The sequence below is a fragment of the Papilio machaon genome, chromosome 19 (assembly GCF_912999745.1).
Source record: "Papilio machaon chromosome 19, ilPapMach1.1, whole genome shotgun sequence".
NCBI classification, from domain to species: Eukaryota; Metazoa; Arthropoda; class Insecta; order Lepidoptera; family Papilionidae; genus Papilio; species Papilio machaon.
In genome coordinates this window covers 5,947,541-6,065,091 of record NC_060004.1, presented here as the reverse complement: position 1 = coordinate 6,065,091, position 117,551 = coordinate 5,947,541, and the positions used below count along the sequence as shown (strand labels likewise).

The 117,551-nt window shown below is 32.7% G+C and overlaps 2 protein-coding genes across 4 annotated transcripts; one reads left to right on the top strand and one right to left on the bottom strand.

Moving 5' to 3' along the window:
* Positions 1 to 1,261: 1,261 nt before the first annotated feature.
* On the top strand, positions 1,262 to 58,658 carry LOC106709482 (homeobox protein invected). 3 transcript variants are annotated; one of them, XM_045682388.1, is made up of 6 exons: positions 1,262 to 1,501; positions 14,209 to 15,322; positions 15,644 to 15,724; positions 53,981 to 54,016; positions 57,945 to 58,048; positions 58,244 to 58,658. In XM_045682388.1, exons 2-6 carry the CDS (start codon positions 14,236 to 14,238, stop codon positions 58,508 to 58,510), a joined length of 1,575 nt encoding a protein of 524 aa, XP_045538344.1. In that variant the 5' UTR covers positions 1,262 to 1,501; positions 14,209 to 14,235; the 3' UTR covers positions 58,511 to 58,658. The 3 variants fall into 3 exon arrangements, with proteins under 3 accessions (XP_045538344.1, XP_014356783.2, XP_014356781.2); XM_014501297.2 differs by having other exon boundaries at positions 1,262 to 1,503; positions 14,212 to 15,322; positions 53,981 to 53,986; XM_014501295.2 differs by having other exon boundaries at positions 1,262 to 1,503; positions 14,212 to 15,322.
* A 31,569-nt stretch (positions 58,659 to 90,227) lies between these two features.
* Positions 90,228 to 107,904, bottom strand: LOC106709476 (segmentation polarity homeobox protein engrailed). The gene is made up of 3 exons (XM_014501287.2): positions 106,762 to 107,904; positions 92,095 to 92,186; positions 90,228 to 90,524 (listed from the first exon to the last, which is right to left on the bottom strand). Exons 1-3 carry the CDS (start codon positions 107,534 to 107,536, stop codon positions 90,291 to 90,293), a joined length of 1,101 nt encoding a protein of 366 aa, XP_014356773.2. The 5' UTR covers positions 107,537 to 107,904; the 3' UTR covers positions 90,228 to 90,290.
* Between the last annotated feature and the right edge of the window lie 9,647 nt (positions 107,905 to 117,551).

Below are 117,551 nucleotides of genomic sequence, written 5' to 3'. Positions count from 1 at the left end.
CGGAAAAGAAATAAAGGAAATAAAAATAAGAAATGTTTGGAACAATCCCTGTCGCCGAGTTCCGACATAGGACGTCACGACAGACCGCTAGGTTCCATCCTATCTCTACCACCATACGATTTTCACAAAACTTTCTGCCTCGCACAAATTCCGGCTTCTCAAAGTCCGGCAACGCATCTACAGTTCCTCAGGTATTGTAGATGTCCATGCGTTGTTGAACACCTCGGTGTTCACACTTCTCGTTTGCCCCCTTATCTTATATGAAAAATATAGTTTTATATACCATAAAAAATAATTTGTTGGTGTATTTTTGAAATACTTACCTGTAATTTTAATTTATTTTTCACAAGTAGAGTTTTGCGAAAAGTAATTGGCCAGCCGTAAAAATTTAGCCAAAGAATGAAGGTTGCGATAATGCCTTGTGCGCTGATCCCACGTGAGTGGAAGAAGGCCAGGGAGATGATGACCAGATATATTTTTATAATCTATTAATCTATATATATATAAAAGAAAGTCGTGTTAGTTACACTATTTATAACTCAAGATTGGTTGAACTGATTTAGCTGAAAATTGATGGGGAGGTAGCTTAGAACTAGGAGACGGACATAGGAACTTTTTTATCTTGTGTGCATTTTTTTATTCCGCGCGGACGAAGTCGCGGGTAAAAGCTAGTTATGAATAAAAAACAGTATTTTTAAGCCGTCAAATCCTAACATAGAACATTTATAGAATCTATACACTATCTATACAATAAAAGACACCGTAAATTACAAATTTAAGGCATTATAGATTAATGTGAGTTAATATAAATTGTTAAATTAATTTAATATGTTTATTTGACTAGTTTACACATGACATTAATTTTAATAATAATTAAAAAAGTTTAACAAATTAAATAGTCTTTGTAAAATAAGATAGATTGGTAAATTTTAAATTTATTTATAAAAATGACTATTTTAAAAACATTCCATATCATTTTAATGTAATATATTATATTATAAAGACATTCGTAGAGATGTGACATCTGAGAGACTGTACAATGATGAAATGACAACTTCACCTTTATTTAAATCACTAACAAACAAACAGACAATACAATATAATAAACTGTCGGACACAAAATAAAAGCACATCGGAGAAATTTCAACGTATAAATAGGTAGATGAAAAAAAGGTATCCGACTCCGCCCCGGTTTGAAGCCACGCCTTTACGTAGAGGGGGAACCCTGGCTTATTCGCCAGTCGGTTGAGGCATTCGCGGTTCGCGTACGACGTTTCAGTGAACATTCGTAAAGTTTCCATATAGAAACAAATTCAAAAATCAAATACAATTAGCAATTTAGCAACGTCAAAACGCATACGAATTTGACAGTTGTTTTTTTTTATAAAAAGGCAAAGGTTGTGTAGCCTTTCGGTTGTGTGAGTGTGTGTTAGATTATGTTGTTGTAATATTATATGTTACGAATGGCGGATTGTAGTGGGATATACAGCGTGATTTAAAAAGGTAAGGAATTTTAGTTTAATTTTTAAAGTATTAATTATTATTTTTAACGAATTAAGTACAAAATATTATATTACTTTGTAGTAGGCGTTAACCTATAAATTTAAGTACCATTTTATCGCGCTAAAAGTATCTATTTCTGCACATAAAAATAGGTAGAATTACATTATCAAGAGAAAATATATCTAAGATATAGACTCAAAAACTACTCAACTGATTTAAAAAATTATTTCTCTTGCGGAAAGCCAACTAATTAATTTCGATTGATATATGTTTTGTGTAACCATTTGTCGAACGCTAGATAATATCTTTGCCGTTATTATCTTTAATTCCCATACATTACAAATGCTAAATAAATTTATTAAAATTTCAAACTTAAACCCTTTTACTTAAAAATCCTATTGATATTGGAAAATACGGAATTTCTTTCCAATGAATCTTTTTTCCAAAAAGTCTCCTTAATAAAATTATAACCTTTATCAATGTTTAAATGTTGTAAGAAATTATAAGATAGTGCATTAGAATTTGAAATTAGTTTTTTTTTAATGTTCTAAACACAAAATTCAAGTGTCAAAAGTCAAAAAACTTTATCTCCAAATTTAACGACGCAAATAGTTTGTAAAAAAATTAAACCAGTTTTTTAAAAGCATTAGAGTTGCCTGTGATGCTTATAATTAGAAGTCAATAAAAATAAAAAATGAGAAATAATTTTAAATCAGAATTCAGTAGGAAACAAAGTCAGAAAAATTATGTTGCATTTAATTTAGTTTTTTTTATTATTGAATTATTGTTGAAATCTAGATTATGTAGTGTTCTGAACATGTAGGTACTGTTGGTACAAGTTCCATACATTGAGTTATGTAATATAAAAAAGTAGTATTATTTCCATAAAAAAAAAAATATAACAACAAGAAATAAAGAAATAAAAAGCGTGTACATTTTAAATATACAAATTTAATAATATTCTATGAAAAAAATGTAATAAAACATCGTAAAACCTCCGTAACGATATATATGCAAAGGAATAAATTAAAAAGTCGCATACAACTAAAAATAAATATTTAATCTGTGCCGAGTAATTAATCACTTGAAATAATTAATTGGTTTAACACTTTTATACTATTAAATTATTTGTACAAGTGTATTGTTTTAAATAATGCGAATTTATAGCGGACCGAAGCAGACTATATTTATGTTTATTTAAATGATTATTAATGTAGTGTAGCTGGCCAGTTATAATTTTATTCTTTTTTTGACATTTGAATTCTAAAGCATTATCAAAACGCTTTTAGATATTAATAGAAATGGCAACTTTATGCGATTTATTCGTGTTGACATTTTAATAGAATAATGGGTAAAATGAATAGCAGTTCACTTAACGATTTTTTATCGCTGTCTTTTAAATGGAAAGAAATATAATGACCATAAAAAAACGTGAAACCAAGCTTTTTTAAATTTTATGGTAGTATGGATGAAACTTAAAAAATTCATTAGATTTTGTTCGTAAATTCGTCAGCGTGGAATTAAAAAAATATAGTCTAAGTTACCTTCCAGTAAGAGTCCCGTCAAAATCAGTCCAGCCGTTTCGAAGATTACCAGGAATCAACGCGGATTTGGCTTTTTCGTTTTGGTTAGGAAGTAATAATAATTAACGTTTTGGTTATGGTTTTTCGTTAAATAAGAATGATAAAAAATAATTTTTTTCACTTTAAAACTTTTAAATTCGCATAAAATTGCAGGACGATGCACGACTTTCTTTCTATTTTCCAAAGGTTTCATTTTAATACATTCTTCTCTCATATCCATTTTAACTTAACACATTTTTAACTAAAATTTATAAGACATATAACTAAAATTATAAATGCGAAAGTTTAAATAGATGGATGTTTAAAAGGTATCTCCAGAACGGCTCAACGGATCTTGATCAACAACGGATCTTTTTTACGGAGTCGCGGGCAAAAGACCCTTTCATATAAAAGGGTTAATATTTTATTAAGAAGAATAAACCAATGATTTTTTATGTGGCAGAATATTCCAAAGACCTTAGCCTTTTAGCGTCAAATTATAAAAATAATCTGGATTCCACAAACATGTGAACAAAGTGAAATAACAATGTAAATAGCGGACATGAATGATTTATTGTTGTTATAACATAATAATTTATTGTATTTGGAATTTATCTACGCAAGAGACGTAATTTATGTTGCGTAATCGGCATTGACGATTTTTATTCTGTTGCACTTGTTACAATATAACAAAATTATTTTAATATCTTGTTTGGTTATTAATTGTAACATTTAGGTTATATTTATAAATATTTTTTTTGTTTCATAATTATTGCGCGTGACTTCATCTGCGCGAAATTAAAAAAAAAAACTAGTAATAAATATAGCATATGTCACCTCGTAATAGTGTTGTGTTGTTTCTGAATAGTGAATGAGTTTTTCAAATAGGTTCAGTAGTTTCTATAAAATCTACCAGTGACGTAGGTGAAATATTTAACTGTTGATTATTTATATCGTACAATATGAAATTGAAAGAAAAAGACTTTATAATTTTAATTTATATAAAGGTCAGAAAGTCCTAACTTTTATCGTAACTTAAATATTTGTGAAAAGGTCCTATAAATCACAAAGCTTTCGCCTTATATTAGTGGTTAGATAACAGCCCTTAAAGGATACTAGATGGCGTTAGTTGTTAGAAGTTGTTGGGTATTTGCGTTTACGCAGTCTGTTGAAATTGATAGAAAATTGGACAGCCTAGTCTATTTATTTAAATTAATTAGTTAAAATATATAATTACATTAATTAACTAAAATTTTTATGTATTGATAACTAAAGGAATTATACTTTTGAAGTTAAATATTTGTCAGATAGACGTAACTAATTTGCGCATATTCTTTAAAAAAAAATTACTTATTTTAGTGTATTCCGTCTTATAAAAAATGTTGTACTTACATTTTAATTCCTGTAAATCATAATGTACCCATATAAAATACCTATATAAAAACGTAAAAATATGTTCGGTTGTGGTTATTCTGTCTCGGCGTTTGCGTTCAACAAAAGCAGAGTACTGCAATGTCTAATATTCTACCCCAGTGTGAAAATAGCATGTTTCATGGCGAACTTGAGTTCAAAAGCTCTGCTCCGTTGACATTATTGAATACAATTTTAGTACTGATATTAATAGCGTGTGTAGAGCTAAAGAAATATGACCGCGCACTTTGAAACCCGGTTCTATTCTTGATACTGGTAGAATTTTTAATCGTTTTAGGTCTGTAGCACATTGCTGTAAAAGCGAGCCGAGACGTACCGAAACGCACGACACATGAAAACGAAAATTTAATACAAATTTCACTTACATTTCGTTTCGCTTTCGCGGCTGTGACTTATTAGAGACCTTATTTGTCTCTGGTAGGTTTTCAGCATTAAGTCTTAAGCACAACTCTCTCAGCATAACTCTTATAAAAATCTCTATCAGCCGTCATATCTGAATTCACTCCTTTTTTTTTGTAACCATCCACATTCAATCTCATTGCTTTCTTATTTACCTATGTGATAATCTCTCCGCTTATGTACCTAATATATTTATAACTCACTAACCTATTGCTTCTCAATTTCTTCATCGCTGAAACTAATTTCAAACTTCTTGTAACACATTTTCTTCGATCCAGCGCTGTCCCGACCCAGTCCCGGAACTGTCACTCCCGAAGATCTTTATCCACCTCATCCATCCAAAGATACCTGGGACTGCTAACACGCGACCACTCGGTTGTCTCATGTATGCGTTTAAAACCCCGAGCATTATCCATTTCTAAGTGGTCGAGCAAGCGGAGTCGTTGCGCTTTTAGCTTTCCAATGATGTCGGAGGCCAATGCCCAATTTGGGTTACTATTTAGTTCTTCACACAATCTTAACTTAATTCCTTCTAGTCAAACAACACATTCATCTTAACATACGTATCTCAACTAAATGCAATCTCCTTTCATCTGGAACTTTGGTGGCACAACATTCAGATTACATTACGACAGGTCTCACGATCGACTTGTAAATCTACCCTTAAGGTAGTTCATACAGAATTGTTACAAAACTTTATTAAAGTCCGGATAAGAAATACGAATCGAATTTTAAAATTACATCACCTAAAATTTTAAAACCCGTCTAACCGTTTAAGGGAAGCGTCGGTGGCTCCGAGGTTAAGCACTTGACTTGCAATCTGCAGTTTCTGGGTTCGAATCTCGTCATGTACCAATGTGTTTTTCGATTCTCGATTCACATAATATGTACCTACTTTTATCAAATGTTCTTACGGTGAAGGAAAACATCGTGATGCAACCTGCACATATCTGAGAAGAAATTCAATTATATCTGTAACCTGTTTACCAACCTACATTGGGCCAGCGTGGACTATGGCCTAGTCATTCCTAACTTGGGTAGGCTCGGAGCCCCTCAGTAGGAACATATAGTGAGCTGATGATGTTGAATCGTTTAAGATACAAGTCCAATGAAATAGAAAAAATAATTATTAAAATTGATTGCAGCCCGTCTAATGTCATTTGTTTACTAGCATCAAGTTATATATTGGTCCGTTTGTAACAAACAGATGTGCTATTTACTTGAAAAAAAAAATGCATTTTTTCTTACATTTTCCCACGACGTCCCGCTTGCTTTGTTGATAAATATTCATGAAGCAATCAAGTGAAGTCAAAGCTTGATCCAGTACAAATATGCTCAAGTAAAGTATATAACTTTATATGTAAAAAATTCTCTTACAAACTATATATGGTTAAACATATAAAACGCTTTTATATAACCTAAATTCATGTGTGTAAATGTAATTAAAGGCGTTAGGTTTAACAGTGCAGTTAACTTTGTATTTTAAATTAAATTTAATACTCTTGATATTAAAGTATACAAGAAATGTATGCAACAAACTTATAAATGAATTCGTAGAACTAGTGAAGCGACCTCTGGCCCTTAGACATCTGCAATTCCAGATACGTGTACCAGACCTTTTACCGACGGAAGAGGGAATGTTGTACATTATTAAAAAGATACAAAAAGAATATTTCCCCTTTCTATGCGTCCCCTCCTCTGTCAAATCCTTTTCTATCCTTTCCTTACAAGAAAAGGGTGAGAAGGGAACGAGGACTAAAACTAGGTCTCTAGCACGCACGCTTATAACGTGTACGTGGAATTGCTTCACGTATGTCTTCTGTGTGGTCGTGATGTTTCACCAGGCAAACTTTACTGGCATCTACTACTTTTGAAGAAAAAAATAAACAATTTAAATGTCATTCTTCTTGTTAAATGTCCTTCGGGATAACGTAATTTTACTATTACAACTCGTTTCGGGTGAGAAAACATCTTGAATTTTTTTTTGAAATTAACAAATTGAATAAATACCTTAATAAAATCAATATATATAAAAGAAAGTCGTGTTAATTACACTATTTATAACTCAAGAACGGCTGAATCGATTTGACTGAAAATTGGTGGACAGGTAGTTTAGAACCAGGAAAAGGACATAGGATAATTTTTACTCCGTTTTCTATTTTTTATTCCGCGCGGACGGAGTCGCGGGTAAAAGCTAGTTTATGATATAAATTCATTCTATAAAAGATGTTCAAATCGTTGATTGTAAAAGAATCTATTGTCCATTAATTTCTGAAAGAGATATGACCAATATTAGATTAGAGTAAATAAAATCAACCATGATTGTTTGATAAATATAATAATGCGGGTGCTAACAATATTGGGGTGGATACTATTAAATAATATTAACGTTTAATATTGGGTTTCAACTGCACAGACATCATACGCGTTGCCAAGGGAGGCAGGGGGGTTAGCTGCCTTACTAATATTATAAATGCGAAAGTTTAGATGGTCGATGGATAGATGGTTGTTTGTTAGAAGGCATCTCCGGAATGGCTCAACGGATCTTTGAAATTTGGTCCAGATGTAGAACATAGTCTGGAAGAACACATAGGCTTCATATTACGTTTTTTTAATACCGCCCGGAAGGAGTCGCGACTTATACCTAGTTGGTATATAAATTACAAAATACTAAGATCTAAATGGATAATTAAAAAATACTTGTCCATATTTCATCAAAAATAAGACTACATTATGTTAGCGTACTCTTTGGGGAAAAATTATTTTTTACTACTAGCCCCCCTCCCCCCTAATCATCGGCTGGCGACGCCCTTGAGTGACATTTGTATTGACACATATCCCTCATATTCTCAAACCAAAAACAGACGCAACAATGTGTCATCAACTGTCATGTCAGTCGTTTGTTTCTCGCAATAAAATTTCTGTTGTGATAGATGTTGTCTCCGGTTTTTTTTTATATAAATGACTAGGTTTACCCGCGACTCCGTCCGCGCGAAATAAAAAAAATGCACACAAGATAAAAAAGTTCCTATGTCCGTCTCCTAGTTCTAAGCTTCCCTATCAATTTTCAGCTAAATCAGTTCGACCGATCTTGAGTTATAAATAGTGTAACTAACACGACTTTCTTTTATATATCGACGCTGGAAAGCATAAACGCTGTAACCCTTGAAATCGCGAATATGTTTTTCACACGTTAATAATTTCAACCATTATTAAACGATAATGATTTTATTATAGGTTAGCACAAACTACACAACATTGTTAAATACCGCATGCTTGTAGACGTATCAGCTCACGAGTTATCATTTTTTGGCTCTCCTGTAAAGTTTATACTTTCGGGGTTACAGCCTTTAACGCTTTCCAGCGTCGATATATAGATATGACAATCGTAAGTTACAGTAGTGGTATTGGAAATGACGAAGTGGAGAGACAGCGTAACAGAGGCGGTTAAAAAGAGAGTTCGCGATTCATAGAAATGAGGTAACGCACAATGTGAGATAGCAAGAGAGAGGACAATTTTTTTCTCTGTTTCTCTATTTAAAATTTTCGTTTTTTATCCAGCCTCTAATAAAATGTAGTAAAGTGGATCATAAGTTTTATTCTTTCTTAAAGCAATTAAAACTTTCAAAAGTTATAGGAGTTATTATTTGTTTTGAAATAATAATAAAATGTTTAATATCTATAACTTATAAGTTTGAAATTCTTCACTTCATTTAATACCCACTGAAAAGAAATTCTTGTATTTACTAACATGCCTCAAACTACATAAATTATTAGCAAAACAATAACAAACAATTCTAACTGTTATAAACTATAGTAGAAAATATCCGAATGGTTATGTTTATTTTTCTTTTTAACGTCAATTTATAACTTGATAGCTGGCACGTTTTTATTTCTCTCAGATAAAATGTAAAAAGGTTTTATTCGGAGATGTAAGATTAAAATGTTAATTTTTTTGATGCGAATGTTTCGATTATCTACACTTAATTATCTGTGACACTTTAGCAAAATTATGTTGTTTATGTTTTACAGTATTTAATTGAGTTGTCGTTATGTTTAAGTAATTTTGAGACGCATTATAATTATTTAAATATTTAGTATATGTTGTATAGGTATGTTAGAAAAATTAATCTTTCATTCAATAAAACCAAAAATAAAGTTTAACTTAATTCTAAAATGCAATGAACGTGTATTCTAACTGGTTTCCAACTGTGTTTACGCTAGTTTACTAGTTTTGACGACACGTATTTAGTAAATTTATACCTTATTCTAAGGCAAGTAAAGACTGATTTGTCAATTATAAGACTAGTATGCAGTCGAATGTTACATTTCCATACACGCGATGTTGTTAATTATTTCTTTAGAAGTTAATAGCTCAGGTGTCGATGGCCGGCGGTAGGTGACGACGCCATTTTGAAAAAAAAAGAAAGGAATTTTTTAAAAGTACTAAAAACCTAATTAAATAAATTGCTGGAAACGTGGATCTGATGCACCGTTTTGTTAAAAAAAAGAGATAAAATCTAACTGGCCAGTGTTGAATTAAAAAAAATGTGTTTAAAATATATCATAGGGATTGAACGTTCTTTTTTTAAACATTATTGATGTTTTAATTACGCTTTGAGTCTTTTTGCTGCAAGAAATAATATTTTATGACATGTCAAATTGAAAAAGCCAGTAGTTTTTACTCTACTGATAAACGGGTAATGTTTTCGCGCGTATTTAGTTTGTTTTATATGTAAATTCCATTGTGACGACCTAAAAATTCTAAATTAGTGAAATGAGTTCGAATCTCACTCGACATAACTTTTTTGTTTATGTAGCAAAATTATTTTTTCGATCTTTTCGAGTATATTCTAAAATAAGAACTGTTACATATGAGACACTAAAAATAAAAAATAAACTCTTTTTTATATCATAAGGAGGCAAACGAGCAAACGGCCACCTGGATTCGCCGCAATAGCGAGGCGACCGTTGCCTATAGACATCAGCAAATGCAGATGCGTTGCCTATCTTTAATCAACGGAGAAGGGGACGCACAGAAAGAGGATATTTTTCTTCCTGTGCGTTCCCTCTTCCGCTAAATCCACTTCCCCTTCCCATCCCTTCCTAATAAGAAAAGGGTGGGAAGGGAAAGAGGACTAAAATTAGGCCTCCGGAACCACACTCATCAGACGAAACGCGGAATTGCTTCCACTTCACACCTGTGCTTTCAATGCAGCCAATAGATGGCGTTATATCGTCCATTAGATCCTCAGCCAGTCTGGTTTCTTGACATAACTAAGGTTAGGTTATTAACTATTGTTAGGACTGTTGAGGGTAGTCTCACAAAAGGTTTTATAAGGAAGCGTGCGCTGCTGCTCATGGCAGTCTCTTTCCATCCGTCATTGCGGAACGTCTGACATTTTTGTTTATTTACGTTCGGTTTGAGGTTACTATTGCGAGGATTATTTAGAAGTAGAGTTAAATTCACTATTTCGCTGTTAGTTTATTTCTTTTAAAATACTTTTGCATCAAATATCTAACACTATAATAAATGTATGTATTAAGTGATATGTGATATTCCTAAAATAGTTTAGTTTACGATTGAAATTCTAACAAAGAAAACAACAAGATATTAGTAATATAGTTAAGTTGTAAGATTTTTTATGGATTTAATTACAATAATCTAATCGATTGGAAATTATAATGTCCAATACGGCCTATTTAATCTTAAAAGCCTATTGGGAATTTTGCTTTACTGTTGTCAGGAATTTTGTAATATTTATTCGGAAAGTTAATTAATTTAAATTTGTTCGTATAATTCATGACGGGCCTTTTTGAGTCCTCTTAGACCTAACTACACCGTATATGTACGATTTTATGTTCTTCAACCGTATTAACACGTCAAATGAGCGACTCATGGTCATCATTAACAACATATAAAAAATATTTTAACTGTCACTTTGAAATGTCAAAGTTTTCGCGCCGTTCCGCTGGCGGGAAAATTCCTAGATGTTATTTACACAAACACGTGATATTTTAACAGTGTAAATGACACTGTTTGTATAAAATTTTACATTAAACTGTACATATGTCGGGTTTAAGTACAAGTGCTTTGACTTTTAAGAGGCAGGACCTGTCAAACGCGTATTCCCTGTCAAATAATTCATGCTTGTGTGCTCGGTTTGTGTTCGTAAATTTTTAAGTGAGTATGCGTTTATAAATAGTTTGTGGTTCTCACTTTTTTGCCATGTCCATTTCTGTATATTCAATGCTTTTGTAAAATCATTAATAATTGAATTTAACAGACATAATGTTGTTTTCAATTTATATCACTAGCTTGTATGTTGCGTGTTACTGCCATCTTGATACGAGTCATTTAAATTGAAAAATTATATGTCTGTCTGGTTATCTCTTAGGTTATATTTCAACCAATAAATTCTATTTATAATTGACAAGAGAAAGCCTATGCCTAATGACTAGAAAAAAGAAATACCAATAAAAGATTATTTAAAACACGATTCCTCTGCCAAAATAAATGTATTAAATAAATTGTCATCATTTTAATTCTCTTAACGTGGGTTTCTGAGATCGAAAACCCTGTTTAAAACATATTGTTACCACTATTTTGTCATCATCAGTTCACTATACGACCCCATTGAGTGGCTCGGAGCCTTACCATTATTCTATACTAAGTTAGGGGTGACTAGGCCATAGTCAACCACGCTGACTCAGTGCGTGTTGCAGTGTGTTGGTTGACTTCACACATATCATTGAATTTCTTCACAGATATGTGCAGATTGTCGTAAGAATACAAACAGTGTATAAACAAATTATTGCTTTTTGGAACTATCAATAAGAAAGTCGTATCGATTAACTTCATCATCATCAGCTCACTATACGTCCCCACCGAGGGGCTCGGAGCCTACCCCAAGTTAGGGGTGTCTATGTCATAGTCAACTATGCTGGCTAAGTGCGGGTTGACTTCACACATATCATTGAATTTCTTTTCAGATATGTGCAGGTTGCATCACGATGTATTCCTTCACCGTAAGAACGTCGTATCAATTAACACCACGCGTTTATTCGCGAATGTATTAACGATAGTAATAAAATTAAATAAATAAATATATTAATAATAATTTATCAGAATAATGATACTTTTAGTATCGGATATAGAGTATATAAATAACAAACCTCTAACACCTCGGGAAATTGCAAAATCGTGATAATAAAATAAAACAATTCAATTTCGCTACACTTTACACGTAACCCAACTACACGGGTACTTAGATGTCCGGTGTAAATCTTATTTCATAGAAAATAGAGTTCAATTTCCAATATTCCAATGCTCATCGTAACTTGGTTAAGTTCTTAAACCGGACAAAGTTAAGTGTGCTATAAAATTGGACCTTATATCCAGGTGGTAAGGTTGATAATTGTTTGTTATAAGTCAGAGTTGTGACGCGGTGGGCAGATTAAACGAAATGTCTGGTTTGGCTGCGCGCGCGCCGCTACGTGTGTGGTCTGCCTGCGGATCGTTAGGGAGTATGCTCTACTTCAATATTTACTGAAGTTAAATCCTATTGGTTACTGAGCCCAATGTATATTTTTGCCTGTGTTATTGTTTGATTAAATTATAGTATTTTTTAAACACTATCAGTATATTTATCATTTTTTAAATCAAACTTTATTTTAAAAAAAAAAATCGATGTGTTATATAAATGAAAAGACTTAATTTATTGACGTAGTATATATAATCCTATATAAAACATTTGTAAAAGTTTATTTCAATTTAGAGTTTTCTTTAAATTATCACTAGATGGCGTTGATAAATCTTATAAAGATTGTAATGAAATATAGCATATTGCAAGCGTTATTTATATTTACACTTAATACTTTTGCATGTTCACAAATATTGTTCAAAAACATTTTGTTTACGTATTGGACCATAGAACGGTTCGAAAGTTGTAGGAAAATGACGATAAGTTTGACTAAGCAGGGATCTAGTTCTAACTGATGCCAGATATTTCATAGATATGAAACGTCAATGATAGTTAATTACCTTAAGTTCAATAGAAGTTTATTATATACCTTACTTTATCTTCCTAGGTCACTACCTATACAGAGGCAGAAGACGTCAAAAGTTCGCCACCATCTAGCTATATTATTGTTAGTTTATTGTGTAATAAAAAATTACATTTTTTTTTAGTAGAGCAACCTTACGACCACATATCTTGCAACCAGTTTGGTCTCCCCGGTGACCGCAACCGCAGCATCCTCCGAGCGGTTAACTTGTTATAATTATTGGCCGACTGTGTTTTATGCGACTTAATGCGGATAAGCCATAAATTTGCATATCAATATCATCGATTCTATGTAAAGCCTACCACTTTACTTTAAGTATTAAGGATTATGAATAACCACGGCATTTAAAACTTGATGAATTCCATTTTAGGTGCATTATGAAATTGTTTTTTAACTACGATTAAAGGGACTATATTGTGTTCTTAATTGTCAAACTTATTATGATTCAAATAGGATTCCTGTGAGGAGTTTATTTTGAACTGATAAACATCACATACAATGTTTTTCAGTCTCTACAGCGCCTTTTAATATAGATTTAGTGAGAGAAATCTTTTAAAAAAACATTAAACGATTTTACATAGGATAGATAGTATTTCAAAAATACATATAACTAATATTATAAACTAGCTTTTACCCGCGACTCCGTCCGCGCAGAATAAAAAAAATAAATAGAAAACGGGGTAAAATTTATCCTATGTCCTTTTCCTGGTTCTAAGCTACCTGCCCACCAATTTTCAGTCAAATCGATTCAGCCGTTCTTGAGTTATAAATGGTGTAACTAACACAACTTTCTTTTATATATATAGATATGCGAAGGTATTTTAATAACGGTTGCATAGTTCTCCATGAAATTTGACTAGCCTGGAAGAGCACATAGGCTACTAATTAAGTTTTTTTTTTACATTCTATGCTGACGAAGTAAACTACACTCACTACCTCAATAATATGCATAATATATTGAGTCAGTTGTTACATATTTTTGTTATGACAACTGAATGACGATATAAGGAATAACATATAAGAGGTGTCGGATATCGACTGTTCGAGTATTGTAGTTTGTAGCGACCTTTAGACAAAATGTCAGGGCGTTCACACCTTTTTTGATTTCCACAAATGATCTCCGCCTTGGCATTTATTAAAAAGATCAGTTAATATATTGTAATAAGTTCATAATTCTGTCCTGTATATTAAAAATACTGCTGCATGTGTTATGAAAATAAAGTTTGTATATACTTTCTCTTGCTTTAAGATGGCGTAGAACTCCGACTTCAAGATGGCAGCGGTGTCGACAACCGTACACCTACAGGACACCAGAATAAAGATTCAGGATCACAGCGATGAAGACCATGAGCCATATTCACCAACCACCAGGGATACAATCAGCCCTGAATACAACGAAGAGGATAAATCCGAAGATAGAACAATACATACATCATCTTTCTCCATACATAACGTTCTAAAGAAAGAACGAGACACAAGTAGCCCAGAGAATGTCTTCTCAACAGATAAACTCTTACAGAATACGCCAAATTTCGATGATAGTCAAAACTCAAGAACGTCTGAAAGCGTCAGTCCTAGGCTTGAAGATGATGATACGAATGGTAATGAATACAGAGCTGAAATAAGTGTGGATGATGAAAATTCCTGCTGCAGCGATGACACTGTCTTATCCGTTGGTAACGAGGCTCCAGTGTCCAGTTACCATGACAACGAGAAAAGCAGTCCGGACCCCTCGCACGGTCTATCCTCTTTTAAACACATTCAGACACATCTGAACGCGATCTCACAACTTAGTCAGAATCTTAATGTGAACCAACCTTTACTTCTCCGACCGAGTCCTATCACTCCAAACCCTCTTATGTTCCTAAACCAACCGTTACTGTTTCAAAATCCACTAAACCAAGTGGATTTAAAATCCGGGGTGATGCCAAATAGAATGCCGATGCCACAGAGCAATTTAAACCTTAATACGCAGCATTTCGGTTTAAATTTCGGTCTAAGAATGAAAAACCAAACGATGGAAACGCGTCATCGAAGCGATGAGAACAGACGCGTTAATTATGTTACGCCGAAATCACCAGATAATGAATCTGGAAGAGATTTTATAAATCAAAATTGTTTAAAATTTAGTATAGACAATATTTTGAAGGCTGATTTCGGAAGACGAATAACTGACCCGTTGACGAAAAGAAAGTCTTTAAAGTCAAGGTCCTTTGAGGCTAAAGTACCTGTAAAAGAGGCTTCGTTGCCCTCTAAACCGGAAGTGCTTGAGGCTAGAGTGCCGGAGGTTAAGCCTACTGATAAAGGAGCTATTGACCTATCGAAAAGCGACGACGGTTCGAGCAACCAGAGTAGTACAAGTAAGTTGTAACATTTAACAATATTTTAAATTACAATGAATCAAATTTATATCAATCCAGAATTTTTATTAAACCTGTTGATATTGAGGCCTTAAATCAGTTACAGGATTATCATTTCCACAGGCTAATTAGTTTCACGTTAGAATATGGAAAAATTACAACTAAAAGCGCATGAATACTTTAATAGTGTTTGTTCATTTTGTTTCTTAGAATGACTTAAAGATATTTTTTTACAGCTTTTTGAAGATTGTCAATATCACAAAAGCCTTTTACATTTATTCTCATTATTTTTATCTTCAATTAATTATATCTATGTTGTAGGCACAACGACTGGCGAAAACGGACCAATGGTGTGGCCGGCATGGGTGTACTGCACCCGCTACAGCGACCGGCCCAGTTCGGGTGAGTGTTACTACAATAATTGTTCACTTAGTTCAAATATGTCAATAACTATGTACAAAACTAGTGCTAGTTATAAAAGATTAAGGTCCATAAATACGTAATTAATTTTAAAATTCGCATGACGTTGCGGTTAAAAACACTACCATAATTTTTGGGTGCAGAGAACTTAGCAAGAAAATTGAGGTTATGTGACAGTTATCGCTACATGGCTGCCAACATGCTGGCATGTGTTCGTGTCTGCAGTTGGCAGCACTGCTCTTAAATAAGCATTCATAAAGCTAATAATGTAATGGAAACCGCAGAATGCGATGTTGGTACCTCTGTACTTGCCCTCTGGTGTTATACCTATGTTTGCTAACCGTGGGTTTCTGAGTCCAAAATCTCTGTATAAAATATGATATTATCTCTGTGATTATCGTTGAGAGCGTCGGTGGCTCAGGGGTTAAGCACTTGACTTGCAATCTGCAGGTCCTGGGTTCGAATCCCGCCATGTACCAATGTGTTTTTCGACTCTCGATTTACATATGTACATTTATCCGACGTTCTTACGGTGAAGGAAAACATCGTGATGCAACCTGCACATATCTGAGAAGAAATTCGAAAGATATGTGTGAAGTCAACCAACCCGCACTGGGCCTGTGTGGTTGACTATGGCCTAGTCACCCCAAAACTTGGGGTAGGCTCCGAGCCCCTCATTGGGGACGTATAGTGAGCTGATGATGATGATTATCGTTGACAACACAGAGATAGCAATATGTTTTAAACGGAGATTTTGGATTCAGAAACCTATGGTAAGTTGATAAGTATCATTACGAATTAATAATATGCATATAAAAGTTCACATCACACCCCTAACTTAGGATAAGCTCCGAGCCCATGAATATCAAAGTTGCTTAATCAATTACGTATTTACAAAAAATTCCTTAATTTCATATTTCATACAGATATTGAATTCTGAATCGCTGATTCCTGAACCCTATATTCAAAAAGCTGTAATCTCTAAAACCATTTTGGCTAATCTTTGTTTCCCTAGACGTTCTAACATATAAAAAGCTTTATTACAAGATCATAAACCGCAAAACAGCTTGTGAGGTACTTAGGCAACCCCGCACGAAGTAAGGGCGTGTAATGAAGTGAATAGGGCAAATAATTTGATAACTCCCCCCTTGGGGATGTTACAACGGATAAGAGAGGCGGAACCCTTAGCTTATTTACCAGCTACTGAAGAAAGTGTCGTTGCTTAGTATGTGTTTCATAATGACTGTTCATGTCTAAAAATCCTTTGGATGGGAAAAATAACTTATTCAGACCTTGGCGCATTCGTTATTGAGCTTTGACAGATGTTGATATTTTGATGGTAAAGAAAGGAACGTCTTTTCAAAGTCTAGCTCGAATTCGAGGTTTTGTTTTATTTTAAATCTTGAACGATCATGGAATTAAAAAAATATTTTTTATTTTATAAACGCTATTTGTTGGCAAAGATAAAAAGCTTGTATCACACAATCTCCGTGCGACGGCTCGGGGGAGTCCAAAGTAATTGAATTAGAAATCATTAGGCATGAAAAGTAATGTAGCTACCTACTTCATAAATATTTATCAGCGCCCCTCAGAGGGCCGATATAAAAATTGCTTTCTAGTGATGTGCCACTTGTGTCGATAGTTTTATTTGTTTTTATTTTTGTCACGTATTTACGACAAAACTGCATATTTATATAAACAAAACTTACTAATATCATAAATGTGTATGTTTGGATGGATGTATGGATGCTTGTGACCATGTAACTCCATAATTTCTGAACGGATCTTGATGAAATTTGGAAAACAGATAGATTATACTTAGGAATAGGAATAGTATAGATTTTTTCTCGTATAATCAAGCAACCAAGTAAATACTCAGTTTTTTTATTGCACTAGGACGTACTCGCGGGCTGCATCTAGTGTTGCTATAAAAATCAATATTGTAATTAAGTACACTGTTGCTAAGTGGTACATTACGTGACATTGGTCACGCCACTCGATTCCGTACCGATTGATGGAATCGAATTAATTCATATCGATTTTCACAGTAATCGAGAGGCTATTCGATTGTTATGAATTAAATAATAATTGACATTTATTACTATTACGATGTCTAGAATTAAACCTGACAGTATGTAACAAACCGTTACAAATATTGCTGTCTCATTTGTTTTTCAAGAAGAACGATAGAGAGGACTATATATGTAGTATTGCGATACAAAACCAATGTTACAATTTCTCAGACGTAAATGAAATATTTTTATAACATACTAGCTTTTACCCGCGACTCTGTCCGCGCGGAATAAAAAATAGAAAACGGGTTAAAAATTATCCTATGTCCTTTTCCTGGTCCTAAGCTACCTGCCCACCAATTTTCAGTCAAATCGATTCAGCCGTTCTCGAGTTATAAATAGTGTAACTAACACGACTTTCTTTTATATATATAATAGCTTTTACCCGCGACTTCGTCCGCGCGGAATAAAAAAAATGCTCACAAGATAAAAAGTTCCTATGTCCGTCTCCTAGTTCTAAGCTACCTCCCCATCAATTTTCAGCTAAATCAGTTCGATCGAACTTGAGTTATAAATAGTGTAACTAACACGACTTTCTTTTATTTATATAGATTTATCGAAATTGTTTAGTTTGGAGGATAATACTTTCCCTGTGACCTTTTACATATTGATACAATTTGATGTCCATGTTTTATGTAAATGTTTCTGCAATGTGAACACACATTGAGTAATCAGAGAAAGAACTTTTAGATGAACTCATTTCTATGTAACGGTTGAAAAAAACAACCATATAAAATAAATAACTTCATTGTTTTCCCTATGGGTACGGGACTGGTGTCCAAACTAAGGTGATACCCTGTGTGAAGGATCACCAGGCCCCTGCTCCACAGATCACAAAATATACAATTGAAATTAAATATAGTACAATCAAATTTTACAAAGTGATTATGATTTTAATTAGTTATGTTAACATTGTTTATATTTTTCTACAGAGCTTTGCTATTAAGAGTTACAGTGTGATTGTGTGTGTATGTGTGTGTATGTATTAGGTGTGTGTTATGTTCGTATTACAGTTAATGTGCATAACTCAAGCCATTCCTGTTAATTGCAAAAATAAGAGACGTCTAATTGTCACAATAGAATGCTTATGTAGAAATCTTTAAATGTTTCCGAACAATTATATTTGGAATAAAAACATCGCAACTACAAGCGCGTCTTTTATGTACGCTTCATTACACAAGTGCTTCAAGTATTTAAATAAGAAAAAAACATGACAGCAATACGCTTTCACGAACAAGCCGTTGCATAGACAATTTTATTGACATCTGACAGCTGTTGTACTACATCGCCTTTTTTAGCCCTAAAAGCCAAACTAGTAACAAATGATCACTGTGACAGTGTCAGAAAGTAGGAGAATGACCTATTCGACCTAGAAAATTACAGCTGTTGGAAGTATTTGCAACCTCCAATGCGATTCTCCCTGGGTTTTTGTGACTGAAATCTCAGTTTAAAACATATTGCTATCTTTGTTTGTCAAAGACATTGAGAGAGATGATATCTATATATATAAAAGAAAGTCGTGTTAGTTACACTATTTATAACTCAAGAACGACTGAATCGATCTGACTGAAAATTGGTGGTCAGGTAGCTTAGAACCAGGAAACGGACATAGGATAATTTTTACCCCGTTTTCTATTTTTTATTCCGCGCGGACGGAGTCGCGGGTAAAAGCTAGTTCTTTATAAAGAGATTTTGGTCTTAGAAACGGTTAGTCATATATATTGTTGTCGAAAACCAACTATAGATGGCGTAGAAATAATGAAAATCATAATGTATTATCTTCTTCTTTTACTTTGGTATTATTTGCACTATTCCTTTTTAATAATATACATAATTCGCTAACTATAGATAGCTCCATCTAACGGTTGAAGGGTGAACTAAATTGTTCAGAATTGTAAAATACTATGGTTTTTAAATCAAGTTTTCTGACACAACGTTTAGTTATTCGGGATAGTACAGTCAGAAAAACAAGATAATTAAGGAAGGCATCGTAGCGGAAACTGTTGTATTATATTACAAATGTATTCAATGGTCTTTTATAGTAAATCGTAGCTAACTGTAACTTAGTTCTTTAGCTTAAAGTCTTGTTTGCTTTGTAAATATTAATCTTTCCATAATATCTTGAAAATTTTAAAAGTTCTAATTATAAACACTTCTTCTGCCGACTGTACAACTTATCACGATTAGCAGCTGAGACCAAAAATCTCTAAAACATTTTTACTTTCTTTAGTAAAGCTTTTCAAAGCTAAAAATTATCTATTCTTTAAAGGACAAAACCATCTGACATACAAAGTAATTCAAATAATTTTGATTTGAAATAAATCTCGTAATTAATAAGTTAAATAATATTTCAGACACTTTTCTCTATATCTGTACATCTTAATTAATTTGATTACGAATTGTTTACAGCATATTACAAAACTTGTATAGTAAAATGTGGATTATGTTGGTTTTACAACAGTTAATGCGTTCCGTTTCAGACAATGACTAATGTGGCAACTACGTGTTGTAAAGATAAAACAGGATAACTTCATTATAAGATAAAAAACGTGTTTGTTAATTAAATTAAATGTTTAATATTAATATAAATAAATCATAAATGTATTAAAAATGTGATTCTATTTAATTGAATAATTAGTAAGACTTTATTCAGGAAAATTAAGTGATAATTTTTTTGTGTTATAAAATTAACTTTATCTTAAAGTATGTTTGCGTCTTAATTGATTCTGCTATTTTATTATTTAATGATAGGCGGGACAGCAATTTGCATGATATGCTAGGGTTGTCACGTCGTGTTTCCCGTTGGGCCGTTCAACCTACCGATCGGTATATAAAAATTTTTAGGTTATTTTTTTACTTTTTAAAAAGCGGTATTATATGTTGAGACACAATGATATAGCGTGATAAAATACATACCAAAGAGATCTTACTAATATTATAAATGCAAATGTTTAGATAGATGGATGGATGGATGTTTAAAGGTATCTCCAGAACGGCTACATGGATCTCGAAAATTGGTATACGTGTAGAACATAGTCCGAAAGAACAAATAGGCTACTAATAAGGTTTTTTCTTTAATTCTGCACGGACGGAGTCGCGGGCGACAGCTAGTTACTTATAAAGTGCAATATGATTAAACAATACAATATACAGTGTCATCTAAACTTCAATACATCTCGGAATATCGTAAATATTGTAAAGAACACTAATTTAAGTATGGCAAAGATGTTTTTTCGTGGCTGTGGTGTCACCTAGCATACTAGCACTAAATTAAGACAAGAGGCATTGCTGTATTTTGTTCTTTTTTTGAATACTATTGATTGGTAACCCTAAGTGCAGTTATTACAAAATATTAAATTGATAGTGAGCGTTGAAAGTAATAGAATTATTATCCGCAATAATTACTCGTAATCGTTGGCTTTGAGCTCGCCGCCGTGTTGCGGAAACATGACTTCATTAACATAATTAAGGGCGTCTACACACGAATAAATTTATTATTAAAAAAAAACCTTTGCGAAGTACTCTTATTCAGTACAGACAGTATTATTGTTTTACAACGTAATTAGGTCTAAAAATTATAGTATTTTTTCGTCTACTGGCATTTTAAGACTTCAACTCATTTACCATTTTTTATAACGACAAAGTGTTCTTGTACCCTAAACAAATGAAAAGTAAACTAATAAATAACCTGTCATGTAAAATTAAATCTTACTACACATAATTTAATGTCGACAATCGAATGAACTTGTAATATTAATACTGTTCTCTATAATGCACGCTTAATTAGTTACGGTACTTATCTTGTGTGCTCGCAGTTTTTAATTATTTTAAATTGTTATAATCAATTTCGCGTGACATTTGATCGATTTTGTGAGAAAAATAAAATACAATAAAGAATTAATTAAACGTAAAGATCGATCGATGAACATCTTTTTTAATGTAATATTTTTTTAGCTATAATAAGTAACCATCCCTTTTAACTGTCAGTAACTAAAGAAACAGTTGGCACTTTAATTACACTAAGCAACATAGGTATAGAAATCTATTCTAAAGAGCCGTTAATAAAAAATATTTTAAACGATAAAAAAAACAATTGGTTATGAATATATTTTAACAATTGTCGATAAGTCATCAACACGCGATCGCACATCCCTAATCCTCGCCCTATCTAAACATCTGTTTTCACGCTTCGAATTGCAATTCACTATAAGATAGACTCAGAACTAAACTTTGCACGCGACTCCGCTTGCACTCAGCGATTGAATTACTTAACATATTGAGGGTGTGTAGGACCATAGGGTCCCTAAAGATGATTAAGGACAGACACTGGCTCACCACTACCACACTGGAGCTCAGGCGCACGTCCGCTTCGTACCGCGTTCGTCACTCAACTACCCAGAGACAGCTGTGCCTTCCAGTGTGGTACATGAGATAGTGAATTGTATCTATTCCATAGACACAAACACTACATCCCTTCCTTGTTAACAAGTTTTATTTTATTATTATTTTCAACTCAATGAACATCTTATATATATTTTTTACTGTAATTATAAATTAATAATTTCCAACCAGATTGTTTCATTCATTAATGTTTGATGTATCTTCATTTAAATTTCCATTACATTTCCATTCCCCTTCCACTCTTTTTAGATGTGTAACGTTCATTCTTAGTATTTGTCCAGTTTCTTCATTCCTTACCGTGACATGTAGTTCCGACTACATGAGGCGTAGAGATAAATGTACTTGCAAGTTTGTTTGTCCTATCTAATTCTTTAACATAAATTTCGAGTCCTCTGGGGCAACCTCAATTCCAATTGAATGGAATTCTCTGTAGTCAGCAATAGAAGTGTTCCAATTTAATGGTAACCGAAGTGTTTCCAATTTAATGGTAACCTAAGTGTTTCCAATTTAATGGTAACCGAAGTGTTTCCAATTTAATGGTAATCTAAGTGTTTCCAATTTAATGGTAACCTAACTGTTTCCAATTTAATGGTAACCTAACTGTTTCCAATTTAATGGTAACCTAAGTGTTTCCAATTTAATGGTAACCGAAGTGTTTCCAATTTAATGGTAACCGAAGTGTTTCCAATTTAATGGTAACCGAAGTGTTTCCAATTTAATGGTAACCGAAGTGTTTCCAATTTAATGGTAACCGAAGTGTTTCCAATTTAATGGTAACCGAAGTGTTTCCAATTTAATGGTAACCGAAGTGTTTCCAATTTAATGGTAACCGAAGTGTTTCCAATTTAATGGTAACCTAACTGTTTCCAATTTAATGGTAATCTAAGTGTTTCCAATTTAATGGTAACCTAAGTGTTTCCAATTTAATGGTAACCTAACTGTTTCCAATTTAATGGTAACCTAACTGTTTCCAATTAAATGGTAATCTAAGTGTTTCCAATTTAATAGTAATCTAAGTGTTTCCAATTTAATGGTAACCTCAATTCCAATTGAATGGAATTCTCTGTGTTCATTGACACTGTATTAATCCAATTTAATGTATTCACATCTACTGAAAATCATTACCACCAATTTAATTTTTTGATTACCGAACCCCAACTAATGAACTTTATAACAAACAAAATTACTTAATGTCACTCAAATGTTTAAATTTAGGACTTGTACTCTCATAATGAACATAACAAATAAAAACATTAAGTCTAACATTAAACTCGAAAAAAGAGATAACAAACATAACTGACGTAACAAACACAAATTAAATCTATTACTCCGCGAACTATCTATGGAATAAAACTATTTCGTTCGAAGGCCTTCAAATGTTTAACAACTGTCAGACGAGATAAAGAATTGTAACAATGTTAATGCTTTCAAAAATAAACTTAAATCATAATCATCGCTGAACTGTAATAATCTCTCAATATTTTCTACATATATAACTTTGTCATTTCTGTCAAGTTAGATTCTCTTCTATAGTTGTGTTAAGGTTTATTTTGCTTTATATTGATCCTGTATTCTGTATCTATATTACGTATTAACCCGCAAGCCTGTATGATATACATATTTATTTTTCGGGTATATCAATAATTGTTCAGCATAGTTTAATAACATTTAAAAACTTCACAAAACATTTGTTTATAGCAAACACTTTAAACTTACACCTTCCTTACAACGCACAGAAAAATAAAAATAAATGCAATTATTCATAACTATTTTTTTTTTTATAAAATTACGAGCACGGATTTACAGAAGTTGTTTACGCACGGCGGTACGGTTCCGACCATATCTACTCCTTTTTTTTCCTTTTCATTGTAAGTGAAGCATTGTGTTTTTTTTTTTTTAATGAGAAATAAAGATCTTTAAACCTAAACCTAATGGTAGTCATAAAAATTAATTAAATTAAAAGAAATTTACATCATCTGATTAAATGATGTACTCATCGAACAACGCCATCAGAAGTCATGTCGTCATAACAAGAACAATGTTTACATTTCCGTGCATGTTACTGTACAACCAACTTAATGGATATCTGCAATAATTAACAACTGATATAGGAGAACGGTAGGTCTTGTTGCTAACAAACATTTTACGTATAATTTAGATATATTTTGTAGAACAGAAAATACAAAACAAAACAACAAAAGTGTGAGTCATTGTCACTATCAGTGGCTGCAATGAACTCGCCCTCGAAGATATACTATGATCGCCATGAATAGTACGAAGAAAAGTATATAGATTAACCTTAAATTAAGTTGAAATCTAAATTTTTTTCAATATTTTGCATAATAATATGCATTATTATGCATAAATTTCATATAAACCAAACGGCTATGCCAATAAAGTATTTACTATTTAATCACGATAATTATGCATTATTCAAATGCACACTTAGCTAATCCATTTCCTTTTCTTTTTTTTCTTTTTTTTTGAATTGCAGTTGTTGCTTTACTAAGTATCAATGTTATCATAAGTCATAAGATCATTGGTTTAAGTATGTATCAATTCACTAATCACTCAGCGTTCCGACCGACGCCATGATGTATTATCAAGCCGGCATATCAACAACACTCAAGCTTAATGTCAAAATAGAATATTGAATTAAATAATTGAAAAATTTTGTATGTTGAAACTAACCCGAATAATAATAATAAATTAATAATAATATCATGTAGCATCGAATCTTATCCCTATTCTTTCGTTTAAAGAAAAGTTCTGAAGGGGTCTTTCCTGTTACTGAGTGAGGAGTAGAGTTTATACATCATAAAATACTAATATAATATTTCTCTTATATTCGTGTCTCTTTTTTCGCTTGCACTTATTCTAAGGTACTTTAAGATATCCCTATTTTGAAGCTCGACTTACCCATTCATTTGCGGCCAATATGGAACAGTACTAAAAGTTTAATGTTGCAATCTTCACAAAAAGTTTTAAACTCTTCATTTACAAACTGCTGGCTCATTTACAATCTGTAGTGATTGAATTTGGATAGCCCAGTCGACTAAAGAGTTCCTTCAGGATGTTAATAATTTGTGAACCTGTTATGGTCCTGGTCACAGGTGGGCACAGTTAAGCAAAAGTTAACTTCGTTAATCTTTAATTCGTTAAATAAAAATGTAACTTCGTTAATCGTTAAAGCCTTTAATTACTAAAAATTTAACGCAAGTTAAGGTTGACAGTTAAAGTTAATTTTTGTTTATATTATAAGGGACAATCAGGCAAATGGCCATATGAATAATCTCCGAATCGCATGGACCGATTTTGTCGAGACTATCAATAGAACCTAGGCTATATTTTTTTTCGCGCTTACGAAATCACGGACGAACGCTAAACCTATCTATAGTTTAGTTATATTTTAAATTCAAATAAAACTTAGACGATTGGGCCGATGTACTACTGCCTGTACAATACACATGACAGCGTGCACTAGTTACACACACTTGTATACTACACTGACAATGATGGACAAATTACCTTTTCAGTCATTTTTTTTTCGACATTCCGACGTCACGGAATTAGAGAGTTAACTAAATTTAGACAACACAAATTTTCTATTAAACTGTGAGACCTGGTAATATTCAAAAGAAAATAATCAAAACTTTTGTGCAGTATTTACATGTATCTGTTACTATTTGCACCCGTATATTCATTTGCTCATGCTCCCACAATTGAACATTTAATTTTACGTATAATTTGGTAATATATATATTTTTTGCTAAGGACCCACGAACAGACTTTAGTATTAACTACTTTTTTATTTATTAACATAGGTTTATCAATAAAACTTCTTAACATCAGAGGGAACTTATTGTAACATTGATAAATAAACTATATAACCAATCCAGTGATACATCTCAACGCATCAAACTATACAACTGAGATGCCATCGATAACTTCTAGCATCTAATGATATATCGTCGGATCTAATGTTATATGTTAAATAAAGTTAAATTGCTCTCAGTGTACAGAGTGTACGTCACATGACCACGACATAACGGAAACAACCGATTGCGGGTGATGTCTTCTATCTTTCTTATCACCTATAAAATCGTTATAGTCAATTAGTAAGAATATGTTTTGACTTATTTTCAACGACATTCTATTAATTTTAAAACAATCTTTCGATATACGCAAAAATCATAATTACACTAACACAATTATTCTATCTCTTTCTTCATTTTTTCTCGTTTTAGCGTATACTTTTTTTTGTTGTAAACAAACAAATTATCTTCGCTATTGTAATAATGTACGTCTCTTTTTAGCAGTCGTTGCAATATCAGCTGCTTCCTACTGAAAATGTTCGATTTAAATCTAAAATCTAAAATACCTTCAATTTAATAAAAGTTCTTTTGTTTTTACTAATGCTTCTTATTTAAAAGAAGTCCGAGACACATTAAATTCAATCTAATGAATTTCATTTTGTACAATGTAATAAAATAGTTTAGAATATCTCTAATGTAATAGAAATCCAAATTATAAATGTATACTTTTCAATACTATTTTACCTTACCTTATTAGGTTTACCTATTTACGCATTCATATATCCAATTTAATGGATATCCAAAATAGACGAAGATATATCACCAATTTAATGGAAATCCAGAGCACTACATATCTGTATTATCTATATATATAAAAGAAAGTCGCATCAGCCACACCATCCATAACTCAAGAACGGCTGAATCGATTCCACTGAAAATCGGTGGGCAGGCAGCTCAGAACCAGGAAACGGACATAGGATAATCTTTACCCCGCCCTCCATCCCTTTATTCCGCGCGGACAAAGTCGCGGGTAAAAGCTAGTTTTAGTTAAAATGATAGCCGATTTTCAAAATACGGCCTGTACCTGTCATTTTACGTGAAATACTTAGTTGCAGTTAATAGATAATAGACCCATATTTCGTATGACACTGTCTTAGATCCTAGAACGGTTCGTTGAAGAAGATTCACAAATACCTTTGCCAGAAATATAATTATTTCTGAACAAAATAAATACCTATGTCAGTTGATACTTATTGTAGCATTTGATGTGTCTCGTTACAGAGAATATTTGATGACCAAATAGTGAGTAGATTAATATAACAGATTTAAAACATCTTTACAAATAAATCAGGCCACCCGTTGACCCCGCCTTTTATTGACGTTTCTTACACTTATGAAGATTGATATTGTAAGTACTCGAAGGTATAATAACTTACAATAATTTCAATCGCTTTTTTTACAATTAATTTTTTACAGTTAGCTGTAATAATTTGTAAATATTATTGACAATTAATATTTTTGTGAACTAAACTTTAATAGACAAATATTCCTACTCATCATAATAAATAGATAACGACGGCGGAAGTGATATCGCATGCATGCAATAAATCATCATTACTATTTTACACGTATACAACTTATAAAATCGGATAATACTGTAAACTAATGTTCCCCATATCATATTGTCATCTTTCTTCTATTATGAAATCTGTAATAATTGTACTCTACTTTTAGGCATAAAATTAAATATCTTGATTGAAATGTTTCAATTTACACACAAGTATTTTATTACTTAGGGCACAAAATACGGACATAGTTACCAATTTTCTATTTTGTTGTTTTTTTTTTTTTTTTTTTTCACCTCGTCGCCATTTGTAGGACCATAGGGTCCCTAAAGATGATTAAGGACAGACACTGGCTCACCACTACCACACTGGAGCTCAGGCGCACGTCCGCTTCGTACCGCGTTCGTCACTCAACTACCCAGAGACAGCTGTGCCTTCCAGTGTGGTACATGAGATAGTGAATTGTATCTATTCCATAGACACAAACACTACAGGGTGCATTTACATTGTCAGTACAACAACTGAGGAGATATTTACATAAACGTCCCTGATGTACTGAATTTCAATTGCTACCTTTTGAAATGTACATCCAGCGAATAATAGTGAAAACAAACAAATAAACGACAGGAACCTGTGACCCATACATGTATACATAGCTTATTTGAATCTCGTATGAACTTGGTAAACAATTATTAACCATGCCCCTTCGTAAATTTATTCTACATGCTTGATCGGTAATGGAATCTAGAAATTGTCTTTTATAGGCTAAGATCTTATAAGATAAGAAAGGAGTATGTATAACAAATTTATGTATTGTTAGGACTGTTGAGGGTAGTCTCACAAAAGGTTTTATAAGGAAGCGTGCGCTGCTGCTCGAGGCAGTCTCTTTCCATCCTCATTGCGGAACGTCTGACATTTTTGTTTATTTACGTTCGGTTTGAGTTTATACTACAGCGAGGATTATTATGAAGTAGAGTTAAATTCATTATTTCGCTGTTAGTTTAATTCTTTTAAATACTTTTGCATCAAATATCTTACAGTATTGTTATTCGCTGTATTTTTGGGTTATTTTTATATTTTTTTATATTTCACTTGTTAAAGGTAACGTCAAGATTCTCAATCGGAAAACATTACAAGCATTGTTAAATTTAGTAATGTAGAATAGTTATCGATATACGATATTTTGAGTTAATGACCATCACTATTTTTATAAGACATTATCCCGCACCATTAGTTGCCGGAGTCGCGAACGATTTTTCACACTTATTTCGCTTCTCCACTTCGCTTTACAACCGTGAAAATTGTTTTTAGAATTTATTTTCCCCGAACACTTTACAAAATTTTGCTCGCTCTACAATTTCGAATTACCTTTTTCATGAGTTTTCAATTCGGAAAATAGTATCAAATATAATTTAATAATTATAGACTAAGCAAAACTAAAAAAATATATTCAGGTACTATTGTTACTAACTAAAATGTATATGGGTACTAGCTGTTGCCCGTGACTTCGTTCACGCGCAATAAAATTTCATAAAAATCAGTCAAGCCATTTCGGAGTATGGTAACTGACATTGTGGCACGAGAATTTTATATATAAGATTATTAAAAACCTTTCAAAATTATTACTTTGTATAACCGATAAGTTTTATTTACCTTTAAGTAATTATTTCTTAAAAATATATATTTAGCCTTAAAGCCTTCAAAGTTCCCATGGTCCTAAATTAATTCTATAAACCAAAACTAACAATCATAAAAAAATATAATTTCAAGTAACATCGAGATAGCTGTAATTTGAAATATTATCGTACATCACTGTTATAATTAAAAGAACATAGAAAAAACAATATACCAACATATAGAAAACCTTGTTCACATATACATAATTAAACAGTGACCCGTAGCTTACAAAACATAGCTTTTATTTCCAAACATTCGACGGAAGGCCTGAGTTCGGAACTGTTGTTAATTTCATATAATTACGAACACGCGTATAACTAACATCTAATTAAACATCATTAGTACTGTAATGAGTTAGTTTATTATTCGTTTTAACATAACGGTAACGGTAGCTTTTAATAATAGCTTTTAACGTAACGCGTTATTTCTTAGGTGTAAAGTGATGCGAAGTTTTACATGTGACGCGACGTTATTTTTTTCGAATACGATGACCAATTAATAATTATGTAGAAAAATATTAATTATACGTTATTTAAATAAATCCATCGACTTGAAATAATTTGAACGACGTTAAATTAATGATTTTCGAAATTTGTTGTACCTGTACGTGTTACAGTTGCATTGTAATTTTTTAACTCGCTTAAAAATAGAGAAAGTTCACAACGTTGACATATAACCTATTAGTTGCGGTCCGCGAAACTGTCCTAAATTAGTAGCCTATGTGTTCTTTCAGACTATGTTCTACATCTATGCCAAATATTGAGATCCGTTGAGTCGTTATGCAGATACTTTCTAACAAAAATCCATTCATCCATCCATCCAAAGAATCGCATTTATAATACTAGTAAGATAAATAACTAATGCGGAGCATAAAATTAAACCTTTTGTTGAGGTAAATTCCCTCAGTGTTGTCATTTACAATAGAAAATGAAATTTTGAAAATTGACGTCAAACTTGTATGAAACACTCCATTTATAGGTTAAAAATCTATGGTTCAGATTATGAATCGATTTTAATAATTATTTTTTATTCGAAAACGAATAGGTACTTATCGTGTGGTACAGAACACATTTTTATTAAGAAGCAAAATAATACGAAAAGAAAGAACATTTTTTAATTTAAGTTTAGAATCGTAAGAGTTAATGTCCTATATTTTTCTGATTTTTATCTTTAAACTAGCTTTTACTCGCGACTCCGTCCGCGCGGAATAAAAAATAGAAAACGGAGTAAAAATTATCCTATGTCCGTTTCCTGGTTCTAAGCTATCTGCCCACCAATTTTCAGTCAAATCGATTCAGCCGTTCTTGAGTTATAAATAGTGTAACTAACACGACTTTCTTTTATATATATAAGATTAAAGTGTTGAAATAATACGTATCAAAGTATTCTCCGTTGAAGTTCCGCGATTTAATAAGTATCATAGCGTCGTAGTTTGTCAGTTAAACAGCTTTATGAACGCGATCTCTCACCGAAACAAACTTACTGAAGCTAATAAAATTTAGTATCACTGCTCCCGCTGTCTGATGAAGCGCTTTACAGTTTAAATTAAAGCAACAATAAAACTCAATGTAACTCGTCGTGTTCTAATAAAGCGCTTGAACGCTGTAGCGGGTCGAAACAGGACGTTTGAGTGACTTTTAATTGGGAAACTTGGGTACCAATTGAAATTTCAGCGTGAAATACTCCAATGGCAAGCGGGGGCCATTCAACAAGCGGACATAACTGATTTGTACTTCTAGAAATTTAACAATTTCCCTTGAATGTTTTGCTGGAACACTTTGAATCGTCCATTGGTTCAACTTAATTTATTTCATACGAGAAATCAACACTAAGGTAACCTTTATTGTGGCAGTAAGAATATGAAATCTTAACGTCCTTTATTTGTCTAATATTATAAAGTGAAAAGATTTGATTGTTTTTTGTTTCACTGTTGAAAAACTATAATCCCCGGGTGATATAACACCTAGATTTTTTTTAATCCGCATGGACTTTAGTATACTATATAATAACAAACTGGATTTTAGTAAGTTTATAACCGAATTAAGTACTTAATGAATTTAATTATCCATTTATTATAGGCCTGCATTATACTATGCCTTTATTATGTTACATAATATTTCTATGTCTTAACACGGTTCATTACAAGTTAAGAATATTTTGTTGCATTATAAATCGCTTCAAAAGATCTAAGTCGACAAGCGTGAACCTTACGAAGGGATTAGGAATATGAATAATTTGCATAAAGCGAATAGAAATTAGTTGCCATCACGATACGCAATAAGTATTCAATTTGTTTCAGAAGAGAACTATTTTAATTGCGAGACTTCTGTACCGATCCACTCACTTTTGATTACTGACATAATTGATGAGCTTATAGCGGGTTTGATTTTATTAGAAATAAAATAATTCCCTATTAATTTCGTTATAATTATAATATGAATTAATTGTATTTAGTTTTTACTTCGTATTTGAGTATGTGATATAACGTGTTAAAATTAATTACACCAAAGTTAAGGCAATGCAATTAATTAATGAAAAAAATAATTTAAAGTAGTTGAAAATTTAAATAATGTTATTTTGTTGCACATTTTCAATATGAAATTTGTATTATATTTTAATTATAAAAATTGAAAAGGCAATAAAAATAATACATACATTTTTTAATTCGATCAAAATCTTAACGTCACAAGAGGAAAAACAAAACTTTTTTTATTATTATTATTTTTATAATTCGCTTTTAACTTGGACCAATCACCTAATTTAATCACATTTCCTGGCAGTTCCTGCTAATGCCGTGAACTCTCAAAGGTTAACTCACTGCGTCCCGTGACCACGCACCGCACCATTTACAACAACGATATCGCAATTGTCAAATTAAACTTCATTCTTCATACCTTAAAATAATGACGTTGTATTACGATCAGAATCGTCGTAAGGTACAACTGTCAAAATACTTGGTAACTCATTGCCTTCTCTCTGATTCTCCTGGAAAAAAACAAAGGAAGAAAAAAAACTTGAGAGGTGTCAAGGGACACCCGGATGGAACGAAGTTCCTTTCGATTAATTAATGAAGGAATTATAATATTTTTTTTTTTTTTTAAGTCGCGACACCACACTGTTCAATGCGAAATAGAAATGAAAATATCTGGCTTGCTTTCTATAACAGAGAGAGATAGACAGACAGAGAAACATGCGACGCCGCACAGTTTACAATAGCTTACTTTAGCAAAAAGTGTCGTGACAACTTTTCGTAAGAATTTTTTCTGTCTAGCCCCCTTTCACAACGCGCGATAAGAAATTTCGTTCCAACAACATGGTTAAGAACGTAGTGAAGGACTAAAACCTGGTGCACCGCCATATAGAATAAGGGAAGGCATTTACATCTAAGTAAGAACCAAACCGAAGCTCAAAATAGTTAAAGTGTTAAGAGTAACATTTGTCGGTACGAAGTCAGAAATTAACAGCCCCTGGACCAACCCCTTGCGTTAGCTAAGATGGGGAAGCTGTCACACCAAAGTGTAATAATGATTCGACAAATAAATGTTTCTGATTGTCAAAATAGATAAATTAATGGTTTAATAGTTCGTTTTTTGTTTACAATAAACATTGCTTTCATATTACCGTGAAATACTGGCAAAATATAATATTTCACTAACCATAAAAACTCTAATTGCGGCTTACTGTTACTGTTGTCTATAAATTAAATCCAGGAATTGAAATTATGGAACAATTTAAAAATATTACATTACAATACGGTGTGTACAGTCTTAAACAGCAAGACTTGACTAATCGCTCAAGTAATTATCGCAAGGAGCGTTATTAAGACTAACACGTTGGCGGGAATCCGACTCCAAGATGGCGGCCTGTCACTTTTGACAGTTACAAGTTTCCCGCTCACTTCTCCGCACTCAATTACTTTGAACAAATATTACTTACTGCGGGTTTCGACAGCATTTGTATAAAATCATACCACAAACAACAATTATGGTATTTACCCAAAAAAAAACCTCCGAAGATCTATTTTTCTCCTTACTTTTGTCTTTGGATTAGATATATATCGAGTGTTATGGTTACTATGATTGTAAAGAAATAAACTAACTGAAATGAAAGATTTTAAAGAAATAATCAACAGACAAATACACTATTTTTTATAACATAATAAATTGTTACTACAATTTTTTTGTAAAAAAATAAAATAGTACAAAGAATAATTAATCAACCTCTGTAATACGTAGCATGTGTTAGCAATTAGTTTTTTTATTCTTTGCCACAACAAAATAAATATAACCTACGAAATAATTCCGCAAATAAAATGAATTACATTTAATACGTACTTTAAAAGATTAATTAACGTAATTACGCTAATACTCATATAAGTAAGAAAGAAAAAAGATAAAAGACGCGCAATTCATATAAAATTTATTAATTAGTAGACTGAGTATATAAATTGAGTTAATTTTCTACAACCATATCAGAAATCTTGTTAATGAGCAAGTGATGACAGCAAGAGTTAATTATTTTTAAATCAAGTTTAATTTAAAAGAATAAAATAGTTAATACACATAAAGTTTTAAAGCTCTCTACTGCTTAAATATATGCAACTTTTATACAAGTTTAGTTTTATCATGTTTTTGATGAAGTAATCTTAAAGTCTTAAAATTTTATTCTTAAAAGTCTTAAAGTTCTTTCCCAATTTCAGTTACATATTGTTTTTAAATCTTAGAAATAACAATAAGTTTTCAATCTTAAGTCTAAACTGTAAATTCTAACGCACCATTACGTGACCACCCTAGCGTATGCACCCTTATCAATCCAATAAACGAATTTCCCGGTTGGGGTTTGATAAAACGCATTTGGCCGCGTCACCGCCCTTCAGTCCTTCCTTTGTCTGCTACGCGGCGATAATGAATGCTAGAGAGGGTACAGAGTGATGTACAATCATCTTCGATCGAGGTGTTGTAGTTTCAGAAAAATTAACTTAAACTAGGTCCCATCTTGCAAATAAATAATTAGGGTACTATTGACTACTATTAATGATGTAAACATATAAAATACCATATGTTTACAACATTAATCGACCTTTATCGTTTTAAGACGTACATGACGTTAAGATTGTCTTTTAAGATGGAACACCGCCAATGACCGTGACTGTACATTTTTGTTTCTATATTGACTCTCAATTAAAATACCGGAGCATGTAAATTCACGACTCACTTGTTTTATTTCTCATACTTCTTGAATCTTAATACAGTAGCAAGCAAAACAAGTAACTGGAAAGATTGACAGTACGAAATAATAGTTAACCTGTGAAATTTTAGTACTTACACTATGTCAAACAAATGCGCTTTCCTGTTCCCTTTCCAAAAAATAACTTATGTTACGGTTGTCTAAACTTATTAAATACTAGCTGTCACCCGCGACTCCGTCTACGTAGAATTAACAAAAAAAAAACGTAATTAAGCCTATATTTTCTTCCAGACTGGTTTCTAAATCTGTCCCAAATTTCGCTGAGATCCGTTGAGTCGTTCTGGAGATACCTTCTAACAAACATCCATACATCTATCTAAATTCGCATTTATAATATTAGTAATATACAATTTAATAACTCACAGAATTTCTACATAAGTACAGAATTCGGTTCAATGATCTGTCGCTTCACTTAGCTATGTCGACAAAAAGTATACAAAACTTCTTGCAAGAACAACAACCGTCAAATTCAGACTGTGATGAATTTGCGTCGGCTTGCGCGAGCGAGACAGATGTTGTGACGTCACGCGGCCTCTCACTCGCGACTTGTGTTGGTTTTGTTGCCGGAGTATGAGACGCGCGGGCCACCCAGCCAGCAAGCTAGGGTTGACAAAATTTATAAATTAAAGTAAACTAAATTATATTGAAACAGTAGAAGTATTTCATTAATGTAATATTATTTTTTACTAATGTTATAAATATGAAAGTTTGTTTGTATCGATATTTCTTTTTGTATAAATAATAAATCACGTAATTTCAGAACGGCTTAACGGCTGAATGTTGGTAAAGAAATAGATTATAGTCAGTGAGAGTATAGACTAATATTTCTGTTTTTTTTTTTTAATTTCATGAGGATGAAGTCACAAGCAACAGCGACCTCTTTGCTACCATTAATTTTTAAGTATTAACGTCGATAGAAAATAAAATTTATTTTGTTTTACAATATAATTAGGATAACGTTGGAATAACTAATTATTCGCGTTAAAATTTGTATAAAGATGATTTCTGTGCAAAATACCATAGACTAAGTCAAGTCCTTAAGGTGTGAAACTCTAGTAAATGAACATAAGTTCGAATTTATTTTACTTAGGATAAATCAAATTTACGATTGAAAACTTGTGCTCATAAATATAACTGACACTTTTATTTGACATTATTATTGAAGTTTGAGGAGATTTATTGATAATAAAATTTGCATGCTTCATACATGTTTTCTTAGTAATTATGATATAACAATAAAAGAGACGTATGAGTACAAAATGTACGACATTTTTATAAGCTGTTTTTTTTCTCTCTCAAAGACTAAATTCCAGAGAGTCAGAGCCAGTTAGTGTTTGACGATGTTAAGTCTTTAGCTTCATTTTTTTAAATGATAAAATATTTTTGATACAATTCGGGTGTTACCATTGGGCCGATGTAATTGGGCCGTTGATTCTGTTTATTCGCAGATAACGTTGGGTGATTTCCTTTAGATCGATTGGTCCAACGGTAAACATCCAATATTTTTATTTAAACCTAATTTAAGAATTAAACAAAGATCTTAGATCATGATTCTGTTGTCTACAAAATATTCATATTATGAACAACAAAACAATCATTGGAATAGTAAATCAACATAATGTTATAGTATTTGTCATAATTCCCGATGTTTTCAGCAGAAGTCGGTGTCGAGTCGTGACTGAGTTCCCAACTCGAGCAGTAAATCGTTCGTTTTAATATTATTTCACTTCGCTAAGGTAATTTTAGTAATAGAGTTGAGAACTATTGCTTACGCTGAGTTCCTCTAAAGTGTTTGTGGCCGGTAATTTGTGGCTATTACTTTGTTAAAATAACTACATGACTTTTGTTGTTTTGTTTTTTTTTTGGTTTCTTTTACACGTTTTGCTGCTTCTAAAAAGGTATACTAATTCATATATATATCTTTTGAATTATTTTCATCATTACACGATAAATACGTTAAATTTTATTCTACAGCACTTTTTAATCCTAAGTTACTGAAAATAAACAACATTTGTGTACAGTTTCAACAAGATTTGGGAGAAAATAAATAAAATAATTAATATTTTTATGGCGAAAGTAGACTGCGAAGGTTCATTTGACCACATGAAATGAAGGTCAGTGATCTCTGCTTACCCTTCTGGGTTACAGGCATGAGTTGTGTGTATTTTTATTATTATTTGTTATAGGGTAACATTTTATTGTTAATATATGTTCACAATTATTTTTAAAATTAGGACAGAAAACATTTTCAAAGATTCTAACAAATATAATTATGTAAATAAGAACACTTTAAATATTTAAAATTGAACCATTTTCCTGACAACCCTAAGATGAAATATGTATAATTATCGGTAAAGTCCGGCGCAGAATGAATTTGTCAAAACATATCCGAGACAAGTCAGGAGTCGGAGCAATGCCGACCTCCGAGAGAGCGAACTCGGCCATGATAACTTACTGATTACCAGAATAAGGGTTTACAATAGGTTTCAGACAGAAATCCCCTTTTAAAAACAAATTGTCATCTCAGCTTTATCAAAGATGACGACGACAGGGATGACGATATGTTTTATATAGAATTTTTGGTCTCAGAAACCAACGGTTAGTGGAATAAAGTAGATTGGAGAGCCTTTGTGACATAACCTTAGTATACTATCCTGCTATTTCGAGTTTATTACAACAACAATAATCATAAACCATAGATTTAGAAATAAATCTTAAACTGGTTTCATAAATGTAAATTTTGAATTACCAGAAATATTAAGATATAGGCTGTTACAACATAATTTGATATTTTATTTTTGTAAATTGAAATATATAAGGATACATTTTTAATGGACATTTTAGAGAAAAATCGGGCGAAACACTCTGTACACTCTATATATTCGTTTTGTTTCTTAATTTAAGTAATCCTAATTTAATAAATTATAATATTTTATTAAATCTAATTAGTTCTATTATAATAAATCTAAAAATTATTCACCTTCACAGATAATAAATCAACATTTGCTTCGATAAAGACGAAAGAAGTTTCGGTTACAATAAAAGGTGCCTTTTATTTAATCTGTATATTAAAAGAGCATTAATCATCGAAGCACGTCACTAAGTGAAAGTCTAATAATGAATGATGGTTGCCTTTTTGATGCAAAATATTTGCGTAGGCGAACGATTTCAATAGTTTCTTTTTAACGACTCTGTATAACATACAGTATGTTCTATTATCTATCTATATATATAAAAGAAAGTCGTGTTAGTTACACTATTTATAACTCAAGATTGGTGGAACGGATTTAGCTGAAAATTGATGGGGAGGTAGCTTAGAACTAGGAGACGGACATAGGATTTTTTTTATCTTGTGTAATTTTTATTTATTCCTCGCGGACGGAGTCGCGGGTAAAAGCTAGTATTTTATAAGGATTAGTCAATAGATGTTATTTTGATCATTGGTTTTTGAAAACGAGTTTATCAATTTTTTGGAGTCTTTTCATCTTCATTACAGTACAGCCTTCTTAAGTCTTTTACTACTAGCAGTTGCCCGCGACAACGTTCGCGCGTAATTATAACTCTAGTAATAATTACAGCCTATAGCATCCGTGGATAGTGTAGCTTCCTAACAGTGAAAGAATTTTTCAAATCGGTTCAGTAGTTTCGGAGTCTATTCCCAACAAACAAACAGTGAAATCTATTTATCTTTATAAAATTAGTATAGATTAAGTATAGATGTGACTATAGGTTTTAAGACAGTGTAAACCCACGGCTAGAGGAAAATACAAGATGATCAGAAAAACACATTGGTGTAGATGGCTTAAACTTGTGTCTAGTTCTTTATTCACTGAGATAATTCAATTTTTTATTAAGAGATAATAGAATAATTTATAGTTGTAGTTTTATTAATAATAGTAAGTAGCGTGTTAAACACAACAATCTGCTTAATACCCCCTTGCCGTTAGCTAATCTTTGTTTAACCTTATTACGTCTGGTCATAACATCCACAATTATGAGTCATAGCATTAAAAGTGAATCAGTGAGTCAAGCTATCATTTTGATGCCTAACCGCTTGTTTAAGTTAATACCAAATGTTTAACATTCCATTTATCTAATATATAAGATTATTATTTCATTTCTGTTTGCAGAAAATACTGGATGGAAAATATTCGTTTCCTTTTTTTTTAATAAATGTTACATGTAAGCAACGAAATGTATAATTGAAAAATATTTTGATCCTAATGCAAGTTCTTCAGAGGGATAAGCAGAAATCTATCTTCTTATATAATATATTATTAGTTTAAAAGAATTATTATTATTAATTAAGGATATATTATATTATATAATATTAGATATATTATATTATATAATATATCTTCTTTTAAAAGAAAGTCGTGTTAGTTACACTATTTATAACTCAAGATCGGTCGAACTGATTTAGCTGAAAATTGATGGGGAGGTAGCTTAGAACTAGGACACGGACATAGGAACTTTTTTATCTTGTGTGCATTTTTTTTATTCCGCGCGGACGGAGTCGCGGGTAAAAGCTAGTATATAATATATAATAGATTTTAATTTGCCTCTTCCTATCGTTTTTATTACATCCATACATCTACAAATACATCTACGCTTTTATACATGCATACAAGCTCGTCGGCAACGGGAACCAACTCCTTACTTTATAGCCTTTTTTTTAAGAACTTTGAGACAAAAGTTTTAAAATCTAGACCTACTCCCACCCTTTCCCTACATATACCCTAAATAATTTCCATACGAGTCAAACTTGTTTCGTATACAGCGTGTTCTAAAAGAAGTAGTACTTACCCATTATTATATCCACATTATCAAAGTCGACTTAACTCGTGTAAATAATAATTAAACATCCTGTAACACGTAGTCCAATAGCAAATTGACAACTATATCGTCGACGTGTGAGGTCTAAGACGTCCTGCCCACGCGCAGCCTGTACGTTGTACTGCGATAGGGTTGCCAGTTTAAAAGTAAACAAATACCTACAGATAAAAAAATAAAAACATGTAATTAAAATCTACTTGCTGTAATGTTGGAATATATTTAAACAAATAAGCATATTACACTATATTCTATTGGTTATTTAAATTTAGATCTATTTTGTAGCAGCCTGTAGGTATGGTAAAGAGTCGGATTATATGAACCTTACAAAATACTTGGACTCTAAACATTAAGGTAAAGTGGACTAAGTAAATTGAAGTAAAACTTCGTATAGTTTGCAGAAAATTAAGACTTACAAAAAGCGCTTAAAGTAAAACTTCAGTATACAGTATTTCAAATTAAAATATCAACTTTAATCAATTATTAAAAGAATTTAAAAAAAGTTAGCTTAAGTTACTCCTGTACATATAACCTAATGTAAAAGTCCGGACAGAATTAGTCCAGCTGTTTCGAAAATTAGTAGGAACAAATGCGAATTTCCTGACAGATAAACGAAAATTTAAAAAAAAATATTTCGTTATAAGTGACGCACATACATCGTGTGTACGAAATGTGATTTTTTCAATATTATTAACTGACATTTAAATTTTATTTTATGAATTTTATTTTATACTAGCTTTTACCCGCGACTCCGTCCGCGCGGAATAAAAAAATAGAAAACGGGGTAAAATTTATCCTATGTCCTTTTCCTGGTTCTAAGCTACCTGCCCACCAATTTTCAGTCAAATCGATTCAGCCGTTCTTGAGTTATAAATGGCGTAACTAACACGACTTTCTTTTATATATATAGATTAGTCTTACTAATATTATAAATGCGAATGTTTAGATGAATGGATGTATATTTGTTAGAAGGTATCTCCAGAAAGGTTGCATAGATCTCGCTGAAATTCGGCATAGATGTAGAACAGTCTGGAACAACACATAGGCTACTAATTAAGTTTTATTTCTTAATCCCGCGAAGATGGAGTCGAGGCCAAAAACCAGTTTTTATACATTTTCATTCGATTGTTACTCTTCTTATGTTCATAGCTCCTTTATTCATGAAAAGTCCAAGTTCATATTGATAACCCTTCAACGCCGGCAGTACATCAACATTGGCGGTATGCAAAACATATTTTAAGATTCGTCTTTCAAAGACTATAAATATAAAAATATCTTTATTTCTACTAAAATAGACTTAATTCTGATAAAGTTGATCTGTTGATATAAATTAAATTTTATATATAACATGATTTTTAAAGCTCTAATTTATAACGATTGGGATATAGATGTAATTTTTTGGTATTTCACAAAGAGACATTGAAACTGCTTTTTGTCGGGTGATATAAATTTTGGTCATATTGCAGAAACTTTATAATTTTTACTCACCCCTCTAAGACAGGTCCATAAGTTTTTATCCTTTATCTTGTTATTAACAACAATTACTGTTATATCAAAGATGTTTATTGTTTGCTTTACTGCGTATTTATCTATATCCACTACTCTATGGCCTCTGTTTATTACTTAATGTTGAATAAATCACCTAAGATACAGAGTACCCACTCACTATGAGTAATGGACAGGGACCAGTCCACTCTAATTGGTCAGTCTGTACGTCACCGATAAATTGTGAACATCATTATCGGACATAGTTTTAACTGTCGGCTTTAAAGTTAACGGATTATTTGCAATTTGACGTAGCATTTCTCGACTCTGAACTGAATGTGAACTTTTTAAATTTTTGACGTGTTAATAAAAAGAATAGTCATATATACACTTTTTTATAAATAATTGTTCGAACATAAGTAGTAACTCCATTCTCCTTTAACCGTGGGTTTCTGAGAACAAAGGTTTAAATCATTTATATCAGGTATCTCTATTTTGTCAAAGATAATCATAGGGATGACGATACGTTTTATGTAGAGATTTTGTCCTCAGAAACCAACGGTAAATTGGACAATTGCCTACTCATTGTCAGAATTTCGCTAAGTTCACAAATTGCTAGATTACAAATTGACTAGGTTCAAAGTCAATAGGTGACACAAGTAAAGTTGCCGGCACTACCGATGTGTTTATAAAATGCTCGTTTATCTACAAAATTTATCTGTAACTTTGTCCGTCTGATTGATTGTTGTAATTAGTCATTTCACTGAGATGGACCGTTCCAACATTTCAAATGGTCATCATTATTAACTCGGAATCCGGAACTTTTTATAAATGTCACATTTTTTTCTATACGTAACATGAGCAAATGTTTTTTTTTATCTATATTATATTAAATCTAGCATAAATACATATTTTATCTATGGTTAAAAACAATAGCTATCGTAATAGCCTATCATGCCAGAAAAAAAATAACTTAGAACACTTTTCAAAAAAAATAAAAAAAAAATATTTCGCATTTAAATCTTTTCACTTGTTTTACGAGTATTATAGATTTAGAAAATTTATTTTTCTTAAATATGTATATGTCGTTTAGATTTCAGAAAAAAAAACTATATCGATGGGTTTAACCGTTTTTTGTGTAATACACAAAAAACGTGCTTTATAAAGATTGATCGTCTTAAATTTCTCCTTGATGGAGCCACGTTTATCTAACGAACGCTTTTATTAATAGCACTATTAAACTCACTCCGTCAAGCGTTTACTTATCTCCAACTTAACCGTGTAAAATCACTCTAAAAAATATAATCAGCTTAAACTATTTGTCAATGGTAACTTAAGTGGCTGTACATTTTTTTCTCCTTTGTCTCTGTAAAAGTAATTAAAAAGTTAATTGTTTTTAGTAGATCACATTACTTTCAACTTAAAATTGTCTTTGAAAGTGATATAATATAATATTTGTTTAATTTAAAATCATAACAATGTCTAATTAAAGGATTATTAAGTGGTTTATTATTAACTTTTGTTTATTTAATATGCTCCATGTTTAATGTTCCGGATGTTAAAAATAAAAGATAACAAAAACAATCAAACCAAATATCAAATTACAATTCTAACGAATCACACTGTGTGGTCCGTCATATTAAATTTTATTAATTCACTGTATTTTTATACGTCTCTCCATAATGGTCGCATATTTATTTTGTCTCGGTTGTTTTGCCGCGTAAATCATACTCGCCTGTCGGAGTGACAGCGAATTTGGCGCCAACTGCACTCGCTGTCAATTCCAGATCTCATTTCACACGGTCGCGGCCGCAGCGACTCGTTCAACTTTAATTTTGGGTGCATTTAATACGTGATTAGTGAAACTAATGCCATCGTAGACATATTTATGTGATCGTTATTTCTGTAACTAAGAGTTTAACACTTTACACTAATATGATATTTTTAACTTTGCGTCTTGGGCAATAAAGTTCATTTTCATTAGAAAGTTGTATATTTTTTATTGTTATTGGATGACAAATTTGTTAGATGCCAGTTATTCGTCCGTTTTACGGTGTTTAAAATTTTTAGTCTGTCGTTTCTCGTTAATTGATCACCTAGCAACGTTGTCAACATGGCGAAAAATAGAATTAGCGTTTTAATAGGTGCTCTCAAACGATTTTTAAATTATATGTAGCCGAAAATTACTGGCCACTACTGCACTTCTGTTGATCAAAGCTTTGGTTATGAGTGAATTATAGCTATTCCCGCGTTTTATGTTTATAGACTATGAAATGCTTTAGTAATGTACTCTAAACATACCACAGACAAGCGTTCATTATTACGAAACAAATTACCATCGCTAATAGAATTATGGTCTCTTTTACGTAACATTTGATGATTTTTTTTTAAACATTTCCGAATAAATTAATTGTAAAAAGAATCTTAACGATATATTTTTAGGTCAATAAACATTGGGTTCGAAATAGCTTAGAGGTATGAGAACTATTGTAGGGTTATATCAATCACGGTACAAATAAACGCTATTTTGACAGCTGTCAAATTAATGTCAAGATAGCGGCGGCGCGGCGTTTGATGTTGATTATGATCACCGTGCGGTTCAGTGGCTGCGTTCAATGTATAAGTTAATAAATAATTGAATTAAGTAACCAAGATCTAGTACAGATTGAAATGTATCCTTTTAACTCTATTTTAGAACAAAATTGTTTACGTGTACTTAAAACCTATTTGTATTTTTTGGTGTTGAAATAACTTATTGCATTTCTAACTTTAAAAAGAACACACAGACGAATTGAGAAGTTTCGTTTTTATAGTCGATTAAAAAGATTAACCTGAGAAATTTCATTTCTTTCTTATTTTGTATCATGAAGTGACTCATATGTACCTATAGTAGTGTGAGAATAGAGACGGAAAACTTTACTTATCTTTTTTAAAAACTTTATAGAGAACACCATCTATATAATAGTCATGTGCACATTAGATAGACAAAACATACATCGTGTTCATAAATATTAAAATAAAAAGTGTACTGGCCAGCTTAAAAACAATTATACCTTTGATTTTTATTGAAATTAAATGTAAATAAAACACCTCTTCAATGAGCAATTCACCGTCGGTGTGGACATTACAATCTGTCTAATGCCCTCCGGTACAATCGCGCACACAATTAACTTTCCAAAAATCACATTTATTTTAACTAGTGAGATTAAGTTATATACAATGTTTTAGTGTGAAATACTTTTGTAGTAGCGTGTCTTAGCGGAAAAATAAACAAACACAAATGTCATTCGTATCTTTTTTAAGATAACTCTTTCGGAGTCGTTTTTAAAACAATAGTTTGTTTTAGGCGACGTAAATCTTAGGCTTATCGAGTTATACAAATACAATGCCATAGAGACTCGTTCTTAGACACGCGTCGCCGACTTTTTGTTCTTTAGTTGCCAAAGTTAGTCGCTCGCTACCTGTGATCGTTGTGAGAAAAGCCGCTATTATTTTCAAGATGGCGGAGCAAATCTATATTGTACTGTATGTATTGACCGATTATTCTACAATTCAATTTTAATATAAGGAGAGAGAGAGAGAGGTGATATTAGAGGAAATTCAACGCTTTAAGGCGAGGCAAAACAAAATTAATTTAGTGTTAATTGGCTTTATTTTTAAGCAGTGTAAAGCTTGATATAATTTTGTATTATTAGACGACTAATTTAATGAAGCGCTTTCTAGTTTTGTAGTGTTGTGTCGTGCAATGCAACGTACCCGACTCTCGGGTCGGGTTACCCGGCTCCGCGGTGGTTCTAAAAATTAAGTCATCACTCACATCGGCCGTTTTGTTTCTTTCTTTGTAAATGCCACACGGGATGGGATTGTTCAAGAGTGCACATTAAAACAAATATAATATTGTGAGACAGAATAACAATTTTGTAATTACTCTAGAAAACTTCAGTTGTACATAATTGTACTTGAAATTATTTATTAAAAGAAAAAGGTCAGACTTTTTTTGTAGATCTGTCTATTTCAACGAACTACCTGACAGTACTATTTGATAGTAATTTAGTAGCCAATTGTATAAAGATTTTCTCTATATGAATCCATTGTAGAACACATCAATTCAATGAAATCTAAAACATAACTCGTTTTCCACCTATGCCACGATCACAGATCAATTCTGCCAAACCTTACAACTTTATTTAATCTGCATACTTTGCATAAAGCGGTTCAAACTCTTTTATAATCCTTATTTTGACAGCAAACTCTTCAATGGAGGTAAAAAAAGTGCTCGAGCGAGACAGCGATATGCAAAAGAAAGGGAGATGAATGTAGCATGCTGGGTGGCATAGTGAGTCATGGACGTCGCTCACGGGTAGCAAAGGGATTTAAGTGAAAGGATTAAAAGTGTTGTTTTTTTGGTTCGGGCATCCCTCAAAATGTGTTAACTTTTTGGTTATGATCGAGTGGTTTTGGTATGAAAATGCAAGTATCTCTTGTATTGTTAGTTTGTGCAATTTTATTGGACTCCTTTGTTATTATGGATGACAATAACAATGTAAGTTAAGTTGCGTTCCATGCTGAATTTGAAAGTAAATGGAATCTCTGTTTTTTGAAAGAATATGTTAAGGATGACTGCATTTTCTTTAGCAGATGTTTCAGCCGTGGAAATCGACTGTTACATTTTTTTGTATACCTACTTAGTTTTGCTAATCTCCTCAGCAATTCTAAAATTCATTCTTCCCAAACCGTTCTCATTACAAAAATTACTTATAAATATTTGCACGAAACATGTTTCTTACAGTGTAAAGACAGTTTTTTAGATGTTCTTGATGTTTGAATCAAACTCTAATATTATAACATCCGCAATCATACTCGTTCAGTGGTCATTAAGAGATGTCGTAACGTTTAAATGTCTCTGGGTGTGGAAGTAAGAGTGTCATATGTCAATCAATAACTAAAAGATATTATTAACAGTAGATTATTAAGATTAATCTTTATTAATAAAGCACTCGTCTTCTCAAACCGGATACAATATCTATGCTAATATTTCCTCTACTATAGGTAATTAGCATTTATTGCGGTTATATTTCTACTAGCGGTTACACGCGATTTTGTCAGCGCAGAATTTAAAAAAATATAACCTATAACCTTCCCGTGTGCATCAGCTACCTTCACAATAAAGTCCCATCAAAATCGGTCCAGCCGTTCCTGAGATTACCCGGAACAAACGCAATCTTGTTGACAGACAAGAAATTAAAAAAATGGTTTTCCTTATTAGTAACGCAAATATAGGGTACTAAATATGTTTTTTTTATTAACGACAGTCACTTTAATTATATCGACATATATAGATTTAAACAACGATTGTAACTTCTGTTTAATTTCGATTAAGGAACGATAAGTAAAGTGTTCTTTGTTAAATAGCAAATTAAACCTTATTTCTATGTCAATAATGATTATTGCACATTGTAAACATTATCTTAACTTAATAACCATGCATGGGTTTATCAGACCGAAATTTTAGTCCTCTTTCTTTTCCCACCCTTTTCTTATAAGGAAAGGATGGGAAGGGGAGGTGGATTTGATGTAGGACGAAATGCATAGGAAGGTTAAATATTCTCTTTTTATGCATCTCCTTCGTCGATAGAGGGTAGGCAACGCATCCGCAATTGCGAATGTCTATGGGCAGTTGTCGCCATTTCGGCGAATTCATATGGCCGCTTGCTCGTTTGCCACCTTGTAATATAATAAAAAAATCTTTGTTTAAAACTTATTGTTATCTCATACCAATAATCTTTCTTACTCAGATGTTCATAAAAAGTGTATTTTCTTCTCTGTCTATACCAGTTAATTATAGCGAGATAGTTTTTCTAAGTCTTAACATATTAAAATTTAATCTCCTCGGAATGGTAATCCCCGACTGAAATAGAAACCTGGCCTATACAAATAAATCTATATGCATAATGACCATTTATACCAAACCCACGTCTATACACGAACGGACTGACAAAAAGACAACTCTAAACGGAAGACGTCTCAATTACTTCACACAGAGGTAAGCTCCAAATAGAATTAAGATAAAACATACGAAAATGATCTTTATGCAATAAGGAATAAGCACGTAATTTGAATATGCAAGTTTATCAGTATAAAATTCCATAGTTAATCCTTTAATGAACAGAATAAATAAAAATGTAATCTATTGTCTGAGCTTTAAAGTAGGTATTTGATTGCCTTAATTGTTGAATATATCGCATGAATGTGATATGCAAATTTGGATCATAAAAAAAGGGAGGAGAGTACATTTTTGCATGTTGTCAATACGATGAGGCATCAGTGCCAGTGAAGCTTGAAATGTTTTGGTGACATGAGTATACGATATGTGGACAAGAGTTGATTAGAGTCGAATTTATGTTTTATGAAATTCCCATAAAACGATTATATTTGAACTGAAAAATATAAAATAACTATTAAATAACTTCGTTACTTCGTAACGTTATTCTATTAAATAACTTTTAACACCATAGTTAGACTCTATGTTGCATTAAAATAAGGTAATAGAAACAAAAAAAATATTTACTTATTACGAAATATACATTATTTTCAACAAAATTAAACGACTTAATTATTTTCAATCACACAACAACAAAATTAGAAGGTAAGAATAAAATATAGTTAGTTCGTAACTACTCTTCGGATGTGTTATTCCGCGCTGGGTGGCCGACCACCCGCGGCCGATGCGCTGGCTACATCTGTTTGTCAAATTAGGCGCCGGTACTGCACCGAGCAGCATTGCTCTGTCCAGGTCAAACTGCGCTTGGTCCAGACTGAACTGTGATCAGCTCAAATTGTGTGCTCTGCCTAATCTAAGCATTTATACACAACTAGCTTTTACCCGCGACTCCGTCCGTCCGCGCGGAATAAAAAATAGAAAACGGGGTAAAAATTATCCTATGTCCGTTTCCTGGTTCTAAGCTACCTGCCCACCAATTTTCAGTCAAATCGATTCAGCCGTTTTTGAGTTATAAATAGTGTAACTAACACGACTTTCTTTTATATGTATAGATAAGAAATACATAAATAATATAAACTAGTTACTTAATCCCACACTCAGAGTCATCATGTGGCTAATTAAACTTTCCGTAAAGAAGATTTCTATTATTAAATGTACACAAAAGTCTTTTTTATTATCTAGATAAAATTTGTAAAAGTAGCAGTAAGCCCGTAACGTATTTGATTACCACTTTAAACGCGTACAAACTGTTAGGAAGAAAACCGACGCTGTTCTGGTTTATCAGTCCAACACTAGACCTACAAAAATATCAACGCTTACGTACCCTCACTACATCTATCTGTCACTTGCTTTTATATCAGCCTTAGTAACAAAAGCGCGCCATTCGCTTCAAAGATTTGAATTAATATAGTCCAAAAATACGTAGGACTTAAAGAAACTCTCCTACAAGAATAAATATATCTATTTATTACTTGCAAAGTTAATTTACTATTTACAGTAAATAAATTAGGATAATTATATGTACTGTTATAGGTAGAGATAAGATCTTTCCACCTGCTTCTAAGACAATCGTTAAATATTGTCCTCCAGGTGCTTTAGTAATCCTGGTAAAATGCCAAGGATTCATAATAGGTAATTAAGTTCGTAGACATTTGTCGGCATCGCTTCACTGTCGATGACTAATTTACACTATAAAAGCTCAAGTTAATTAACTTGAACTTAATTAACTTGAGCTTTTATAGTTTTTATGTACATGATAGTTTTTGTTTGATAACAGTTATGGAATATGCTCAAGTAAAAAAAACTTACATCCAATACCCGTTGACTCATTTGAATTTTATTATTAAGACTTAAGACTTATGTATTTAATAACTAGCTGGCGCTTGCGACTCAGTCCGCAATTAAAAAAACTTAATTAGTAGTCTATACTTTCAGATTATGTTCATAGACATCCATGAAGTAGTTCTGGCGATACCTTCAAATCAACATCGATCCATCCATCTATACATTCGTATTTATTATATTAGTAAGATTATGTATCGTTGTTTTAAAACATCTCGTACCGCTTGTCAATTATTTTTGCAGAATAGACACCGATCTATTTTTTTTTTCTAACAATACATTCTTAAATCTATAAGTACAATCTTACTAATATTATAAATTGTATGGATGTTAGAAAGTGTCTCCAAAACGATTCAATCGATTTCGCTGAAATTTACCATAGGTGCAGAACATAGTCAGGAAGAACATATAGCCTAATTATTTAAGTTTTATAATTCGAAGCGGACGGAGTCACGAGTCAAAGCTCATATAAAATAAAAGTATTTTTTCCAAAATAAAACTTAGTTCAATTTTCATTTGGATCCCTTAACGAATTAATTTTGTATTAAATATGCTTTAAGTTAACAATTAGTTTGTAGAGTTTCTTCCAGTGATATTGTACTCACTTATTTTGTAAAATAATGTTCACATATAAATAAATATTTGTAGTAATAAATTGTAAATGTTATCCACAAAGTGCTCATAAAACGTTGTGAGGCCACAGACGGCAACATTCCTACAGCCAGCGGTTGCCCCGTAACACTGCCATGGTTTATGATACGAAATGGGCCTATGCGGTCAAAATTGTGGACAAATGACTTTATTTTATACATCACTAATATCTAATTTAACTCATATTCATGCTAGAAACATTTCGAAACTTTTCGATAAGGGAAATAATTAAATATTTAGATATATCGTAAAAAATTATAAATTACTTTTAACTGTATCAAAGTGCAGTTAAAGGATATAATAAAATATTCAAATCTCTATTAATTCTCTAATTTAAAAAATATAATTAACATAAAAATGATTTATTATGAAGTAAAACTCGTTCTCACAACGAAATGTCGCTTATAATAATAATATATAACTGTCAAAAAATCAACATGGCCGCCTCATTAAGAACGGCACAGATAATAAAGCGATTAACGTCGTAACATAGTAATTTACGCGACACCAGCGCCGCGGAATTAGCATACTCAATCGAGTTTCGTGGAGGTCGGATTTTGCTACTGTGACATACGAAAAATCACAACTGTCAACCTGAGAAACGATTAAGAGAAAAAAATTATTTAAACCTAATAGAATGCGTTTTGTATGAAAAATACAAAAGCATTAAATGCAGCAGTCTATTACTGTTTTAAAATAATAACACGTTTAGATAGATTTCAATTATAAAACATATATACATCTAAAAAAATTGGAGTGTATGTATGTAATAAAGGGGAAAAAATCGTACTTCGTACACAAAATGTAATTGCATATAACGAAAAACTATTTTTTTAATGTTGTCTGTCTGTCTATATGTGTGTACGCAAGGTTGTTTGTTCCGGGTAACCTGTGGAACCGATGAACTGATTTTTACTGTACGGTAGTTGATGTACGCTGGAATATAACAGGCATATTTTTTAATCCTACGCTGACGAAACGCTAGTAACCAAAAAAAAAATACACTAAAAATGTCAATGGCCATGTTCACAACACTTTACGACCGTGTTTCATAAAAGAAATTTCTTAATCAATAACAAAATAACTTCATTTATCGTTCCACAGTTGTGAATTAAAAACGCCTATTAAAATTTTCGGCATACTTTTGGTAAATTCCTTACCTTTATCATATTTAAATTGAGTTTTATTTAAATAAAAAGCTTGATAATAAGTTTACCTTGTGAAAGGTATCGTAACAATAAGGTTTGTTACATGTAGGAATATAAAAAAAAAGAATAATTACTCACAAGGTGGCTTTATTAAATTATTCAAACTTTCGTGAGACATTATCACTAACTTATATAGAAACGGCTAAAACACTCACGTATATATATCCGGTGTCGTCACCGACTAGTTTCGAGCCTTTCGGGGGCCCTTCATCAGGGTGAGTGGGACTGGTATTATTTGGCCTGATCTGGCCTGAGAGCGACGGGCCGCGTCCGCGAAACTAGTCGAAACTCGAAACTAGTCGGTGACGACACCGGATATATAGACGTGAGTGTTTTAGCCGTTTCTATATAAGTTGGCTTTATTAAAGTTAACCTTTGATCTAAACTAAAGAAATAAGTGTCACATAAGTGACAAAATAAGCATTATAATTGTCGCTAGTTATAAGATGTTTTTAAAACTAGAATAATTTTAAATGGCTGATAAAACATCTCATATTACCAGTTTTACGATCTCAATTAGTGTGTGTTTACACTAAAATTCCTACAGAAATCCTTATCAAGATTATTCTTGTTAATCTCACTGAAAATCCTGAGAATTTTTTTTTTTGTAAGCCTGTTTCAACAAAGCAAGGAGGTTTAATTTAAATTGAATTTATAATTATTAATTGAATTTATTAGAACTTTAAGATTAATAATAAATCACTCAAAAACATTTCAAGTATGTTTAAACGCATTGTTCTATTCTAAGATTGTAAATAGTCCTTATTTCGAACACAACTCGTAAGCTGTGTTGGGTCTTTTAACACGTTCGCGCCACCAACGAAGTCCTGTAATGAAGACATTTGCCTTCAATAAGAGACCTATTACGTATTACTCTTTAACCAATAAAATACCCAATTCAATTGCGTAATACACAAATGATTATCAACCTTAACCTGAACTAATACATTTCATATTTGCTTGTGGTTAATCTAATTTTTTTGTTTAAATTATTTTATTCGGTAATTTTTTATCGAGACGTTTATTGATTCAGTTCTTTATTACTGCTATCGTATTTTTATTGTGAGTTATATCGATTTTGATTGCTCGATGACGAGATATTGGAAATATCGATTCTTATTTCTTTATTATCTGTTGTAGAATTTCTCCAAGTCATGTTTATATTATTACGAACTTACGTATCAGACAATTTTCATCTTTTTTATGAGATTTTTACATAAAATGCGATAAAAGTATTCTATACATACCTCTTGTATCTTTACAAAAACGGAAATATGCTTTTCTCATTAGAATAATAATGTTTCGACAGTGTATGTAACAATAGCAGTACTGCAACGTCTCACTGATCAGCCCTCGTGTGAAACGCGCAATATTACTAAGCTTTGATGTTACCGCGTTTACGGCCGCTGTAAACTATAAACCAATCACAAGCCTTAAATAAACATCGACCAGTAATTAGTATAATAAAAGATTAAATTACAAATACGACTAAGTATAAAACTGTCACTGTCAATAAATATTTAAAAATAATAAAAATGTTTAAGTGACATTTAAATACTAACCGTTGATTTGAGGCGAAAATCTTTGTATAAAACAAGCCTACTATTAGGAAAGGATGGGAAGGGGAAGTGGATTTGGCGGAAGAGGAGACGCATAGGGAGGGGAAATATCCTCTTTCTGGGCGTCCCCTTCTCCGTTGATTAAATGTAGGCAACGCATCTGCATTTACGGATGTCTATCGACAACGGTCGCCTTGCTATTTCGGCGAATTCAGGTGGTCATTTGCTCGTTTGCCACCTTTTGACATAAAAAAAAAATCCCGTCATTATCTTAAACAAAACAGAGATAACAATATTTTGAACGGGGATTTTGGTCTTAGAAACCCACGGTAAGAAATGTTAAATACAGATTGATCTACTGTACTGTTGACTGTAATTATTTCAGTAAGCCTAGCACGAATATTTGTAACAATCGTCATCGTTTCGTTAAAGACATAATTTGTATTAAATGTGTGCAGCGACCCGCAACATATCAGTCTACCATAATACGTAATCAAGTAACATTAGATTTGTCAACATGTAATTTCATTTTATGTCGATTTCAATTAGATTAATACTAACTATATTTTACACAAGAAAGTCGGTGGTTCAGGGGTTAAGCACTTGACTTGCAATCTGCAGGTCCTGGGTTCGAATCCAACCATATACCAATGTGTTTTTCGATTTACATATGTACATTTATCTGACGTTCTTACGGTGAAGGAAAACATCGTGATGCTGCACATATCTGAGAAGAAATTTAAAGATATGTGTGAAGTCAACCCGCACTGTGTCAGCGTGGTTGACTATGTCCTAGTCACCCCTAACTTGGGGTAGGATCCGAGCCCCTCAGTGGGGACGTATAGTGAGCTGATGATGATGACTATATTTATAGAATTTATTTACATAACTTTTATGAAAAGGAAAGATAAATAAAAAGAAACACAATTTAGACGACAGTAATCTATAGGTACATATAAAAGAAAGTTGTGTTAGTTACACTATTTATAACTCAAGAACGGCTGAATCGATTTGACTGAAAATTGGTGGGCAGGTAGCTTAGAACCAGGAAAAGGACATAGGATAATTTTTACCCTGTTTTCTATTTATTTTTTTTATTCCGCGCGGACGGAGTCGCGGGTAAAAGCTAGTATAAAATAAAAGTAAAAAATTAACATTAAACCTTGTCTATCTAACCATCGAGGTTTGTTAAGAAATTTTAATTATTGTTCCCAACATTTAAAATTCATCAAATGTTTGTAGCGACTTTCAACGAACCCACAACACTAATAAGGCCATTAAAAGACGAAACGAGGTTTCCAGAAGTAATAGAATTCCGAACTGGAACTTAAAGATAATATCGTGTAACAACGCATAATGTCTTAATTATTCGCTTATGTTACTGGGTGGTCTGACGTCACAACGGTCTTCCGTTCCACTTTTGGGATGCGTACACACTATAAAATCGAGTAGAAAAAACGCACGTTTATTCCCTTTGGCCTTTTTACGTTTGTTTGTTTGCTCGTTAGATTTTACGTTCGATTTTTATGCTTTTGTATAGGATAGTCGGTGTATCAGGATAACTTGCTAGAAGTTATAATTAGACAAGTTTATTTAACTGAAGACATTGTCGTAGGCGTTAATAAACCTATACAACCTTTTTAGTCAAGCGTCAGTCATTTAGTTATTATAAAATAAAAAAATACAAACTATTTTATCTGTGCGAATTAATCATATAATTGCCCTTCTAATTTATAATCATTTTGTGCTAATATAATTGTGATATTTTTGACATTAATATATGTAATTTGAACATAAGAACTCAACCTTATTTGTTGACCTTTATAAAATGTTTTGTTAATTCCATGTATGTTCTAATAATTTGTTTTCTCTTTTGTTTTAGGAAGAAGTAAGTACGGGACCGGCTCACGGCAGCAACGTGAGACAAACCCAATTATTTTATATAATTAATTTAATCCAAATAAAATCGTTTTCAGTCGAATGATCCGAGTATTAACGATGACATTATCTAGAAAATTCTTTACACTATTACTTTAGTTAAATATATTTTATTGCGGTTAACTAATATCTAAATATTATGTTTAACTGGGTTTTTTTATCTTTCTTGATGTAACAGTTTGGTGACAATGTAATTTTCTATACAATTAAGATCTCACGAGACGAGAAGTGTCTTTTTGTCTTTTTGTCACTTAACTCGGAAAGTATACCACCGTAACAAATGTCACAAAAACGTCAAATTAGATGCCTACAAAAGTCACGGCTGACGCATAAAAAGTCTATTTCTCCGTTGTGGACAAAAAAAAAAAAGTTAAAAGGCTACTGACCTTTCAATCTGTCAAAACATGGTTACCTTAAAGCTGAAGATTAAACTCGTGCCTCAAATATTTTAATTGTTTTTTAATCTGTATTTAAAAATATCGCGTTTTGTTGGTGGTCTAGTTTTTTTTTACGATTGGCGGGAAACCGGCTTTCATTAAAAAACTAATCGTATCTGTCATGTCATATTTTTTCTTTTCCGCCATTTTCTATGCGCGTGTAGGTTTTATATATTTTTTGAAACTGCTGACCGCGACACTAGCGCCTCTCTCACCGGCATAGGTTATTATATTATTATATATATTAACACATCAATATTATTTTGCTATTGTTTAAATGTACTTAGCTACAAAAACTCAAGCGACACCTAGTTGTATAATTAGCATTTAATACAATAGATACAACTTAATTATACAAAACAATTGAATAGTGGCGTGACAACAAAATAATGGATTCGTAACATTGTTTGTAGTAGACATAAAATTTACATAAAACATATCAACACATCCACTGACGTAGCAAAAACAAGAAAAATACAACAAAACATTAACAAAGATATTTTTTTTCCAAAATAAATGATTTACGTTTTCGATCTTGTGCTTTGCCAGTGTTAATCTATTGGAAAATTTATATTTTATTATAATAAATACATCAGTAAAGGCCATTTTGTTTCTATACAGATTATAAATTTTAATGAACGACTTTTATACTTCCTGATAATGATTCAATCTTACTAGAATATTTCTTTCCATTTATCTCACCTACTTGAAGTCGTTTTTTTTAATCTAAGTACTTTTTTAATTTATGCACTTCTTCAAGTTTAAGAACTACGTATTACACGTTCTGATTGCGCAATTACTTCAAAAAAGGAATAGAAATTTTCACTTTTATACTCTAAATTACATTACAATTCAAATGGTGTGTAACTACCCCAATAGCATGATAATGTCGTGGAATTATTTTTAAGATTAAAGTCGATTGGATAAGCGAGAGTCCATGGGATCATGATATTTTTCGCTTATAGTGTGGTTTCCCTCATAACCGAATTTCTCGCTTAAGGAGGTCAGGACCGGACAATACCTCGCTTATCCAGCTTGAACAATTTTATGCATCCTTTTGTGCAATATTTTGTATTGTTAATAACATTATTATTTTTATGAAGCTTTCTAAAAACAATGTTCCTCGTTTACTTATGATTGTTCTTATGTTTACATGATTCCAGTCCATCGCTCGAATCCAGTGTTTGATTGCGACTGGAAAAATGTTAATACACTGGTAGCAACACAGATTATACCAGTGTGGATTTTTCCATTTATAGGCCTTATGTACGAAGAAACATTAACTACTGTACTCATAGGTCCCCCTTTGCTGTGGGTTTCAATTGAACTGACAGTTGTATTGACACATGTTACCTCGCTCATTCACTTTGACAAAATAGAGAACACAGTATGTGTCAATACAAATGTGGCTAGTCGAAACCCTGGGTCATGTAGATTTAGTGTGTGAAGTCTATACTAATGTGTCTAGAGTATCTTAGAGTCTCCGAAGACTACAGACTTTTTATCGGCAGACAGTTTAATTGAATATGAAGATGTATGAATATGCGCATATTACACAAATTTGGTATAATGCTAAATTTGGGCTTAACAGCCAAACCCGGTCACTTTGTCGGCTGATGAAAAGTCTGTAATTTGCCGGGGCTCTTAGTGCTTAACATGAGTACGTCAGTTCAATCCTTTGTTTTCAGGATTACAACGGAGTTCATCAGCCACCGGTCAGGCGGCCGGTGCAATATTTTGACCAATTTTATAGCAAACAATCGCTTTCATAGCAAACGTGAATTGGTTAAGATATTGCATCGCTCGCTTGACTCGGGTTACTGCGACGAAGATTATCTGCTTATTCTTCCGCCTGCTGTGTGTTTTGTGTTTTAAACCGGTTACACTGTCGAAGTACTTGTACAGAAACATATATCCATTCCTCTCACTCATAAAAAATGTTAAAAAAATGTTTTTGTATAAGTATTTCGGCATACGTTGAATGCTATTACGATATTCAAGTATAAGGATAACGTATACGGCGTATGACGATACTATTGTTTTCCCACTTCTTTTAAAGAGTTGTGATACAGGATGTTATACAAGTGGAGACTCAACGCTGAAGTATAGCAAAGTGATGGTATTCAACGTGTTAACTTTGTCTTCGTGTGCATTTTGTTTTGTTGCTTGTGATTGTACTTTTGTTTTTTTTGGAATGTTAATATACTTTTATGTGTGATTTTGTATTGTATATTAATGCTATCACGACATTATTACGCTATTGAGTTAGTTAAATTATTAAAAACTAGCTTTTACCCGCGACTCCGTCCGCGCGGAATAAAAAATAGAAAACGGGGTAAAAATAATCCTATGTCCGTTTCCTGGTTCTAAGCTACTTGCCCACCAATTTTCAGTCAAATCGATTCAGCCGTTCTTGAGTTATAAAAAGTGTAACTAACACGACTTTCTTTTATATATATAAGATATATAATTTAACCCAAATCATATCTTAAAATGTTTTAATTCGTTGGTTTTTTTTTCGCCAATGTCAGTAAAATTACTCTCGGGTGAACTATTTTAGAGAATACTAACTTTTGTCCGTGACTTCTTCCGTGCCGAATTAAAATACATACTTAAATAGTAGCCTATATGTTCTGTCAGAGTATGTTCTACATCTATGCCAAATCAGCGGGATCCGTTGAGCCCTTCTGGATAACCACATCCAAATCCGCCATCAGTCCGCATTACTAAAACATTCCTATAGAACATGTTGTCTCAGTTCTTTCAGACAAAGATAAGAAAACAACATTGTTTTATTAGTATCACGATTTTGGTAGAAGAAACCCACGTTTAATAACCTTGTTAAATAACAAAACTTTTAAAGTAACAAAAAGATAAGTAAGTCAATTTCAAGGTTAAACGTGGAGACCTAAATAAACAATACAAATAAATAAGACAATATAATCTTTAAACAGTTGTCATAAAGTTGTATTTTACTTAACATAATAACAAAAAGTGAACATAATTAGGTCTTTAACAGCGGGACGCTGCCGGCTACTGTTTGCGGTCTTTTTTATTTAAAAAAAACTTTTATCAATTATTTACACAAACGGACGTTTCGCGCATTTATTAAGTTAAAAAGTATCTTACGGTAGTAAGATACTTTTTAACTTTATAATAAAGAGTATAGACCGTATATGAACAAACCCATATTTAAAATATTAAGTGAAAATAAACTAAACATCAATAAAAATCAAATGCGTAACAAAAAAGTTACCTTTACATTGAAAGAAGGTATAGACGAAGAAAAAGAACAGAATAATGGCTAGAACGAACTAGAAAGAGTATTTTTAGCTACTGTTATAATCTTCTGTAAGATCATGGTACCCTGGTAGGTTAGGGCCTTACATCCATATCTTACAACTCGCCAAAGAATCATCGGGAGGTCTTTTTAATTAGAATGGTCTGACTCTATATTTTCTTGTATCGTAGGTCCTCGTACGAGAAGACCGAAGAAGCCGCCCGGGGAGGGTCCCACTTCTGATGAGAAAAGACCTAGGACTGCCTTCTCTGGACCTCAGCTTGCTAGATTAAAGGTGAGGAGACAGTATGCTAGACTCTTCTGAATATACATTATTGTAGGGATGTAGAGATACTACATTTCTTAAAGTTTTTACCTTCTATTAGGTAAAAGGATTAGTTAAGTTTGAGAATGTAGGACCTAGCAGGCATTTCCTTTATTTTTAAATTTTGTTGACAATTTTAAGACGCCAAACTTACGTTTTCTTTAGCACGAGTTCGCTGAGAACCGGTACCTGACGGAGCGGCGGCGGCAGGCGTTAGCAGCGGAACTGGGCCTAGCCGAGGCGCAGATAAAAATCTGGTTCCAGAATAAGCGAGCAAAGATCAAGAAAGCTTCAGGACAGAGGAATCCGCTCGCGCTGCAGCTCATGGCGCAGGGACTGTACAACCATAGCACGGTGCCTCTCACCAAGGAAGAGGAAGAGTTGGAGATGAAGGCCAGAGAGAGGGAAAAGGAACTACAGAATAGACATTGAAAGTGTGCTTAGTAATAGTTTCTTGTTGGTTATAACGCGATGTTGTAAATTCGATTGATTACAAGGGTGGATGAAATGTTTTTGGGAAAGAAATTATCTAATACTAGCTTTTACCCGCGACTACGTCCGCGCGGAATAAAAAATAGAAAACGGGGTAAAAATTATCCTATGTCCTTTTCCTGGTTCTAAGCTACCTGCCCACCAATTTTCAGTCAAATCGATTCAGCCGTCCTTGAGTTATAAATAGTGTAACTAACACGACTTTATTTTATATATATATATAGATTAAATTTAAAACCGTTCTGATGTCCCTTTTGAAAAAGTAAGATTATTTTGAATTTTAACAGTGGCGTTGCTTTACTTTATATTCCTCAATTTATATTCAGTAGAAAACTTTCGGATGTCGAATAATCGATTTTTGTAAATGGTGATTGAAATAGAAGATATTTGTGAAACAATGATAATTTGAAATTTAACAAACTTCGAAAAGAGATATGTTTCAGCGGCGAAGACTCAACTACGACAAATTGCTACCTGTCACGCGAATTGTGACAGTTTTACAAAGATAAGGTACAATTTGAATAATATGAACCTTTTACTTCGATAATGCAAAAATACAGTTTTGATATATCGCTTACGTATTAATAATTTTCTCTTACATAAACTGTCACAAAGATCTGATAACTAGCTACATTTTACTATACAATGTGTGGCTTTGACGGTAAAATCTTTGACTATTGACGGACATGGCTATCTAAATCGGTGGACATAAGTCAAACTAAATTACGACAGTTCACTAGCGCCCTCCTGTCAACTTCAATAAATGTGACAAAATCCTTTTTAAACTGTAGCTATCGTGCGTTTTTTTATTTTTTATAACTGTTTCTATGACTAAGTAGGTTTTATATTATATATTCTGAGTCATTTAGGGACATACACGGGCTTCAAGCAGTTATTATTAACATGAACGTTACGTTGCGGCAAACGTCAACTGATCGGCGTTTGACGATTTAAACGCAGTTCGCTTGAAGCTGACACCAACTTTAAGCTGTCCGTGTATTTTTAAACACACTAAACAGTCAATGGTAATTTTTTATTAAAAATACTATAATAGACTATCATTATTATATTGTGACTAGCGTTGCATTTATAATTAATCACCATTAATACTCTAAAAGAATGTTGCATATTTTTTACATATTTATATTGCGAATTATAAATACAATTCTTGATTGAATTAATATCGATCTTTAGATCAATAAAAATGGTTTAAGATTGATTATTGAGATTGGCAATTGACGAACTTATTGACTAAAATTTGTTAATAGCCATTGCAAAATGTTATTAAATTTTTTCATATTTGTTTAAAAATAATATAACTGTAGTTTCTAATTCACAAACTCGTCAACAACAAATTAAACATCACCTGTATCCAAGTTATTTCACTGTTTAAAACTTTTTTGTACTCGATACAAACTTATGACGTCATAAAGCAATAATATTTGCAAGCGTGTTTTAATATTTATTTTCAAATTGACTTGTCATGTCCGTACCGTCCAGTTTCTAAGTCAACACGATGGAAAGTCCAGCAAATAAGCTTCGCAAACGACAAACACTAGATAGACAAACTGAACTTATTTACCTTTAACATACAAGGTGAGAGTTGATTTACTATGTCTATTGTTTAACGACAAGAAATTCATTACGAAATGTAGACATACGCAAAAGATGACGCCAGATAATAAGAGACCATAGTAGTAGGAGTTAATACTGCCGAACACAATGATCAATCTTGAATAAGCCATTAATGCAACATAGATATATTTTAATATAAAAAGCTAAAAATATTATATGGTCGTCACGAACGTCAGATATCTTCTAATATATAAAATTCTCGTGTCACAGTTTTCGTTCCCGTACTCCTCCGAAACGGCTTGACCGATTCTCATGAAATTTTGTGAGCATATTCAGTAGGTCTGAGAATCGGCCAACATCTATTTTTCATTTATTTTTTATTTATTTTTTTAACTGCGCGCGGACGGAGTCGCGGGCGACAGCTAGTAACTTTATAAGTATAAAACAAAAGCATTAGTAATTTAAAAATCATAATGCTTGAGCCAATCAAAGTAGAGTTTAAAAAGTTTTTTGTCACAAGAGTGCGCTCGAGTCGCGGAATGAAGGCGAAATGATGCTTTTATTGTTCTTTGGTATGAGATGACTCTGTCACCGACCATTTGCGAACTTCGTCAGTTTAAAATCTGACTAGACATGATATAAACTGAGCAAATAATTGTAGAGCGAACGGATTATTTACAATAACACTATCATGTCGAAAGGAACAAACTTATTTTTTTAATAATTAATAAATCTAAACCTTGTAGAGAAAGAAACGTCAAATTTACAATAAAGCGTTTTGTTTCCACTATTTGCTGACTGCGTGTCATGTTTGGTTAAATTAAAAATTGCCAAATTTGCCAATCATTCGGTGACACAGCCAATGTATTTAAGGATTCATAAAGCGTATACAAAACCCGCTGTTAAAGCCGAGATAATATGAAATAAAATCAACACGACCAATTTATACGGGCTCGTTTTTTTTCTGTCGGAACTGCAAAGGACTTAAATAAATATTCATCCACCCTTTAACTTTGTATTTATGTACATACACAACTTGCTGTCGCACTCATAGACCTTTAATGATTGCTTCAACTGCCGCTAAGTTCAGATTTCTCACACCAACGTTACAGCTAGGGATGTCCTTTGTATCATCAGCACATAGCCTCCATTGAGTGAGCTCTGAATCTACCCAAATTATTTGTGACTAGGTCATAGTCAACCACGCTGACCTAGTACGAATTGTCTTCACATATTCAACAGTGAATGTTTTCCTTCGCCGTAAGAACGTCGAATAAATGTAAATAAGAAATTAGAAAATCTAAAAACATTTGTCAATGGCAAATATTATGGATTATAGATAACGATCTGTTCAGGTTATCATCATCAGCCTTTATCTGCCCACTGCTGGACATAGTCCGTTCCCAATACCTTCCACAGTTCCCGTCCTCTGCCTTCCGCAACCAACGACTTCCCGCCAGTATATGTAATATCAAAAATCTGCACTAAGCGACGGTTTAAATAACACTTAAATGAGTGCGACAGTTTTAATTTATTAGCGAATCTCATATCGATTTAATACTACTAATATGTACAATGAATTTTGTATAATAATCGTTTGTTTTTTTGTAGATTTTGTTGGTGTTGAATAAAAAAGAGCGGACATGCATTTAAGTACAGGAATCTATTCATTAAAACTAGAAAATCAAATTACCATTGTGTATAATTAATTTAAATTCATGTCTAAATAATTTTAATCTATTTACTATGGTAATCGTAAAATAAATATAATTCCTTTGACATCTGTCAAAACGGCCATCTTGTATTTCAATAGAGGCTGCGAGAACATTGTTAAGGCGAACTATTCATTGCCGTACAATAATTACCGGCCGTTGGGGCGTAACTGAAGTTAAACCATCGCATAGAAAATAGAAACGATATAATTATTTAATAGTACCCATGCTATTATCCAATTTGTAGCAACAAGTCTAAACTTAGTTAAGCAATTTGTTAATAATTCAATTTAGCGGCTATATGTCCCACTCGATTTGTATAGAACGTACACCGTGTAAATATATTTTAAAGGTTAGAATAACATATTAATATTAAGTTATTTATTGTGCAATGTAGCAGTATTAGTAGAGAAAAATAGTTTGACCGTATTCTAGAGAGACCTTCCACCGCTTTTGTTTAAAAAAACAAAATGTCATTTCATTTTCGCGGTATAATTCTATTTGATTTGTGTATTTTTTTTATCTGTATTTAACTAACCGATTGCATTTTTTTTAAATGTTGTAACCTGTGATAACATTAAATTAAAATTATTATTGGAGATTTTAATTAGCGTATAAATTATGTTGGATTGTTTCCACAGAATATTGTCAACATTTTAAACTATGTAGAAGTGGTCGTAATGAAAAGTAATAATAAAAAGAGTTATTAAAACTTTATGGTTATTTCATTTATTCATAAATACATCATGTAATAAACTGTTTATTTTCTTTTCAAAGGAAAAAAAATCAATAAAATATATGTGCATTCTCTTTATGAAAGATTAGCTGTCGCCCGCGACGCTGTCTGTGTGGAATTAAAAAAAACTCAATAAGTAGCCTATGTATTCTGCCAAACTATGTTCTACATCTGTGCCAAATTACGAGTACATCAAGATCCATTGAGCCGTTTCGGAGATACCTTAAAACAAACATCCATCCATCTAAACATTCGCATTTATAATATTAGTAAGATATCGCATCACAGGTAAGAAAACTGTTCATATTTTAGACAATGTTTTCAATTGAATACAGTAAACTAAATAACAGCAATTAGCAACAGAAATTTATCAAAGATAGTGTACACTTTCACCCCTCTCAATAAGCCCCTATAATCTAAAGTTAATAAGTTATAAAAACACACGCACAGACGCAAGTAAATTAAACTTCTTCGCGAGGAAACGATCCCGAATTCCCGATTCGCGACGCCGCCGCAAAAATTCTAATAAAATTCTTGATACCCCGTCCCTACTGTCAAGCTGATAGAAAAGGGGTTGGGTAAGACGTGGAGCATTTTATTTTGCATGTTTAAATCGATGTTCCCTGTCAAATATATTTGTTTAACCACTGCTATTAGAAGAATAAAACTAAAGTGTTTAAAATGATTAATAAAGGAACCAATCTTTCTCCCTCAATTTCGGAATTTTTCGACAAGGAATATGGAAAGCTTTAAAAAGAAAAGTAAGTGTTTTTGTCTAGGCGTCGTCGCCATGATGTATAAAACATCATATGGTTTTTGATTTTTATTTCTCACTTGTCTAATGTCAACACTAAGTGTGGGTTTCTTAGACCAAAATTCCCGTCAAAGATGATGATGTTTTATACAGATATTTTGGTCTCAGAAACCAACATTAAGAAGGATAACTTTACTTTATTCGAATGATGATGATTATAACTACAATATCGTAATATTTGAGCCTAATCATAAAGTTAAAACATAAACATTGTTTTAATTATTTTTTTTACCAAAACATAAATCAACTTAACTGCAAGCTTATTCATAACTCGAAATCATGATTATTGTAATATGCGTAAGCTTCCGAAATGCGATCTTGAAAAATAAATAACAAAATTATACCGAAAGCAGTTCTAGTGATACATAGTTAAGCGTAAAACGTCTTTTACAACCAGGTTAACGTACCTATTATCAATCACCGTTGTTCAAAGGGTTAAAAGATGTGTTTAACAGCGTCTAACTGTGTTTTTTGGAGTAATACAGATAATGTTCAAGTATAAAATCTCAATAAGATCGATTGAGAATCAAGTACACTCCATATAAGGCCAATGCTAAGAGCATCTCCAATCCATTGTCAACAGTAACGGAGAGAAAAAACAAAGTTAATTTGAAGGGATGTCGCAACACCCGCCTTGCGTGCCAACCGCTTAGCGCGGGCTTACATACAGCTCTGGAATTTAAAATACACGAATATATTATCCTAACATACAACAACAATCTACTTTAAAAAGGAATCGAGGAAAGGGTAAAAAAAAGTAAATAAGGATGTGGTTCGTTATATTTAACGTTAATAATATAAATGTACAAAGGTATATATGAAATATGGTTCATAAAACCTTTCAGTTATCAATTGATTGAATCGGCAGTGCCAATTTTAGTACCAGAGCCCCCTTCTTTTACTATACCTTGGGAGGATTAACAGGGTTACGCGAGACTATTTCATTCGCAGACCTGTGCCGTCTTTTTCTGTCCAGCGCCCAACCGCGCTTTACCACTTCTAGTAATCGATTTTGACTGTATTTTCACTTTACACTTTTATTTACTTGTTGATTAAGTAAATATAGTAAAAGAACGGTGAATATAATTCTGGATTTAAAGACTTTGAAATGCTGGTTAAATATTTTATATATATGCGTGCATGTAAGCCGACTATTAAAGGAAGGGAAGCCCCAAAATTCCTTTCACTGAGTGGCGCAAGTCGTGATATTTTTACACTCCATCGAGGGCACTCTACACCCTTTATCGGACGTTATTGCTTCTCCGGCAATAAAAAAAAGAAATGTTTTCACGCCATTTTAGCGTATTAAGGTGGTCAGACGTATAACTAAATTATCTAAACACGCAAATACGTTCGTAAAATACAGAAATATTATTAACTAGCTTTTACCCGCGACTCCGTCCGCGCGGAATAAAAAAAAAAAAAGAAAAAGAAAACGGGGTAAAAATTATCCTATGTCCTATTCCTGGTTCTAAGCTACCTGCCCACCAATTTTCAGTCAAATCGATTCAGCCGTTCTTGAGTTATAAATGGTGTAACTAACACAACTTTCTTTTATATATATAGATATAGATTAACCAGTTTTATCTTACTATCACGTACTTACCCAATTGTTTTATTAAACGGTATATTTTCAAAACATAATGCTATCCCTTTCATGCTCTTTGAATAAATAGAGATAACAATATTATGTTTACATGTTTTCATAGTGAAAACTCAAGGTATTATAACAAAAGAACGAATTCAACATACAAATTATTAATGACATACATATATGTTTCTACCTCGCTTGATTTTTTACCCCGCATGAAATCAGTTTGATATATTTCATAATTTGTCCTACTCAAACGACAATTAGTGACAGAGGAAAGAGGATAGGTATAAATAAGTTGCAATAAATTGACACTAAGTGATGATTATGCGTACATATGAATGTTTTACTTACAGGCAAAATATTTCAAAACATTTATACTCGACATGCTTCTGAGAAATATAAAGTAAAAAAATGTTAATCCTTCTCGAATCTCAAGTAACAATTACTTCAAAGAGATTTACGTATCAATAGAATTTAACTTGACGTGTGTACTTTCAGCAATCACATCTTCAACAAAAATTCAATCTGGAGTCATCAAATGACAAGAATCACTTTGTTATCGCGACGAATAAAAAATCTGTTATTAATAACAAGATGTAAGTCAACTGTATCCGACAAAAAAGGCCTTCACAGGTGTGACGACATCACAGTAATCGACCGGGTGAATGACCTTTTGACGGTTAAATAAAAATGGCCGACCACCCACGTCGCCGACTTACGTATTACACGACCGATATAACATGACCCTTAAATCGGTACCCGTTCCTTCGTTAACTGGACCATATTTATGTGGCTTAATTTAAGAGCCAATCTCGTTTGAGCTGCAGTGGACTGCATTTTTTGGTGTTACGCGGTCCACATTACGTTGGATTATTAGTTTAGTTTATAAATATAGGAACGAAAACGGGTTAGCACCTAGGCCACACACCGAGGCCGAGGTGTAAGCACTAAATAGGTCTTAGACCGCAAACAGCGCTTAAAGTTAGGTCCTGAAAGATTTACGGTAAGTAGTGTAATTCCGTAGCGACATTTACTACGAACGCCTACCATTCCTAACACTTTGTCTACCAAACATTAAAATCTTTATACAAAATAATTGAAATTTTAAAATATAGTGTAATTTCGGAGTAGCTCAAATGGGATTAATTTGATATAATATAAACAACACATTTAAAAAAAATCTAATAATAAATTGTAATTCTAGACGTCTACGAAATTCATTTAATTTATTTCAATTATTCATCAATTTGCCTTTAAAAATCATACCCTTTTCAGTTAGCATACACTTAAAACTTCATAATCCTTAGAACTCTCCAAAAATAATACGCGAAAAGGCTTTTTACATCACACTTCATACTGATATTAAGCGAAAGTTTGGATGGATGGTTGTTTATTTCATCTGGGTATGGTTATTCAAAAAATGTAGAACGTAATCTGAACGTATAGTAGCCTACTTATTAAGATTTTTTTAATATCGCACGAACAAAGTTGCGGGCAAAAGCTAGTATAAACAAGTCACAGTTTCTTCTCAGTAATATATTTATACTATGAACTTATTATAACATTTTATTCAAATTTAAATCGCTGTATCTAAATCATTCGTATTCATAATTACTTTATTAGTGTCCGTTCTTAATAATTTAATCTAATCGACTCGATAACTAAATACAGACAGACGATTGATAGGTTTCTATAATTACTGACAGAACTAAATAACGGCGCCATGTCTGTTATCCTATCAATAATAATAACAAACATTTGAAAATACAAATCTAATCCAACAAACGTTTAATAACAATCACGGAAATAAATGCCATTCTTACCACTTCGAAATAAAGTATAAAATCGCGTGCTATTCATTTCTATAATGGCAATTTTATATTTGTAATTAGTTAAAATCGAACGGAATCAATACAAGAAGGAATTTTGAAAATAGAATGCGCGAGGCGCAAGGCGCCGGCCAATCAGCGCGCAGTTATCGCCGCCATAGTCATATTCGCAGAGATAAAAATAAAAACTAAACGCTCTATTAATTTAATTTAATTCGATATTTATAACGCAGTAGGTTCTTAAAATGGGACTGACAACTTTCAAAGGTAGATTTACATTAGAGCATTATCTTGAGCATTTCTATGTAATGTAACATACATATGAATGGTACAATCCATACAAAACAAAATTTCCAAAGCACGTCTGGTTCGTGAAAAGGTGACATACTAGAACATATCATAGAGTAGCTCGTTCTGTTATAAATAAATGCTCCAATCTATACTCACCTTAAAGCGTCAACAACTATCCTATTATCTTACTTCTTACTAATATTATAAATGCGAATGTTTAGATGGTTGGATGTTTGTTTGAAGATATCTCCGGAACAGCTAAACGGATCTTAATGAAATTTGGTGCAAATGTAAAACATAGTCTGGAAGAACACATAGGCTAATTATCAAGTTTTTTTAATTCCGCGCGGGCAGAGTTGCGGGCGACAGCTAGTATTAAATAATGTGAAATATCAGCAAGTAACAAAAATCAATAATGCTATTTTAAAAGTAAAATAGATGATTTAGATTTTTTGTAAGCAAAACGGTTTTGTTGTTTAAAAACACGTTGAAAATGAACCAAAAGTAAAATAAATTACAACTGAAATGAAATATCATGTTTCTGCAAACACGTAATACATACCTACTTATTGTGTTAAATTTAAAAGCTTATCGATAAAAATAAATTGATTTTTAAGTCGATGATAACTTTCAAGTTAATTCGTTAGTACATACTTGAGATTATAGATAATACAAGAATCGGGTAAATAAACATACAATAAAAAGAGATGACTACAATAGTCTCAAGCTATATTGTTGCAATTTAACATTTAAGCTATCCACTATTCGCTTGAAAGTTCCCACAACATAATTACATAAAAAACTTCTTGAGAAGCTGTCAAATTTGACCTATACCTTTTGCTCCACTAATCTATATATGTCCTTGTAGGATCTTTTCTTGTATTATATAGTCTGTCGAATGATAGTTTGCAAAGATTATAAAATAGTATTTTATCTGTGGCGCTCTAATCGACAGCCAATCGGGGCGCGGCTATCTATCACAGCTCGCGGCGCATGCGCACAAACAAAAATAAACATCGCGCCGAGATGGGTGGTCGCCAGTTAATATATCAATTTACAATTTAGATTTTAATCAGTATAATGTGTAAGTTACTAACACCGGCTTCGGACTTTGTCTCAACTCATTTATTTACTCTTTGACTTTTGAGCGATTTGACTTATTTGTGTTTTAGTTTTTAATGAACAGTGGCGAAATGGAACTTTAAGAAAATACTAGCTCTCGCCCGCGACTCTGTCCGTGCGGGAAAAAAAACTATATAACTATAATAAGTAGCCTATGTGTTCTTCCAGACTATGTTCTACATCTGTGCCAAATTTCATCAAGATCCGTTGTGCCGTTCCGGAGATACCTTCAAAGAAACATCTATCCATCCATCCATCTTAAAATTTGCATTTATAATATTAGTAAGAATACAAACAGATCAACTGAATAGTTTTCTTCTTTATTGCGCGTTCCTAATATGCGTGGAACTGATAAATTACAAATCCCGCCCATTTATAACTATACTAGACAAGTTATCATTTTTCGGAAATTAGCAAATCTATAATGTAGATGTTTCAGATGGGATTCACGATTTATCTATTTATGTATAATTACTGCACTAAGATCGTGCCTTAGTATAGTTTAAGTATGAGATATATACACTAACGACTAAAGACTTTGTGTGGCAGAATAACCATATTGTAAACATCAACAAAATGTTTTTTTTTTCAGTCACAATTCTCTCTTACCATAGTCTCTTCGCCTCAGTCACGGTGCACAAATTGCTCACACGCACAACTCGTCTGTCACGACACCTGTCAAACTGTCATGACATGAGGGAGCTGTCAAAACTGTGTTGTATCGCCCTAATTGATCTGAACTCGGATCGATCTGAGAATCACGAACGTATGATTGAATAAGAAACCAATAAAAACACAAAACTTTCATTTAATCATTTATATTCATCTTTATAGATAATAAATATTGTTAGTTTTTTTCTTGAATATGTATTTTGCTTTAATTATGTTGCTTTACACATAACCAAATATATGTAACAGATATCAAAATCATTGTAAAGTATATAAATTCAGTAAGTAAATATAAATCAGTAAAAACTTTTTATTGTATTGTGAATTTCATTAGTGTACCGTATTTGCTGAAAACTTTTGTGGTACCTACATTATCTTAATTTATTACAATACCTCGTAATACAGTAACTAACTAACTAAAAAACCAATAGACACAAAATGTGAGTGACAGCTCACTCGTGAAAATAGGTTCAGTCATTTGGACTAAGTCATGGGCGTAGCCAAGGTGTAGCAGGCAGGAACAGCTGTGCCCCCCTTTATCTAAAATATAAAACAGAATAAATATATAAGTTACTTCAAAATACTTACGACTTAGGGTCATTCAAGAAGCGGGCGTATCACCATCTCAAAGGCCGGCAACGCATATGCGATTCCTCTGGTATTGCAGATGTACATGGGCTTCGATGAACAACTTGGTGTTCCCGCTGCTCGTTTGCCCCCTTCTCTTATTAAAAAAAATACTAAGGTGCCGACAATCTCTTAAGATATGCCTACATAAAAAAACAAAAACGACATGTCACTAAATAAACACTCTCTTTGGAATAAAATAATGAGAATTTTTACTATTACCGGCTTCCCCTCTCCCCCACATTAAACATACGTCAGTCAGATTACGTATTATGAATTAGACGGTTGGTCTCCAGTTATAGGATGAGTAAGTTAAGTGAAGTCCCTTAGCGGGCGGAGTTACATCGGCAATGCACGATATAGTCGCTAAAAGGGCTAATGTCAAAAAGGTTAAATGAATAGACTGTATAATACAGACATGAAATAATCGCTACCTGTGATGTGTCTATGGTTTGTTTTAATAGACGAAAAAGGTTTAAAATATTTTGCAAAATAACAATGCAAACTCAAAAGGACAGCTTCATCGAATCTCGGAGAATTCATTTTAACAAGCCGATACTTAACTAGTTCATAAATAAATTGAATAACGTTTTTTTTCTTATTCAATTGAACAAAATGATAGTCTAGGACTAGAATATTTAACAAGTTTATGTAGAAAGTAAACATTAACAGAAGTTGAGTCGTGGCCGGCTTGCGGGCTAGACGCGTCTAATAAACACAAATTATTAACGAAAATATAAAATAAGTGCCAATCGAAAAAAGACCTTAATGTGTAAGTGTTAGTAACTAATTTAGTGAGATTACGTGATAAGACTTAAAACTATTTACTGCCGAGTTGTTTACTACTTCAGCCGTCGGTGAACAAAAGAATCTATTGAATGGCTCATCGCTGCGACTCGATTAGTGCTAATCTAACTTAACTTCAAACGATTAGCGTTAAAGTGCATTTTTGTTTATACCATATCAAAATGAGTTTACTGGGATCAACAAGTAAATGTGGCGGATCGCAACCTGACTTGACAAAATCTAGTGAGGGTGGTAAAATCATGGATAAGCCGCAAATCACGTTTCGTAAGCGTAAGGAATCGGAGCCTGACCTTAGAATGAAGGAAGAATTTGAAAGTTTAAAAAAGGAAATGAGATCTTTTCTGACAAAATTTTCTACAATACAAAATGAAAGCGTGGCTAGTATACGACAAGATATGAACGAAATTAAAGAACAATTGGTTGGTATAAAAATATGTACAGATAAAATAATAGAGGATCAAGAAATAATGAAAAAAGACATAGATAACTTAAAATTTCTATGTAAAAAAAATGAACTAAAAATAAAAAGTCTCCAATCTTCCTCACCTACACACTCAAACATATCTACAAATTTTTATGAAGAAATGATTTTTGAATGTCAGGAGCGAATTACTAAACAGAAAAATATAATTATTTTTAATGTTCCGGAGTCCTCTCTTAAAAGTTCAGGTGATAGATCAGAGTACGATAAGAATGAAGTATGCAAAATAATCAATAAAATAGTGGATAGTTACAGTCCGCCAATAAAAATATTCAGGATTGGCAAATATAATCCACAGAAACCACGACCTTTGAAGGTATGTTTTGAAAATGCAGATGTCGCTCTTCTAATCCTTCGCAATAAGAGTAAACAAACTGAATTTAAAATACACTCGGATCAGACGTATAAGCAGCGCACATATCTGTCTAAACTTAAAGAGGAACTGCTGACACGCCAACAAGAGGGTGAACAGAACCTTATTATAAAATATGTAAAAGGAACACCAAAGATTATAACTCAACAGTCAAAAAACGAATACCACAACATAATGAAAAGATAAGTCATCATCTAGCAATTAAATATGAAAACCTTAGCCATAATCCGTCATCACTCCGCTTCTTTTATGCCAATTTGAGAAGTATTAGAACAAATAGGAAATTTGATGAAATAAACTGCATAATAAAATCAATACCAAGGACAACTCACTTCCTAATCTTCACAGAAACCCACATTACATCGGACCAAGAGGCCAAAATATACGATCTACCTAATTACTCACACGTCTACAACTACAGGAAAGACAAAAGAGGTGGCGGTGTCTCCATTTATGTTCATAAAAATATACAATTTGAAGTAACTGAGGATATTTATGATAATGGCAACCATTACTTGTGGATATATACTAGCAAGTTATGTCTGAATATTGGAGTGATATATAAGCCTGACGGTGATGCAACGATGGATAATTTTTTGGACATATACACATCACAATTAGAGAAACGAAAAAGGGCAGTTGTCTTCGGCGACTTCAATATAGATTTATTAAAAAAGGACAATTACGTCACGAAATATGTAAAAGCCATAACAGAGAGTGGATATGAAATACTAAATAAAATAGACTCGGACTACTGTACCCGCGCCACGGACAAGACGAAGACTATCATAGACCATATTTGTACAAATGTAGACAATCACTCTTTTAGCATGTCGATTATTGAGTCATCTTTGTCAGACCACAAGCAGCAATATCTTGAAATAGGCAAATGGGCACCGCCTAAACCACAAAAAATACACTATAAGGCGATTAATTATGATAAACTTCTCCAAAGTGGCTCACAAGCAAATGATATACACACTATAGATAATTATGATGTTTTAGAGAAATCAATTTTAAAAATAATAGACGATTGTAAGATAGATAAATTCAAATATAATAATTTACCCCGAAATGATTGGATCAACAAAAATATAATCGATACTATAAATGTGAGAAATGATCTGAATCGGCAACTTAGGCAAAATCCACAAAATGAAGATCTGAAGAAGGCATATTCTCGTGCACAAAAGCAAGTCCATACTCTCATCAAAACCTGCAAAGAAGAATATTACTTTCGATTATTTAGTAATTATACTAATCAACCAAAAAAGATGTGGGAGGTTATCAATAGTTTGGCAATAAATAAGTTTAAGGATAATAATATTGTACCTAAGTTAATATTTAATTCTAAAGAAATTGTGGACGGCGATGAAATATGTAGTGCGTTTAATACTTTTTTCTCGTCAGTTGGCACAGAACTAGCAAATAAAATACCTCAAAAATATCATAAAACTAATACTGTAGCGGATGGAGTAGACTACCTGCATAAAGTTGAATTAAGTGAATTCCATCCTTGTAGTTCAAAAGAAGTCATTTCCATTATTAATAATTTAGACAATAATACAAGCACTGGGGTAGACGGGATCAGCACTAAATCACTAAAATGTCTGAAAAATGTTATTGCTGAACCGTTGGTAAATTCGATCAATAAATGTTTAGAGATAGGGTCATTTCCAAATTCTCTTAAGATTGCCAAAGTAAGCCCTATTTATAAATCAGGTAACAGAGCTGACCCCAGTAACTATAGACCAGTCTCGGTTCTGCCCATTATTTCGAAAATTTTTGAGAAAGTTATTTACAAACGCCTAAATACTTACCTTATTGATAATAATTTTTTAATTGATGAACAATACGGTTTTCGTCCTCAATCTAGTACAATTACAGCAGCGGTTGATCTGATCACCAAAATCAAAATGCATATTGACAAAAAAGACTATGTATTAGGTATATTTATTGACTTAAAAAAAGCATTTGACACTGTCAGTCACCAAAAGCTATTAATCAAATTAAGTAAACTCGGTGTTACTGGAACAGCCCTCAAAATGTTAACAAGTTATCTAAAGAATAGGAAGCAGGTCGTTAAAATCGGTAATTCTAAAAGTTCAATTCGGGAACTGAACGATTTTGGTATTCCACAAGGATCAATATTAGGTCCACTGTTGTTTTTGATTTACATGAACAATATTAATACAATAGGTCTCACAGGCCATCTTACGCTATATGCGGATGACACATGCCTATTCTACTATGGTAATTCTTTTGATACTCTATTAACGGATGCTCAAAACGATTTAGACAGACTTAATGAATGGTTCCTAAATAATTTGTTAACGATCAATATAAAGAAAACGTCTTTTATAATATTAACAGCAAAAAATAAGCCCATACCAGATTTTGTTCCCCCCAAAATAAATAATGACACTCTTCAAAGATCATATGAAGAAAAGTATTTAGGGTTAGTAATAGATGACAAACTAACATGGAAGCCGCATATAGAAACGATTAAGTCAAAATTAAAAGCAGTCCTAGGAGCTCTTTACAAAGCAGCTCACTGTATCCCTAAAAGAGTTAAGACAGTTATATATAATTCTCTAGTAAAATCGCATATTGAGTACTTAATAGAAATCTGGGGATCAGCAGCATCGACTAATTTACTTTCATTACAAAGAACACAGAATAAAATTATAAAGGTATTATATCATTTTGATTACCGAACTCCAACTAATGAACTTTATAACAAAACAAAATTACTTAATGTCACTAAAATGTTTAAATTTAAAACCTGTACTCTCATAATGAACATAACAAATAAAAACATTAAGTCTAACATTAAACTCGAAAAAAGAGATAACAAACATAACTTACGTAACAAACACAAATTAAAATCAATTACTCCGCGAACTAACTATGGAAATAAAACTATTTTGTTCGAAGGCGTTCAAATGTTTAACAAACTGCCGGACGAGATAAAGAATTGTAACAGTATTAATGTTTTCAAAAATAAACTTAAATCATATATCATCGCTGAACCGTAATAATCTCTCAATATTATCTACATATATAACTTTGTAATTACTGTCAATTTAGATTCTTTTCTATAGTTGTGTTAAGGTTTATTTTGTTTTATATTGATCCTGTATTCTGTATCTATATTACGTATTAACCCGCAAGCCTGTATGTTATATATACTTCTTTTTTATTTTTCTCATTGTAAGTGAAACATTGTGTTTTTTATGAGAAATAAAGATCTTTAAACCTAAACCTAAACCTAACAGATTGTAATGCAATTATTTTAATTAATTTATTAAAAAATGACAATAATATTCATAGATATAGAACTAATTTGACCGTTCAGTTATTAATTAAGCGCGTGACCTGTCTACGCTCGATAGCCTTTGCCCGTCAAACCGAATTGTGGACAGGGATAGTCTATTATTGTATCACACTCGTGCGAGCGGGACAGTGCAACTGGATACTTTCGGACCACCCAAGTCGCCGTGCGGTATTCATACAATGCTTTCTGATTACGTATTGTTATTCTTGATCGTTTAATTTCCATGTTTTTATTTTTTATCTACGCTTCGTATTTTTCGCCTTCGATTTATTTATTCGATTGTATTAGATATTGTCAATTATCATGTTATGTTACAGCTCGTCGTGTTCCGAGTATTAAAATCAATTAGTCGTGCTATACGAATTATATTTACACTTGTCTTAAATGTTAAAAATTCTATTCGAATAAATACGGATATTAAAGGTATATTTTTAATTTTTTACCCTATTTTTATTTTGATATCCAGAGTAAATATTTTTTTCATTATAATTAATTAATACAGACTATATCCATCTTATAAAATTATTCGTATTTAAAACTCTTTAAGACGACGCTATAAACTAAAAGTAAAAAAAATATTCAAGTATCAATAATGCTAGTCACGCTACATCGTCTGGTAATAGTCGAAGAGCTTTGCACCAATACATTTTTTGATCTTGAGCAATGATTGTGGTGCTCTATACACGAACGTAGAGAACATACGGCCTGAAAATATGAAAACTTTTTTCAAATAATCAAATCAAAATATTAGCTGGTTGTTTGAAATAAAATAAAAAAAGTTTAATATAGGTTATGTAACCCGTGGATAGTTTTCCAACAGTAAAATAATTTTCCAATCAGTTCAGTATTTTCGAAGTTTACGAAAACGAACAATGCAAAAACGAACAATTATTTTTTTTAATATACCTACTTTATAATATTAGTATATTATATTTATTAATGTTTCTTGTATCCAAGTAAACCTTAAACTTATGCTGTCATGGAAGACAATAGTCGAATGATGGGATTCCTGTTTTTAGTAACACCACGTATACCTATACATGAAATCGGTATTTTTAATATGAGCTTTTTCCCGTTGGGCCGATTGATTCTATGGATTCGATCAGATCAACAGAAATCACAAAGTCAAAATGATTAAAACACTGTCTGATTAAAACACACAGAAATCAGAGAATACTGGCTGCTAATAAATTTTATTTTATTTATATATTTAAATTGAGAACAAGGAAAATTAACCTTAACTTTTATGTAATTTTTATTAGACATTATTATGTGTTATTTACTATTTTTATAAAATACTAGCTTTTACCCGCGACTCCGTCCGCGCGGAATAAAAAAAATTGCACACTAGATAAAAAAGTTCCTATGTCCGTCTCCTAGTTCTAAGCTACCTCTCCATCAATTTTCAGCTAAATCAGTTCGACCGATCTTGAGTTATAAATAGTCACTTTCTTTTATATAGATTGTATAAACTATTATGTAAACTATCATGTAAACTATTATGTAAAGTGAGTAAAGTATCAAATTGGTTATGTACTGTAAGGATGCTATGCAGTTGTTTTAATAAAAAATAACTTATCTGCTCAAAAACTATTCGATCCAATTTTATAAAAAAAAAAAAAAAAAACGATATTTACATCCGTACGTTATCAAAGTATTTGTTTAACGCCTCTTCATAAAAGAATAGTGGGCTTTAATAACTTTTACGCGCGTTTTGATAATTTGATTGATGTGGTAAGTGTTTGTGAGTTTGTCTATGTTTTGTATTACAATGGTCTTTGACTATAGGTATTCGGCAAACGCTTCCGGGGAACTTTGATTGTGGTAGAGTGTATACATTGGTACTGCACAAGTGGCGCCTATACGTGTAACGATTTAGGTAACCTCATTACAATCGTCTAACCGAAATCAATAATCGATCCTGGGATTTCTAGATATCTGTCCAATTAATTTCGATAGATGGATAGATGGATTTTTGTTTGAAAGTATCTCTAGAACGGCTCAACGGATCTCGGTGAAATTTGGCATATATGTAGATCATAATCTGGAAGAACATATAGGCTACTTATTACGTTTTTTTAAGTACCGAACGGACGGAGTCGCGGACGACAGCTAATTACTTATAAGTACAAAAATTATTCGATCGTCTTATATAAAGAATTAGTACATAGTTTTGAGGAATAATCAAAATGCTTCAATTGAATTATTTACTATACTGGTATTTGGGCAATTGGATTACATAAAGGTACAGCTTGGAAATACTCGTGAGTACTCTGTAGGATTATTGTAAACTAGCTATTGCCAGCGATTCTCTCCGTGCGGAATAAAAAAAAAAATAAGTTACCTATGTGTTCTTTCAGACTATGTTCTACATTTGTGCCAAATTTCATCAAGATCCATTGAGCCGTTCTGGAGATACCTTCAAAGAAACATCCATCTAAACATTTATAATATTAGTAAGATAAGTATTAGCTTAGTTGAATTAAAAAAACATGGTTAGTTAATTTACACATATACTAACTATTAAAAAACTTTTTAGTTTATCTATCTAGACAATTTTTATGAGTTCGAAATTAAACAATAGGTCATATGGAAAGTTCTCACAATAAATGTAACGTTAAATGTCTCTAAATATGAAATTTACAAGAAAATTTACTTCAAAAGGAAGACATTAACTGCCATTTTATATTTCGAGCAAAATAGATTTTTAACATATATCTTGTATCAAAGAGTGCCGATGAATTTCTACTGCAAATGCAAAACAAACATATGGGGGCCTATCACGAATAATTGCAACAACCACTTTATTTTTGTCATCGTCAATTATGTCAAAAATAGTATTTTTGGTGTTAGTTATCCGATAACGGTGTACAATTTTTATTATACAAGGCTATAATAATACGAAGGCGGATGACACAAATATTCGTGCTAGGCCCATTCAAGTTGCACTTCAAAATGTTGTCATCTCACTATTTTTAAACGTTGACGATATATTTTTGTTCGAGTAAAAGTGGAAACTATCGTATTAATAGTTATTTGTTTATTTGTTAGAATTTCAACGTTAATAGTACGAGTATACGAGTTTCTATTACTAAGTAAATTGCCTCAAATCTCACAAAATACATGGCGATATCGAGTACACAACTAATTGGCCCAGATGCTGATTGTATTTTGTTTACGATACAATCAAAACGCAAAGACAATGGTCAAAAACCTTTGAATGACTATCATTGTGTTGATATCCTTACTAATATTACAAACTAGCTTTTACCCGCGACTCCGTCCGCGCGGAATAAAAAATAGAAAACGGGGTAAAAATTATCCTATGTCCGTTTTCTGGTTCTAAGCTACCTGCCCACCACTTTTCAGTCAAATCGATTTAGCCGTTCTTGAGTTATAAATAGTGTAACTAACACGACTTTCTTTTATATATATAGATGTGAAAGTAACTTTGTCTCGCTTTCAAGCCAAAACTACTGAACATATTCAAATGAGATTTGGTACACAGATAGTGTAGAGCTAAGCAAATTACATAGGCTATTTTTTAACGTGAAAAGCTTTTTTTACTGTTTATAAAAATTACGAAATACTATTTCAAGCCGGTACTAACAACTTTATGCGGTCCGTGGCCGGCATTTTTAGCGATTATTGCGGACTGCGGTTCGTGTATGGAGAACGACATCGTTGATCGCTTAACGCTGACTATGATTCCGTGTATATCGAACCTACATTTTAACATAGAAGAATTAATTCAAGAAGCTGAGGAAATGTCATACCCATTCGCTCAACAATCAAATATCTTTAACTTCTTGGGTTAAAAGTTAAAAATTAGAAAATTCAAACGAGTTTACTGAAACTGATCTAAGCAACGACAGTACTGTACCGCATACATTTCGTCCCGGCGTCGTAGGCGCTGTATCCATGCAGTCTCCGTATCGTCCCCGTGTCGTGGCCGTCTGTCATAACCACACCGTCTCGTGTCGTCTCCGTGTCGTGCTATGCAAACGTTATTAATGTTATTAATATTGCTCGTTTATTGCTCCCGGGATGTAATATGGACATACCTTTAAGCTATAATTACATTTTGAAACATTGAAATAATATTATTTCTATTAAAATTTTATTTAATTAAAATTAGAGTTTTTTTACTTATGTAAAGATCAATTCCTTAAAAAACTATACTACATGGAGACAAACGAATACAATGTTATCCATCTAAAAATATATATCGACGGCAGAAAGCGGAAATGTCGTATCTCGAAAATTGGCCCAAATAAGTTAACATCAATTGCTGTAACTAGTAAAAAATCAATGAAGTAGTAAGTTTAAGACATTCCAATTAACGGTATCAAATAACATTTAGATTGATAGAAATAATATGTTCCAAAGTTCAACTTCCTATCTTTTTTAATTTAGGAGTTATGATTTTTTAAAATAGTTTTTTGGCTCTGGTGTAAAACTAGATATTTTGAGATACGACAAAATCGCTTTCTTCCGTCGATATAGAAGCTGCAAAATATTAACTTATATAATCGCTTAAAAAGTACCTACGCACTTTTTATAAGCTTTTTAATTACCCATTGAGTGACTTTACTTGCGGTTGTAAAATAGTTTAAACAAATTAAAGTAATATTCAGTCGTATCCACATCACCTCACGGTATCATTGTGGCGAGCGTCGTGTGTGGTCCCCGGCTGCAGTCCGCTCCACTCTGGTATTTCATTAACAAGCGGGGGCTCATCTCTCAGCTCGCGGCTCGCAAGATACATTCTGACTCAAACATTCTTATATGAATCTTGTTGGATTTTGGATAGATGGCGTGCGAATCGTTTTGATTTCCCGCCATTTGCATAAAAGTTAGGTTACGTTATATTTATGAATTAGTTCCTTTTTTATAGTTTTTAGAAAGGCATAAAATTATGTTAATAATTTTAGTTTTTTTATTACATATCAGATCAAGGTCTTTTGAAGATCTTATGGCCATTTATAAAAGCTATATGCGAGCTTCTAAACAAAGCATATCTTAAAAAAGAAAAAGAATCGACTCCTGTTACAGTTTTCTTATTAACACCAATACTAACTGTTTGCGGACAGCGCGTGTTGACCGCCGAAGTGTACCGATCATGATCAACATAACTACTCCGTCAATATTATAGTTTTTCATATAAAATTACAAACATAAATTTACACTTACAGAACTAACTGATAAACTGTTAAAGCACTTTAACAACCGCAAATATAACTTTGTCGATCTTATATCAGTGTACAAAGTTTTATTTGCGGTTAACTAATAACGTTTTCGTTTGGTTTTCGGTTTTGAGGTTATTTTTTGTAGTGTAAAAATATTGTTGTTGTGCCGGTGTTTAAGTTCAAATGTTGACGTAAGCAATAGTAAAGCATTGTAAGGGGCTGTTGTGCCAATTAGGACGATGTTGGGCGCAGTTTGCTTTTACTTATAGTGCGATCACGAAGCATTTTGATTGACTCTAAGGAACTCTTTACTCTTTGATTAATCTAGTACCTATAATTCTTATTCATAATAAATTGAATTATAAAAAACAAAGTAAACAATAACAGAAAAAAATGCGTACATTTTTGGGTACAAAAATATAACCTATTCATCAAGACGATTCAAATTAATCCAAACTAGATGGGATTGTGACGTTTCAATGTGAAATTTCTATAGCTACCTTCCAGCTCCATCATCAGATCAGCACCATGTCGTCATTATATTGCATTGTCACGCGATTTACACATGTATGTAAAATCTTCTCAATAAGTAATGGAGAAATGAATCAAATTTAAACTGCAAGATTTAATGACAAGATTGTGTAAAAGAGGATATGCGTAAGAAGGGGGTAAATTCAGATATGACGGCTGATAGAGATGTATGGAGGAGTAGTACATACTGTGCCTACCCTCCAAAGGGATAAGGGCAGGTTGATGATGATGAGTGGTAGATGAAACTAAATAATGTGTAAAATATGTGAAATCAATCTTCTAATATATAAAATTCTCGTGTCACAGTTTTCGTCACCGTACTCCTCCGAAACGGCTTGACCGATTCTCATGAAATTTTGTGAGCATATTCAGTAGGTCTGAGAATCGGCCAACATCTATTTTTCATTTTTTTTTAACTGCGCGCGGACGGAGTCGCGTGCTACAGATAGTAAATATTTAAAAAGGTTAAGGTAATATTACAATTTATCAATATGAAATTATAACAGAAAACACATTGTTAATGAGGAATAGTTGACAATACAGACAAAAGTATGCTAATACGCGGCCATCTTTATAACTTTATTTATGCATCGTTTAAAATGGCGCGAAAATGTTTTCTATAAATATGGCTAAGCACTTAGCGTGATGAATGTTGAGTGCGGAGGGATTTACTTGCAACGTGTCATCGATACGTATCTCGAAGATAAGCTTGTGACCCGACTTTGTCTGATTTTGTATACCCCAAAATAGTACCGTAGTAATATGTTTCCATGCGTTAAAAATTCTAGAACTAAAATAGACATTTTTGTTTTGATAAGTATATTTTTGTATTTGTTTGCTTCATGTTAGTGTGTTTTAGATAATTTTAAAACTAATTCGATTATTTTTATTATTTAAATTGAGTTTTAGTCTCGAAGATAAGCCAAAATCTAACCTATATTTTAAAACGTAGTTTTCACTTCATTATTGATTAAAGTAGCCATAGCTAGTTTGTTATTTAAACCGTTTATATTAAATAGTTTCTACTATGCTCAGTATAAATCTATCATACAAACACACAGACAGACAAGACACGTTCTAAATGATGTAAAGTTTAAATAATCCAACATGGCCGTTTTAGTGCGTCACTGACAGCTGCTGTCAAACGCAGCGTGATTTACGCGCGTCGAGTTTTTAACAGCCGCCCAAGCCACTGCATCGTCGCCTTCGATTAACTTTAAACGATATAAATTATCTATGCTTAATGTTTCAATCATCGTTGTGGTGATGAGACTTTTCTAATAAACTTTCTCCATGAACTTTTGTACCTACGTATAGTTTTGCTTAAAAGACAAGGCAAAGAAATCTGCTATCTGAATGAAAAAGAAAAAGACAATCGGTTTAACTGATGTCAAAGTTTGACGGTCGATCATAGACTATCGCAACCAAAGAAGAATTGAAAATGTCTGCACGTTACAGGAAAACTATAGACATGAAAAAAAAAGAAAGGTGGTGAAGATTGAAGATTAAAATGGCCACAGCATACTTCATTTTATGCCTCAACAAATTATCATTAAAATCTTAATTATTTTTATTTATATTTAAATAAAACAATCGAAAATACAATTTATATAAACCAAGTCATGCGAATGGGTACTTTTTTGTTTTTTTGGGCTGAGTATTTGTTTCACGCTAAGGAAATATCAAATGTCCGTGCGGTTTTGTGGTCTTTATTATTTTGAAAGTACACGTTTCCTGGAAGGTAGATTTTTGTGAAAACCAAAAGTACTTCGTTACTTACAATGTTGCTAATATCCAGTAGCTCTGTGCTTGGAGTACCTACAGAATTCATACATATTAGGTTTGTTTCCTGAGAAATGAAGTAAATAAGTCGTTGATTTCATTTTTATGTAGATTTATGAAGATAGCACACGTATAATAATTAGCGAATTTTTTTAGTCCTCTTCCTCTTCACATTCTTTTCTTATTACGAAAGGATGAGAAGGGAAAGTGGATTGGGCGGAAGAGGGGACGCATAGGAAAGGGAAATGTCTTCTTTCTGCGCGTCCCCTTCTTCGTTGATTAAAGGTAGGCAACGCATCTGCATTTGCTGATGTCTATGGGCAACGGTCGCCTCGCTATTTGAGCGAATTCAGGTGACCGTTTGCTCGTTTGCCTCTTTTCATATAAAAAAAACAATTAAATTCTCACCAAATATATCAATATTTTTTAGGTACGTAGATACGAGACCAAACATATTAAGAACAAAACTACTTATTAACTGGAATACATCTTACTAATATTACAAATGAGATTGTTTAGATGGAGGGATGGATGAATGTTTGTTAGAAGGTATCTTCAGAACGGCTGCATGATTCTCGATAAAATTTGGCGTAGAAGTAGAGTGTAGTACCTCTACGTCTGGAAGAACATAGGCTACTAATTAAGCTTATTTATAATTCCGTGCGCACGGAGTCGCCGGCGACACCGAAAAGTTACGTAGTCTCAAATGCCTTTAACAAGTAAGAATCGATAAAGCTGACTTTTGCTTACGTCTGTAGCAACTAATTAGCAAGAAAAACTATTTATAGAATAAAAGCATTTAAAAACTAACACGGCACATTTGTCGGCGGACGTTTTGCGTCGGTTACGGAGATGTATGGCTCGTGCCACTAATTGGCCTCCAATTTTACATGTCATAGCTTGTGAGTTATGACTGTGCAGTCGGACTTATGTCACCCTGGTACTTAGAAGCGAGATATTATATGCTGTTCTAAATGAAGACCAAAATTTTGTAAACAAAAAATGTGGCGGCATAATACTTCGATTTGAAAACATTTAACTAACGAAAATCAATATTTGATCGATCGTTCTCGAACCATTTTTAAATTGTTTTACGAGATTTTATTCAGTTTCACCTATCCTAATGTTTGTCATCACATGCTGATCTGATGATGGAGCACAGCCTCATGAAGTTTGAGGTCGTTTGAATCGTCTAGATGAATTTTTTTGTTAATGTTTAGATCTTTTCATTAACAACATCGAATTAAAATATATTTTTTTGGCAAACAACCATTGCCATTGACCATTTGGCCATTTGACCGTGGCAAACGAGTCACCAATCCACCTAAACAGCGAAGCGACCGCTGCCCATAGACATCCGTAATTGCAGATGCGTTGCCTTACTTTAATCGACAGAAGAGGGGACGTACCTATAGAAAGATGATGATGATGACCTCCGTCAAATCCACTTTCCCTTCCCATCCCTTCCTTATAACAAAAGGGTGGGAAGGGAAAGTGGACTAAAATTAGGCCTCCGGCACGCACACTCATCAGACGAAACGCGGAAGTGCTTCCACTTGACGCCTGTCTTCTGTATGGTCGTGTTATTGCACCGGACGACCCGGCCCATTTGTGTATCCAAAAACATTGTTGAAAAAAAATTTTTTTTTTTAATTCACTTAGCGTGTTACTACATTTGATTTAATCGATAATTTGATTTAATTTAATTTAAAATCGATCTACTGTCTGGAAACCGTCCGAATTTTTGTATTCCGGGTTATAAAGTATTAAAATAATTTTCCCATCAATGTCAAGAATAGAAGATTAAATGCATTCTTTAGCTTATATGATAATAGTGAAGAAAGTTCTATACTCTTTTTGTCTATGTATGCGTTAAACAATTTTAAAATAACGCGGTGAAATTCAAAGAAAACATGGAAATTAAATGGTTAAGAATATCTGAATAAAAACAGATATTCACAAATGGTTAAGCAAAAGACAATAACTTGCGAGAATGAGTAATTGTTTGCTTCCTAGGAATACTAAAATAACAAAAAATAGTACATACCATATATAATAGAAAGCGGTTACTTCGCCGACTGACATGAAAGTCGATTCTATGGTGACATGTAACATAACTTGACTGCTTTTTAAATAGGAATAACATAGATTAAATATCATGGTAGTCAAAAACACAGTCAATATTGTTTTTTTTTACAGTTTTAAATTTCTGTACGTACGTACGTACATCGGCCGTAGTTAAATTGAACATTTTGCGTTGATTCTAGGTAAAAACAGTACTATATATCTTAAACATTTTGAGATACTAATCTAAGATAGAAATAAGATCTAGTCCTTGTAGTAAATATCACCTGTTGTTAAGGTATTTCTAAATGTAGTGAAATTGCAACTCATTCCAAGATAACATTAACCCATAAGATAAATTACGTAAAATAATTCTTTTTTTAATATTTCGTGAGAAGTAAAATGCGTTGTTTTATTAAACATTATTTGATGTAAATGGATCTTGATTATGTATGAATCTTACTTAGTTTCTGAGAATTATAATCTCTGTAAAAACATGACAGTTATTTCTGTCAATATTTTTGACAAGACAGATATAAGAATATTTTTTAAACGGGGATTTTAGTTTCAAAAACCAAGGGTCAATAAACAAATTTAAAGCACAATTAACGATATCAACAAGTAAAGCCTCAGTTAAAAAGAATACAACTAGCTACTTGCCTGTGACTTTGATCACGTGTAATTCAAAAACCAAAGGCATATTTTTTCGGTATATGTTTGTATGCATTTAAAATTAAACGATCTGTTTCTTAGACAAACATTCAAATGCTTTCAGCAATTCCTTAGACGAGATAACCAACGTATCATATAAACCTTCGCTAATAATAGTTACGTGTTTATTGAGTAAAGAATTTCTCACCAATCCTGCCGATGTTACCAAGAAATTTTTACATTACGTCCATACGTGTATATACTACACTCATCTGCTATTCCAGTAAGTACTGTTTTACCCAATAACTAGTAAAAACTATAAGTAGTAAAGGCTATTCGATTATTCTTGATACGCCAAATATGTAAAACAAAATGCGATCTAGAATTTCAAGAATTTACTTTGAATCTAGATAATATATTGACAAGGAATTTCTCTTGCAAACGAGACTATTAACAGTGGTAAATCCCGCAACAACGATATTTGTTGTGTGCACGAATTGGCCGGTTCTACCAGTGAAATACCACGACCACACAAAAGACAGGCGTAAAGTGGAAGCAATTCTACGTTTCGTCTGATGGGTGTGGTGCTGGAGTCTTAATTTTAGTCCTCTTTCCCTTCCCACCCTTTTCTTATTAGGAAAGGATGGGATGGGGAAGTGGATATGTCGGAAGAGAAACGCATAGGAGGGAGAAATATTCTCTTTCTGTGCGTCCTCTTTTCCGTTGATTAAAGGCTGGCAACGCATCTGTATTTGTGGATGTCTAAGGGCAACGGTCGCCTCGCTTTTTCGGCGAATCCAGGTGGCCGTTTGCTCGTTTGCCACCTTTTGATACTAAAAAAAAACTACGTACTGAAGTTAAACAAAATAGTGGAATTGAATTCTGTTTGTTTTACAAATCTGCTGATATTTTAAAATGACAAACGTCCCAAGTTAACGTTTAAGTTTCCGCTATTTCCTTATGTCAATTATGTTTTATTATGTGACATTTATCGCAATTTCAGTAATGACCCGCTTTTGACAATTGTCATATTTGCCCAAGTATTTTTATGTCATTTTTAAGTCGAAAGCGTAGAGGGCAGCATTCCGCGCTCTCCTCGCGTTTAAAATTTGCCGTAAAATTAATTAACTTCATTGTGAATTCGACTGTTTGGAATATTTGTTGTTCTTTTGTGACTTTGTCGGTTGTACATCAAACTTGATGATAATGGTCGGTCATTCCGACTGACAATCTTTTCTTTTTTTTAGGTTATGTTGAACATTTGCCGTGTTACTGATTGCTTTCTGGATTTTAAAGCTTGCAGTATGCAAAGATTGTACACATTTGAGATATTTTATCATATAATATTATCTGAAATAATATAAAACACTTAAATAAACTTGAATTAAAGAATACAAACTTATGGGTCGTTTATTAGCTTCGATCGAGTTTCAATTTAGTATGCAGTTTAAAAAAGTCTAAGCTAAAGGTCTTTATCTGTTATTATTTATCTTAAAGGATAGTATATCAATGAAACTAGTTTTCAAAAGCTTATAAACATTGAATATTTAACTGGAAAGAACTTTTTAATAAAATAAACAAGCTCTTAAAAACATTGACGCCGGCAACTTGTTCCATTCTTTTGCTGCACTCAAAACTTCGAAGTATGTAAATGCTACACTGTTCGTGCTAAATAACTAGTGCTCAAAAATAGATCAAAAGCTTAGTAAGGTTGAGTTCTGCAGAACAATTAGCAAAGTCTCAGCTTCTGTTCCCGGTAGGTCTAAATCATCTAAGAGATGGCGCGACCAGACGTGATTTATGCATGTCTTTACCGCGCTTAATTCGTACTAATGATCTATGGAATTATATCACAGTAATTTTACTAATATTATAAATGCGAATGTTTGTTGAAAGTTATCTCCGGAACGGCTCAACGGATCTTGATGAAATTTAGCAGAGATTTAGAACATAGTCTGGTAGACCACATAGGCTACTTATTATTTTTTAATTCCGCGCACACGAATTCGCAGGCGACAGCTAGTACTTCATATATTTGAATGATCTGCAAATAGCGTTGCCAGGCGTCCGGATAAAGCCGGACATAGGTAGGCTTTTTGATTGCGTGTCCGTTAAAATAAAGGTGTCCGGGTTGTCCGGCTTTTGTTAGGCTTTTTACATTTTGTAAACAAGAGTGGCCGAGCGCCGGTGACGAGAGTCGACTGACGGTCGTGTCCGGCCTATCTACCCAAACGTCCGGCCAAACTGGCTGGTCTGTCCGGCTATTAGGTTTGGCGACCTGGCAATCCTATCTGCAAATATTAATAATTTGTTAATAATTAACACGCGTGTGTGTGTTTGTTTGTTTATCTAAAAATTGGATTTGGCAATGTAAGCTTTTTGGTTTATTTCTTCTACCAGGAAAACATAAAACTAAAGGTAAACTGAAAAGGTGGCACTAAATTGTTATGAAGCAATTCATTGAAATGTTACGTCTCATTTGACGACTCATTAAATGTTTACAAGCTTATTAAATACTAGTAGTTACCCGCAACTTCGTGTGCGAGGAATTACACAGACAGATTAAACTGTCGATGCGCTGATTTTCAGCTGACCCCTTTACAAAAAATAAATAATAAAAAGTAATGAAAAATAAATAAAAAGATAGATTAATAACAACAAATTTGTGTATTGGTAAACTTATGATCTAAATTTCTGTCTGTTTTGTGTATTATCAACGCTTAATGTACTTATATATTTGCAATTAACACTTGCGTGTATCACAAGTACTAGGAAATTAATTAGCAACGGCTCTGAATACTGTAAACGCCTGGGAACATTCCTAGACACTTCGCCCGACCTACCCGTATGCTTTTTTGCATTCACTATAAGCGTATGTTACATTCAAATTGTGAATTTGGACTTTTAAATTTCCTGCAGTTTGTTGAATTGTGCTCTAATAAAATCAAAGAAGATTTTAAATACTACTAGCTTTTACCCGCGACACCGTCCGCGCGGAATAAAAAATGCACACAAGATAAAAAAAGTTCCTATGTCCGTCTCCTAGTTCTGAGCTACCCCCTATCAATTTTCGGCTAAATCAGTTCGACCGATCTTGAGTTATAAATAGTGTAACTAACACGACTTTCTGACTATATATATATATATAGATGTAAAAGGAAATAAAATACTTTTTTAATTTGATGAAATCCTTGATACTTTTAAGATTAAAATTGACAATTCGCGAATCGTCAAATTACGACAGTTGACAAACTGTCGGGAAATATCTGAAACACTTAATAATTTGATTTCACAATCGAAGACAAAATTATATTACAAGTAGGTTTAATAAAACCAGAATTCACACACTGACGGTAACATGTATACCATAAGCGATTCCTTGAAACAAACAAATGGTCCCAGATAAAGCTGGAAAAAGAAATGGCAAAGGAACATAATTAGTGCGAACTCGACGTAATTATCTGTCGTAAAACAGCGCGAAAACTAAGTATTGCTTAAATTAAAAAGTGAAAGGTCTTTGTAGTTTTTCTACGAATAATTAACTATTTATAGACATCGATAACACTGGTGTAATAACATTATCTTACTAATATTATAAATGCAAAACTTTGGATGGATGGATGTATGAAGGTATCTTCGAAACGGCTGAAGGGATCTTGATGAAATTTGTTAATAGATGTCTGATAGTCTGGAAGAACACATAGGCTACTTACTATGTTTTAGTTACCCGCAGATGGAGTCGCAGGCGACAGCTAGTTTGTTAATAAAGAAAAGATGTCAGATGTCTATAGGCAGCGGTCGCTTCGTCACTTCAGCGCCTTATAATAAAGTAAAAAAGAAAATCAGTAGATTTTTGACGTATCATATCTTGACAGAGGTCTTATGAGGCGTTAATCGATGTTTCTGTCGTTTAGGGGCGCAGCAACGCCCCCGCCGAAGCATACCATTCTTTTATTAAATTCAGTATTTACTAACGGCAAACACATATTTCATCTTCATTTTGCTTTTTTAATTTTTTCTGATCTTTTTAGATATAGATCCAATAGGAAATGATACTGGCAATAAAAAAGACCATATTAAACCATAGATATAATTTATTTTTTATTTACAATTACATCTAATGCAGTCAAAAATAACTATGAAATAAAACTTTAAAATATTTACACAAAAAGACTTATTATAAATGGAAGAAGATAATGACTGAAGCAAAAAGAAAATCCTACGAGAAACACGCATTTAGCATCCTTCATTTGAGTTGGCACGTCGAGGACAAACGTAATCCTTTGCCTCACGTGTCAACTTAAGTGATGGGTACTACGCTTATTCTTTTAGTCTAATAACATAAATATGACTTTATTAAAATTTAGTAATCATATAATTTTTTTTTAAATTAAAACGAGTTACTGAAAACATTTACTTTGTTTATAATTCACTTTCAGATATTATTACAGTTAAATAATTATCAAAACAGCCATCAAAGTTTTTAAATAATATTTTTTTTATTCCAATATTTAATTGTCGTACAATATTTGAAAAATTACTAATTTCTTAGCAAATTAAAAATCTCGTTTCGTCCAAAATGTTTTTATGTTGTTTTAAATTGAGGTTATTTGTTATTAAATTATTGAAAAAGTTTTTTTTTTAAACAAAATAATAATTAGTATTTACAAAATGATCACAAACTAAGAAATATATATCTAACATTTAAACTAAATACACTACTAATATAACTACTTGGTTACTATATCGCATCTTTTTTTGGATAATCTGTGAGAGTGTAAGTATTTTAACATTATTTTTTTCGACAATTTAATATAAAATTATTATAAATATTTTATCCCGATATTTTTGTGGCAAAAAATAACAAAAAAATTTATATTTTATTGGGATGATTTGAAATTATACAATTTCCAAACCTGACGTTAGGTTACTCTGTCAAAAAATTTATATTCAAACATAGAATTGTCGTTGTTTTTTTTTCTAAATATTGACTAAGGTGACAATATGTTTTATCAACAGTCAAAACTAACAGATAAAGACTGTTTTATTAAAAAAAAAAAAAAATTGTCAATTTTGAAATTAACTCAAATGCTATTATAGTCTTCATAACTTTGGGTAAGCTTTAAAATAACAATGTGTACTTAAATTAATAAATATAAAAATTATTATTTTATTAACAAAAAAAGGAACATTCGTTTAAAATGGTGGCATGATGGGATTGATATAATGTATGGAGAAATACATTAAATAGAGATCAACTGTACGAGTAACATCTAAGACCGATTAATGTAATAGTTACGTAATAATTATTTACCCATCTCTTTATATTTCTTAATTTTTACAAATAGATTTTTTGGCGTACTTCAGTTTTTTTTTTTACAATTTAATATTGTGCAATTTTTTTTTTAATAATTCCAGATAAAAATTACGTTTAAATCAATAAAAATCGGTCAATAATATCTTATATATTCACTGGTATATAAATAAGTATACATGATACAAATTTTTAATACTTTTTTCACATTTCATCACCAATTTATGTGACACTAATTTCTTCATCATCTTCATCACTTTCAGTGGCGGTACTATGGTTATACAGTCCCTGCGCCATCAGCTGGAGCGCGAGCGGGTTCCTCTGACCTGAAGCCTTCTTTATCTTCGCTCGCTTATTCTGGAACCAGATCTTGATCTGTGCCTCGGCTAGGCCCAGTTCCGCTGCTAACGCCTGTCGCCGCCGCTCCGTAAGGTACCGGTTCTCAGCGAACTCGTGCTAAGAACAAAAGAAGGTATTTGAATTTTTGCAATTACTAAATCCGTCACATAATAAAATGGTTAGGCATTGTAACTTTGAGATGACAATTGGATAAAAATAATCGTAATTGTAATCCCGGGACAATCTTAATGTAAGTCGTATAACTGGCCAATGTTTTTAAATGCTAAGATTTACTCGTCTCATATTACATATCTTTGTTAAAGTAACGGTCATTATGTGATAACAACATGTTTTCATACCAGTATTTACTAGTGGAAACTTTTAAGAAACAAATAGATAAGAAAATACTATATAAAGAAATCCGAGCTAATTTCCAGGCCTGTTTTACCTTCAATAACAAAGTAAGATAATTTCGTGGGAAATGTAATTATTTTAACAAATATATTGTAATTATTCGTCATTGTTTAAGAAATAGGCCGCATCTGTCAATTATTGCAATCACGATTATATTTGAATAAGTCAGTAATCCTAAACCTTTTTCATTGTAAGTTGTGATTTTTAAAATATGTATGTTATTTTCAATATATTTTTTTTGAACACATTATTCCAATCGTATGACAATTTATATTAACTTTAGAAACGACAGCTTAAATTGATTTCTTTGACTTTTATTACATACCTACAACTGACTTAAATCTATACTTTAATTCGACACACATTCAAAATTGATATTAAATAAAAATTATCAATCACAAAGACATTTTACACTATCCAACTTCTTAAAATTCTATTTTTATGAAAGAAAACTATATTTCAACTTATAAAAATGTTGAGAGCCACTAGATTTAAGTCATTAAAAACAATTGTCAAGTAACAAGTTAATTAACGACTTTATTTGACATTGATTAAATCGTTGCAGAGACATTTATAATTGTCCGAATTAATTTATTAATCATTTAATTAATAATCAATAAAAAATTATTTTACAAATAAAACTATTTACAAATAAAAACGTTATAATACAAATTTTAAAATAACCTAGTTATATAAACTAAGGGTTAATTTATTTTGCTACATAACGTAAACAAGACCTTCGACTGGCAAACTACTAATACCGTAGCATTATATCATCCCATTCACTCTCATTGAATAAAACAGAGACAACATAATAAATTGTAATATTTTTCGAACTAGTTTTAAAAGGCAGGAATGGCTATAAAAATAGAGGAAGACGAAAGAAAGTATGGATGGGTTGTGTGAAAGAGGATATGCGTAAGAAGGGGGTAAATTCAGATATGATGGCTGATAGAGATGTATGGAGAAGTACATACTGTGCCGACCCATAGGAATAAGGGCAGGTTGTTGATGATTTTTCGAACTGCTTTTACACTTTTCGAAACCCGCTTTAAAAGAAATGATGCTTATTTTGTAGTATTGACATTGGAAGGTCACAGGGTCAAAGGTAGTGAACTAAACGAACGAACTAGTTATAAAATCCTTTGTCATTATTTTTTATTTTTTCATTTTCTATGCCTATTTGGGTTTCACATGTTTTCTGATAAAATTAACCGCGATAGTAGCGTCTCTTATCGGGTCAGATAAACTTGTAGCACTATAATAAATATACCTTTAGCCTCGCGAGTTGCGCTGCACTGAAGGCTGTTCTAGGTCTCTTCTCTTCTGGATTCATCTTCTTTTTCATCCTTCTACTTCTAGGACCTACAGACAAACGAAACAAAAATCATTATTATAATTTTTTTTAATGTTAAATTTTCTACGTTCTGTTAATGAGAGTTACAAAACATTTTTTTTAATTTTATTAAGTTAACAATTAACTATAACTTAACCTAAGTATAAAAAATAACAATGTATAAACAAAAAAATTAGTTCCACATATTTTCGTAATGAAACTGGTCATTTTGGGTAGGTTTTCCATATTCCTAGCCAGGTCTATAACTACAAAAAGTACCTATTGTAGAAACGATGATCCATAAAAAGTTTTAATATTATTTTCTAAGTGCTTTTCTAAATATATTTAAAAGGTTAGTTAAACTAATAATTTTAAATTGAGTAATTATTTACGGCTGTTAAAGATAAGTACAGTCGAGCACGTAAATGTAATCATATAAAAGTTATTAAGTTAAGTTTCAGACCATGTTATTTTATATTAAACTAAAATATGCTAATATTATTATTATACAATATTATTACCAAATTAAAGCCAGGAAGTAAGTCATCAATATTTATTTTTTATTTTTTTTTTAACTCTAAATCTACTCCAAAAGATTAGAGCGATAATTTGTAATCCAAGCAATGGGATCTCTTTCTAACTAGCGTATGAATAATCATAAATGTATATTTATAACGTAATAACGTAGTTTATATCTAATGATAAATGAATTTATAACAGCTGAATATTTTAGTGGACAATATTAATGTTTGTTGGAAGTACGCATGAAATTAATATTTTATGATAAAGATAACGCAAGGGTTTTTACACAGAGAATTCGAAAAGGAGAATGCTTCCAAAAATTAACATAGTTTTTAAAGAATATAATGACACTAGCTGTCGCCCGCATTTCCGTCTAATAAAAAAAAAATCTAAATTGGCAGCCTATGTGTTCTTCTAGACTATGCTCTACATCAAATTTCATCAAGACCAGTTGTGCCCTTCTGAAGCTAGCTTCTAACAAACATCTATCCATCCATACATCTTAACTTTCACATTCATAATATTGGTAAGATTAGTAAGATAGTAGGATAAAATTTTAGAATTAAATTTTTACACATTAGTAAATTTTGGATAACTATATTTAATGCTTCTAGATTTCGCCGTATTTATATATTATAAAATAACATTGAACAAGTTATCTGATGTTAAAAAAGACCAGTGTTAACCAAATCTAGACTTTTGAAATGATAAAAAGCTGTATTATAAGAGATTACTGCATACAAATAAGGAGTACATATAACATCAAACCACTACGCATGCGGTGTGGGCACGCCCATAGACCTAATTAAATCCAACCAACAGTATAATAGAGCAATATTTTCCATGAGCCTTGTCGTACGGCCGCCATATTGCATGTCGTGTCCAAAGTGACGTAACCACTTGTACAACATTGTAGTTCATGTTTAATTATTTAAATTGATTTTATGTAATTAAGTTATAGAAAATCTTGTAGTAATTTATGTAATTGCTTTGTTAATTTCTATAAACATCCAGTGACTTTTAAATTTAGAATTCCGTCAATTATTACCAGCCAAGAAAAATCGTAAAAAACAACAAGAATCTTTTGAATATATGCTTCACAAAACTATTTCAATTCCAAATATTAATTTACTTCTCAAGATACGTGATTAATATCTCACAAAACCATATTGTTTTCAATTATCTCCTCAGAAATGATCTACATTTAATTCTGCAATTGTACCATTTTAAATCACCCGTAATCACTTTATAGGGATCTAGACAGTTTAGCGTGCGACTGTACGCCGCAATAAATCCACACAACGCTAAATGCTATCAGCAGAGGAAAATAGCAACTATAAACACTTCTCTACCTTCCTGTACTACTGAATTTATTCACCGATGCATTATCGCAAAGGATTTCACACCTAACCACATTAGCATAAGACGCACATTTGATAAACGGCACGTACACGACTTAATCCTTTATTCATGCCAACGATTTTTTTTAAAGAAACGCGTTCAGCTGTTTTAGAACCTACGTAATTCAATTTACGGTATCAAATCGCTTGTGCATCGTTAAATGCAAGCATCACGTAATAACGAACATTGAGTTTTATCGCTTTAAGAATAGAACAGGAAATGGTGTAAACACAAATCTTTTAGATTTTGAAAAATGTTTGGCTATACGATACTTTATTGCGATAAAAAATAAACTCTGAACGAATGTTATCAAGGTTTCTTTTCGTTTGACTGTAAACATATCGCTTCAAACGCTCGTTTATCACCCGATAAAACGGGCAGTAAGTTTTTTATTCGTGTTTTTAATTAAACAAAGTCCCTCGAAAACGTTTGCCAGAGAATTTTACGTAACGAGGCGTAATGTGTTAGGTTAGGCTGGCACTGGAAAATATCGCCGTGCACACATTCTTTTATGTGTTCTGAATTTTAATTAATGAGAAATAGCGACCAAGTATGCACTCATTAAGTGACCGAAATGAATGACCCCTCACCGATGATTTACTTCGCTAATATAATATTAATTTACTTTTTTATAGAGGAAAACTATCAAGCTGCCAGCTCGTAATCACTAAAATAGTGAAGTAACCTCTGCCCACAGACAACAGCAAGATTTTTAACATGAAAAAAGGCAAAGGTCCACAAAATGCTGTCCGAAAAACGACTTTTACTCAATATTATAAAAAAAAAGAATTTCTTAATGGTTTGTTGGTAATGTTGACTTAATAAACTTCAAATCAATATCAATCAAATCCAAAATCAAAAACATAGTAAGTCTATAATTAAAGCAGAGTAATACTAATAAGGGTATAAAGTAAATAAACAAACAAACCTGCAAATAGATTTAAAAACTTGGCAAACAAAACAGTAGGAACAGAGACGTGAAGTACCAGGCGGACATAATTCGCGGCTAACAGCCCAACTTTGAGCTATTAACATTCCAGCGCAACCCTAGCGGACGTTATCCGGACAAATGAGGATGATAATTTATTCATAGCGAGCGTCGGGACATATTCATTACTTTTGTAATTGGCAGCGTTAAACGTAATGGCAGCCAGCGGGCCTGTTGTGAAGTGTGCTAACTGCCGAAACAACAATTATTGGTTTGCGCGGGAAAAATAGTTGAAGTATACTTGAAATATCGGATTAATAAAGTACGAGCGTCTAAACTATTTTAAAGTAAGTTATACTATTAATTCTTAATTAACAAATAATCTAAATAAATATAAATTTAAAAGAATCTCACGCCTACTTTTTTGTTGTTTTTTTTTTCTAATGAATTCAATTACATAACCCGAGGTCCATTTGACCTCAACAGTACGTAAATAACTGCGTAAGCTGCGTTTGCTTGTTAATTAATATATTACATGCTAACGATGTTGCGAAGAAAGCCTACATAGTGCTAATTACCTACTGCACTTCTAATATTCCATTACCACCTGCTCTGTGTTGTTTTTCTAATTGTACATTCCCTCTTATTAGACTATGCGGTTACTTTATTGTACACTAAACGATTTGATTTTCACACTAGTCGTTAATAAGTTCACACTTTCGAAACGATGAATTAAAAACGAATAAATGTAATTTTTTTTATGAGACGATTGGAGAGTCATTATCACTGATATTATTTACTTGCTGCTACTGCGCAGTAGGATTATTAAAGGAATTGTACTTTTTTAAATATAATTAATTGTGTACGACTAAATTTTCCTAAGAATTACTATTTTAGTTTGACATAATAATTACAGCACGCAGCCGCACGCAAACTACTAAATGAAATCGTAGGATCGCGTGTTGACTTATATGTTACTTATAAAAGATTTCTATCTCAAAATATTTAATAAAACTATTCATATTTCATATTTCCATATACGAGGCTTAATTAAAACAATTAATTTAATAACTACAATAACTACTTATGTTTATTATTAACTAGCTTTTACCCGCGACTCCGTCCGCGCGGAATAAAAAATGTCCGTTTCCTGGTTCTAAGCTTGCCTGCCCACCAATTTTCAGTCAAATCGATTCAGCCGTTCTTGAGTTATAAGTAGTGTAACTAACACGACTTTCTTTTATATATATAGAAGATAAGATACATATAACTTAACTAGTAATTACTAAATAAGTCTAACTGACTACAATCTTAGCCCAAGTTGTATTCAGCTTTCGTAAATTATTCAAACTGATATTAAGCAATTAAGTCAATTAAACGGTTTCTTCAAACAAACGACGGTCAACAAAGAAAATTCTTAACAGAAAGTTCGAATAAGGCAAAGCAATTCCTTAGATTATTGTAAACATTGTAGGAATTAGGACTAAAGTTAAAAGAACCAAATGGAATTTAAACGATTCAGAATGTTTCTGATAGATCAGCTGACTATATTCAGAGCTCAGAAAAGAAAACTAAAAATTCATCATTCAAATACGTCAGCAATTGCCTATAGCACTTGAAGCTATAAAATTAGCGGCCATAATCATTAAGAACATTTAATAGATGTACACCAAAGTAGTAAAGGTTACAAAAACTAGTCAATAATTATTTCCTGGAATGGTGGTAATTACTAAATAATTAGGTTGCTACCTTTTGTCGTCGGACCGGCGATCACAAACGAAAAATGGCGGACATTTAATTGCCGCTCTGTCACCGATTGTGTGTGAATTTGATGTATGCATGTTGATAAATAATTAACATACAACGATGTTAAGTATTACTCTAGCAAATTAATATTAAAATACATTTTTAATCACTAGTTAATAAAATTTTAAATAAGTCAATTATTAAACTACGCAATAATTGGATTACATCAATATATATATATTTTTAGTTTCAACGTATTCATAAATAAGATTCAATATGAGACATTAAATACCGCGATATACAATCTTAAATAAAACGACATGTCTTCGGACGTCTTACTGTATAATAGAAGTTGCATATCCGCTCCTGTCTACCTCCAAATGATAATGGTCGCAATGGTACAGTATTCGTAAGCAATCTCTTCAAACATTCTGACATGTGTAGCTACGGCAAGCGTGATTGTTTCCAACGCGACGATGCGTGAAACGGAACGTTGTCTTTTTGTGGATGCGGTATATTACATTTTTATACAATAACAATAATTGCTTTTGAAATTTTTAATACAAACGTCTTACTCATGCACGATGGGATAATGTTTCTCCTTTTGTTATTTTAAATATCAATAATTGAACTTGACAACTTTTTTAAATCTACAATTTTTCTGGTTAGCTTTCTTCAGATCCTTTTGTACATTAAAATGACGAATAACTAAGTACAATATTATTTAATTCATTATTGAAATATATTCGTAATAATACATTTAGGTTTTAAAAATAAATCTCGCAATTTTTAATTCTATGAAAATGCCGCGTCCTATAACATTACCCTCATACATCCACGTCTCATTACGTATTCAGTGCGTTTGCTTCGCTCAATACAAACATTTGTTAGCGATCAATTCATTTTGAGCTTTGTTCACAGTAGATAAGGTCATTTTTCTTTTGCAAGCAATTTATTCAAGGAGTTCTTTATAGTTCCAAAGCATTTTCGATTTTATTGATTGGGAATAAAGTGTATATTGCTTCGTCTGATGTTTGGCTGAGGTGTGTAAGGTAATTGCGCAAGCATTTTGTAGGGATTGATTTTTTTCATTTCGTAGGGACTCGTGTTGAAAGATTACAAGGATGAACGCAGTTTACAACTTGTATATGCAACAATTTAAAAATAAATACATATAGGAAAAGATGGCTGAATGAAGATTAGTACAAACCTACTGAGGTGGACTGGCATAATAATTTTTATATCATTTTTGTTTATAACTACAAAGAGTTCTGGATCCTCAATTTCTAAAGCTGTTAAAAAGAAGTTAACTTGATATACAAATCTAATATATAAAATTCTCGTGTCACAGTTTTCGTTGCCATACTCCTCCGAAACGGCTTGACCGATTCTCATGAAATTTTGTGAGCATGTTTAGTAGGTCTGAGAATCGGCCAACATCTATTTTTCATTTTTTTTAACTGCGCGCGGACGGAGTCGCGGGCGACAGCTAGTAATGTGTAAAAAGATCCTTTACAAGCTTAGGTTACAATTTCATTAGTCTATAAGTCGGTCGAGAACGAGGGCTAATGAAAAATGATCAGTCGGCAAGCGTCGAGCGGGGACTCAATTGACGAGTACAATGCGCGGAATCGCCCAACGCATGCGGGCGCTAACGACTAAAGAAAACAGTTCCCGCATGCAAGCATTATGGCACGCATAAGCAAGAAAACTCTCGCACCATGCATGCTACATAAATACCGAGGTATCGACTTATGGAACTGTACCCTTACAATAGAATTCGTCTGCCACTTGCATTTTGTCCAAAAAAAATGAAAGGTATATATTTATTGATATTAGTGTCAGTGAAGTGGTTATTCATTTGAAGGAACATAAATACTTCTGTTTAAACTGTAATAATGTTAGTTGTGTTATTTTACGACATCTCAGAACTGTCGTAACTGAACTGAACTTTTTTGCAAAAAATGACGATGACTAACTCTCAATTGGTCAACAAGATCATGTTACTACAAAACAATGCAATAGTAGTGATGTTCTATGTAATAAAAATGAAAAAAAGTTTGTTGAAATGAATGTCGATAAAAAACAAACACTACACGTCGTGTTTATCGACTGTCGAGTGATTAACCAAAACCAATATGGCACGGAATTTGTTTTGTTGGAAAAGAGACTTTATTTTTATGGACTTAGGATTTTAATACGAGTGGATTAGCATTAATCATAGGGTTGTCACTTTGGTATATTAATATTTTTTTATTGTTGAATATTAAAAAAGATAGAAACGACTAAAAAGGTCTGGATTTAGGAATTTTAGTTGTAAAAATCTTTCTTATATATTTATAATGAAACAATGAAAACTGGGATAATTTAGATCGGATATGTATTTTTTTGTTTTATTTTATTAGGAGTTGATACTATTATCTTCAAATCAAACTTTTAAAAATTTTACCTTATGAAGTTCAAATTTGACGCACTTGTGGCATTTCGCTCACGTATTTTTTAATATAAGGAAGGTTTTATAGTGTATGTCTGGATAAAAATTAATCCTGGAGGTCAGCCCTGCACGTCAATGCATACAGAAGCCGGAATACCTGTCCTGAAGTCAGGAACAATGTCGAACTATAAATACGCCAATTTATTGCCCCCTTACAGCGTAAGTATAAATCTGTTAAAAGAAACGTTGAAAAAGCAAGGGGCCACCTAAACAGTAGAAATCAAGTTATTAGCGAATTCTTTAAAGCAAAAAGCGCGATGGACGGTGGCCGTTTCTCGGTAACTACGATTAGTGATGTGCCGCGTATCGATGAATTATTAATGATATTAATTTCCTTTCGTTACTTTGTACATCTCATTCGAAACGACTACTTCTATATCGATACTGTTATATCGATACACTTTTTGTTGTACAACCTTATGAGAAACGTAACGCTTTGTACTGTATATTAAGTTAATACTAACAACAATAACATTATTGAAGAATTACTAGAGACAGTAATCGATTTAAAACACCTTTTAATCTAACAATCGTAATAAAATAGTCAGAAGAATTTATTCCATCAATGAATAAAAACTAAGAATACGCAAACGTATATGTTACATTATAATTAACTAGCTTTTAATGAATAGCGTTCATTTATTTTGGTAACAATACGTAGTTAAAACAATCTACATAAAAGTTATTATCGCATTAGTTGATACCCAGTCACTTATCAGCCAAATACTACGCATAGGGCTTTCACAATATAATCCATAATACTCGGTCATCTGCCTTCTGCACCCTACGACTCTTCGTCGTGACTATATTAATGCAAGTGATTTTTAGAACTTTATTATAGGAACATTAAATTTTAACAAACAACTAGTGATGTTCATCATCATATCGATAGAATATAAATAAAAAGATAACACTATTATTGTTCATGCATTTTATGCTTTAAAAGGTAAAATGTTAATGTATAACTCGCTCTTTTATTTATAACATAGGAAATACGTGTAAAAAAACATATCTGATGCATTACGCATGGTTCATAGAGTAGACGTGCCTCTAAGAGAATTTATGTCGTGTGATGACACAATTGCAAAAACTAGTAAGATGAGTGTTGCCATTACATTGTAATGATTAAGCTACTTGTCTAAATAAAAATACATTAAGCCTTGAAAGTTATTTACATGAAATGAATCACCAACTCTTGTTCCAGTTATGGAAAATAAGACAAAACAAACCCTATCTTAGGAAACGAGAGGACAAAGAAACATGTCCTGGTCCTTTACCTTTTTTACTGTAATGGTTATGAAAACAGAAAGTGAGACTTTTAATTAGAACAATTTGATCCTTAATTCTAATATCAGAAATCGAAACAGAAGACTGTTGCTCATCTCTCTTTGTAATTATTTCGAAGTGTTTTCATAAATTTAAAAGGTATGAATTATAACAATATAAATTATTATGATTAGTAGGAAACTGGTACGTAACACCGGTGTTGCGAGGTGTGGTCGATACTTTAATAGTGTTGTTACCTCGAATCTTTTCCAGCGGTTACTGTTTCCGGAGTACGCCCGCACTTCGCAGTATTGAAAAATTATTTCCTTCTATTGTTTTTTGTTGAATATCAAGTTACAGTTTCACTACATTACGTACAATTGTGTAACCTTGACTTTAAACTGTCAAAACTGAATGAAAATATTGTCATCTCTTACATTTTTCTTGTAAAAAACTGAGATAGGTAATCATTTTTTTGTAAGTTTCATTCGGTAGTGTAAACTCACGTTTAGGTTAGATGCAGGAATATAATTTGAGTGGCATTAAAACAATTTTTCGAGAGATGTGATTTCTGAACCTTCTAAATGTTGATCTTAGTAATTACTGACTATGTAGGACATAAAAGGGAGCTAGAGAAATATGAATCTGATGTTAAATAACTCTTTAAAATTATTCGTCACTACAATGCAACGTACATACCTACATAACAAAAAAACATTATTACTGTCAACCGAGAAAAAAACAATAAAAAAAATAATGAAGCGCGCACATCACTAGGTTGGACATCCGTTCGATTCGCATTCGAAAAATCGATGTTTTTTTGTTTGGTCCAATCACTGATTAACGACAATTAAACGGCGCATCACTGCTTCTTTGTAGCGGCAATTGGCACAGTTAGCGAGAAGTGCCGCCGGCCGGTGGTAATTAAAAAGAAAACGTCCTGTCTCCTGTCCAGCCTGTACAATCACGATGTTAATTGTTTAAGACTCCTATTTTTCTAACAAGAAATTAAATGTGATTAAATTTTGTTTTAATATATGTAGGTAAGTATTTTTAAACAATTGAAGTGGACAAAGACAACGGAATAATAAAGCCAGACATGCAGGTTAAAGTACTCGCTATTGTTTACAGAATTTCAGTCTATATCTATTGTCACACAGTTAATTGTCATTTTTAATTCACTAATTTTATACTTTTTAGTTACATTTAGTAGATAACACACAGGATATGATAAAATAGAGTAATAACTTCAAGTTATCTAAGTTAACTAATAGGATATTATAAGTAAGAGGTATTCAAATAAGTTACTATTACTTAACCAGACTTAAGTTACTATTTAAGAAGAACTTAACTTTAATAAACTTTAAAAACAATTTTCGACACAAGTGTACACGTAATTTTAGTGATACGAAATCTAAATATATTTTTGGTAAAGACATTTAGACTGTAGTTTTTCGGAGGAAAAGAATTTGATGGCTTGATCATGTCAGATGGACACCTCTCTGCAATATACTTAGGTATTACCAGAATTGAACTTTTCAAATTTAACTACAAACTTACTATTAACTTCATAACTTATTGTTATAAAATAAAGCAAAAGAAACGACAAGAACATTCCAAAATGGAAATCATAATTATACGAAATATAACAAATTAAAAAATAAAGAAATGACACCGTCCAATTTAAAATAAATTACAATATTAAATACCGCAATGGTATAATGAAACGCCGCGACGTCCATCATAACCATTAAATAAATAAGATGCAATATTTCACGCCTAGAGCCAATTAAGTGGCAAAACGCCAAAACGGGCTGGCCGATAACCGTGTCAACGAACCCACCAAATGTACCTTTTTAAACCTTGCAACTGGGCGTTCCGCCATTACGACGAACAAGATGGCTGCCGTGCAAAAAAAACGATAATCGCACAAAATAATAACGACTAAATTGTTTCATTATTTCACCTGTTTCGTCGATGAATTGTGACTCGGTTATAATTTACCCTCTCGTGACAAACGGAAATTCAATTTTGAACCTTAACACTATATAAATTAGGTAATCGATTAATAAATCAGTTGTTAATTATGTTCACTAACGTGAATTAACTTCGATTCCCGTGAGGACATTTATAAAGTGCAAAAGAAGAGGGCTTTTTTTTAATAAAAAAAATATAAAACGTACAACGCGAAAAATAATGATGGCGGTACGTAATTATGTTGTCAATTGATTTTTTTACCACAGACTAAAAATTTTTTTTTTCTTTAAGTCATCGGCGGCGTGTAGAATTAATAAACAGGTCCACTCGTTATAAAATAATTGCAGTAAAGGCCTAAGTGTTTACGATAAGTGATTTTAAACTGCATCCTACCGCCGGGTATGCGTCTCTGCCTATATATTTCCCTGTCATATCCTTTATATCAAGACGACGCTGAAGAAAAAAGGAAAGTCGAAATTACTTGGTTATTGAATATTATTTTTTATCTGTTTTGATATGCGAGTTTGTGGGTTGTACTGTTTTAAATCCTTTTTTTTCACACTGTTTTTATTTCACATGACACGACTTACTAATATACTTAATAATGCCTTTTAAAAGTAAATATTACATAAATAAATAATTTTCCATTTTTGTTTGCAGAATAACCACCAAAACCCGATTTCCGATAAATTGGTACTCACGATATTAAAATGGCGTCGTAGCAATTGACATCTGTCATCGCGGAATTTTTTGATGTCGACAAGTCGTTTTTCGGCCAATGAGTTATTTACGATTTTTGAAATTGGAAGTTTTTTTCTTATAATTACAATTTTAGCGCTAAAATGCAATTACATGAGAAAAATATCAAATTGGATGTTGATTTGCACATAAATGTATTCATTAAACAAAATATTCCTTTAATTGGTAGGAAAAATTGGAATAAACTTGTGTATCACATTGACCACTTCATACGACATGTCATTCAGTTTCTAAAAGCTTTAAAGATGATTCATACACTTTCTGAGAATTGAACATTTGAATTTAGAATCGCTCCTTAAATTGCGACCATAGACATTTTTTTAATTTTAAATATCAAAGGCGGCCCTAGTCTTAATCAAACATAAAAAAAAACAATCGTAAGCCCAAAGGAAATACTTTACGATGCATTTTATAGTCAGTCTAATTTGACTTGAATTAATTAAGGGCATGGTAATAAAGTTGAAATGAAACGTTATTGATGGCTCTTGGAATTTTGATGTATTGGTTGTTACCAACTTAATGTTATTACATTTTTGGTGCGTAACGTACATTTTATAATCGTTTTAAGGATACAAAAACAGTTTATTATCTATAAGTTAGGCTTAGACAGGAACAGCAATAATCTTGAGACGTCCATACATATTAAAAAAAAATCGATACATTCTTATAAGTCTATGCCACAATGAAACAAAAAGAATACTTTTGTATCAAACAGCTACCGGTGTTTATACTTAACAAATATTTCAAATTAGAAAAAAATGAAGGATTAAACCTAACGCTGTCTGCTCAAGCCGAAACGATTTAAAAAAACATAAAAAACAAACATTTGCGCGCGTTCCTTTACAGTCTGTGCCTCAGATGACAGATAAAATTAAATTAATGCGACAGATTTATAATACGTCGTTTGCCTAGTTATTTATTGATGCACCCGGACAGCCAGGATGCAAACATCAAAAAGACTAAAAACACCTCTTTTGAATAACAAAACATCAGCTGTTTAGAGGTGACAACGGCAAATTATACTTGCTAACGTGTTCCTTTTTCAAACGTTTAAAATTCCAATAACTTTATTTTTCAACTCTTAAAGCGAAAATGCGTGACGTTTTAAAAACACCACAGATAAAAAATACAAATATTCAGATTTGTAATATTGTAAAAAAATAATTAGAACGAAATTATCAAGTACAATATCTAATATGTTCAGCCAATTCGAACTCACAAGATTGAGATTTACAATTTATAATCCCTAACCATAGGCTAGGGTTCTAAATTAAATTGGACTGCTTTTGTAGTAATAAAATAATTTAACAACACATCTGTCTAACGTTTTCAGTTAAAGTACAAAACGGATAACAACCGCTTCAGTACTATTACACATAGACAGATGTAACATTAATTAAACGAACATTAATACAGCATTAAACAATCGAAATCGCCTAGCAATTAATCGGTTCCTATTCACGCGAACGATTGAACAGGTACGGTACACACTAGGCGTTATAAAATGCGGAGGTAAAGAGCGTTTTTAAAACGCTTAATACCAACTCTACCTAAAGCCAAAACATACGAATCTAATATACTTATCAGAAACATATTTTAAATTATTTAAGTGGAACTTTAATTTTTTTTTAAATGCGTTAAAAAAAATAGTAGCTGATGCGTGCATTTCAAATTTTTTTTTTTAACTGCGGTATTCTATTAATTTCTTATTAGCTAGTAATAGAAAGCTAATATAATTAAATGGAACCTCACACATACTTATTTGTTGAGTACTTTGTACTAAGTTATACAAAAGTTTTTTTTTAGTTATTTAAATGCTCGTTTTTGGGAAGCATAGTGTGTAATGTCTGTTTGCGCCACACCCGCCGCGGAACGCCTCAGCTGTGTCTTACATCATTCTTTGTTTTTCTATTGCAACATTTGAATGTTTTTTTTTTATGGGTCATTGTTTTGTTATACGGCCAGTTTTTAAATTAAAATGATAAGGTGAAATGATCGAATCTTAGTTATTTGGTTTTGAGGTTAGAAACCAATTGGTTAATTTTAAGTTCTTACTAGTTAACTAATTAGATAAAATCTAACCTCCAATAAGTACTTAATAGTAGACAACTGAATTCGTTATATATATTTCTAATATTATAAATGCGGATGTTTAGATGGATGGATGTTTATTTGAAGGTATCTCCGGAACAGCTAAACCGATCTTGATGAAATTTTTTGCAGATGTAGAACACAGTATGGAAGAACACATAGGCTATTTGTTAAGCTTTTTTTTTTCCACGCGAACGGAGTCGCTGGCGACAGCTAAAATTTATGAGATACAATTTTAGTTTATTATATCTTTAAAATAAAGAGGTCATAAGAGATCATTTTTTAATAATACATTTATATCTCACTTATCCTTTGTAATACATTACAGATATTCTTTATGACGGACGCCTTTTCATTTTCTTTGCAAACACTGTCGAACCTGGTAAAGCGAGGTACTTCTATAAGCGAGAGTTGTTGCCCGGATCCGACGGACAACCTCTACAAGCGAGAAATTCGTGTTAGAGAGAAACCTCTATAACCGAGAAAAACATAACGGTTACTTAGACTCTCGCTTATCCAGGTTTCACTGTACACCTTGTATCGAATCTCGGACTTACCCACCTTCAGTGCACTAACCATTGAGCTATTAGTATCAATTACAAACAACCTTCTTCGTACATTGCCCCAGCGGCCACGCCAAGAAAAAAAAGGGCGTGTGCCAGGATGCAAAGTAACGCGCGATTTAACACAATAATAACATTTGGTTAATTATAACAGTTTTAACGCAACTAATTAACTATTTTGTTAAACGAAAAAATGAGGTTTCCAGGTCATATTAACCTCTTTATTATCAATGCCAGTTGCGTTACGTTTTCTGCATTGTTAGAAATCTTACTCTCTTAATTTAATTTAATGTAATCGTTCCTGGAGTTACACAACAACAGAATTGTGCATTTATTTAGGTATACTTGTGTACATATGTTTGTGAAATGAAATCAATTAGAAAAGACGTAAAAAAATGTGCCTATTTTTAAACGAATTTAAACGCTTTAAGGTATCAACAGATGATAATATAGTTATACTATTTCTTAACAAGTATTTATGAAAATAAAATTAATCATACACTTACTAAAGCCTATTAAATTGAACTTATAACTAAACTTATTTAATTAACAAATGTCCTTCATATTACAAGTTTACCAAACAGTATTCGTAATTTATTGTTACTATATAGTGAATATTTTCATGAAATTAAATGTTATGTTTGATATATTCTCTCTCGTAACCTTAATGTAAACAGTGTTATAATATGATATTGTTCCTAACAATACTTTTTTGTACAAAAGATAGGTACCTACTTCAGTGAAAACCTACACTGTAATATCAAAATAATATTAATACTAACGCTTATATTATTTACATTAACATAGAAAGAAAAGAAAGATTTTATAATTATGTCAAAAAAAATATTCAAACTTACCGGAGCTAGGTCGGTCACTGTATCTAGTGCAGTAGACCCAGGCGGGCCACAGCGCGGAATTGCCGGAAGCCTGACTGGGGGCATCCGTGCTGCATGTAGAGGGCGCGCCGCTAGACGCCGAGGACACCAGCGAGCTGGCAGAGTCCGGCCTTCGCTGCTCCGCCACTTTCTGCACCTCCTTATCCTTGCTCACCAGCTCTCCGATCTGCGACACCGTCTGCCGCAGCCCACCCAGCGGCGGGAGACTGTTGAAGTCGCTAGGCTCCTTAGACTTCAGGTAATCGAAACTATACTTCTGGTACTCATTCTGTTTCGACAAGTCGTACGGCTTGTACAGCATGCTGTGGTTGGGCCCCGCCGGCTTCGGACCCTCTATTTTATTCGTCTTCCGAATTGCGCTCAGACCGAATTCCGGGTGTAGAATGTTACTAATAGAGAAGGCTATCGGCGCCGTCGGCTGTTGTCGCCTCTTGTCCGGCTCGAACCTGTCGTCCGGGTTTATGACCGGCTTGACGTCCGGTGTCTCCGGTCTGTAGTAGTTCTGGTACTCCATCTCATGGTGCCGGTCGGGGCTCGGAGGTGGCGAGCTCGGCTGCACCTTGATCATGGTGATATTAGGCATGCCGCGGTCGTAGCGGGCGTCTATGGTGGTACAAGTATACTGGCTGGGCGACCGGTAGCCGACGGGGCTCTCCGCATGCGGCGCAGGCACGCGCCCCGACACTGGACCCGGGCTGGTCGCCTGGTTAGGACTGCAGCGGTCCTCGAAAGCCATCTCCCCGACTGATCGCTGTTGTTTATTTGATTCGGGTCGGCCCTCCTTCGAACGCGGCACAATGCTCTCGAATTACTATGCAGGTCCGCGATTAAAATTCATTAAAACATGCGCTTCAACGTCGCCGGCGACGATTATTTGAATGTCAGGCGCGGTCGACGCGGCCTCTGAATATGGCATAAATATTTATTGAGTTATTCTTGAAGCGAAACCCCGATGATTTCTTAATTCCATGTCAGTCGCGATGCCGGTTGATGTTGGTCGTCGTTTCGTTTTGTTTGTGTCCGCGGAGGTCGGTCGGCGGACGGAGGCGGCTGTCAAATTGAAACGTCAATTTGTGTTTGACAGTGACGTGGGACTGCGCTCGCGGCGGCGGCGGCCGAGCGACTGGGGCCTGCGCCCCGCTCGGACCGAGGGGACACGCCCCCGAACAAACAAGCTTTTTTCCCTTCCCCTTTGTGCTCGGAGGCGGCGACTTCTGGCGCTTTTCATCCTCGGCAGCGCCATGCACGTATCTTGCGTCGCGCTCACTCTCGTGCGCGCACGCCGCGTTAAATAGAGACGGCGGCGAGCGCGATTGATTTAACCCGATTGTGTATTTAGTGGGCCCGGCAGAGATTTGTAATTCAGTTGTAAATTGCCGCTATGGCTCTTTCGCGGGCTCGTAATGTATCAATAATACTACGCGCCGCTTTGAGCAGCCGCGGTACGGAATTTCAATTAAACTTTGACAGAATTATTATATTGATAGACGGGACGCCATCTTGATGAATTATTGAACGGGCGCGTTCGAAAACTTGAATTTTTTTACAGATTGTTACTATAATAGCGGTGTAATTAAGTTGTATATTGTGGTCATTAAGCCGCTACCACGAGGTGTTTTATTGGGCGATTTTTGACACGTTGCATAATTATAAATTCTTGTCTTTGCGCATTCAAATTATGTATAATGATATATCTACAGGACGAGAAATTTTAAAAAGCTTGCAATTACATTTCACGTTGTAAATTGCCTTATTTATTACAAGTCACGATAAAAAAAAATCTGCGCATTTTATTTCCACATCTTCGGTAATTTGCCTAATTATTATTTTACATTTATGTATATCTGAATGTCTTTTAATTAAAAACAACAAACAAACTTTATAATCAAAGGAATTATTTCAAATATGAAACCAATTAGATACAAAATATAAAAAAATGTTTACACACTGTTTTCATCGAAAGTACCGATCACTTCTTAAAGTAGGTAGTACTACTACTACTGACAACTCAATATAGGAGGGAATACCAACTAGGTCTCAATACTCACAAGGTGAATATACACAAGAGCATTTTCTCAAGTATTTCTATGTAATGTAACGTTCTTACGAATGGTATATTATAGGTAAAAGCATAGTTTCCAAAGCATGTCTGGTTCGTGAAAGTGTGATACACAACAACATATCATAGAGCGGCTCGTTGTTTTGTTACAAGTAAATGCTCTAGTCTATACCCACCTATAGACAACATTCAATCTTCTTTGGTGACATAGCTGTCTACGTCACTAAAGAAAATGCAATAGTCAAGTACTAAAACTATCGTTTTCAAAGCCTATATTAACAAATGCAAATGAATAAAAATAAATAAACGTTAATTTTATGAATAAACTAGCTTTTACCTGCGACTTAATCTGCACAAAAATATGAAAAAGGCTGAAAATTATATCATGTGTTACGCGAGACAATGTTTTCTATGAAATTTCTATAAGATGTGTACCGTTGCTGTATTATACAGTAAATATGTGAACTAAACGGATCCCTCAGGAACCGTACACATTTGTGGGATCTTAGGTAGACTTTATGTTCTTCCAGACTGTGTAATACATCTAGACCAAATTTCAAAGACATCCGTTGAGCAGTTCTAGAAATATCTTCTAAGAAACATCTATCCATCTTACTATTTTTTACATTTATACCTAACTAGCTGTCGCTCGCGTATCCGTTCTTGCGGAATTTAAACAAAATTTAATTAGTAGCCTATGTTCTTCTAAACTATATTCTACAACTGTGCCAAATTTTAGCGAGATCTGTTGAACCGTCCTTGAGATACCTTCTAATAAACATCCATCCATCCAAACATTCTCATTTATAACAATAATATTACACACTTACCTCCAATGTAGTGATAACTTAATTTATCTACATAAATGCCTTATTCAGTTACTCTTAAGTTATACTTAAGAGTATCTATCTGGGTATCTAAGTGCCGTAGCGTGTTTACATAATTTATTCCAGTCCAAACGTAAGTGTTAAATGCATTACTACAGATACAAAAAAAAAACAACTTGTAACACGCAGAACTGTATTTATATAACAAAAAGTCATAATGTTTGTATATTAAGTAAAAAACTAGCTTTTACCCGTGACTCCGTCCGCGCGGAATAAAAAATAGAAAACGGAGTAAAAATTATCCTATGTCCGTTTCCTGGTTCTAAGCTACCTGCCCACCAATTTTCAGTCAAATCAATTCAGCCGTTCTTGAGTTATAAATAGTGTAACTAACACAACTTTCTTTTATATATATAGATGATAAGATAGATATCGACTAAAACAAATTATTGGCAAGTCATGTTGAAAATGAAAATAATAAAGTTACAAGACTAGAAGTGTGTCGTAGTGTCATTTCCTTTAGCTGGAACAATTGCGTAAAAGTGTGTTAACATAGTAAAATATATAACATTCGGTAAAATACAAAACCTAATATATAAAGTAATATCTTTCCTTTTTCAATCAATCGTAAAACTCTTTACATTTCACGCGTGCTGAAATTAATTGCAATCACTATCGACCAACCATTCTTTACGCAAGACCTCTATACATGGGCAGGCTATAAACTATAGCATTTTGTGCGTATTTTATTATCGCCATTACAGTGCTAATGGTTGCGGTTGGTTGCGGGGGTGAGGACTCTGAACGAATTCAAGGAACTAACTATCAGGAACTTCAACAGGCGCGTTTAAGTCTGAACGTAGTCAAAGCTGTCATTTCTAAGCAATGACCTGTCCATTTATAAAGATCAGTACAAGACAATTAAAACAAAAGAAAGTGTCAACAGGTCCGACAACTAGTTAAAATAACTATTCATTCATATGTAGGTGTTAACCTATTTAGCATTAGCGTGAGTGTTAACCTACTCCATTCGTTAACACGAACACGTCTGGGGGAGGACAAAAACATCTTGACACTTGCACTTATGGTGATTGCGAGTGGTTGATCTATTGTACTCCCGTGGTGAGCATTTCAATATGGAATTACATGCGACATATGTATTTGCACTTCATGTTAATTTGAAAAGTTTTTGTTTTTAACTTTTACCAAATAATATAACCTTTCTCTCGTCTTTTGGCAATAGAAACGATGAGGAACAATGAAATGAACTTCTCGCTTTATTATCTACTTTTTCACAGATTCCATTTTTAAAGTGTTATTAAAAAAAATAGAATAAAAACAGCAATTAATTTTAACATCACCAGTTATTTTAAGATCTAAATAGAAGAGAATAATCTAAACAAACAGATTACCGGTGGCAGAACGGGCGAGGCGCCGTTGCCTAGACAATCGACAATGAGAAACAATAGAAAAAACTCCAACATGGCGGCGCTAACGAGCCGACGGCCGCTGTCACTCAACTCAAGTAGGGTTACCGATTAGCACACAATCTTTTGTAATTACTACATAGTTTCCGTCTTAAACCAACTCTTTATTTTAAGGTAGAAGTCGAGAAGAGGTACTTCTGGTAATCTTTACAAAACAAATCCGAATTCTATATTAACTTTTCTCTGTCACTCTTGTCATAAATTTATATTGGGCTGATATTTCTAGTCTTCCATAGTTAGTTATCCTTCTCATCAACTCCTGTTACACAACTAGCGTTACTAACAACAACACATACTAGCGACACACCCCGCCTTCACTTGGGTCAGTCACAAGCCGAATATGTCACATTTTTTTATTTAAATACAGCTTCTGTTGAATTATTTGTCTATGTTCAAGCCATAAAAATATCTAGTAAATATTTTTGGTAGCCCTATTCCCGCCTAAATAGCTGTCAACTGTCAATCTGCGCGGCGCGGGCGCCATCGTAGCCGGCGACGCCCGCCGCTGTCTGATTTGTTTCCACGATTATTTATTGAATGTTAATCTCTGTGTGTTTATTTGTTTAACACTATCGAACTTAACGTAATGGAGGATTAATAGCTTGCGCACCGAATAGAAATAACAAGACACGCATTTAGTACAGATAATTTATCGGTGATAATAATAAAAAACTTCAATCAAATAATTCATTCAGAAAACTTTGCTTGTTGGAAAATTAATCGAGACTAATAACTGGTATACCTATGTAAGGTATCATATTAAAATAGTCATGAAAAAGTTTGTTCTTTTTTGTCGATTCTCTAATCGGCAGGATAATTATTAAATGCTTGAAGATACATGTGTGAAGGATCTAGCACTTTTTTATTGGAACGAAGTTCCTTATCGCGCGTTGTGAAAGGGGGCTAGACGGAAAAAATTCTTACGAAAAGTTGTCACGACACTTTTTGCTATAGTAACCATGGCAACGACGTGACAATATATAACGAAAATTCATAGAAATAAAATGTACTTCTTGTGAAGACTAAGTTTTTTTTTCATAGAATAAACATTGGTTCCTTCACTAATTAATCGAAAGGAACTTCGTTCCATCCGGGTGTCCCAACACACCTCTCAAGTTTTTTTTATTTAGTAACCTGCCTATACAAATCCAACGCCTAAATATAGAAATATCAATATCCATATATCGAATACGCTATTTAATTTCGTCAGTTAATTTTTTAAAAATTGTGACATAGAGTGAACTGATATTGTAGGATTTCGCTAAATTATTATAGTGATCGATGTCCATAAGTATCAAGTCAAAGTTTTCACGAAAAAAATGTGTACTTTGTCTATGGTTAAAATATACCTTTTGCTATCATTTACGTAAAGATTTTAGTGTAGTTACAACAGTTCTGGTCGAGTTGGTGCCGACACGTGAGAGCGGAAGGTCTATTCCTGTCTATGCCCGTGCGCCTGCGCCGTGTGTGGTCTCCGTGTTGTGGCAACACTTTACGACCAATGCGCAACGTTAAGGCGCAGTTACACTTTATTAATCGTTAAATGCCACTGGCTGGTTGCACTTTGATATAAAAAAATGTTTAAAAATAAGATTTCGTGTAAAGAAATCGGTAGCAATAAATGGTAAGTACTTAAAGTGGAAAGATATTTATTTTTTGTGTCATAAATATCACTGATAAGATGAAGATATGAAGAAAATTATATGTTTTTAAGCGCCAAAAAAATCGCCTGTTTAAATCGTGTTAGCATTTAAATCTGTTGTCTACTGTTGAAAAAGATAACACACGGTTAATTTGGTTTTATTATTTTACATTTAACATAATGTATTCTGTCAGTTAATTCTAAATTAAATATTTTTTAAGGTTGAAATTTAAGTCAGTTTAGAAATTTGTATAAAAACACCAAGAGATGGCGTTAGTAGGTATGCTTAACTGATGGCTCAGGGAGGAAAAAAGTCTCAGTTTAAATATCAATAATATTTAAGTATTCTTTATACAATCGAACTATTATTTTTTATTATAATTTTAATAACAATTAAATAAACTTCTTTTAAAATCATTAGGTACCATAAAAGAATAGTCTTTACAAATCCAAGTTACCTCAATTACGTTGATTAATAACCGACCGTTCCCGCCAAAAAATGGCGATGAACTGCCGAACGATGAAAAATTACAGTTCTTACGCAAATTGGATAATTTCACGAACCCTAAAGCGTTCGCCTTAAACGACTTGCGCGCGCAGAACTTATAAACAAATTTTATACCTCGCTCGCTGTGGCCAATTGAAAATCTATTTCATAACCTCACATAGTTGGGAAAACTTATCTGACCCGGTGGGCATTAGTTAAATTAAATGACAATAGCTCTTCAGCGCCACCCTGTCTATGTCAAAGTTCTATAAGTTCCTTGTCAAGTCGTAGCTGCCTTATCATTTCTTGACACACAAGTATTCCCCAATCCGGTAATAATAATGAAGTAACAGCCCGAGCCGAGGCTCCTGAGGGAGCCTTAGAGCCTAGTTACTCTTAAACGAAGTTTAGACTAAGCGTCATCTGCGCCCGGCCACTTCAAGCCCCGTGAAACTGTAAGTGCCTCCTCAAGGCAAACAGTGACTACTCAGTCACAAAAAAAAAAGAAAAAAAACAGGTATTTTTTGTGTATTTTCTTACAAAAATAATTGCGATTACAGCGTTTGTCTTACCCGGCCAGATAAGTTTCTCGGACTATACCTACTATAGGCGTTTTACAGATCATCTCTATTATGACAAATAAAATAATGTCTATGCTAGGAAATTCCACTGGGTATAAAAAGTTTCAAATTTTATGGAAGTCTAAATATTAGCATAGTTATACGACAGCTTTAGAAATAACAGCAGATAAATAAAATATATCCTTGCAAAAGAAACAAGCTAATGATTGGATGTTAAAAGATTTTGCAATGGGAAGGAGAGAGGAACTGCGGATGAGAAGATGTAGGAATACATAAGAGATATTTTTATTATCTAGCATATGTAATATTACGTTGTTTTGTAGTTAAAGCTAGAAGCTAAAGTTAAAAGCGGTCAAGTAGTTAAAGTAACATTTGATAAGCGAAGTCGCTAATCAAAAAGTCAAAAATGAAAAAGTGACAATAACTTTAAACTGTTAGTAAGAAACGAAATTCTTACCATGATTAAGCTATTTGAGGTTCCGATATTTCGGCACAGTTGCATGCGACATGTTCACGGGTTGACTGAATAAGAATCCCATTTCTTACAAACAGTATATTAGTAAAAACCACGAAATTTAATATTATAATAACTTTAAATATTTCACGTCCAGTCACATATTTTTACTCTACATTTTATCGATTCTACTACCGATAGTAATAATCAAATTTTACATTGTCTTAAATAGCAAGTGACGTATTCGTTTTGATATAAAAAAAGAACGAAATGAAACTTCTTAAAACAATCATATAAAAACTCAACAAGACCATTACATATTTACTAATTCAATCCACTTCAGTTCACCCTTGTCTAATGTTGCAGTATTACTTGTACAAAGCGCGCCTTGTCCACCCCACTTTGATGTTTATTTCTGTCCCGTTTGCTCCTTTATTATTCATCGCCTTTCACTAGACACGTCGACTCCATTTTGCCTCAATTTACATATCTATGTATCTTTTCTATTAATACAATGAATGTATACTAATGGCCCATAATCTTTTGTTTGTATTTTATGATGACAATAAAGTAAGTCTAAATTGTATCAATCAGTCAAAGACATTATTCTTATCATTTATTCCCGACTGTAATCTACTTCTGTTACAAATTTCATCCAGATTCATTAAGTCGTTCTCGAATTACATGGCAACAAAAGTATTCGCATTTTATTTAATAAGAAGTCAGTTAATTAGTGTCTTAGATAAGAGCTGGCTGAATCTATAGACACAAACAAGTGACTGCTAAATGTCAAAACGATTTCCCGCCAAAATTAATGTCATTATAATTGACATTGACATGTGCGCTATAATCACATAATTGAAGATACGTCTGCAATTTACATAATGTTATTTAGATATATGTTGCAAAATTATACACGTTGTGTCAAAGCAAACACTATTATGAATATATTAAATTGACATTAACTTGCTTATAATTGATTAGGTAATCAAAGCCTGATGCTAGTTTCACACCAGGGCACATTTAGACAATATAACAGACAGTGCCGTACTGCTTTTAGTTGCATCGACATCATTTCTAGAATTGTTAGTTCCATACACAATGCAAACGTTTTTAAAAAAAAACCCACAAGATTATATAATATATTTAATGTAATAATTAAATATACACGTCTTAATTTTTTTTTATCAAAAGGTGGCAAACGAGCAAACGGCCACTTGAATTCGCCGAAATAGCGAGGCTGGCCGCTGCCCATAGACATCCGCAATTGCAGATGCGTTGTCTTCCTTTAATAAACAGAGATGGGGACGCACAGAAAGAGGATATATCCCTTTGCTATGCGTCCCCTCTTCCATGAAATCCACTTCCTTTCCCATCCTTTCCTTATAACAAAAGAGTGGGAAGGAAACGAGGGCTTAAAATAGGTTTCCAAAACGTAAAACACATAACAATATAATATAATATAATCTTCCAGGAGATGTCCTATCTCGGCGTTGTACGTTCCAGTAATAGGTACTGTTTGATCGTCCAGTAGGACAGTAACATAGTCTTCACTATCCTACTGTACCGCCTCACTGTTCTACCCTCGTGTGAAACTAAAATGATGGTACATTGAACTTTGTCTATCATGGCTTCATTAAATTAATCTAAATCAAAATAATGATTGATTCAATTTAGTTAATTATTAAACCTGTAATATTCCTGTATCTAAACGAAAGAAGTAAACTAATATGGAAAACGGCTTAAACACTCACGTACATTTGTCCGGTGTCGGCACCGACTAGTTTAGTTAGAGGAAGCGACGGGCCGCGTCTGCGAAATAATACCAGTCCCACTCACCCTGATGAAAGCCACCGATGGGCTCGAAATTAGTCGGTGCTGACACCGGACAATTGTACGAGAGTGTTTTAACCGATTTATATTAGTAATGTCTCACGAAAGTTTGTATAATTTAATAGCAAGAAGAAAAACCCTTCCACCAGATCTTCCATTTCAAAAAAAAAGGGAGAAATTTTATGGTTCGAATTCCCCTAGTATTGATTTCATAGACTAAAAAAATATAAATAAAATAAAAAATTTAATACCTAATTAATTTCATTGTGCAAATTTAAATACGTGTTACAGCTAGTTAAATATAAAATACCATAGACAGACCTCATTATAAATTCAAAGCTACTTTTAACGACAGGCCGTTCTAACGTAATAACATATCTTCGAATACAATTAGGTATCCTAGAGAATTGTTTTCCTAGACCTAACTATAAATGACCTAAAACTAGGTATAATTTATGTTATTGGATATCGCTGCAGCTATGTTTTAACTTAAAATCGATTAAGGAATTAAATTTGTAATTGACATTACTTGAAGTTAGTTGTTTTATCGATAAAGAATATCAAATTTCATTGCTATTGAAATTTAGTAGGTGCCAAATATGTTGAATTTGGATCTTCTTAAATATTAATATTTTTATTCGAAATAAAATATTATGAATTAAATGAAAATACGAAATTATAACAAACTTATCTAAAAAAGATTACTTTAATAAGACTGTAATCACAGTTTAGTTAAAAACAGACATGTCTGGATCATCAATTTAAACACAATATTCTAAAATAAATCCATAGACAATTAATGACCATAGTAGCCTTTGAAATGTGTAAATATAATTTTTTATTTACTTTGAATTCGACTTGGAATAAATCAGTTTTAAAGAATGCGAAATATTTTCCTACCAACATAATAATCGTCAATAGATATTTTCCTATTACATGCAGATAGCGTTGTCGGGCGTCCGGATAAAGCCGGACATAGGTAGGCTTTTTGATTACGTGTCCGGCCAAAATAAATGGTCCGGGTTGTCCGGCTTTTGTTAGGATTTTTACATTTCGCAAACGAGAGTGGCCGAGCGCCGGCGACGAGAGTCGACTGACGGTCGTGTCCGGTCTATCTACCCAAAGGTCCGGCCAAACTGGCTGGTCTGTCCGGCTATTAGGTTTAGCGACCTGGTAACCCTACATGCAGACGTCTGATACATAATGGTAAGAAATCGTACATTATAGTTTGGTTATTAACCCAACTGTTGTTTTACATTTTAAATGTATTTCTCAAATATCTATTGACAATTTCAAAAATAAAACGAGAGTGAAACCGCTGGAAAGAATCTAGTTAAATAAATTACATAACTAGTTATCACCTTTTCAAATAAACATTTTA

What these genes read in the sequence shown, in the direction of transcription:
- LOC106709482 (XM_045682388.1), top strand. Translation starts at nt 14,236, where the DNA reads ATGGCAGCGGTGTCGACAACCGTACACCTACAGGACACCAGAATAAAG. An exon ending in GAGCAACCAGAGTAGTACAA is followed by an intron (nt 15,323 to 15,643) that starts GTAAGTTGTAAC and finishes TCTATGTTGTAG; the next exon opens with GCACAACGACTGGCGAAAAC. An exon ending in GACCGGCTCACGGCAGCAAC is followed by an intron (nt 54,017 to 57,944) that starts GTGAGACAAACC and finishes CTTGTATCGTAG; the next exon opens with GTCCTCGTACGAGAAGACCG.
- LOC106709476 (XM_014501287.2), bottom strand. Translation starts at nt 107,536, where the DNA reads ATGGCTTTCGAGGACCGCTGCAGTCCTAACCAGGCGACCAGCCCGGGT. An exon ending in CAGTGACCGACCTAGCTCCG is followed by an intron (nt 92,187 to 106,761) that starts GTAAGTTTGAAT and finishes GTTTGTCTGTAG; the next exon opens with GTCCTAGAAGTAGAAGGATG. An exon ending in CGCAACTCGCGAGGCTAAAG is followed by an intron (nt 90,525 to 92,094) that starts GTATATTTATTA and finishes TTTTGTTCTTAG; the next exon opens with CACGAGTTCGCTGAGAACCG.